This window comes from Chionomys nivalis, chromosome 4 (assembly GCF_950005125.1).
Source record: "Chionomys nivalis chromosome 4, mChiNiv1.1, whole genome shotgun sequence".
Classification (NCBI taxonomy): Eukaryota; Metazoa; Chordata; class Mammalia; order Rodentia; family Cricetidae; genus Chionomys; species Chionomys nivalis.
This window is the reverse complement of record NC_080089.1, coordinates 26,283,241-26,427,419: the sequence shown is the minus strand read 5'-3', so window position 1 is coordinate 26,427,419 and position 144,179 is coordinate 26,283,241. Positions and strand designations below refer to the sequence as shown.

The 144,179-nt window shown below is 42.4% G+C and overlaps 3 protein-coding genes across 4 annotated transcripts in view; 1 reads left to right on the top strand and 2 right to left on the bottom strand.

The window, feature by feature from the left end:
- Positions 1–48,099, bottom strand: part of LOC130872699 (beta-galactosidase-1-like protein 2) — a 55,944-nt gene extending 7,845 nt beyond the window's left edge. Inside the window, 19 exon segments of the mRNA XM_057766875.1 lie at positions 5,173–5,236; positions 5,346–5,462; positions 6,143–6,250; positions 6,700–6,791; positions 7,519–7,606; positions 8,070–8,138; positions 12,606–12,752; positions 15,803–15,909; positions 16,487–16,567; positions 17,159–17,296; positions 18,307–18,391; positions 19,086–19,150; positions 20,151–20,232; positions 37,218–37,310; positions 40,814–40,922; positions 41,757–41,852; positions 42,951–43,019; positions 47,262–47,459; positions 48,008–48,099. Of these exon segments, the coding sequence (XP_057622858.1) occupies positions 5,173–5,236; positions 5,346–5,462; positions 6,143–6,250; positions 6,700–6,791; positions 7,519–7,606; positions 8,070–8,138; positions 12,606–12,752; positions 15,803–15,909; positions 16,487–16,567; positions 17,159–17,296; positions 18,307–18,391; positions 19,086–19,150; positions 20,151–20,232; positions 37,218–37,310; positions 40,814–40,922; positions 41,757–41,852; positions 42,951–43,019; positions 47,262–47,459; positions 48,008–48,099 (1,900 nt within the window).
- An 18,978-nt stretch (positions 48,100–67,077) lies between these two features.
- On the bottom strand, positions 67,078–94,206 carry LOC130872877 (beta-galactosidase-1-like protein 3). 2 transcript variants are annotated; one of them, XM_057767221.1, is made up of 20 exons: positions 93,924–94,206; positions 93,170–93,283; positions 92,804–93,016; positions 88,464–88,532; positions 87,781–87,876; positions 86,420–86,528; positions 84,839–84,931; positions 83,687–83,768; positions 82,747–82,811; positions 80,873–80,957; positions 79,968–80,105; positions 79,357–79,437; positions 78,554–78,660; positions 77,591–77,731; positions 77,200–77,271; positions 76,677–76,755; positions 76,138–76,225; positions 75,743–75,854; positions 67,436–67,552; positions 67,078–67,305 (listed from the first exon to the last, which is right to left on the bottom strand). In XM_057767221.1, exons 1-20 carry the CDS (start codon positions 93,935–93,937, stop codon positions 67,234–67,236), a joined length of 1,947 nt encoding a protein of 648 aa, XP_057623204.1. In that variant the 5' UTR covers positions 93,938–94,206; the 3' UTR covers positions 67,078–67,233. The 2 variants fall into 2 exon arrangements, with proteins under 2 accessions (XP_057623204.1, XP_057623205.1); XM_057767222.1 differs by having other exon boundaries at positions 78,554–78,657.
- Positions 94,207–102,934: 8,728 nt separating this feature from the next.
- On the top strand, positions 102,935–143,887 carry LOC130872697 (beta-galactosidase-1-like protein 3). The gene is made up of 20 exons (XM_057766874.1): positions 102,935–103,062; positions 104,785–104,898; positions 105,052–105,264; positions 109,733–109,801; positions 110,373–110,468; positions 111,717–111,825; positions 113,316–113,408; positions 114,294–114,375; positions 115,242–115,306; positions 131,108–131,192; positions 132,596–132,733; positions 133,264–133,344; positions 134,029–134,135; positions 135,163–135,303; positions 135,623–135,694; positions 136,155–136,233; positions 136,659–136,746; positions 137,020–137,131; positions 143,110–143,226; positions 143,816–143,887. Exons 1-20 carry the CDS (start codon positions 102,935–102,937, stop codon positions 143,885–143,887), a joined length of 2,061 nt encoding a protein of 686 aa, XP_057622857.1.
- The last annotated feature ends 292 nt before the right edge of the window (positions 143,888–144,179 follow it).

Here is a 144,179-nt window from a genome sequence, read left to right as displayed (position 1 = left end):
CCCTTTCGAATAAGCCAATCAAAATAGCCAAAGAACGCAGGGCGGTGGTGGCGCACGCCTTTAATCCCAGCACTCGGGAGGCAGAGGCAGGCAGATCTCTGTGAGTTCGAGGCCAGCCTGGTCTACAAAGGGAGTTCCAGGACAGGCTACAGAGAAACCCTGTCTCGAAAAACCAAAAAAAAAAAAAAAAAAAAAAAAAAGCCAAAGAACAACCCCCCTTGCTTCTGTGGCTCCTTTAAAAGTAGCCTGTGCCATCTATTCGGGGTCCCTCGGCTTCCCAAATGCTGGGGGACCCTGTCATGACAGAATTAATAAGATCCTCATGCTTTTGCATCGACTGTGGTGTGTGAGATGGTCTCTAGGCGGGACTCCTCCTTGGTGTTTGGACGCTAGAGTCCAACAGTTCCTATCACGAGGCTTAGTAGGAGGCTGTAGGGTCTTTTTTTTTTTTTTTTTTTTTTTATTAATTAATTTATTTAATTATTAAAGATTTCTGCCTCTTCCCCGCCACCACCTCCCATTCCCTCCCCCTCCCCCAATCAAGTCTTCCTTCCTCCTCAGCCCAAAGAGCAAGCAGGTTTCTCTGCCCTGTGGGAGGTCCAAGGACCACCCACCTCCATCCAGGTCTATTAAGGTGAGCATCCAAACTACCTGGGCCTTAAAGCAGAGCTCCTAGCACAATCCTCTTAGCAGAGATCTGTGCCAAGGGTCAAGGTAAAGATGAATGAGGTGTTGGTTTAGAGACTGCTTCTAGATAAGGTCAGTCCTCCAGGCCTGGGGACATCCTCCAGATAAGGACAGGCTGAGAGCAGGAAGCGTTACTGGGGGAAGGAGCTCCACGCTACCCAGCTATTGAGATAAGCTGCCCGCCTACTGCGGACTGTGAGCTGTAACCAGCCTGGGATGTGTTCCAATAGGGTGGGGTCGGTTCTCCTCCTCTCACGCACTCAGGGCCAGCTCACCTACACCTGTGCCACCAGGGCTAGCCCCACCGTGTTGTCAAGGTATGAGGCCACTCTCCTGAGTGCTGCAGCTGGTGAGAAGCAGAGCCACCTCTCCAGCTCTCACATCCTCAAGACCAGCTCTCCCAACCTCCACAGGCCATGAGGGGCAGTGGGGGGGCATCTCCCCCTCACTTACACCACCATGTGGCAGTTGAGAGATGAAGCTAGATCTCTCATGCTGGCTGCCAGCTCACCAGTGTCCCCAGTGACAGGGTCAGCTCTGCTGTGCTGCCCAGGTAAGGTGAAGGGCCCACTCTCTTGAGTACTGCAGTTGGTGAAGGGTAGGGTCAGTTCTCTGGCCTGCCATAGGTGGCTAGGAGAAAGGGACAGGGGAGGGCATTTTCCCCTCTCCTCCACACTGTAGATGAGGGGGCAGGGACAGCTACCCCAATCTCATCCCTTCCGATGATAGGATCAGCTCCACAGTGCTATCCAGGCAAGGTATGCTGGGCCTGTTCTTCCAAGTGCTGTAGCCATTGAATTGCAGGACAGTTTCCTCCATGCTTATGACCCGGGGGTCATTCTCCTCCTGCCACGGATGGTGAGGGACAGGGGTGGGGTGTGAGGGTGGAAGGCATCATTCCCTCATGACAGATGAGGGGTGGGGCTCGATCTCCCATGTTCACATTTTCTGGACCAGCTCAACCGTGCCCCTGTCAACAGGGTCAGATCAACTATGCTGCCTGGGTGAGGAGCAGGGCCTGCTCTCCCTAGTTCTACAACTGGTGCAGGACTGGGTCAGTTCTCCCAGCTGCCATAGGTGGGAGGAGGCAAGGAAAGGAGGGCATCTTTCCTTCACCCATGCCACTACATGGCAGACAAAAGGGGCAGAACCAGTTCTCACACTTCCACAAAATGAGCAGCAGAGTCAGCTCTGTTGTGCTGCCCAGGTGAGGTGCAGGGCCTGTTCTCCTGAGTTCTTCAGTGAGGGGCGAGGCCAGTTCTCTCTAGTGCTGCAGCCAGTGAGGGACAGGCCAGTTCTGTGTAGCCCTATCCTCTCGTGCCTCGGAACTAACAGGACACACGCATCAGCACAGACCATGAATGCAGCCGGGCCACAGGCAATGGCCCCTGACAGAAGCCTAAGCTTGGATATCCCCATGGCTCCCAGTGGCAAGCAGGTCACCCACATCAGCACACTCCTCGCTGCTGTCACATCTTCAGATCTACTTCTCTTCACAGGACATGAACTATTCTGTCTCTCACTCTTCAATACCCCCACCCTGGATTTGCTCATAATAATACAGCATGTCCACCCGTGTTGTCTCCTCCCAGCCTGGGGGGGAGGCAGGTTCAGTGGCACTGGGCAGGTTCCTGTTGTCTCTCCCATCCCCAAATTCATACTTTTTAATTTTTCTATTTGGTCAATCATCCTATGTAAAACCTTGTCTGTTTCTATTTATCATGATATAAGCATTTTGTTATTTTTAAAGTCTGTACTGGATCAGCAGAAGTGTTCCCTAAATTGGTGTGATGTTCCTGAAGTTTGATTAGCTGCAGTCACTTCTCTACATCTCTTAGTTGTTTGAATTTGTGAAAAGGGAGGGGGGGTGATACTAGCACTGACGCTGTTGTGGGACTTTTGTACATTGTGTGAAGATGTATTTCCTGTGATTGGTGTAATAAAAATCCGAAGAGCCAATAGCTAGGTGGGAGATACAGGTGGGATTTCTAGGGAGAGAAAGGAGAAAAAGGAGAAAATCTAGGCACACAGGATCAGCCAGGGACATGGAGAGAACACAGGAGGTGTAAGATGGAAGAGAAGTAATGCCATGTGATAGAACGTAGATTAATAGAAATTAATTAATTTAACATTTAAGAACTGGTTAGGAATAAGCCTAAGCTATAGGCTGAGCTTTCATAATTAATAAGAAATCTCCATATCATCATTTCCGAGCTGGCTGATGAGATAGAAAAAGACTCATTACATATGGCATCCAATGCAGAGGCTTGAATGTCCAAACACGGGGCCTGAGAAACCTAAGAAAAGTTCTGGACAAGGAGCCGGATGTGGATTCCTAGGCCTGCAGTCTCTCCGGCAAGCCAGGTAATGTACAGGGTATTTTTGAAACAAGATACAATAGTGTTAATTATCAACTTAAGAGATTCTACAATCACTTGGGAGATGATTATCTAATCATGCCTTAGGAGGATTTTGTTGATGCTGCTGCTACTTGATGTGGGAAAACCCATCTTAATTGTGGAGCCCAGCATTCTCTGGGCACGGGGTTCTGAACCGCATACTTGGAGAAATGAGTCTGAGCACTAGCACGCACTCACTACACTCTGGTTCTCGACTGCGGATACACTGTGGCAGCAACTTCCAGTTCCTGACACTTGGACATCTCCACCAGAACAAATGCCAGAACAAACCCTTTCTTCTTTAAGTTGCATTTGTCAGAGCAACACGAAAAGACTTTGAGGCACAGAGTCTTACTGTAAAACTTGGTTGGCCTGGTATTACAGGCATGAGCTACCACATGATGTTAAATTAACTCCTGGGTTAACACAACCTGGTGTTTCCTGAGCAGCCAGCCTAACTCAGCTACAGTCCATAGAGCCTCTGAGGTCCAACCAGCATTTCTCTAGAAGCCTCCTCAATATTACTTGGCATCATGCCAATTCATTTCTCTGGGGACCCTCTCTCAAGTCCCTTCCCCCCCAGTCTGTAACCTAACTCAGGGTCTGTTCACACTACACTAGAATTTGTAGTAGTTTTTTAAAAATGGATCTTCTCTCTACAGCCTGAGCTCATCCCCCAACTTGTTTAACCCCAGGAACTTGGGAAACTCTCTGTGCCCTTTGATTCAGCTTAATGGAGTTGAAAATATCTTAGGAGGACCAAGTATAGATCAGGTAATCAACAGGGACTTTAAATCAGATGCTAAAGATGGGATGGAAAGGCTAAAGGACTGACACAGCCTCCAAGAAGCAAAAGTTTTATGTGGATACAAAAAATCAATAGCCTGACATGACCACTAGAAAAATAAAAGAAAATATCATAGCTGGATTTATACTCTCAAAGCAGAAACCATATATGACACCTGTCATTGTCTGCAGTTTCTGTTTATTTGATTTCTTGAAAATATTCTCAGAGTTATACTAGCAATATCAAGTAGTCTGAACATCTTCTCGCTTTGTTTTTCACAAAATTTTATTTGCCGGTCGAAGAAAATTTATAAAGAAACATGACAAAGGAAGTGGACAAGGAAAGCCAATTTTGTGTAGACATCAGCACAAATGAGCTAACAAGTCAAAAGTTAAGTTTGCTGTCAAAGGAGGAGACGGATGGTAGAACAGAGCCCAGAATAGGGTAGAAAGAGAAGCCAGGGTGGATGCAGAGAGTCCTATATGTCAGGACTCATGGGATACACCCACCACCACGGTGGATGGGATTCAGCTCTCTGTCCTCTGGATTATTTCACAATAGTTGAGACTCAATGTCCTGAAAAAGAAAATCTCATTAGTCTACTGTGTGCCACACGCCCATCACATGAGGGTAGAACTTTGACCTGTGAGGACAAGAAAGCTTCCTCAGGAGGAGTAAAGAATCCACTAAAGTAAGACAAGTGATTTACAAAAGACTGTCTCGGGCTCACCTTGAGTCCTTAGAAAAACATTCACATGGCATACACAAAGTCTCAAGCTTGATTGCTAGGTGGGTGTCAGAGGAGAAATGGATGTCTGTCTCTTGCTATAAAAAAAAGGTTCAAGGGAGCCTGGGTACCCAAAAAGCAACTGCCTTATAGGGACACTTGCTTGTGTCCAATGTAATTGCTCCATGCGTTCCTTTCCATGAAAACTGGCTAAAGGGCATGAGAAAGGGTGTCTGGGAAATATCTAACATGGCAGCCTGAGAAAGAGCCATAGGGACAGAAGTGAAAAGTGCTAAGATTGTATGAAACTGGAGTCCTGAAAACATAGAGGGACTGTCAGAAAGAGAGACCGAGAGAGTCAGGATGAGGCTGATGGAGGAACAGACTGGAGTCCTGAAAAAATAGAGGGACTGTCAGAAAGAGAGACCGAGAGAGTCAGGATGGAGGAACAGGCAGGTTATGTCATCTTAAAATGGGAGGGATGAGTGGGACTGTGACAGCATAATAGAAAATCCATCTATCGCACAAGAGCTAAAGAGAGGCAGGTGCTGAAATGACATAGAGTGTCATACCGAGTTTAGCCTCTCTTGAGAAGTAGATCTTTAGGCCTCCTTTCAACTCCTCGAATATCATGATCTGTACAAAGAAGTAAGCAAATCAGCCAGAAGATTCCAGCTCTCCTTCTGAAGCAGAACAGAGTTCAAAGAAAGGGGACTAGGAAGCAGGGGACATTGAGAAAAATCACCTCATTAATTCCAGGATGGAGCCAGGCAGCAGGGACATAGAGGGTTTCCTGGGGACCGATATTCCAGTATCGTCCTAGGGTTTTTCCATTGATGAATATGACACCCTTTCTCCAGCCCTGAACAAGATAGGGAGTTTCAGATTCTAACCACAAGATGCAAAGATAGAAAATAAATAGACCTCTATCCCAATGGCACACTAAACCTTAACATGGGCCAAGATAGACAAGCGGAGTCATAAGTGGGAGGGTGTGCAACATATGAGCTTGTGCCACTGCCCTGCCTTGGAGGTGGCTCAGCACCAGCCTCTAGGAAGATTCTAATTTCCATCCCATCTCCCCAGCGCTGGCCCAAGCCATCAGAAGGGATGTCTTACAATCTAATTATCACCAAAACACATCAGGCTTTAAAAACATAGATCAAACTGTAGAATAGCATGAATGGTTGCCAACATGCCCTGGACGGCATGTCTTGGATGGTGAGCTCGTGTTAGTGATAGGGGTCTCTACACCTGGGATTACTCGTGAGAGCTACTGGGTCACTCACTCAATCCCTGCTACAGAGCTTGCACCAGCCAGTCTCACTGGCAGTCTCTGCTCAGGCCTCTGCTGCATCTCTTCACTGTCCTTGTCCTAGCCTAAGGGTCCTCAAAGACTTCACCTTTTGAATGGCTATGACTTGCTGTGACTAGGGGGACCTTGGTTCCCTGTCACACAACAAGGTTCATGTACTGGGGAGCTTTTCTGAGGTTCTTTTGTGCCGGGGTTGGGCACAATAGCAGGAGAGAAGTGGCACCAACCTTTACGTTTATGAAGGTGTCCTGGGGAGGATCTCCAGCTCTCAAGTGACTGAGGAAAAAGGCAGGGCCCTGAACATGGCTTGTAACTACTTTCCAGGAGTCAGGAAACTTTGGAAGTTTTCTATGGGGATCAAGAGCCAGGGAGATGTTATACGTTTGCTCTAATGTGCCACCTGTGACCTCTTCTATGAAGCCTGGCATCCCACTCCAACTGTGGTAACTGCTCTGTCCTGGGCATTCATGATACAGTAGGAATTAACCAGCAGGCAAAGGGACAATCACTTCTCTTCTCCAAGGAATCTATGAAACTTGGCATCATTTCATTAGTACTCTGCAACAGGTTTGATATTTTCTTTCTGGAAATCAAAGGCTTCATCTGCAGACCTCTGAGCATCCCTCCAGCTCTCCACATTCACCAATTTGATGTATGTTTTATTTTATTTTGTTCATCTACAGTTCAGTGACTGGACTCAGGGCCACACATTGCTTGGTAAAATGCTCTATCCCTGACCTATAACTCCACCCTGGCCACTTTTCATCAGTAGAAGTTAAGGTACCTACGTTTGTATGACGGCATTTCTCATTTCCAGGCTGTAGATTCTAAATTGTCTCAGAGGAGTCTTGTCCAGATAGATGTCTCCAGTTAGACCTGTGGAACAGGAATGGAGGTGGGTGTGAAGGAGTTGAGCAGGGCAGAGATATGCACAGGCTGTAGTCAGGGTTCTCCCTGAAGGAAATTGCTCTCTTGGCCTCATCTGGCTGGAAGGTTTCTATAAACCCTATAGATTTTCCCTTTCTCTTGGCGGTTCTGAGGATTAAACCACCTGGACTCAATAGGCTTCAAGCATGCTACGCTCTACCATTATGTTACCAAAGCCCAAGCCCTACACAGATATTATCCTCTTAAGTGTACACTCCTAGAAAGGGCCTCACAGTCCATATTAACAGCACGAAATATGACAAGCACTGCAGATCTGATCAGCACAGGACTTCTGGCTAGCTTGATACTCCAGGTTACTCAAAGCACTTATGGGAAAAATCGTGTGTGGTGTGACTCTGCTCAGGAGGACTGGACCCAAGCAGAAGGATAAACACAAGCCCTGGTATCCCTAGAGAGGGGCCCTAACCTGCCACATCACCATAGCTTTCTTCTGCTGGCACCACTTTCAAAACTCTCACTAAGTGGGTGGCAGTGTTATGTCTCTAGCTTGGCAACTAAAGAACACAAAAATATCACAGTTTCTGTAAGAGGTATCTTGCAACCAAAAACATATGCTCTTTTCCAAACACAAACCTGTTCCCAACTTCCATTGTCCTGAGGAGGAGCAATAGCTTCTGATGCTCCACTACCTTAGCCGTCTTCTTCTAGGACCCACCTTTTCTCTCTTTGTTGATATCCAACCCAGAAGAGAGTCGGCCTAGGTTCTCCACCAGGATCCTCAGGATCTGGGTTTTCTTGGAGGGCTATTCAAGAGAGACCAGAGTAAACCTCACCTGGCCCCTCCCTTAGACTGTCTAGGCCTCCCTGGAGCTGGGAAAGGCCATGAGCAGATTGACTGACAGATCACAGGCCACGGAACCTTGTAGGCCTCCAGCTATGAGACAGGCAAGCCCCTGTACCATTGCTTTTCTTCTTCCTTCCCTGAAAAAGTCACCTGAACATTTAAACAAGGACTCTCTTGGATGGTGACCAAGCCATCCTGCCCTAGACAATGAATATTCAAGTGGGGGGTGTGTGGTGATCACTCAAAGAACATTCACCAAGACCTCTAAGATGTATACAACCCTCCCTGGGATTGCTGGGTTCCTCTGCATGGAGCAGACCACAGGCAGAGGAGTGAGAATGATCTATAATAAGCCCTCACTAACTCTTGGGCCCACGCCTAGCTGGAACTGGAATGTCTCATCCGTGAACTGTGTTATATACATTTTTCATAAGAAGCAGCTCGCTCTTGAAACGATCCAGGACTCCTATGAATTTGTTATCCAAAAACACCTGGAAAAGAAGGAAGAGATGAATGTTAGTGCCTCATAAAGAAAGGAAGGAATGCAGTCATGAAAATGCCATAAACAAAGCAAGAGGCAGAATGAATTCCATGTCTCCCAGAGCTGTATAGACTCACAGGGTCACTAAGAACAGGTGATAGTTTAAGTAGTGGCGAGAGAAGATGCAGGAAGTGCAGCCTGGGCCAGAGCTCTCAATGAAAACTGGAACCTGGATCAAGTGTAGGCAAGGAGGGGGAGATGTTTAAAAGACCTGTAGGAAACTAGAGGAGAAGGGAGTTAGGAATGGATAAACATTATCAAGGAAATGTTAGCAAAGGAGGTGATGGAACCGAGAGACAGAGACTGATCTGTGTTTGTCTTCCTTACCCACATGGGTTCCACCCTTCCAGGGCCTCAACTTTGCAAGATACTCTCAATTTGTGTGTGGAGTGCCAGCTGTCACATCCTAACTGATTTTAGGTGTGCCCTGCATGGATCCATTTTCTCTATTACCTACTCTGCTGGTAATTTTTTGTCAACTTGACCAACTACTCTCACCTGAGAAGCAGGAACATCAATTGAGAAAAGTCTCAGATAGACTGGCCTGTCAGCAAGCCTGTGGGCAATCTTATTAATGAATGATTTGTGTGGGAGAGCTTGGCCAGTGTGGGTGGTGCCACCTAGAGCCAGTGGTTCTGGGTTGTGTAAGAAAGCAGGCTGGGTGAGGTACAGGCAGCAAGCCAGCTCTAGTCTCCTGGGTCTTGCCTTAGGTCCTGGAAAGGCTTCCCATGATGATGGACTGTAACCTCCAAGACAAATAAGCCTTTCCTTCCCATTGTTGTTTTGGGTCATGGTGTTTATGGCAATAGCAGAAAAACAAACTAGTATAACTACTATAGTGATGAAACACCAGATAAACCACCAGAGAACCTTAGTCAGGCAAGACAACATAGGAATAATTTACTTCCTAGACTAATTAATCTAAATCAGTCTTTTCAAATGCAGTTTGGCTAGTAAACTGTAACAATAAAAATCCTTAAGTCAGAAAACACAAGTTTTCCGAATTTAAGATTACCCGAGTCTAATCACAGAAGTTACTTATTTGATAATCATCTATCAAAAGGCTACTATTGAAAAGTCTTCCTTAAACTCATGATGCCTTGTTTGAAGAGCACAAAGAAATGATCTCAACACCCTCCAAGAGCAGTCACAGTGCTATGAGCAGACTTATGTGGAGGACATGAGAGAGAAGAACAGGCCATAGCTGGTCTGCTTTGCAGACATGGAGAAGGTTGGCTCATGGAATCAGCTGGAGTGGGGCAGCAAGCAGAGATGTGTAAGACAGAATACTTGTTCTATGCAGAAGACTCATAGCACTCTGAAGGATGGCAAGGAGGAGAGGAAGGTAGAAAGTGATGGAAGGGTCTGAACATGAATATTAGCTTTGTATTTTCAGAGAAGATACCAACTAAAGCAACAAAGGCCTCCATGAGAAAGCAATGGCCAAGAACTGCTGCACCACACAAGGGCCATGAGAAAATATGGAACAAAGACAAGGTGACAGAGGAATTTCTGGACAGAGATTATATGTGGGAATCTGCGAGTCCACAAACGAGTACAGGGCTGACTTAGGAGAGCTGTGCATGCACCCTGGGAAAAGCCAATGGTATATGTAGTGAGTACAGATAAACGTCTACCAACATGTAAGAAAGATATCTCTGCAGCAAAAAGAAAGGGAGGAAGAAAAGGAATGAATGGAAGGGAGGAAGGAAAGAAGGAAGAGAGTGAGAAATAGAGAAAAAAGAAAGAAAAAGAAACAAAGGAATTAAGGAAGGAAAGGAAGGAATTAAAGGAACGAAGGTAGAGAGAATGAAAGCGAGAAAAGGAAAGAAAAGAAAAGAAAGGTAAAGAAGGAATTAAGGGAAAGAAGGGAGGGTGAAAGAAAAAGAGTAAACAAAAGAAAGGAAGAAAGGAAGAGAAAAGAAAGAAAGGAAAGAAAGAAAGAACGTGAATGGGAGAGGGAGAAGATTGGAATCATAAAGATATATAGATAAGTTTTGTCCTTTTACATCTATCTGTATATCTTTATGATTCCAAAATTGAGGGCATATAGAACTACAGAATCTGATAGCAGTATATGGTCAAATCTAATCTCGACCCTCACGAGTCAGAGGCACATAGATCTCTGTCCACTTGAGGCCAGCCTGGGCTACATAGTTTAGGCTCAATGTGAAATACAAAGAAACAAAAACCAGAAGTAAGGGTGAGTACTATTTATCCAAAATGCTGGAGCCATAAGCATTTCAGATTTGGGAGGTTTTCAGGTTTTGGATTTTCACAGATGTTAGAAGTTATTTAATCCTTACAACGGGAGGCAAGGCAGGTGGACCTCTGTAAGTTCAATCCAATCTGGTCTACAGAGATAATTCCCGGACTGCTAGCACCATTACACAGAGAAACCGTGTCTTGAAAAACCATATTTATATATGCATATATCCTATGATAGATAGATGATAGAAAATAGACCATTAGAAAGAGAGAGAGACCTTCCTTGTACCAGAAATTGTTATGTAGGCTCCTGGGGGAAAGAGTTATCAACAGACTGACCCATCTTCGATCGCTGTGAGATACCATAATGATCATGTGTCAACATATGCACAAGGTACAATAATGGCGTGAATGTTATGGGGATAAACAATGGCCTTCTGATGGGATTTAAGTCCTGCTCTAGGAGAAAACACATACGTGGTCTCGTACATCTCAATAAGCTATGGTCGAGGAGCTCACAGGTCCCAGAGGAGAACTATTATTCTCTTAAATGGACACAAATTCTAAACCCATCACACTACTCATAGACTACAGTAGCTTCTGGTCCTCATCAGAGAAGTTTCTTCCTGCAGTTTCTTCATGGGCAGTGGTTAAGCAGAAACTTCCTGACAAAAGTGCAGAGAACAAGTACTTGAGGACTGCACAGCCACAAGTGGGATCTCTATCACTCCCCACCCAAATCTCAGGGATCTCCTTGAGAAAGTGGAGGATAAGATTGTAAGGGCCAGATGTCGGGGGACCAGATCAACACAACACATTGTCTTCTGCACATGCCAGGACTGCTGCCCGTGAACTCACAGTAGCTGTGGTTGCCTATGGAAGACCTAAAGAAGACCCAGCCTGTCCATATTCTAACACGGGGATGGGAGAAGCTCAGTAATCCCCAATGGTAAGTGAGGGGCTATTGACAGTTGATAGCTTCTGGGAAAGGGAGAGTGTCTTTCCTTTAAGGATGTGATCCCAGTAGATTGACCACATTCCCATACTCACAGGCAGCCCAATTAGACTCTGTGGGTTATTAAAAAAAAAAGAAGGAAGAGGAGGAGGAGGGCATGGACAAGGAGAAGGGGGAGAAGAGGAAAAAGAGGGGAAAGAGGAAGAAGACACAAAGTTGGAAGTAGTAAGGTGTGGGCCTGGAGGAGTTAGTGGGAGGAATGGGAGCAAAACTATCAAATACATTGTATGAAAATTTCAAAGAATTGATAAAATATTCTATGTTTTAAAAAGTAAAATAACTCTCTGAAATGCATGTGTGTGCATGTGTGTGTGTTTATGTGTGTGTGCATGTGTGTATATTCATGTATGGTGGGTCCACATGCCCATGCATGTGCCTGTGGAGGAAAGCGCTTAACTCTGGGTATCACCAATCACTCCTACCTTATTTTAAGACAGGGAGGGTCTCTTCATTAAACTTGGAGCTCGTGTTTCAGCTAGATTGACTGACTGGCCATTGAGCTCCTAGGATCTTCCTGTCTCCACTTTCCTGAGCTGGTCTCATAGACGTGTGGAAACATGCCTAACTTTCTAAATAGGTTCTGGGAGTCTGAGCCCAGGTGTTCATATTTTGCAGTGAACACTATTCCCTCTGAATCATGTCCCCAGTCCCATCTGGAATTGTTTGCTCATCACACTTTCACCGAGCATTTCTGACTGTGGACTAGGAATACCCAACCTGAAGCCTCGGGAAAAGGTGATGTGGAAAAGACGAAGAGCAGGGAACTGTCAGAACACAAAGACCAGCTCTTAGCTTGGAGTGGGATGGAACTTCAGCAGCTGCACTGTTCCTTCCCAGCTGCACCTGCTTTGAAAGGCTTTCATGATTCCTGAGGATTTTTTACTTGGAACACAACACAGCTTGGTACTTTAAGTCTTAAATGACAAGCGCCAACGTCTCATAAATATTAGGGGTTAATACATGGTAAGAATAGGGACTACAAAAGTACCTCTGGGACTTAAGAACACTATCGTCTCCTATAAAAGTATATCCCTAAGCATGTCTACGTCTAGAAGACTTTACTGAAGGACAGATGACAAGCAACAGAGATAATTTTCTGAAGGACAAATGACTTGACCACCAATTAGACATTCACCTCAGTACCACAGGGTGATATTTACAGGAAAGTGCCACTAGGAAGCACAGATTCCCTACCTGCCCTCGGTCTTGAATATGACCCCTTGTTGTGAGGAGGCCTCCATTGAAGATGGTGGTCTCATAAAGCGTGTACCCAAAGGACTGGCCTTCCCCTTGGTTCACAGGCAGCTGCTCCATGGAGAGTGGCTTGACAGACTTGGCTGGCTAAGGCAAAGACAGAAGCGACAAACAAAGGTTCAGGCTAGAGACAAGAATCTCACAAGTTGCCACCCATAACCCACTTCTCCAGAGGGATGACCCCAACAGCCTTGCCAATGGGAGTACCGAGAAGGAATATACAATGATAATCAGCCTTATGCATATTTATCTTTTTTGGTTTCTCAACCAATCTCAAATTCCACTGTACATGCCAGCCAATGAACTAATCTCATAATTTAGATGAAAAGCTGAAATCAAGAAAAGCACAGGCATTGTGGCATATGCCTCTAATCCCAGTAGAGTTGGTTAAAAGAAACAGGGGATTTCTGTGGCAAGTCACCAGAAGGACTAGCCAGAATTGAAGAGTTGAAAGTTTGGTGAAGACATTCTGCCTCAAAATAAATAAAGACATACATGTATACGTACATATATACATAAACAAATAAGTTTAAGCCAGCCTGGTCTACAGAACTAGTTCCAGGAGAGTCAGAGCTACACAAAAAACTCTGTCTCGAAAAAACAAACAACAAAATATGAATAATAAAAATGAAAAAGTACAGAATGATCAGGAAAAGCACATGACATCAACTTTGGACCCCCACATGCATTTTCACATATGTGCAAGCACACACATGCAGGCACACATGCACACACTTATGTGTACTTCACACAAGAACAACAAATCCCTAAGAACCCCTTGGAGAAACAGATGAGTCTGAGTCTGAGGAAGCTCAAGCCTAGATCCCCCAGGGGAACAAACAACAAAGATGCTAACAGCTCTGGGTGTCCTGTCAAGAAGACACAGAAGCCAGGAAGGGTCCTGATCGACTACAATGGGCCACTGTGAGCATCAAAGAGACTACGGTGGCATACAAACATGCCAAACTGTGCACATTTATAACCATACAAAGAACCCCAACAGCAAAACATCCCACTGATCTTTTGGAAGTCACATGGATTTATTTTTCTGATTAAAGAAAATACTTGAATTTGCCTGTTTTCTATACAAACCATACTTATAAGTAAAAAGCTGATGAAAGAAGTTGCCTATAACTGAAGTCAATAAATACAAAGGAAATATAAAATTAAAGTGTTTCCAAGGCATTTAATGAAATGTTGGCTTTCTTAATCAACATGGTTTATCTAATTTCACCTGTACCTCTGTCTTTCTGCCCCACCCTTTATAGAATAATTTTATGTTAGTATTTACATGTATGGGGGTTTGCCTGCCTGTTTGTCTGTGCACTATGTGCATGCAGTACCCATGAGGCCTGAAGAGGGTGTCGGTTCTGGAACTGGAGTAGCAGATAGTGTAGTCCCTTGGGTACTGTGGAAGGGTAATGAGTGCTCTTAACCATGGAGCCATTCTGCTAGCTTGCTGTGGGACAACGGTCTTTTATCCTGTCACTTCTATTATTTTTAATAAAATGCTGATTGGCCAGTAGCCAGGCAGGAAGTATAGGCCGGACGACCAGGCAGGAAGTAGAGGTGGAGTGACAAGGACAGGAGAATTCTGGGAATAGAAAATAGAAAGAGTAAGTCTGCAGTCATCACCCAGACATAGAGGAAGCAAACAACATGTGAAGGCCTCGCCGAAAAAGGTACCAAGCCATGTGGCTAACAGAGACAAGTATTATGGGCTAATATAAGTTGTAAGAGTTAATAAGAAGCCTGAGCTAATAGGCCAGTCAGTTTATTAATTAATGTAGATCTTTGTTATTTTCATTGAGACTTACCGACTGTGGGCAACCAGGTAGGACAGAAACCTCAGTCAACACTAGCTCTAGCGGATTATTTTAAGCTTATCTCATTTCATACCAAAATTCAACATTCATCTTAATAAAAGGGTAGGTAGAGGTTAAAAGAAGTCATCACTATGGTAACATAATCACAATAAAACAGTGATTATTATAATTTCCTAAAACAAGAGTCATTTCAGGAAATTTTTGACAACTTTCTATTTATGTACTGTACATATCCCCAAAACATAAATAAGTAAATCAAAAATAGAAAATATGGGACTTAGTTGATAGAGTACAGAGCCTGGCTCCCACCACCACGTAAACCCAACATGCTGTCCCAAGTCTGTACTCAGCCCCTTCTGTGACACCTGACTTCTGTTGTGACATTGTCCACATGGAACGTTCTTGTGCAATCCTAACCACAGTTCTCCAAACATGCAGTCCTCCCTGTCTTTGTAAGTGGATCCCAGAGTGCCTCAGTTTCTCTGCCTCCCACATCACCCTGCTGTCATGTCATTTACTCCCATTCAGTCTTTCAGCCACAATGCCACACTGACTGCATGTCTGTGAAATCCTGGGACTGGCCGGCACAGGGCCTGTATCTCCATAGCCCTGATGATGAAGCTCAGTTCCTCCACCTATGACCAATAACCCTCCTGTCGGTTCTTCATTCATTCTTCCTACTCATTAGACTGGAAGCTGTCTAGACTAGCATCCTGATAATACCATTCCAAGATATTGACATTTGGTGAGTTTTATAGGGATGAGCATACAGTGTTTCTTTAGAGCAGTTTTCAATCTGTGCTCCCCGGAACCCTAGTTAGAAGTGACAGCGTCATAGAGAAGGGATAAAAGTTCAGCGCCCAGAACTAACACCCTGACTAACCTAGTTTATGTTTTATACGTTAAACTTAATGATAAGTTTAGAGAAAGCCTCCCTCTATGAAAACAAAAGATTAAAAGTCATTGCCCTAGGTTGAGTTCATTCTAACACCTTAATAAAGCAGGAGATAGGGCTGGAGAGAGGGCTGAGTGGTGAGAGCAGGGCACTGCTCTTTCAAACGAATTGGATTCAGTTCCCAGCACCCATGTAGTCACAATAGTCTCTAACTACAGGTCCAGGGGATCCGAGGCCCTTTGTGGCCTCTACAGACACATGTGTGGTCCACTTACAAACATGCAGGCAAACCACTTACACATCAAATGAATCTTTAAAAAAAGAGAGATAAAGGAAGAAAATACCATGAAGGAAGAAAATATCACAGAAATGATACCATGTTTCGATATCCAAAAAAAAAAAAAAAAAAAAGTCACCTGGTCCAGATGGGGCAGGACGTCCCACAGGGTGAGGAAATGTAAGAGTATCAATTGCTTATAGGCAACCGGGTTTGTAGCTTTTGGTCGAGTGACTGTGGAAACATCTGCAAAGAAAAGCACGTGACTGGCCATCGTAGGAACTACTCCAACACCATCCAGAGACATCCGGCACCCCGCTGTCCCACAGCCTCCACAGATGAAGGACAGTCACATGCTCTTATATCTTAACTCCAGGAGGAGGTAAGAGGCATGTGCTAATGAGTAAGGGTCCTTAAACATCCAAAAAAGGACCCTTATTGTCCTAGAAAAGAGGAGCATGTTGACCCCGCTGCTAGTTCATTAGATTCTCCTAAAATCCAGCTACAAATGTGTTTGCTCTCGGGTTCTACCCTTTCTTCCCCACCTCAGCCCAGACATGCTTGCTGAATAGCTCAGAAGAAGGGGACCTGGAACCTCTAGCTTTTAGAAGTTTTAGAGGATGGTGGGCACAGCTAAGATCAAGCAAAGTGGTCTCATGCTAAGCCCATGAGAGCAGACCCTGTCTTTTGTAGATTTCCAGTGCTGATGATCAAACTGGATTTCTCCCCAAAAGGTCTTCACACATCCCCTACCCCTCCTCCCAAAGCAGATCCCACTGGAGTAATCAAAGTCACCATTTACACAGAAGTTGCTGCCCGGTACCTGTAACATAGTGGAAAAACATTTGAAACACCCGATACTCGGGTGTGTATTCGCCAGATTCTGTCAGCACCGCACAGTAATCTAAAGAGCAAAGAAAAATGTGTCATTTCCCCTAAGAATCCCTTAGCTCTGAGCAAAAAGATCCATGATTCATCAAACTCCAGAGGAGAGCTCTGGGTATATGGTAAGAGAATTCCATATATGTTAGTCCAAACTAAAAGGCATCTACTAAGCTATGATGGGTATGGAGGTGTTACCCCAGAGGCAATCTGTGGGCCTGTGAGCCGCCACCCCATTAAATGTTTATCTTTATAAGAGTTACTGGTCATGGTGTCTCTTCACAACAACAGAAACCGTAATTAAGATAGAGGCTAAGAAAGATACATTTGCGGATATTCTGGTACTCTTAGAGGATCCAAAACAGCAGGTGAAGCAAGGTTCTACACAACAGATAGGCGGGACTAAGCTACTCTTCTGACTGCTCACAAAGTTACAAAAGGCCAAGACCCCAAGATCTAGTGTGGTCACAAACAAATACTAAATGTTCAGTCTCCAGCACACAGAAACTCAAGACAGAGGAAGAGATTTCCCTTAGGGACCTAACCTGCCATGTTTCAGACTCAACAAAGAAGCAGCCCAGATTAGAGATAATTCTGGGAACCAAGTACTTGCCGTAGCTGGTTACTATAGGTAGATAACCATTGGAAGAGCTAGCTCCACCTATTAAACCGAAGTTGGTGCCACCATGGAACATGTAGAAGTTGAAGGAGAACCCAAGGATGAACATCTCCCGCACATCCTTCATCAGCACTGCAGAAAGGTGGGAAGAAAGGGGGAAGCAGGGGTGGGATTAGGATGGGAGAATTCAGTTTGTAGTGGATGTTTAAACTACCTAGACCTAAAATCCTCAAGATCTGCTAGAGCCTGTGCGCAGAAAATCCTATCAGATGAGCCAGGACTTGTTAGAGTAGATGACAGTGTTTGTTTTCATGATACAAAATCACATTACTTTTAATCTAGGTTTCAAATTTGAGGGAATCTTTCTTTCTAGCATACGAACTGTATAACAAATATCAAATATTGCTCATGACTTTTTAGGGCCATACCTATGTCTAGTGTGTTTCTTTCTTTTTTTAAAAAATATTTATTATGTATACAATGTTCTGTCTGTGTGTATGCCTGCAGGCCAGAAGAGGGCACCAGACCTCATTACAGATGAGCCAGCATGTGGTTGCTGGGAACTGAACTCAGGACCTTTGGAAGAGCAGGCAATGCTCTTAACTGCTGAGCCATCTCTCCAGCCCCCTGGCTAGTGTATTTCTAAAGCACTTGTGAACTTCTTAGTGACAAGTCTGAAATGATGGCACCAGTCACATTTACCTTCAACTCCACTTAAATGGCCATCATCCATTCTCCAGGGAGAGTAAGAGAGTGATGAGTCAAAATCAGCCCAGTAGGGACTATACCACTTCCTGCATCTATTCCCAGCACACCTTCATCGTATTTCCCCCTCCCAGAAGACCTCATTCTCATTACTTTTATAGCATAGTAAAATGTATATAAAATAAAAACTACAGAAACTTAACTTCCTCTTCCAATGACCCCATAGGTGCTCAGCCTATGGCCACTCCATGTGAGCAGATGTCTAGATGGTATCTACTTAGCTAAGTTGATTTTTATATTATACAACATCTGAGAATCTTGACCCTAAACCTCAAGTACACTAAGGAACAAAAAACAAACAAACAAACAATCAAAAACAAGCAACCAAAAACAAAGAACCAGACCAGTGCCCCTGTAAAGTCATAAGGAGGGCTCACTCTGTGGATCTCCAAACTGGCGGGGAGTTCCCCACGTGTCAGAAGAGCCTGTCGTATACACCATCATCAGTATGGGGCTTGTGCCCTGAAGGAAAAGAAAACACATCAGTTTAGGAAGCTCTTCCCCAATTCTGCAGCCCTGAACAACCTGCAAAGAAGCTGTGACGCCCAGGGCTTCAGCATTTTAACTGAAAGCAGCCTGCTGCCCCCAGGAGCGCAGAGTCCTACTCTCCCATTCCCACGTGATCTTCCCAGCCACATCGTCTCCTCGTATGACTTCACTGACTTCATTTTTTCCATGCTTTGGGGTGGGAAGGGTATCAATTGCTATTTTAATATTATGCTTTCAAGACATCCTAAAAGTAGAATTTGGAAATTTCTAAAAATAGAATCTTTTTATTCTCCTGGGTGAGCCTAGTAGAGGTCTGGTAAGAAACAGCAGACACAGAGGAAGGATCTCAATGTTCAATTACAGGGGGCTGCATCGGTGAAGGGATCATGACAAGTGCTGGGCTTTCAACTATGGCAGAAAGCAAAGTCCTCAAAACCAGAGTCAACAAAAGTTAGGAATACAGCATGCAAACACTATGGCCTGTGGACCAAGTGTTCTGGATGTATACAATTTGAACCTAAAACCACTTGAAATAGATAGTTAAGGACACCGTGGACTCAGATTTTTAACTAAACTAATTAATACTAAGGTTTCTCTCAATAAGTGATCCAAGAAGTCCTGGGTAGGGCAAGAAGCAAAGTGGCTGTCATGTCTGAAAGGCCTTTACTTGAATGGATTGGAGTTCTTCATATGTTTCTTTCTTTATATTCTTCATGTGGACAGTGGCCAGCACTGTGGGTGGAAAGAACACACGTGAGATCCTGCCGTGACCACACAGTGCAGACTCTCCCAGAACCACGCTGCAGAATCTGGACCACATTTCTTGGACATCCGCCTCTCAAATTCCCACTTCAATACCGCTGTATCCAGAGCTAGCGATAAAGATAAGATGTCACACTTATAACCAAAGAAGCACATATGAATGGATTTACACAATGCCCTTCGCTTAGAAATTATAGTGATGATCTTGAATGTTAAAAAGTGGTTAAAATATGCCACATGACACAAATTAATACATGAAAAGCAAATGAAGCAATTGAGACTCTAAAATTTGATGTTTTTGGTTGTAGGGGTCAAATCCAGGATCTCTTCTATGCTTGTGTTCTAGATCAGATCACTCTTGTAACCTTTACATTACAACAGAGAAGGACACACACGCGTGCGCACACACACACACAAGCAAAAAAAAAACAACTAGGGACGAGAGCATTGGAAGAGGATGGAGTTGACAAAAATCACTTAGAGAGAAGAATTCAAGAATTGCTTTATTGCTTTTCATAGTCTTGGTCCCTATGCATCCATTCTTTCCTCTTTGCATGTTGATCCCATGTACACATGCTAAGCAAGTGCTCTACCCCTGAGAATTACTCCCTCCCACTCGACTCCCAACCCTGCTTTTATTCTCTGGACTTGTTTGTTCTGAGAATGGCCATGGCAGTACCACTGCTCTGAAACCCCTCCATTCTGTGTGGTTCACTCAGGGACACTTGTCAGAGCTGGAGACAACTTACTTGTGCCTCAGCTGTTTCCTGTGCTAGGCCACTCAACGTTTGAAAGGGAGGAGTAACGCTCTGATCCCAGCAGCTGCTGTGCACCAAGGTTGGGCCCTACGTCCTAACTCAGTTTTGACCACAAGTTCTTACCACCGGGAAATGGAAGGAGGATGAACCATAGAAAGACCTGTGCTTTTTCAACTTGGCCAGTGTAGAAATAAGTGCAACCAATACCATACCGTTTTTCAAGTGGCCCTTTCTCAGATTCAGGCCATCGTCTGCAGTCATGAGCAGCTCACTGATCCCTCTTGACACCAAAGCCTGGGGAGAAAGTCAGTAAGAGAAATAAATGGGTTGCCCTGGGCCCATGAATTTTCTTCTTCCTAGGGGTGGAAAAAAACGAAAGAACTATGGTGATGGAGGAATTACTTTCATTTAATAAAGAAACTGCCTTGGCCCATTTATAGGCCAGCCCTTAGGTGGGTGGAGTAAACAGACAGAATGCTGGGAGAAAGAAGCCGAGTCAGGGAGTCGCCATGATTCTCCCACTCCAGACAGATGCAGGTTAAGATCTTTCCTGGTAAGCCAGCTCGTGGTACTACACAGAATATTAGAAATGGGTTAGATCAATATGTAAGAGCTAGCCAATAAGAGGCTGGAACTAATGGGCCAGGCAGTGATTAAAAGAATACAGTTTTGGTGTAATTATTTGGGGGCATAAGCTAGCCATGTGGGCGGTCGGGTGCTGGGGACGCAGCCCTGCCGCTCATATTACTACAGAATGGCGCCCAACGTGGATGATGGAGGAATTACTTTCATTTAATAAAGAAACTGCCTTGGCCCATTTATAGGCCAGCCCTTAGGTGGGTGGAGTAAACAGACAGAATGCTGGGAGAAAGAAGCCGAGTCAGGGAGTCGCCATGATTCTCCCACTCCAGACAGATGCAGGTTAAGATCTTTCCTGGTAAGCCAGCTCGTGGTACTACACAGAATATTAGAAATGGGTTAGATCAATATGTAAGAGCTAGCCAATAAGAGGCTGGAACTAATGGGCCAGGCAGTGATTAAAAGAATACAGTTTCGGTGTAATTATTTGGGGGCATAAGCTAGCCATGTGGGCGGTCGGGTGCTGGGGACGCAGCCCCGCCGCTCCTATTACAACAGAGTGGCGCCCAAAGTGCTAATGAACTCCAAGTAAAACCTGAGAGGGCTTAAAAAGGACACAGAGAGAATTTAAGACAGCTTTTTGCTGTTTGTGGGTTGCATGCGGCAAAGAAATTGTCCTGACTCAGCACAGGAAAAAACTGGCTGTTTTAAAATGCCGGCTTTCTGGGCTGTGCCGCCATTGCAATCTCTGTCTGGCTCCTGCGGGAGACAGAGCTTTTGAATGGAGCATTTGGAGTAAAGTGCTACGATTTGTTTGATGGCAACTAGACTCACTGTGTGCCTAAAAGGAAGTCATTTTGTGCTGCGGCTCAGAGGCACAAGCAGCTCCACCATGCTACTGGTGTAATGTACAAGGATCAGAGGCATGAGCGGCTCCGCCATGTTGGACTGGGCGGGGCAAGCAAGCAGTACCTGTTTTTGACCTAGGAATGTCACAGCTTAGATTCTTAAGCGCTTAGCGATTTAAAAGCACAAAACAAAGTGCTCCTGGATAGTAAAAAAATACAGATTCACAATAAAACAGATTCAGACATAAAAGACCTCTATGGGTCACATTGTTGGATGAATGTACGTAGGCTTGAGAGAGAGAAGAAAAATATATAGAGAATAAAGTTAATGGTTTAAAAAAAAAGGATAAAGTCTTTAAAGAGACAGAGTACAGATAGTTGTAGATTAAAAGAAATAAAGAAAAATAAGCCACGTAAAAATGGAAAATTCACAGAGAGTCTGGATTCTTTGTATTATTGTGTTTTCTTTAAAATTTTTGACTGTAAAGGAGCTAAGTGCAGAGAGACATTTCATTATATGGGCTGCCAAGCTAAACCAGAATGGATATAAGGGTATTATGATTTCAGAATATGGGTCTAAGGATATGATGCTTTGGAGAGGGTCTTCTTTTGTTTTCACAGAGGATGCGACCCTGTGGATTTCTTCTATCCCAATATGGTATGATAGACCACGCCCTCCTGAACGGTTACTGTGAACACCCTCAAAAAATTACTTCACTCAACTGCCAACTGAGATGACCGTGGCACACAGGTTATCCCATAAAAGACCTGAGTAACGACGCCCCCATTCAGCAGGAAGCAGTTTGGAGAGAAAAAACTGCGCCCATGTTCCCAAATATGGTTTATAAATGTTCTTTTACATTTAAAGGGGGATATCATATAGATATAAATAATTTGCTTTGGTGTGGATTTGAAGGTCAATTTTGTTATATGTATATGCATATTTCTAATCTTGATTAAGGTATTGTGATTGTATAGTTCATTAAAAAATTTAATGTATATAGGTTGTTAATGGATAATCATCGATAATTGTCAAGCTTTTAGTCATGTTAGTTAGATTTTCTAGATGTGCATAGATATATTTCAGCTAGATAGGCATTCTTCATATCTTTCAAAGACTGCAGAATATGGCATTTAAACATTTTAATAACTTAGGGCTTTTCATGACAATGAGACACGTCTGCTCCTGGCAGTACCAATCTACTTCAAGAGGAAGATGGGCATTGAAGAGGCTCCTTATGGAGTTTGATAGCCATTTGGGCAAGAAACTGCTCTTACCTGGACTGTTGCATAAACTGGACACAGAGAACCCGCAGAAAAAGGACTGCTAAACTTGCCTAAAGGTGAGATGGATTTTCGGGGTTCCTGACTCATGAAAGAGTCTGCAAGACATTCTGCAGGACACAGCAAAAAGTGACTAAACTGTCTTTGGAATTTCCTGCTTGATGAAAATGTCTGCTGGATACTATGGGCCTGAAGGCTGAAGATGGATGCCCCAACGGTACAGAGGAACTTTGAGTGACTGTCCAGGCAGTGAAATGTCTCTTTCATTTCTAGAGTTTTGGATCTCTTGTTTACTTAGGTAATATTATATCCTTCTGGAGTCTTTGATGGAGTTGAAGAATGGATAGATAGTTATAGTTTTCCTTAGTTATGATAAGAGATAAAATGGATATAAATATTATAACTGTAATTCTTGCTTGATAACTGTTTTGCTATATGTAATCTTACTATGTTAAAGTAAAAGCCTTTCTTTTTTGTTTAAACAGAAAAAGGGGAAATGATGGAGGAATTACTTTCATTTAATAAAGAAACTGCCTTGGCCCATTTATAGGCCAGCCCTTAGGTGGGTGGAGTAAACAGACAGAATGCTGGGAGAAAGAAGCCGAGTCAGGGAGTCGCCATGATTCTCCCACTCCAGACAGATGCAGGTTAAGATCTTTCCTGGTAAGCCAGCTCATGGTACTACACAGAATATTAGAAATGGGTTAGATCAATATGTAAGAGCTAGCCAATAAGAGGCTGGAACTAATGGGCCAGGCAGTGATTAAAAGAATACAGTTTCGGTGTAATTATTTGGGGGCATAAGCTAGCCATGTGGGCGGTCGGGTGCTGGGGACGCAGCCCTGCCGCTCATATTACTACACTATGGTCATGGAAATACCACTGTTCAGTTGAGACATGGAGAGGAAGGCTTCATTCCCCATGCAACCACTTTTATGTTAAAAAGGTAAAACAAAAATGTGAGTCCTGCCTCTGTCACACTCCTCAACAGGAGTCAAACTCCAAACCTAGAGAAGAGGCAGAGGGGCAGTTGTATTACCCAATGCAGTGCTTTCCCCAAAGGACCTCCAGGGGTTGCTCCAAGCCACAGAGCAGAGACTGAATGCTTCTGTCCATGCTGTCACCAAATCACCATACGTCATGAGCCAAATCCACGGGATACACTTCCATCAGTAGTTTCTTCAGTCAGTGGTAAGAGCACATAAATTGTGATTACTCCACCCATGGTGGCCCTTTCACCTGCGTGAACCTTAAATGTTCCTATATTTAAAGGGAAATATGCTATAGAGATTTGCATTGGTATGTATCTTAGTTTATTGATACAAATTTAAGGTCAATTTTGTTATACTGTGTATATGTATATTTATGCTCTTGATTAAGGTCTTGTGATTGTGCAGCTCATTTAAAAGTGTAATGTATAATTAAGAAAATAGGTAAATAGAGAGTCATCTGTAATAGTCAAGCTTTTAGTTATGGTAGTTAGATTTTTTTAGATGTACAGAGAAGTATTTCAGATTCTTCAAATCTTTCAAAGACTACTGAATATGATATTTAAAGTGTTATAAGAATTTAGGATTTTTCATGACAGTGAGACACATGTGCTTCTGGAAAGCACCAAGTTACTTCAAGAGGAAGATGGGCATCGGAGAGGCTCCTTATGGATTTGGTTAGCCATTTGTGCAAGAAACTGGTCTTGCCTGGACTGTTTGATGAATTGGACATGCAGGACTGATAGAGAAATGCCTGCTAAACTTGCCTAAAGGTGAGATGATCCTTTGGGGGTTTCTGCTTCATGAAAAAGTCTGCCAGACATTCTGCAGAATGCAGAAAAAGTGACTGACCAAATGTCAATATAGGCAGAACTGTCTTGGAAATTTTATGCATCATGGAAAAGTCTGCTGTATACTATGGGCCTATGGGCCGAAGATGGATGCCCCAACAATACAGAAGAAATTTGGGAGACTGTACAGGTAGTGAAATGTCTCTGTCAATTTTAGAGTTTTGGAAGTTGCTTACAAAGTACTTCCTGTTTACTTATATAATATTATATCCCTCTGAAGTCTTTGATGGAGTTGAAGAATTTATAGTTATAGTTTTCCTTAGTTATGATAAAAGATAAAGTAGATATACATATTGTAACTATAATTGTTAATTGATATATGTCTAGTTATATGTAATTTTACTATGTTAAAGTGAAAACCTTCCTTTTTTATTTAAACAGAAAAGGGAAGTTGATATGGGATTCCCCTCTGTATGCTATGAATATCACTGACTAGTAAAGGACTGCTTTGAGCCCAAAGCAGAGCAGGGCAGAAAGAGCTAGTTGAGAAAAACTAAAGGGAATGCTGGGAGCAAGAAGGCAGAGTCAGGGAGAAGCCATGGATCTGCCGTCAGAGACAGAGTGCTAAAATGTTGCTGATAGGCCATGACCTCGTGGTGATGCACATATTACCAGAAATGGATTAAATTAAGATGTAAGAGTTAGCCAATAAGAAGTGTTTTAATTAATATAGTTTCTGTGTGGTTATTTTGGTTCTGAGCGGCCGGGATGAACAAGCAGCCTCTTCATGCATATACTTTTTGCTTTTTTTTTTTTTGTCGAAAATCAGGTGTTCATAGGTGTGTGGATTGATATCTGAGTCTTGATTCAGTTCCATTGGTCCTTCTGTCTGTTTTTATGCCAATACCAGACTGTTTTCAGTACTGTAGCTCTGTAGTAGAGTTTGAAGTCAGGGATTGTAATGCCTCCAGAAGTTCCTTTGTTGTACAGGATTGTTTTGACTATCCTGGGTTTTTTTGCTTTTCCAAATGAAGTTGAGTACCATTTTTTTTCGAGGTCTGAGAAGAATTTTGCTGGGATTTTGCTGGGCATTGCATTAAATCTGTAGATTGCTTTTGGTAAGATTGCCATTTTTACTATGTGAATTCTACCTACCCAAGAGCATGGGAGATCTTTTCATTTTCTGGTGTCTTCTTCAATTTCTTTCTTCAGAGATTTAAAGTTCTTGTCATAGAGATCTTCCACTTGTTTGGTTATAGTTACTTCAAGATATTTTATGCTATTTGTGGCTATTGTGAAGAGTGATATTTTTCTGATTTCTTTCTCAGCCCATTTTATCATCTGTGTACAGGAGGGCTACTGATTTTTTTTTTTTTTTTTTTTTTTTTAGTTAATCTTGTATCCTGCTGCATTGCTAAAGGTGTTTATGTTGTAGAAGTTCCTTGGTAGAGTTTTGGGTTTGCTTATGTAAACTATCATATCTTCAGCAAATAGTGAGAGTTTGACATCTTTTCTGATTTGTATCCCCTTGATCTCCTTTTGTTGTCTTATTGCTCTAGCTAGGACCTCAAGAAATATATTGAATAAATATGGAGAGAGTGGACAACATTTTCTTATTTTTGATTTCAGAAGGATTGCTGTGAGTTTCTTTCCATGTAGTTTGATGCTGGCTGTTAGCTTGCTGTGTATTGGTTTAGGTATGTTCCTTGTATCTCTGCTCTCTCCAGGACCTTTATCATGAAGGTATGTTGTATTTTGTCAAAGGTTTTTCTAGCATCTAATGAGATGATCATGTGGTTTTTTATTTCAGTTTGTTTATATGGTGGATTACATTGACAGATTTTTGTATGTTGAACCAGCCCTACATCTCTGGGGTGAAACCAACTTAATCATGGTGAATGATTTTTCTGATGTGGTCTTGGATTCGATTTGTCAGGAGTTTATTGAGTATTTTTTGCATCAATGTTCATGAGTGAGATTGGTCTGTAATTCTCTTTCTTAGTAATATTTTTGTGTGGGTTGTGTATGGGGGTAATTGTAGTCTCATAAAAAAAAGTTTGGCAATGTTCCTTCTGTTTCTCTTGTGTGAGACAATTTGAAGAGTATTGTTATTAGTTCTTCTTTGAAATCTTGTAGAATTCTGAGCTGAAACAATATGGCCCTAGGAATTTTTGTTGTTCTTGTTGGGAGACTTTTGATGACTATTTCTATTCTTTAGCAGTTATAGGTCTATTCAATTTGCTTATCTGGCCTTGATTAAATTTTTGTAAGTGCTATTTATCCAGAAAATTGTCAATTTCCTTTAAGTTTTCCATTTTGGTGAAGCACAGGTTTTTGAAATATAACCTGATGATTCTCTGGATTTCCTCTATGTCTGTTATATGCCCCCCTTTTTCATTTTTGATTTTGTTAATTTGGATATTCTCTTTGTGCCTTTGGTTAGTTTGGGTAAAGGTTTGTCTGTTTTGCTGATTTTCTTGAAGAACCAACTCTTTGTCTCATTGATTCTTTGTATTTTTTTGTTGTTGTTTCTATTTTGTTGATTTCAGCTCTCAATTTGATTAATTCCTGTTTTCTGGTCCTCCTCAGTGAGTTTGCTTCTTTTTGTTCTAGAGTTTTCAAATGTTCTGTTTACTCACTCCTGTGGGATTTTTTCCAGCTTCTTTATGTAGGCATTTGTGCTATGAACTTTTTTCTTAACACTGCTTTCATTGTGTCCCATAAATTTGGATATGTGTTGGTCATTTTCATTAAATTTTAGTAAATCTTTAATTTCTCACTTGACCCATTGATGATTCAGGTGAGCATTGTTTAATTTCCATGTCTTTGTGGGCTTTCTGGAATTAGTGGTGCTGTTAAATTCTAATTTTAAACCATGGTGACCTGATAAGAAATATGAGGTTATTCCAATTTTTTGGTGTCTGTTGAGGTTTGCTTTGTTACCTAGTATGTTGGTCAATTTTTCGAAGGTTCCACGAGCTGCTGAGCAGAAGGTATATTCTTTTATGTTTGGGTTAAATGTTCTATAGATGTCTGTTAAGTCCATTTGAGGCATAACATCTGTTAGTTCCCTTATTTCTCTGTTAATTTTCTGTCTGACAATCCTGTCCAATAGTGAGAGTGGGGTGTTGAAGTCTCCCACTATTAGTATATGAGGTTTAATGTGTGATTTAAGCTTTAGAAGTTTTTTTTTTTTTTTTTTTTTTTTTTTTTTTTTTTTTTTTTTACACATGAGGGTACCTTTTATTTGGAGCATAGATGTTTAGTATTGAGATTTCCTCTTGATGGATTTTTCCTGTGACTAATATGAAATGTCCTTCATTGTCTCTTTTGATTGATTTTAATTTAAAGTCTATTTTGTTAGATATTAGAATAGCTACACTAGCTTGTTTCTTAGGTTCTTTTGGTTGGAATTTTTTTCCCCAACCCTTTACTCTATGGTGATGTCTGTCTTTGAGGTTGAGGTATGTTTCTTGTATGCAGCAGAAGGTTGAATTCTGTTTTAGTATCCAATCTGTTAGCCTGTGTCTTTTTATAGGTGAGTTGAGTTCATTCATATTAAGGGATATTAATGACCAGTTACTGTTAGCTCCTGTTATTTTAGTTTTTGTTGTTGGTGATGTTTTTGTGTATGTGTGTTTCCCTTTTTTGGAATTTGCTGCTGTGAAATCTCTATGTGTTTTTGTGGATGTAGCCAACTTCCTTGGGTTAGCGTTTTCCTTTAGTACTTTGTGTAGCGCTGGGTTTGTGGCTAGGTATTGGTTAAATCTGATTCTGTCATGGAGTATCTTATTTTGTCTTTCTATGGTGATTGAAAGTTTTCCTGGATATAGTAGTCTTGGCTGGCATTTGTGTCATTCTCTTAATGACTGCATAAGGCTTGACCAGGACCTTCTGGCTTTCATTGTTTTCCTTGAGAAGTCAGGTACAATACTGATAGGTCTGCCTTCATATGTTAATTAGCCTTTTTCTTTTGCAGCTCTTAATAATCTTTTTATATTCTGCATGTTTAGTGCTTTGATTTTTATGTGACAAGGGAATTTCTATTTTGATCCAGTCTATTTGGTATTCTATAAGCTTCTTGAATCTTCAAATACATATCTTTCTTTAGGTTGGGAAAGTTTTCTTCTATGATTTTGTTGAGTACATTTTCTTTGCTTTTGAGTTGGTCTTCTTCTTCTATCCCTATCATTCTTAGGTTTGGTCTATTAATGGTGTCCCATATATCCTGGATATTTTGTGCTTAGCTTTTGTTAGATTTTTTTTTCTTTTCTTTATTTATTTATTTATTAAAGATTTCTGCCTCCTCCCCACCACCGCCTCCCATTTCTGTCCCCCTCCCTCGTCAGTCCTAAAGGCAATCAGGGTTCCCTGTACTGTGGAAAGTCCAAGGACCCCCCCCACCTCCATCCAGGTCTATTAAGGTGAGCATCCAAACTGCCTAGGCTCCCACCAAGCCAGTACGTGTAGTAGGATCCAAAACCCATTGCCATTGTTCTTGAGTTCTCAGTAGTCCTCATTGTCCGCTATGTTCAGCAAGTCCGGTTTTATCCCATGCTTTTTCAGACCCGGGCCAGCTGGCCTTGGTGAGTTCCCAATAGAATATCCACATTGTCTCAGTGTGTGCATACACCCCTCACGGTACTGAGTTCCTTGCTCGTGCTCTCTCTCCTTCTGTTCCTGATTTGGACCTTGAGATTTCTGTTGGGTGCTCCAATGTGAGTCTCTGCCTCTGTCTCCTTTCATCACCTGATGAAGGTTAATATTCAGGAGGATGTCTATATGTTTTTCTTTGGGTTCACCTTCTTAGTTAGCTTCTCCAGGATCACGAATTATAGGCTCAATGTCCTTTATTTATGGCTAGAAACCAAATATGAGTGAGTACATCCCCTGTTCCTCTTTTTGGGTGTGGCTTACCTCACTCAGGATAGTGTTTTCTATTTCCATCCATTTGCATGCAAAATTCAAGAAGTCATTGTTTTTTACTGCTGAGTAGTACTCTAATATGTATATATTCCATACTTTCTTCATCCATTCTTCCATTGAAGGGCATCTAGGTTGTTTCCAGGTTCTGGCTATTACAAACAATGCTGCTATGAACATAGTTGAGCATATACTTTTGTTGTATGATAGGGTATCTCTTGGGTATATTCCCAAGAGTGGTATTGCTGGTTCCAGGGGTAGGTTGATCCCGAATTTCCTGAGAAACTGCCACACTGCTTTCCAAAGTGGTTGCACAAGTTTGCATTCCCACCAGCAATGGATGAGTGTACCCCTTTCTCCACAACCTCTCCAGCAAAGGCTATCATTGGTGTTTTTATTTTAGCCATTCTGACAGGTATAAGATGGTATCTTAAAGTTGTCTTGATTTGCATTTCCCTGATCGCTAAGGAAGTTGAGCATGACCTTAAATGTCTTTTGGCCATTTGAACTTCTTCTGTTGAGAATTCTCTGTTCAACTCAGTGCCCCATTTTATAATTGGGTTGATTAGTTTTTTACAGTCTAGTTTCTTGAGTTCTTTATATATTTTGGATATCAGACCTTTGTCAGTTGTGGGGTTGGTGAAGATCTTCTCCCAGTCAGTGAGTTGCCTTTTTGTCTTAGTGACAGTGTCCTTTGCTTTACAGAAGCTTCTCAGTCTCAGGAGGTCCCATTTATTCAATGAGGCCCTTAATGTCTGTGCTGCTGGGGTTAGACGTAGGAAGTGGTCTCCCGTGCCCATGTGTTGTAGAGTACTTCCCATTTTCTCTTCTATCAGGTTCAGTGTGTTTGGACTGATATTGAGGTCTTTAATCCATTTGGACTTGAATTTTGTGTATGGTGATAGATAAGGATCTATTTTCATTTTCTACAGATTGACATCCAGTTTTGCCAGCACAATTTGTTGAAGATGCTCTCTTTTTTCCATTGTATACTTTTAGCTCCTTTATCGAAAATCAGGTGTTCATAGGTTTGTGGGTTAAAGTCAGGGTCTTCTATTCGATTCCATTGGTCGACTTCTCTGTTTTTATGCCAATACCAAGCTGTTTTCAATACTGTAGCTCTGTAATAGAGTTTGAAGTCAGGGATGGTATTGCCCCCAGACAATCCTTTATTGTATAAGATTGTTTTGGCTATCCTGGGTTTTTTGTTTTTCCATATAAAGTTGATTATTGTCTTCTCCAGATCTGTGAAGAATTTTGATGGGATTTTAATTGGGATTGCGTTGAATCTATAGATTGCTTTTGGTAGAATTGCCATTTTTACTATGTTGATCCTCCCAATCCAAGAGCAAGGGAGATCCTTCCATTTTCTGGTGTCCTCATCGATTTCTTTCTTCAAAGACTTAAAGTTCTTGTCAAATAGATCTTTCACTTCCTTGGTTAGAGTTACCCCAAGATATTTTATGCTGTATGTGGCTATCTTGAAAGGTGATGCTTCTCTGATTTCCCTCTCTGCTTCCTTATCCTTAGTGTATAGGAAGGCAACTGATTTTTTGGAGTTGATCTTGTATCCTGCCACATTACCAAAGGTGTTTATCAGCTGGAGGAGTTCTTTGGTAGAATTTTTGGGGTCGCTTATGTATACTATCATATCATTTGCAAATAACGAAAGCTTAACTTCTTCCTTTCCAATACGAATCCCCTTGATCCCCTTATGTTGTCTTATTGCTATTGCTAGAACTTCAAGCACTATATTGAAGAGGTATGGAGAGAGTGGACATCCTTGTCGTGTTCCTGAATTTAGTGGGATGGCTTTGAGTTTTTCCTCCATTTAATTTAATGTTAGCTGTTGGCTTGCTGTAAATAGCTTTTATTATATTTAGGTATGACCCATGTATCCCTAATCTCTCCAAGACCTTTATCATAAAGGGGTGTTGAATTTTGTCGAATGCTTTTTCAGCATCTAATGAAATGATCATATGGTTTTTTTCTTTCAGTTTATTTATATGGTGGATTACATTGATAGATTTGCATATGTTGAACCAGCCCTGCATCTCTGGGATGAAGCCTACTTGATCATAATGGATATTTTTTTCTAATGTGTTCTTGGATTCGGTTTGCCAGTATTTTATTGAGAATTTTTGCGTCGATGTTCATGAGTGAGATAGGCCTGTAATTCTCTTTCTTGGTTGGGTCTTTGTGTGGTTTTGGTATCAGGGTAACTGTAGCTTCATAAAAGGAATTTGGCAATGATTCTTCTGTTTCTATATTGTGAAATACCTTAAGGAGTATAGGTATTAGCTCTTCTTGGAAGTTCTGGTAGAATTCTGCATTGAAACCATCTGATCCTGGGCTTTTTTTGGAAGGGAGAATTTGATAACAGTTTCTAGTTCTTCGCGACTAACAGTTCTATTTAGATCGTTCACCTGGTCTTGGTTTAGCTTTGGTATATGGTACTTATATTAAAAAATGTCCATTTCTTTTGCATTTTCCAGTTTTGTGGCATACAGGTTCTTGTAGTAAGATCTAATAATTCTCTGAATTTCCTCCGTGTCTGTGGTTATGTCCCCCTTTTCATTTCTGATCTTATTATTTGCGTTTTCTCTCTCTGTTGTTTAATTAGTTTGGATAGGGGTTTGTCGATCTTGTTGATTTTCTCCAAGAACCAACTTTTTGTTTCATTGATTCTTTGGACTGTTTTCTGTATTTCTATTTTGTTGATTTTTGCCCTCAGTTTGATTATTTCCAGTCTTCTACTCCTCCTGGGCATGTCTGCTTCTTTTTTTTTCTAGAGCTTTCAGGTGTGCTGTTAAGTCCCCAATGTATGCGTTATCCATTTTCTTTAAGTGGGCATTTAGTGCTATGAACTTTCCTCTTAGCACTGCTTTCATCGTGTCCCATAGGTTTGAGCATGTTGTCTCTTTATTTTCATTAAATTCAAGGAAGACTTTAATTTCTTAATTTCTTCCTTGACCCAGGTGTGGTTCAATAGTTGACTGTTCAGTTTCCATGAGTTTATCGGCTTTCTGGGGGTAGCATTGTTGTTGCATTCTAACTTTAATCTGTGGTGATCTGATAAGGCACAGGTGGACACTGATATTTTTTTGTATCTGTGGAGGTTTCCTTTGTTTCCGAGTATGTGGTCAATTTTCGAGAAGGTTCTGTTAAGTCCATTTGCTTCATTACCTCCAACAATTCTCTTAATTCTCTATTTGGTTTCTGTCTGATTGACCTGTCCATTGGAGAGATAGGTGTGTTGAAGTCTCCCACTACTAGTGTGTGTGGTTTGTTGTCTGCCTTGAGTTCTAGTAATATTTCTTTTACATATGTGCGTGCTTTTATATTAGGGGCATAGATATTCAGGATTGAGACTTCATCCTGATGGATTGTTCCTGTTATGAGTATAAAGTGTCCATCTCGATCTCTTCTGATTGATTTTAGTTTGAAGTCAGTTTTGTTAGAAATTAGTATGGCCACGCCTGCTTTTTTCTTAGGACCATTTGCTTGAAACACCTTTTCCCAACCCTTTACTCTGAGTAGATGCCTGTCTTTGTGGTTGAGATGTGTTTCTTGTAAACAGCAGAATGTTGGATCCTGTTTTTGTATCCAATCTCTTAGCCTGTGCCTTTTTATAGGTGAATTGGGACCATTAATATTAAGTGATATTAATGACCAGTGGTTGTTTACTCCGGTTATTCTTATTGTTTTTGGTAGTAGAGTTTGTGTGTCTCCCTTCTTTGAGTTGTTCTGGTGAAGGGTCGCTACATGCCTGAGTTATTGTAGGCAGTGTTGGCAATGTTGGATTCCTTGGGTTGTGATTTTCCTTCTATTACTTTCTGTAGGGCTGGATTTGTGGCTACATATTGTTTAAATTTGTTCTTATCCTGGAATGTCTTGTTTTCTCCATTGATAGTGAACGATAGCTTGGCTGGGTATAGTAGTTTGGGTTTGCATCCATGGTCTCTTAGTTTCTGCAGTACCTCTATCCAGGACCTTCTGGCTTTCATGGTTTCCATAGAGAAGTCAGGTGTAAGTCTGATTGGTTTACCTTTACAAGTTATTTGCCCTTTTTCCTTTGCAACTCTTAATATTCTTTCTTTAACCTGTATATTTTGTGTTTTGATTATTATATGTTGAGGGGACGTTTTCTTTGATTCAGTCTGTTTGGTGTTCTGTATGCTTCTTGAATATTCAAAGGAATATCTCTCTTTATGTTGGCAAAGTTTTCTTCTATAATTTTGTTAAAAATATTTCCTGGGCCTTTGAGCTGTGACTCTTCTCCTTCTTCTATTCCTATTATTCTTAGGTTTGGTCTTTTTATTGTGTCCCATATTTCCTGAATGTTTTGTGATGAGAATTTGTTGGCTTTGCTGTTTTCTTTGATCAGTGCATTTATTTTCTCTATGGTGTCCTCAGAATCTGAGATTCTTTCTTCTATCTCTTGTATTCTATTGATTATGCTTGTTTCTGTAGACTCTGCTCGTTGGCCTACACTTTCCATATCCAGCTGGTCCTCAGTTTGTGTTTTCTTCCTTGCTTCCATTTCAGTTTTCAATTCTTGAACTGTTTCCATTATCTGTTTGATCGTTTTTTCTTGGTTTCCCAGGGTATCATGTACGTATTTACTCATTTCTTCAAACTTTTTGTTATACTTCTCATCCATTTCTATAAGGGTGTTTTTTTACATGTTGTTTAAGGGACTCTATTGCTTTCATAAAGTCATTTTTTTCCACTTCCTCTGTGTTAGGGTGTTCAAGTCCTTCTGTTGTAAGATCATTGGGTTCTTGTGTTTTCATGTTGTTTTTCAGATTGTTGGGTGAATTCTTGTCTTGGCGCCTGCCCATCTCCTCCTATCGATGCTATCTAATGGGTCTTTTAAAACTGGATCAGGTTTCCCTGCTGGCCAGGGGCTTACAAAATGCCCTCGCTCCGTTTCCTGGCTCCTGTCGCGGGCCAAGATCTCTCTCACCACTCAGAAGGGTCTTCAGGAATAGGACCTGGCTCCCTGTTTGCCAGGGACCTCACCAACAAAAGGCCTACCTCTTTGATTTAATTGTAGTGGGACGATCTGCTCTTGGAATTGCGCGCCAGTCCCCACCGCTTGGTGTCCGTGCCCGCGCCGGTCCCCTCTGCTTGGCTGTCTCAGCTTTTGTTAGATTTAATGTTTTCTTTGACCAATGAATCTATTTTCTCTATTGTATCTTCAGCATTTGAGATTCTCTCTTCTATCTCTTGTATTCTGCTGTTTATGCTTGCATTTGTGGTTCCTGATTGTTTTCTCATAATTTTCATTATTCCCTGGGTTTATGTTTTCTTTATTTTCTCTATTTTGATTTTCAAGTATTGAATAGTTTCTTTCAACTGTTTGTTTGCTTTTTCTTGGTTTTCTTTTAGGGATTTGTTGATTTCTTCCATTTTTTTGTTTGTCTCTTCCTTCATTTCTTTGAGGGAATTTTTTATTTCCTCTTTAAGGGCCTCAAACATTCTCCTAAAGTTAATTTTTAGGTCATTTTCTTCTGCTTCACTTATATTTGAGTGATCGTGTCTTGCTGTTGTAGGGCCACTAGTCTTTATTGGTGTCGTGTTGTTCTTTGTGGTGGTGAGTATGTTCTTACCTTGTCTACCCATGTTTTCCTCTGATTGGTGTAGTTGGGGCTGTGTCTCTGGTCATCAGTCTTCCAGGTGCCAGTAGATCCAAGGCTCAGATGGTTGCTCCCTGTGGTGCATTCGGGGCCATGTTTCCAGCCACCTCAGAGTTCACTCAGTATTCCTGGAGGTTGCTCAGTGTTCCTGGGTGTCGCTCTGCAATTCTGGGGGTCGTCCAGGCCTGCTCCCAGGGAGCTTGCATGCTTGGGGCAGCTTCTGCTGAGGTCGCTGTCTTGGGCCTGCTCTGGCAGTGGTCATCGGCTCAGGCCTGTTTCTGTAGATATCCCTGTCTTGGGCCTGTTCCAGCTGAAGTCTCTTGCTTGGGCCTGGTCCAAGGTCTCTGGTTTGGACATGCTCCCTCAGAGGTTCTTGTCTTGTGTGGGACCTGTGGGTCCTGCAGAGGTCTCTCACCCGGGCCTTCTCCCTCAGCAGTAGCTCCCTTGTACCATCTCTTGTGGATGTCATTGCCTCAGGTCTGCTCCTGAGGAGGTCACTGTCTCAAGCCTGCTCCTGTGGAGGTCTCTGCTTCAAGTCTGCTCCAGCTGAGGTACCTGACTCAGGCTTGCTTCGGAGGAGGTTGCTGGCTCGGGCTTGTTCCCACAGATATTCCTGACTCTGGTCTGCTCCCTCAGAGGTCTCTGACTCATGCCCTGTCCCATAGAGGTCTCTGACTCTGGCCTGCTCCTTTGGCAGTTGCTCCCTTGTACCTACTCCTGTGGAGGTTGCTTTCTCAGCTCCCACCGACCTTTCTATCACAACTGCACAGCTGAACAAAGTGTTTCCTAAAGATTTAGTTGGAGAACCTAGACAAAGATAGAATGTAAGGGCCTGAGGTCTCAGTAAGGAAAAGAGGCAGTAGCTGATCCTAGAAAATGGGATGGTGAAAATATTCAGTGTCTGGAGAAGACTGGGTGCGTAACAGCACCTGCTGACAAGCCCGATACTTGAATTCAATTCCTGTGACCTACAAGATGGAAGAAGAGCCTACTTGGCTCCCTCAAGATGTCTTCTGACCACCACATGTACATGGCAGGACATATATCCTGACACATATAAAGAAACACTAACTTTTATAATTTATTTTTTTAAACACTGGGTAAATGACTTTGTTGGCGGAGTGCTTGTGTATCATGCAAAAAGCCTTGGACTGCAGCCTCAGCAACACATAGACTAGTTGTAATGATAACCATCTCTTATCCCAGCACTTGGGAGGCAGGGGGATCAAAAATTCAAAGTCATCCTGACAGCAGGAGGGCATGGGACCACAAAACCAGAAGTCGAACAAATGCAAGGCAACACTTCTCCAGAGCTAGGCCAGATGTATTAGCAATGAGTGTAAACAGGCTAATTCCCAATCACAAAAGGCCTGGGTGCTGGTGGTTGGAATGGTTATTGTTCACGCTCAACCTGACAGGATCTGAAATCACTCTAGGGATGGGCTTTTAAGCCAATGCCGGATTGTCTCAATTACATTAACTGAACCAGGAAGAATCATCTGAATTGTGAGCAGGATCATTTCGCTCTGGAGATCCTGGGCTCCGTAAAATGCAGAAAGCAGACTAAGCACTAGAAAGCAACCCTCTCTCTCTCTCTCTCTCTCTCTCTCTCTCTCTCTCTCTCTCTCTCTCTCTCTCTCTCTCCTTCCTGGTTATAGATATAATATGAGCCGCTGTTCCAAGCTCAGATGATTTCACTTTTTCCCAGCTGGCTGGACTGGCCGTTGAACCCTAAGTTTAAATTCATCAGAATATTTTACCACAGCCACAGAAAAGGAAAGTCAGACAGTGGTGTTTTGAGACAGGGTCTCATGTCACACAGGCTGACCTCCAACTTACTATGTAGCTGAGGGTGATCTTGAACTGCCAACCCTCTGACCTTCACCACTGCCAGCGCAACAACAAATCTGGCTGTGTATATTACGTACTGTTTATTAGTATCCTAAGAAATGGTTACATCTGAAAGTGAAAGAATGGGAAGCACAGGTTAACGTCACCCAGAAGGAAGCGGAGAGTCCTAGCAGGTAAAGCTGCCTAGTGTGAGTCTCTGGCTTCTGTCGGAGCCATCCGTGTTATTGCCAGGCCAGTGACTAGAATATAACCAAAGATCAAACATAAAACTGGACCCCATCCATCCGCACAGTTCACAGTTCCAGGCAGGCTACAGGCATCCGGGATGTGTTTGCGCCACAATATAACAAACCACAGAAGCAGAGCACTTACCGTTTTGACATATGCCATATACTTCTTATCCATATTGTAGGAGCCATATTCATTCTCAATTTGCACAGCAATGATAGGGCCTCCTTTTGTATACTGAGGGTCAAGGAGGGAAGAATAGAAGAGTGAGATATTGATGGGATTAAATAAGATTGGAATTTCTGAATCCTAGGCACACATGTAATAACAGCACACCCAATTCCAGACTGAACCTCAGTGTTGGTCATTTCTGTCACTCACCATCAGTGCCTCTATGTGAGAAGTCAAATGCTTCCAAAATAGTTCCTTTAAAAGTATCCCCTGAATAACTACCTTTCCCATACTTTAATGTGTTCACTGTGAGGGCTCAAACTTCCAGAGTCACCCTCCCCATCACCCAAGAGCTTCGCATTTAGGGGGCACTGCCTTTGGCACCATCATCTTCATTTAAGATGCTTTAAGGTCCTACGTGAAGATTAACTTGCATGGACCACAAGCCCCTCTAGTGACTCCATCTTTTCCTTTTCACCGTCACAGCCAAACTTAAACTATTTCCTCAAATTTCCTTCAGGAACATATAAGCTCACCAGAAGGTGTCTCACATGGGGGAGAAAGACACTCTGAGGAACTGAACTCCATGCCAATGTTAGTGACGTGGGAGCATCCAGGATTCTGTACTCCTTTGACTGAAGTGTTTGCACACCCAAACCTGACCATAATGACTGAGGAGATACTTTAGACAGCCAGAGTTGAAGCTAGAAGATACCGAGCAAGCATCTATCCTAAGCAAGCATCATCCATAGTTTTTTAGCAGGGAAGTGAAAAGGACACCAAGACTAAAGATGTGCTTTAATTTTCTAAAGCACATACTCTTAGCTGACAAACATGGAAAGACTTTCAAAAGCAGCTGCTTCCCTTTCCTCTTAGGCTCTTTATGTCTCTGATGAAGAACAGAGCAGAAAAGAAGAACGATCCAGAAGCTGTCAGGACCCAGAATGACCTGAGGCAGAAGAGCTGGAATGTGATAAATTTGATTGAAACATTCTAGAGAGGATTGCTCAGTAGTATGGGAGTGCTGACCCATGAGGCTACAGGGGCTGTTCCAAGACCTCCCAACATCGCCTGGATAAAACTCATCCCTGGAATGAATGAAAGAGGTAAAACTCACTTAGGGATTCCAGGTTGAAGTTTCAAGGCTGCAGTATCCTAAAATAGGAAGGCTGAGCACAAACGGCTGCAGGGATGAAAATGTCCTCTGTTCAGTTCTGTTCTGGAAACAGGTTCTCACGGTGGAGCCCTGACTGGCCTGGAATTCCCTGTGTAGATGGTTTGTCATTGAGCTCACAGAGATCTGCCTGACTCTATCCCCTAAGTGTTGAGATTAAACATGTACACCACCATACCCAGCTTGTTTTTTAATTTTTGAGGCAGGGTCTCTTGTATCAAAAACTGGTCTCAAACTCTTTAGGATCAGGAAGACAATCTTGAACTTCTGGCCCCATTGCCTCTACCCCCTGACTTCTGGGATTGAACTCAGGGCTTTTGTGGGAGGCAGGCACTCTGCCAACTGAGTTACTACCCTATCCTGAGGATCTGTTTGTATACTGTCCATATAATAGCAACCAGCTGCTTATAGATATTGGTACAGTGAGGGAGAAGTGTGTGCCCTGGAAACTTAAGTCTAATTGTACTTTGTTTACATTAATTTAAGTAGCTACATGTGCCTATGGACACCATGTCTCTGAAAAAAGCCTTCTTGCCTATCTCTCAAATGTGTACTGGCTTGTGTAGTTGGTCACTTATGAGTTTTACTATCTTTCTGGAGCAATGATAGTCTATTTCCAAAAGTTCAACCATGTGAAGCATTCATCTAGACAAATGCATGTTTTGGCATTGCCTCCATTTAATATATACTAATCTAAAATAATTACTGTGAGGATAAAATAACTTCAGTAAGTACTAATTTCCTAGTGAAAAAATGATATCTACTAGATATGTGGTGGTTTGAATAAAAATGCCCCCATAGGTCCTTAGGGAGTGGCACTAATAGGAGGTATGGCCTTGATGGAGTAGGTGTGGCCTTTTTGCAAGAGGTGTGTCACTAGGAGAGTGGGCATTGAGGTCTCAGAAGCTCAAGCCTGGCCAGTGTGTCACTGTCACTTCCTGATGCCTGCAGATCAAGATGCAGAACCCTCAGCTACCTCTCCAGTACCACAACTGCCTTCATGCGGCCAGGCTTCCTGTCATGATGATAATGAGCTAGACCTCTCAACTGTAAGCCAGCCCTGATTAAACTTTCCTTTCTAAGAGTTGCTGTGTTCATGTTATCTCTTCACAGCCACAGAAATCCTAACTAAGACCAAAGTAATTAAAATTTATCACTCTCTACTCATTTTCTACATGGAATAGACATTTTTCAGCCTAATATGCAGTTCTGTCTCAACTGAAGCCAACCTAAATTGAAAATATTGTTTTGGGGCTGGAGAGATGGACCAGAGGTTGAGTACTGGCTACTGTTCATGGGGACCTGGGTTCAACTCCCAACACCTACCCTGTGGCTAACAACTCTCTTCAACTCAGTCCCGGGGGCCTCCTTGGGCAATGCACACGTGTGGTGCACAGACATTCATCCAGGCTCAGACATGTGAAAATAAATAAAACCTTTTTTTATAAAAAAAGATAAGAAAATATTGTTTGGTAAAAAGGCACTAAGCACTGAGGACCACAGCTGAGAACCCCAAATCACAGGAGGACACATTATTTTCCTTGGGAGAGCATGGCTGACCAGGATCTGTGAACCCATTACCACTGCCTAACAATGCAAGAAAACATTACAACACTAATTGTTAGATCAGGAAAAGATCTAAGACTCAAATTCAAAAGTCAAACTCCATGTGGCAAAGACAGGCAGGAGAGATGGCTCAATAACTAAGAACACCTGGTGCTCTTCTGGAGGACTGGGGTTCAATTCCCAGAAACCCATAGTAGCTCATGACTCTTTGTAATTACAGTCTAGGGGATCCAACACTCTTTTCAGGTTCCTTATGCACCAAGCATGACACAGTATATACATACATACATACATACACACAACTATAGGTAACGTAAAAATAAATATTGAAAAAGTCAAACTGGGAATGCAAGATGGCTCTTAAGGCAAAAAAAATTACCACAAAACATGATGACCTGAGTTCCATCTCACACAATAGATCAGTAGATAGATGATAGAAAGATAGATAGATAGATAGATAGATAGATAGATAGATAGATAGATAGATCAGAGTTGAACAGTTGGTGTGGGAAGGCAAAAGGAGAGTAATTAAATCCAGATCCTGTCCCTGCTTTGAGAGAAGGACTCAATAGGTAGCTCAGGCTAGATCCTGTCACTTCAACTGTCAAAGGCAGGAAATACAGCATGTGCCATCATGTCTAATTAGAGTCTAATGGCAGAAGCTTCCTTAGATAGAACCTGAAAATCCTGGCTGCAAACACACACAGTAGCCAGCATATGCTCCCTGCTTCTCAGAGCACAGAAAGCAACAAGCAGCAAGCAGCAACTAGCCAGGAAATCAAGCTGGCAATCACTTCCGTTACCGGCAGAGATGAGGACTGGATTTTACCTGGAACATTGATATCTTGGGAACCAGATGATCGAAATACTCATTCATCGCTCTGGTGAATCCCTTGTAAGTTGTCCGCAGCTTCATTCTGGAATCCTTGAGTAACCAGCTATGATTGAAATGGTGAGATTCAGACTCAGGATGGGAACCGGTGACAGGAAACGCTACAGCAAAGGAGATCTAACACAGGGCCCCTATTTGCAAGGCCATAGAGACGGTGAGATGTGGGGATGTGGTCCAGCTCCAAGAAAGAGCAGTCTCTGCCTGTGAGAAACATCCCCATGCCCCAAAGATGTAAGGGAATTTGTAACTGTGATTCAAGACAGAGCTCAACAAAGTACAGCCTAAAAGCCAAGTCTGACCCACTCTCTGTTTATTAAATAGTTTTGTCAGCACAAATTGTACCCAATAGTTCACCTATTTTCCTTGAGTTTTCAGGCTAATTACAGAGGCTGCATGTGGCTTGGAAAACCTAAAATATTTGCCACTAGGACTTTGTATCACAATTGTACTATGTAGCACTGACTCTCCTAGTAGACTACATCATTATGCAGCCCGGCATTGCCCCATATTTGTGACAATCCTTGCATCTCAGCTGGGATTGCTATCTAGCCTTTTTCAGGAAAAAATTATCAGCCTGTATTCTAGAATGAGACAGTCATAAGGCTGTTTGGAGGTTCTTGGTTTGTGTGAGTGAGGGATGGAGAACCTGACCATCCCAGAAAATATTCAGCTAGAAAAAGGAAAACAGCACAGATAAATGGTCCTGCTACCATATGCATAAACTTTGAAAGTGTTAACTAAGAGAAAACAGCCAGACTCAAAACTGTACCTATAAGTACCTGACATCAGGAAACAAAATGGTGTAAGTTTTCTAAATACATCCAGAAATAAAGCCCTGTGAATGTGCTTCCCACCCAGGGACCTTCAGACCACAACTCACCTGGGTAAGCCTCCAAGGTCCAGGTCACTGCCAATGTAGGGACCTGGACACAGAATGACCCAGAGCCCCTCATCTGAAGCCATGGTGACAAAAGCTCTGGAAAGAAAGCAGTCACAGTGACATTTCTCTCAAAGTAATGGCTTGGCATAGCAGCTCTCTTCCTCCTTCCTTTTTTCTTTCTTTCGTTCTTTCTTTCTTTCTTTCTTTCTTTCTTTCTTTCTTTCTTTCTTTCTTTCTTTCTTTCCTTCCTTCCTTCCTTCCTTCCTTCCTTCCTTCCTTCCTTCCTTCCTTCCTTCCTTCCTTTCCTCCTTCTCTTTCTTCCTCTTGTGGGCTCAGTACCCAAATGGACCATGACTTAGACAACAGTGTTGAAGATTTAAGACAAAAGTACCCTGAATTCTCTTTCAGTATTATTTATTAGAAGAGAAATATATGCCAGTAAGGAAGATCCCATTTAAATGAAAACAGACTTCTACTTTTATAAGGACGTGAGGCTTACATGTTACAGCATCTTACATCACCTTGAGTGACATGCACTGCTTTTTCATGCCTATGACTTTGCCTCTGCTGCACACAGCCCCTTCCCATTTACTTCTGAGCAACTTTAAAACTTGACTCAACTTTGTTATCACCACTGTCTTTCCTGACTTGACCCTAGCTGGGTCTGGAATAGGTTGTATTGCCTCAATATGTTGTATTTGCCTTTCTCTCTACACTATAAACTGTAGCTCAGAAATCTGACAGTACAACTAAGAAATCAGGTTCTTCTTGATGCATTCTGTAGAATGCTGGCTAGAACAAGATGCAGATCATACTGTAACAGTAGGCTATGTCCTGTATAAGCCATAGACCAATGACTCAAGGAGACTTCAAGTCAGGCAAAAAGTTCTTAGAGCTTTTGGCTGGCTATTAAAACAGAAATATAGCCAAGGGTTGATGACACACACCTTTAATTCTCGCAGTAAGGAAGCAGAGGCAAGCAGTGCTCTGTGAATGTGCGATCAGCCTGGTCTACATAGAGAATTCCAAGCTAGGTGGAGTTACATGGTCTAACAGACCCTTCCTCAAAACAACAACAACAACAACAACAAAAATAACCAAGAAGCAGAGCTATACAGCCATTCCTTCACCCAGTTCCCCAGGCACATCCCTATCTGAATCTCAGAATCAAGTAATTAAAGTATGAACTCATACATGAGGTCCAAGTTTTCAGTGAAGTGAAACTGGCCCACTGTTGGCTCGTGGAGGTTCCAAGGAACATGCCTGTCATGTGGAAAAAGAGGAACATAAGAAGCTCTCTCATCATGCACTTCTTCAGTACCGACTGCTCTACTTTTATCTTAGAAGTAAGCATCTTTCACTTGGAGAAAGCTGAATGTTTCCACACTGAAGCCTCCAGTGTGGCACCTGCATTCCAAGCACTGAGGAGCCTGAAGCAGGAAGTTTATGAGTTAAAGGCCAGTTGCTTATATAGCAAGCCCGGTGTTGAAAAACAACCTTAAAAACAAACAAAAACTGTTGGGTGTTGTGGTATATGCCTATAATACCGTCACTTTGGGGGCTGAATGGAGAGGCTCACAAGTTTGAGGCCAGCCGAGGCTACATAGTGAGAATCTGCCAAAAACAAAACAAAAGAAAGCAAAAACAAAAAATACCAGATCTGGTGACACATGTCATGTCCTTAATTCCAGATACGGGTGATAAGGCACAGGGATGCAAAGTTCAATGACTAATTCTGGTAGAAAGTTCAAGGGTAACGTCAGCAATTTAGCAAGACCCTGTCTCAGAATGAAAAGTAAAAAAGACTGTGCACCTAGTTCAGTGGAGTGTGTGTGTGTGTGTGTGTGTGTGAGAGAGAGAGAGAGAGAGAGAGAGAGAGAGAGAGAGAGAGAGAGAGAGAGAGAGTAATGGAAGATGTTCTGAGTACAATAATGAAAAAGAAATAAAATATCCTCTCAAAAAACTCCCTCCAACCCCCTAAAAAAGAAAGAAAGTAATAATGAATTGAGCTATAGAAAAGTATAATAGGATAAAAAAGAAGACTGAATAAATAGTGCTTTAATGGAATGTGATATCTGGTCAAGAATCTAACATACAGGTCATTGGAGCCCTGCAGCAAGGAATGCAGTAGAAAAACAAGTGGAAAAAAGTCGAACTTCTCTGCCAGGCATTGGTGGTACATGTCTTTACTCCAAGCACATGGGAAGCAGAGGCAGGCTAATCTCTGAGTTTGAGGCTAGCCTGGTCTACAACAGCTAGTTCTGGGATAGGTCCCAAAGCTACAAAGAAACCCTCTCAAAAACCAAACCAAACCGAGACAAAACAAACAAGCTTCTCCAAATTTGATTAAAAAAAATCAAAACAACTATATATAAAATCTACCTCAAGAATCTCAATAGAGGAGATGGCTCAGTGGTTAAGTATTGGTTGTTCTTGCAGAGGACCCAGGTTTGACTCCCAGTACCCTCAACCATCCATAACCCCAGTTCCTGGAGTCCTCTTCCAACCTCTGTGGGTCTGTGTACTGCAGATCCAGTTCTGGTAGACAACTTCTCATGCTGTTCTGTGGATTACTTTAACATCTTTTTGTCATATGCATTCTATTTCTTTTTATCTACAATATTTCATATATATACAAGCATTTGATATAAATGCATATGTAATATTATATACTGACTATATATTTTATATATGTATATATACACAAGATAAAATATAAACAAGATGTATACACAAGATTATATATATGATAAAAACATATTATATATCTATATGATAAAAACATTGTAGTGTGTTTATCCTTAGAATTCCATGTGGTTTTGTCAATGAAAAAAAAGCAGTATGTAGTCGTGTGTGTGAGTCTCCAATCTTTCAGTTTTGTTCTTGAGTTTTGTTCTGTGGCAGGATCTCATTATGTATCCCAGACTGACCTCATGCTTGTGATCCTCCTGATCGACCTCCTACATGTTAGGTTCACAGGTGTGTATTGCTGCTCTCAGCCCTTGTTTTTGGGTTTAGACTCTGCCTGCTTTTGAACTGGAACTTTCACCATTAGACATCTTGCTCTTAAACCTAAAGACTTCAAAGCAAGTTTATTCTCTGCTGTCTAGAGTTTCCAACCTCCTAACTGCAGCCATGAAGAGTTCCCATCCCCCACAACTTTGTGAGCAATTCATTATAACCACGCTTTACCTGCTGTGGTGTTTGAAAGAAAATGGCACCCAAAGAGAATATCACTATTGGAAGGTGTGGCCTTGTTGGAGGAAGTTTGTCGCCGTGGGGGTGGGCTGTGAGGTCTTTTTCTCAGGTTTCCCTCAGTGGGACAGTCAGTTGACTTCCTGCTGCCTGCAAGATGTAGCACTCTCAGCTCGAGCACCATGTCAGCCTGCACACCGCCATGCTCCCTGACATGATGTTAATGGACTGAATCTCTCAAACAGTAACAAGCCAGTAAGCAGCTCCCCTCCATGGCCTCTGCATCAGCTCTTGCTTCCAGAGTCCTGCCCTTTTTGACTTCCTATCCTGACTTCCTCAAGTAATGAACAGCAATGCTGAAGTGTGAGCCTAATTAACCCTTTCGTCCCCTACTTGCTTTTTGGTCACGGTGTTTCATCACAGCAATAGAAACCTAAGACACCTGCTGATTGTGCTTCCCAGGAGAAACTTGACTACCACAGAGGATTCTGAGAACCACAGCCTACCAGGAGCTGGTCCTCACAAAGAGAAGCTTTTGCTGGAGCCCACATTGCTTAAGAAAACTTAAATTTCACCTCATAAACTGAGATTCAGTGCAGATAATCTTGGTGGTTTAACAACGCTGCAATAGGGAAAGGCTTGTGGGGTGCGGTTCCCACATTTTCATGATGTTTACCTCCTGGAGCATAAATTCTCACTGTAGAGAGCTGAGGAATGTTCCTTTCTGCTCCTTTTGGGGAGGCAGACAGTGACCATCTGACAGGCACCCAGAGGATTTTCTCAGCAAAGGCTCTAAGGAGACCATTTCCCTGAATCGTAGCCAGCGTGAAAGAAGTCTGCTTCCAGCATGCTCTCTACTTGACATGGAGATAAAGTCTTTCAAATCTGTGTCATGGTAGCAAATAGGTACCCAAGACATCCATGACACACTGCACACCTTTCTGTTTAGTTGCTATTTCAGCGGTGTTTTTTGATTGTTGATTGATTGGTTGTGTTTGTTGTTTTGTTTTCTTGACAAATCTTATGCAGCCTAGGCTAGTTTCAATTTTCTGTGTAACTGGAACTGGTCTTAAACAATTCTTCTGGCTCTTTATCCTAAATATAGAGATTCTAGGCCTATTCCACAAGCTTGATATGATGACTAATCTTTTTTTAAAGATTTATTTATTATGTATGTAGTGTTCTGCCTGAATGTATGAGTGTACGCCAGAAGAGGGCACCAGACCTCATTATAGATGATTGTGAGCCATCATGTGGTTGCTGGGAATTGAAATAAGGTCCTCTGGAAGAGCAGCCAGTGCTCATAACCTTTGAGTGATGTCTCCAGATCATGATGACTAATCTTGGTTGTTTTAGTTAGGGTTTCTATTGCTGTGAAGATACACCATGGTACAGCAACTCTTATAAGAGAAAACATAATTGGGTCTGGCTTACAGTTTAGACGTTTATTTAGTCCATTATCATCAATGTGGGAACAATGCAGGCAGGTAGACATGGTGCTGGAGAGGTAGTAGCTGAGAGTTATATATCTTGCATAGGTGATAGGAAGTGGTCTGAGACACTGGGTGTGGCTTAAGCATATATGAGACCTCAAAACCGGCTTCCACAGTGACATGCTTCCTCCAACAAGACCACACCTGCTTATAGTGACACTCCCTTTGAGGGCCATTTTTTTTTTTTTAAAAAACCACTAAAGCTGATTACATCTGGAATTAACTAAAACTCAAGCATCTACCATGCTTGTGAGGGATTCTCTTAAATGGATCATTTGAGGTGGGAAGAGACGCCTCAAATGTAGATCATCTGAGGACGAAAGGCCTACTATAAAATTTGGACGGCCCACAAAAGATGACATGGAAGAAGGAAGCATTTGATTTTTGCCTGCTTGCCCTCTCTATCGCTGGCAAGTTTATCTTTGCTGGTATTAGAGCCAGCTTCTATGGGATTCCAATGCAGACTGAAGAGCAGCAACTCTTGAGAACTTCCGTGGGACTCAAGCACCAGATTGGGGCTGCTAAGGCACCCAGTTTCATGGACTGAACAATTATCAAATCCTTGGCCTTTCCACCAGGACACATCCTACTCAGACTACAGTAAACCACTCTATTAATCACATATGTATGTATGTATGTATGTGTGTGTGTGTGTGTGTATGTATGTATGTATGTATGTATGTATGTATACTGTCCCTTTAGGAAACCCTAACTAATAATTATCCTTCTTAATACTAATTTTAAAATGACTGTTCAAATGAAGTCTCAGGATTCATTTGAGCAAATTCGTCAACAAGAACCAGGAACAGCAACTCACGTGGTAAGGGTGTTGAAGCCACCAACTTTCATCTTCCTCAAGCTGAGTCTCCAGTTCTGCCTAGGTATCCGGAAGTAGTCCATAGTGCCAGATAGGATCCGGAATGGGGAACCTTCCAGTGTGAATTGTGATCCCTCAACTTTCAGACCTACCTTTCGAATCCGCAGCAACAAGGGGGTCAGGTGAGTTTGATTAAGCCTGCAAGGATAAGAAGGTGTTCAAATCTAGAGCTCAGGTTGCTGAGCCAAAAGGCCCAGGAAAGCTGGAGTTCAAAGTCAGTCTGGGATATAAAGCTCACTCTGTTTCCAAAGAAAGAGCAGAGAGGAGAGAAAATCAAGGAGAGGGAGGGAGGAAAAGGAAGAGAAAGGAGCTACGGATGTGGCTCAATGTGGAAAGTGCTTACAGATTCCCAGCATCCAGGTAAAGGCCACGCGTGTCAAACGTAATAGTGCATGTATCTAATCCCAGCACCCTTATATGGGAATGGGAGGCAGAGAGAGGAGAATCCATGGAAGCGTTAGAGAACAAGGGAGTCCCTGTCTCCAACGAGGTGGAAATCAAAGACTGACGTGTGAAGATGTCCTCTGACCTCCACACATGTACCATGCCACATGCACACAAACATGCACATATCCATCATATGCTTGTGTGCACATTCGCACACACAGAGTTTTTGAAAGCTTTTCCCTTGGGGACTCTAGGTATACCTTACATGGGACTTCTGCAGTGGTATGAAATATACGTACCTGGGTAACTGCTTATGGCTGGATGGAGCCATCACGGTTAAGGCAGAAAACAGACACAGAATACACTCAGGTCTTCCCAGGAAGGTCCACATGCTAAAATAGGACAGAATAGGGAGGTGAGAAATAGGGGTGGAGGAGAGAAGCAGCTAGGGGCTGAAAGAGGCCTTCCTTGAAGAAGGGAGAGGGTGGTCTAATGCAAAGGCAAAATTTGTTCCTGGGCTTTTGCATCAGCTGGTATCTGGACAGCGTCTTCAAGCCAAGGCTGCTGTCTGGAAGAAGAAGAAGAAGAAGAGGAAGAGGAAGAGGAAGAGGAAGAGGAAGAGGAAGAGGAAGAAGAAGAAGAAGAAGAAGAAGAAGAAGAAGAAGAAGAAGAAGAAGAAGAAGAAGAAGAAGAAGAAGAAGAAGAAGAAGACAATAGCAATTGCTGCCCACATAGCTGGGTTCTCAGGCACCATATACATTTTGATGCTGGTCAAGGTCCAGTCAAGTACTGTTTTTACTACAGTGGACCATAACCCCGAGACCCTCCACAACAGCCCAGCTGCTGAGAAATGGACCCCAGTGCTGTTCTGTGTAGCAGAGGAGGAATTTCTTCACAGGGTGGATCAATTCTTTGTCTCCAACTCCACCTTTCATTTGTTCGCTACTGTTAGAGATCAACCCAGATTGCCAGAACTGTTGGGTTTCCAGAATACAAATCTTATTGTTTTTAGGGCCTGCTGATGTCTTGATGGTGCTCATTCTGGGCAAATGCATTGAAACCTCATGAGTTCAGGCTGGACAGAACTCACTCAGTAGAGTCTGCATGCCACTGTTTCCAGGCTGTGGGTGACATCTGAGCCTATGGTGGTGCTTGACTCTACAAATTGATGTTCCATTTTTTTTAGTTTAAAAATAATTTAATTAACACAAACTTATTATATGCCTATTATTAAATCAATGAAAAATGATGTTTCAAATGCATCATCCTTTTATTCTCTCTCTCTCTCTCTCTCTCTCTCTCTCTCTCTCTCTCTCTCTCTCTCTCTCTCACACACACACACACACACACACACACACACACGTCTTCTCAGCCTGTAGTAATCACCCCTCCATATTGAAATCACCACCACCACCACTCCATCAGCATTTCTGCACAAATGCTAAATTGCTAGCATTAGTAAAACATCTACATCTAGGCAGAGCTGGAAATGGGTAAAAGTTTGGGAAGTCACAGGAAAAATTAAAAACAACCAAGCATTAAACGAAGCAAAGACAGTGAGGAAGTGCTGTCCGGACACAGGGCAGCTTTGGGAGCTAGGAAAGCATAGAGGACTCTCTGACAAGCTTTCCAGGAAGAAGAGCAGGCATGAAGCAAAACTTCAAGGGAACCTGAAGGAGAGCCCCAAGGGGAGTCCTCGGCCAGTCTCGGTGGAAACCCCCAGCAGAGGCAGCCAGCCAGCCTTTGAATCAGGGGGTTGCCAGAGTCCACAGTGGAGATAGGACAACCCAGAGAACACGCAGCTGGGGACAACTTGGCAGTTCCTCAGGCCAAACCAGGCTTTGCCCTTAGCAGTTCCAGAGGCCACTGGCACCAAGTCATGTTCCCAGAGTCTGGCACTATTGCATAGCCTTGTCCAGGTCGGGTTCTATACTGCCATGGTGGCTCTGCCCGCACCGGTTGCCACAAGCCAGTACCGGGTATCCTGACCGGCACATGCCAAGTGCTTGCCACACACGCCCTCCCTTGGACGCCACCTGTGCATCAAGGGCCTCTAGGAGATGCTGGTACCTTACTGGACTGGTCTCTTCTCGAAGCCAGTCACTGTCAGCCAGCAGCCACAGCACTGCACCGCGAGCCTCTCCTGAGCACTGCGGTCTGCAGCTTCCTGTCCCCACGTGGGGCAGGCTGAGCCCAGGTGCCCAGACACGTGTGGTCTTTCCGTTCTCTCAGCCTGTGGGTGTAGGACCTCGTGGGCGAAGGGACGCTCTGTTTCCTATTCTGTCAGCACAGTTTATCCTTCTTCCAGCTCCAAAGAAAGTGAAAACGCCTCTTTACGGGCAAAAGAGCAGGGCAACCTGTGGGCTCAAGCCACCAGCAGGCTAACTTGCCCCAGAGTTGGCCAGTGCTCCCATTACTGACTTCTCCTGGGTCAGACTGTATTTTCCAGGTCTTCTTGCACGCTAACTGTAGCTTGTGTTAAACTTTCCTTTGGTTTTTGCCACTAGACAGTTGCAGTCTGATGCTGGATTAAACACTGAGATTAAAAATTTTTTTCCCCTGCAAATTGATTTCCTTTACTGAAGACTTGCACTTTAAAAAAAAAGAAATCTCTTCTCTAGTCGTGCTTTGCAGACCACTGTCTTCCCCTGTGCTTTCCCTGGAGTGTGTCAGCATAGACTCTCCTTGGGAAATTCAGTCAGCTGATGGAGTTTTTCCTTTTCTGTCACCTTCTTCATTTACACTATGATTTTCCCCCTACCCCTAGGCAGGGTTTCACTGTGCAGCTCAGGCTGTCCTGGAACTTGCTATGTAGACCAGGCTGGCCTCAAACTCACAGAGATCTGCCTGCCTCTGCTTCCCAAGTGGTGGGATTAAAGGCGTGTGCAGGATCACCCATTTACCACTAAGGTTTTAGCTCATGATTTTCCCATAAGTTCTCCCCTACTTGGTATTACCCATAACATTTATGTTCTCTACTTTCATTTTTACTGGTAATTCCACCTTTTTTTTTCAACCTAACTGAGGTGGGCAACCATGGCCCCATGCTCTTCTGTCACAGTCTGGACTCACACAGATGAGGACAAGATACACAAAGAGCCTGTCTCGTCCCTTTCAGGAGATCGTCTCCCTCTGTTTCCTGGTGCTATCCTCACCCATGACAACAACCTTTTTAAGTCAGGCACCGTCTTACACTGCTTCTGCATCATAGAACTTCTGCCTCACCAGCCCCAGACGGCCCAGAGCCAAGACACTTGATCCTAACAATTCCTAGACACGGTAGCTTTTCTCATCAACTCTTCCAAACTGGCTGCCACCGTCCTTTGAGTTTCCTTCGTTTACAACACTCATTTTGTAATATTAAATAATCACGTGACTTTTCATCATTGCTATATCATTTCCATTGTCTGAATTTTTAAATGTAGCCCTGACTAGCCTCCAAGTTCTGGGATCAAAAACCTGTGCCAGTGTGTATGGCTTCGTAGTACTCTTACATTTGAATATTTGCAGACCTCAAGACATGCCATATGTCACATGCTTATTTACATTGGCAAACTGACTGGCAGACACTACTAGAATTACAAAGACTTCTACATAAGAATGTCATTGAGCCAAGTGTTAGGCATGCCTATAACCCAACATGGAGGAGGCTGAAAGCAGAGGTGCTTGTGAGTTCAAGACCAGTCTGAGCTACATAGTGAGCTCAAGGCCAGCCTGGATTACACAGTGAGAGCCAGTCTCAAGAATCCCAAAATAAATAAATAATAAAATACGGCTGAAAGGTGAATAAATATTTAAAGCTGAGATGTCAGCTGCATTGAAGCAATTTACATACTTACTATTGGGCAGTTGTATTTTCTATTTAGTTTTTTTTTACATTTTTTCAGTGAAAGACCCTGGTAGGGACCTTCCCTCAGGTGGAGACCCCCGGACACAGACCAGGCCGAGACCACGGGTTGGATGCAAACTGCAAGAGGTTTATTAGGTAGACACAGGTACCTGCAGGCGGCAAAGTCTTTCGGAGGACTTGCGAGCCTGCAGACTGGGAGGAGGTCTTTTCATAGGAAAGAGGGCAGCAAAAGCAAGTTTTACAGAAACAGAAGCGTGGTTATCGGAATGAGGCGGGGGGCATGAATGGTTTTTCCTCTCCCAGCATGGATGTCTGGCAACAGACATCCTGTTCTTATCTTATAGATATCCTGCTTTGCAGTCATCCTGCTTTGTAGATGTCCTATCTTATAGATATCCTGTTTTCCTCTCACGAGAGCAGGCTAGCTGCTGATCCTGAGAATCTTTCAAGCAAACAGGACGTTTCCCGGGAGCCTGCTAGCTGCGGGTTCTGAGGAGGGGGTCTGTAGGGTCTTTCATTCAGTATCCCCAGTTCCCCCTTGACTTTCCCTTTTTCCTCCAGTTAGTCATTACAACATCTGTATTGTATACCCATTGATGTTCTGCTGCTGCGCATATGGCTATCTTTAGTATTTCCATGGTAATATTTGTTTTAGATTCTTGTAAGGTCCAGTTACTCATATGTCAAGAGGTTCTCCAGATACCTAGTCCCCTATAGCCCATTTTCTTCTAATACTTCTATAACTTTTCATTTGAATCTTTGATCTTTAAAAAGTGAATTTAAATATAAGTTATCAAAGTGGGTAAATTTGACTTTTTTAGCTACAAATTACAAGCAGATTACTCTAAAACTTGATTCTTTCCTAATTTTGAAAAGATTATTTATTATACACTTGTATACTAAATTACCAACTCTATTTGCTTCTGGATTATTTTTATTTCATTGCTCTTTGTATGCTGGATCTACTACATACTAAGAGTCTAGCGCTTGCCAGACACAGTTTCAAATGTTTCGTATGTCCATTCATGTATCATTAAAATAACGCTGGTGCTTGGTGCTGTTAGAGAAGTTTAAGATGAGCCTACTATTTTAAGCTCTGTTAAGAATGTTGGTATTGCAACAGTGTGGGGGGAAAGCCAACAAAAATCTGTGCTTGTGGAGTTTACATTCTAGCACAGCAAAACACAACAGAGAGGAACAACACTAATATTTATACTGTGTTACCAGGTAATGGGTACGTTAGGGAAAGACAAAGCGGAAAGTGTGGGAAGAGGGGAGAGGTGAAGAGAAGAGAAGAATGATGTCAAAATCAGACAGTGTTCTAGGCAGGGGGTGTCAAGTAGGGTCTCTCACAAGGGTGATGATATTGTTGTGCCCAAGTCGTGACCCCCAGAGAGACCATTAGGATCCAGTCAAGTCCAGAATGCAAAAACAAGGTTTATTCAGTGCACATGCGCTAGTCAGCCAGGCTGAGGACTTGTCCACTACTCACGACGCAGCACAGTGGGGAAGAGAGGCCCCTCATCATTTGGGGTTGACATTATATAGGCAAAAACCACAAGCCAGGTTCATTCTGGGTCAAGGGAGTTGGTCTTGCATAACAGCAGGTGTGCCTTGTCTCTAACATGCCCCCTCCCCAAAGTGGTTATGTCTAGCAGGCCTTCTCCCCATAGCAGTTATGCCTAGCAGGTCCCCCTCCTCAAAGCCCTCCCCAAAGCTGTTGATTTTCCTGCTCCCTGATAGCCCGCCCACAGAGCTAGGTGTTAACAGGTGGTCTACTGCCAGGAACACTTTGTGGTGTGAGCTTTGAGCTCAGCGTCCTAGTTAGACATCCTGTTTTCAACTAGTCCTAGACGCCTTGCATTTGATCCAAGTGCTTAACCAGCTCCTAAGCAAGCACAGAGTTCCTTAAAATTTTCCATGTCCTTACAATATTTGAGCAACTTAAGTAAAAAGTGAGTCGTTTTAACGCATAATGTAAAACCATCTTGGACAGGACTGCAAGAACAAAGGTGCTGTGGCAGGGACACTTTGATGAGCTGGAAAAAGTCATAGAGGCACGAGGAACTTAGGAAACTGGAGACTGATAGATCAGAGAGGCTAATGCACAGCCTAAATCATGCGGCGTCAGGAGATCAAAGGAGGAGCTTTAATTTTTGCTCTAGGCTGGGAAGGCATTGGGGTGTTTGATCCAATGAATGGCATGATCTGAGTTGCATATTAACATAATCTAAAATGCCAAGGTCAAAATGAGAAGAAAACAAGATTTTTTTTTGGCAATGAGGTGTTGTCTGTATGCTGTGAATGTGTTTTATTACCATTGGTTAATAATGAAGCTGATTTGGGCAATAACCAGACAGAATAGAGCCAGGCAGGAAATCCAAGCAGAGATAAAGGGAAAAGAAAGGCAGAATCAGGGAGACATCAGCAGCCACCAGAGAAGCAAGATGTGAGGTAATGCTATGGCCATGTGGCAATACATAGATTAATAGAAATGGGTTAATTTAAGGTGTAAGAGCTAGGTAATAATCTGCCTGAGCTGATAGGCCCAATAGTTTGTAATAAATATTAAGCCTCTGAGTGGTTATTTGGGAACTGGCAAATGGGAGAGAAACTTCTAGTTACAGATGCCGTGTTGGCAAAACTTGCTTTTTTTTCTTTAGAATTTTGAGACAGGGTTTCTCTGTAGTTTTGGAGCCTGTCCTGGAACTAGCTCTTGTAGACCAGGCTGGCCTCAGATCTGCCTGAGTATCCTAGTATCCTCTGGCTACCACCTGGCTAAAAATTAAGGTTGTTTCTTAAAAGGATGGAAAGGAATTAGGTGCTGCCTCATTGTGGGGAACCATTCACTAGAGGAGCCCAAATCTGAGTCTGAGATTTGGTTAACAGTAGTCTCCCAGTCTCGCTTTCCAGTCCTGGAACCAGAGGTACTGCTTAGACCATTTCCCCTGGACACTTGCCGAGGACAGCCTACTGGGAGAGACCTCTCCATGCAGGGCAGCATCTAGAGTTCCCAGGTGGCACTTATGGCCCCACAGTGGGTCTCACGCAGAGCCTGGCAGAAAGAGGGGCATCAAACACACTGAGAGACTGAGCTCAGCCTGAAAGACTTTACAGTCTCCAAAGTCAGGTGTTTTCTGTATTTCAGAAATTACCTACACAGCTACTAAATTGACATGAAGACGGATTTTTCAGCTGCCTCCAAGTGCACAGCGCAGAGCTGGTTTATTGTGTTGGAACAACAGGGGTGGAAGCCTGGCTCTGCTTCTGTTGCCTTTGGCCTCACACTTGGTTGTGGTGTTGTAATCACTTTTAGGGAAAAGGGATTGGAAAAACATTTCTCTTTCTGAAGGGCTAGCATTATGGGCCACTGATAAAGATACACTTACAATTTTCTTATTGTATTTGAACATGGCAGAACTGTGTACTGAGCACACATTTGCATGCATTAAGTGTATGTGTGTGTGTGTGTGTGTGTGCGTGCACATGTGCATACAGCAGGCAAGCATGATTTCAGAACAAGTAAACTTTAAATAACAGATTTCCATCTGAACCATGCAGGTCTCTGTCATGGGCTCAGTTTTCTTTAGTTTGTCTTCTTTTAGCTTTACCGGGCCTGTTTGATTTTGATGTAAAATTGTTCTAGTCTATACTATGTAATGATCTGTAATTGTTCTGACATTTGCAGAGATGTGTTTTTCTGTTGTCGGTGGTTGGGTTTGTTTGTTTTCAGGTTTGCTGTTGATATTGTTTGAGACCAAGTCTCATATAATTCATGCTGGCTTCATTTTTTTCTATAGTCAAGGCTGCCTGAATTATAGGTGTCCATTACCTCAGGTGGTTCAATTTCAATATAATCTTAAATTAAACTGACATCTCAAATCTAGTTAGTGCAATTTCATTTTATTTCACATTACTCAATTTTCTCATTCTTCCATTGCTTTTAGGAATTTGTGTCATTTTATGTTTCTCTTTATTTAATTTTCTATTTGCACCTGCTACCTTTAATTTGAATGATCACTTATGTTACTGGTTCTTTCAACTATAATTTTATGATCTTTATTTTACTAAAGTGCTGAATAATTTTCTTGGTTTGTGTTTATTATTTTTTTTAATTTGCAAGATTTTTTCCTGTGTTCATCACTCATTAGGACTGCTTAGCTTATTTTCATTTGTTCCTATTTCCAAATAATGTAATTAGAAAATTTACATTTCTGAACATGTTCTAGCTCAGGTGAGTATTGACATGTGGATACTGTCATTTCATCGTGAATAGTCATGTATATTTTTTCTTCAGCACACAAATCATCTATGTTTATCATTTATTACAAACAACTCCATGTGAAGGCTGGAAACACGGCTTGAGCACAGAGTATTTGCCTATATTCGTGATCTCCGAGCTGCAGTCCCCAGCAGACATAAATTAGACATTAGGGACACATGGAACTCTTTCCTCAGAGGAGGAGGGGTAGGGAAAGGAAAGAAATTTGTGTTTCTCTTTGAGGTTTTAGAGACTCAGGAACCGCATCCCAAAGGAATGATATTCCCATTTCTGGGAAGTATCACAAGCAAGATAGCTCAAGATGACCAAATGGCTAATGGACAATGTCCTGAATTCAGTCTCCTTGTGAACTATGCATAAGTGTAGACAAAAAGACCAAAGACAAAAGCAAACATTCAGTGCCTTTACAATCAGACCTGAATGCTTGAAACCTGACTCCAGTGACTTGTGACGTCTTCTACAGTTAAACTCCTAATGACATATGGCAGCCTTTAACCAAAGAGCAAGTCCCAGGATAGGCAATTGGTTCTCTAAAGGTTAATACCTAACAGGACAGTGAGGAGCCTGCTCATCTATCTGCATCTGGCACTTGCATATAAGGTAACTTTAATTGGAGTCTGGGTGAGCAGTTCTTTGAGAGAATCTGCCTGCTGCATCCGTCTCTGCTAGCAGTATATTTTCTTTAAAAAATTTTTTACTTACTATTTTCTAGTGATGCATTTAAGAGCACTGACTGCTCTTCCAGAGGACCTAGTTTCAAGTCCCAGCATCCACACGGCTTCTCACAACTGTTCATAATTCCCATTCCAAGGGATATGGCGCCATCTTCTGACCTCTGTGAGTACCAGACACAAAATTGGTGCATAGATACTCATGCAGGCAAAACACTCACACACATTTAAAAATGATAAAATAAAAAAATCTATTAAACATATGCTTAATCATAGCACTAAGGAGGCAGAGTCAGGGGATCTCTATGAATCTGAAGTCAGCCTGATTTACATAGTGAATTTCAGGAGCAGCCAAAGCAATGTAGGGAGACCTGTCTCAAAAACTCGAAATAAATAAATATTTAAAACTTTTTATTAAATAATTGTCATATAATTTTAGTCAAGTAAATATATTTACCATTGTACCTTCAGTTTGTCACTGTCTTTTCTAGCAGGACAGTGAGGACCACTTATTTTTAATGTTTTATCCCCACTAGCTCTAGCAAGCCTATACAGTGTACATACGAAAGAAAATTCTGTCTTAAAGGATAATTCTGTGGATAACTATATACTGAAACATATTTCCTCATATATCTGAACTGAGGTGCAGGTTAAGTGGCTTCCCATCTCTGAGTGCTGAGACTCCTAGGTGCATTCTCCCTAACGCCTGCACCTGCCTCTCAAGTGTGTCTTGTTTTCCCGTCTAATTAATAAACTCACTAGCCTTGCTTTTCTCTGACTTACCCTGAAATTCCTTCCTATGGAGCATGGGGTTGCGGTGCTGACAACACTGAGTTCCTGTTGTCTATGACATTGCTGATCCACGTCTCCAGCCTAAGAACTTTTGTTTTATTTGTGTGTGTGTGTGTGTGTGTGTGTGTGTGAGTGAGGTTGTCAGGCTTGATGGTGGGCATCTCTACCTACTAAGCCAAGAGAAAAAGAGAGATAGAGACACAGAGATACAGGGTCTCAATGTACGGCTTAGGCTGGTCCGAAACTCACTCTATAGACCAGGCAGGTCTTAAACTCAGAGATCTGCCTGCCTCTGGGATTAAAGGTGTGTACCACCACTGCCAGCACACTGAGCCATCTTACAAACACATTTTACAGTATCGTAACCAGAACCCTGGCTCTGGCCATCCTGACTAGCCAGATCAGCGACTCTCTGGTCTTTAAAACCCCACTAATTAAAGGAACAGCGAGGAAAAGCATACAGAAGGGAGCGAGTCAGCATGTGGGGAAGAGAAACAAATAAAGGGGTTCAGTGATCCCTGCTCAAACTTTGGGCTGTTGAGGCCTCGTGTTTAAAGAGAGGAAGCACAGGGCAGAGGGTAGGAGGTGTGCAGGACTGAGCAGTCCTCAGCAAGCTGCAGCTCCCAGTGAGCAGCAAGTTCTCAGTGCTGGCCAAGCAAGGTAATCAAGAAAGCTGCTATTGTTGGGGAGGCGAGAGGGACGGAAGTCACACACTGTTCTCAGAAAATGACTACTTCTGCTCCAGGGCACAGCCTCCTCCCTGTAGATGACTGCCATCCGCCGGGGTGGAGGGTGGTGGTGGTGGTGGTGGTGACTTTCCGGAATCTGACTACAGTCTTGCAACAGTGACTTTTTTTGTGCCTGCAGCTGTAAAAGACTGCGAAATAAGGTCTGGAGAGATAGTGCGGGGAAGAGATCCTGCTGTTCTTCCAGAGGATCTGGGTCAGTCCCCTGCACCCACATCAGGGAGCTCACAATTGCCTGTAATTATTGCAGCTCCAGGAGATCTGACTTTTCTGTTCTCCAGAGGCACCTGCATACTCATGTGTGTGTGTGTGTGTGAAATAAGTCAGACAGATACTCCTTGAGTGGTTAAAATGCCTGTTCAGAATCACACAATGACTTTTCATTGCTTGATGCAAAGCCAAGACCAACACAAAGTATAGAAATCTCAGGCTTTATCCTGATTTTAGTCACCTATGGAGTCAAGAAAAACTATTAAAAAATAGCAAAAGCAGTTTCTAAGTGCCTGTTATGAGAAAAAAAAACACGAAGCTGCCCACACCTTTCCCTAGTGTTTCTCCCAGGGATAACTAACAGTTTGCAAAACTCCAACGCATGACTGCAGCCAGGATGCTGACCTTAACCTAATGAAGGTGCAGGGCGTGCACATGACCCGCGTTCCCCACAGTGAGCGCTTATGACCACTCCGCCTCTGCCGTTGGCCTCTTCCTAGCCTCAGGAAGCTAGGGATCTGTTTTAAATAGTATAATAAGATCTTGTCACCTCAAGACCATTCTCTACATATGCTAAGGAGAAGAGAACAAGGGGGAGTAACATTGGTTTGAGAGCATTGAGAATGCTCAACATAAAGGCAATAAACAACAAGGCATAAGCAACATCTTAATAAACTGAGAAACATTAAGCATTCCACTAAAATCAGGAACAGAATGAAGACATGGCTTGCTCAATATAGTCCTTGAAGTCTTAGCTAGAGAATTAGACAAGTGAAGGCTATACAAACAGGAACTGAAGGAGTCAGAGTATCCTTATCTGTTTTTTTTTAATACATAAAAGACCATAAATATTCGATCAGAAAATTCCTAAACACTCATCAGGAGATAAACACTCACAGAACTATCAGGATTCAAGTTGACACACAAAAAGCCAGTAGCTTTCTTATACAGAAATGAAAAACACTCTGAAAAAAAAGGGTGGAACATATCATTCACAATAGCCTCAAAATATGTCTTGAACAAATCTAGTCAAGGAAGTGAAAGATTTATACAACAAAATTTTAAGACTCTGAAAAAGAAATTGAGCCAGATACCAGAGGATGGAAAGACCTCCCCTGCCAATGGGTTAGTAAGAATAATATTGTGACAGTGGCCAAGAGTAACTATAGATCTAAGGCAACCACTACCAAAACGTCAGCTCAACTCTGCACAGAATTTGAAAATACAATCTTAAATTTCTCGAGAAAGCACAAAAAACCCAAGATAGCTAAAAATGCCCTGAATGATAAAAACATTCGTAGGCATCACTACCCCAGATTTCAAGTCGCTCTACAGAAGTATAGAGATAAAAACACATAAGACCATAGCCATTGATTAACAGGCTGGAATTGAGGAGCACCTCATGAGCTCAACCCTCATGATCTGGGCCCTACCACACCAGCCATTCACCAGGTGTCCCACAGGCTTGCTTAAAGCTGAGGTTTTCTCTTCCTAGATAACCTAGCTTGTGTTGAGTTGATGAGAAAATTAATCATCACGATAGGTGATTGATAGCTTCTGGGAGAGGATGAGTCAGAAGTACTGCCCCTGGGAAGCAGACCATGCTCTGGCAGAGGGCCACACATCTCAGACTATAGGTCCAGAACTGAGTGGAGATTTGGGGTAAAAGAAAAAGAGGCTATCTGGGGGTGGGAATGGATAAATATAATCAAGACACATCACACAAAATTCTCAAGGAGTGCATTTAAACAATTTTATGATAAAAACAAACCCCGGGACCAGATTCCTGCACTGCACATGGGCATGGTGATCTTTTAACAAATCTGTCTCTAAAACCACTTGCCCTCTTCTCTCAAGACTGAAGACACAGAGAAAAGTACTTAAACTATTTTCAAGATTTGCCAAGATGCTATAATCTCCAGATTGTCCAGTTTCGGGCACTGCCCTAAGCCTGGCAGGAATGGTAGCCCTTAAGGAGAAGGCCCCACCCACAGCAGAAGGAGGGGATCATCTCCTAGGAACCAAATTACCCTCAAGGGATGCCTTCTCCAAGTCTTGCATATTCAGGACTAATCACCAAGCCCAGTTTTGCCAACCCTGCAGACTGCATAGTGTTTGTCCCCCGTTCCCTACGGGGTCTCTATGCTGGCATCCTTAACCCCCAACACAGGGCTAACCCCTTGATCTCTTTATTGCCCCACTATAGCTAGCTACATCAAATAAATTCCCTTTCTGCCTCTCAGAAAGGGAACTTAGTCAATTAACTGTTTAATTTGACTTCTGAGGTGAACGGCCAGACCTGATTTTGAGACTCCCCTAAGTTAGTCCTCTGTAGCCCAGGACTCCTGTAACAAAATTAGCTGAAGAAGCTACTGCTATAAATGTTAATTACAGCATCATTCTGCCACGCAAAGATGGCGTATATAAAGATGGAGAACACGGGGAGGTCAGATCCAGGATAACAGAGAGTCTTGACTCGCGCTCAGGAAGATTGTCCATGTCTAGGATTTGGCTGCTTCTAGGAAGAATTGTGGGTCAGTGTTACCTTTGGGTTTCCAATGGGCATAGAGCCCCAGAGTCTGGAGGAGCCTGTCTGAGTTGTGAGAAGTGAACTCAGGGTTTCCAGTCTCCAAGCTTTTTTCTCTGTAGTGTGGGTGTGAATACAACTTGGTATGACCATTCCTCAAGGTTCAAAGTTGTCCTCAGGTATCATTTCTAGAAAGCTCAGTCTCTCGGCTTTTACATAACGAAGTCTTTTTCTTTTTTATTTATTTATTTATTTATTTATTTATTTATTTATTTATTTATTTATTTAAGATTTCTGCCTCCTCCCCGCCTCCCATTTCCCTCCCCCTCCCCCAATCAAGTCCCCCTCCCTCATCAGCCCTAAGAGCAATCAGAGTTCCCTGCCCTGTGGGAAGTCCAAGGACCCCCCCACCTCCATCCAGGTCTATTAAGGTGAGCATCCAAACTGCCTAGGCTCCTACCAAGCCATTATGTGCAGTAGGATCAAAAACCCATTGCCATTGTTCTTGAGTTCTCAGTATACCTCATTGTTCGCTATGTTCAGCGAGTCCGGTTTTATCCCATGCTCTTTCAGACCCGGGCCAGCTGGCCTTGATGAGTTCCCAATAGAATATCCCCATTGTCTTAGTGTGTGCATGCACCCCTCGCTCTCCTGAGTTCCTTGCTCGTGCTCTCTCTCCTTCTGCTCCTGATTTGGACCTTGAGATTTCTGTTGGGTGCTCCAATGTGGGTCTCTGCCTCTGTCTCCTTTCATCGCCTGATGAAGGTTAATATTCAGGAGGATGCCTATATGTTTTTCTTTGGGTTCACCTTCTTATTTAGCTTCTCTAGGATCACGAATTATAGGCTCAATGTCCTTTATTTATGGCTAGAAACCAAATATGAGTGAGTACATCCCATGTTCCTCTTTTTGGGTCTGGCTTACCTCACTCAGGATAGTGTTTTCTATTTCCGTCCATTTGCATGCAAAATTCAAGAAGTCATTGTTTTTTACTGCTGAGTAGTACTCTAATATGTATATATTCCATACTTTCTTCATCCATTCTTCCATTGAAGGGCATCTAGGTTGTTTCTAGGTTCTGGCTATTACAAACAATGCTGCTATGAACATAGTTGAGCATATACTTTTGTTGTATGATAGGGCATCTCTTGGGTATATTCCCAAGAGTGGTATTGCTGGGTCCAGGGGTAGGTTGATCCCAAATTTCCTGAGAAACCACCACACTGCTTTCCAAAATGGTTGCACAAGTTTGCATTCCCACCAGCATTGGATGAGAGTATCCCTTTCTTCACTACCTCTCCAGCAAAGGCGATCATTAGTGTTTTTTATTTTAGCCATTCTGACAGGTGTAAGATGGTATCTTAAAGTTGTCTTGATTTGCATTTCCCTGATCACTAAGGAGGTTGAGCATGACCTTAAGTGTCTTTTGGCCATTTGAACTTCTTCTGTTGAGAATTCTCTGTTCAGCTCAGTGCCCCATTTTATAATTGGGTTGATTAGCTTTTTACGGTCTAGTTTCTTGAGTTCTTTATATATTTTGAAGATCAGACCTTTGTCAGTTGTGGGGTTGGTGAAGATCTCCCAGTCAGTGGGCTGCCTTTTTGTCTTAGTGACAGTGTCCTTTGCTTTACAGAAGCTTCTCAGTCTGAGGAGGTCCCATTTATTCAATGAGGCCCTTAATGTCTGTGCTGCTGGGGTTATACGTAGGAAGTGGTCTTGTTGTGGGAGCAGCGGGTTGTGTTCCTGCCGCCCCAGCTCCTGGTTGCCTAGCTAGCTTATGCCGCAAAATAACAACACACAAACTGTATTCTTTTAAACACTGCCCATTACATCTAGCCTCTTCTCGGCTAACTCTTGCAGCTGGACTAGCCCATTTCTAATTTATGTGTGTAGCACCCCAAGATGCGCTTACCGGGAAGATTCTAGCCTACATCCATCCTGGGTTGGAGCTTCATCGCGTCTGCCCCAGAGAGGAGAGCTATCGAGTCTGAGATCACTTCCTCTTCCTCCCAGCATTCTGTTCTGTTTACTCCACCCACCTATCTTCTAACCTATGAGGGCCAAGCAGTTTCTTTATTTTTTAACCAATGACCTTCCTCCATCATGGTCTCCTGTGCCCATGTGTTGTAGAGTACTTCCCACTTTCTCTTCAATCAGGTTCAGTGTGTTTGGACTGATATTGAGGTCTTTAATCCATTTGGACTTGATATGATAGTATACATAAGTGACCCCAAAAACTCTACCAAAGAACTCCTACAGCTGATAAACACCTTTAGTAATGTGGCAGGATACAAGATCAACTCCAAAAGAAAAAAATACAGTTGCCTTCTTATACACTAAGGATAAGGAAGCATAGAGTGAAATCAGAGAAGCATCACCTTTCACGATAGCCACAAATAGCATAAAATATCTTGGGATAACTCTGACCAAGGAAGTGAAAGATCTATTTGACAAGAACTTTAAGTCTTTGAAGAAAGAAATTGAAGAGGACAGCAGAAAATGGAAGAATCTCCTTTGCTCTTGGATTGGGAGGATCAACATAGTAAAAATGACAATTCTACCAGAAGCAAATTCTTTTCTACTCTAAGTTGCTTTAAGCCCTGGTGTTTTTATCACAGCAAAAGAAAAATAACACAGCTGCTGACCTGAGTTTGATCTAGACCCACAAACAATTACTAAAAGTTGTCTTCTGACCTAATGACAGACAAAGAAAGAAAGAAAGAAAGAAAGAAAGAAAGAAAGAAAGAAAGAAAGAGTGGGGGAGGGGGAGAGGGAGGGAGGAGGGAAAGAAGGAAAGGAAGAAGACAGAAAGAAAGAAAAGTGATAAAAGCCAAACACAAAGGCCTATATATTTTATGATTACATGAACACAAAGTTTTCAGAATAGTCCATCCCAAAGACAAAAAAAAAAGGATGAATAGCTACCAGGAAATCCTGGAAAAGGAGAATGATGAGTGACTGCTAAAGACCTAAGGATTTCTTCTTGGTGCAGGGAAAGCATGCTAGAATTAGATGGTGTTTATGAGAGTAATGACCAATATTGATGTGATAATTTATAGTCATTATTAACAGAATCTAGAATCACCTAGCAGACAAACCCACGAGTGTATCTTTAAGGAAATATGTAGATTGGGTTAACTGCTGTGGGAAAAGCCACCCTGACTGTGGGTGACACTATCCCATGGGCTGCAGTCCTAGGCTGCATAAAAAGAAGACAGCTAACTGAGAACCAGTTTATAATCTCTCTCCTTCCCAACTAGGATTCAACTGAGCCAGCCAGTTCATGTGCCAGCCACCATGACTTTCCCATCATGATGGACGTTATCTTCAAACTGTGGGGTAAAATAAACCCTTTCTTTCTTAAGTGGCTTTAAACATGCATTTTGTCATAGCAATGAAAAAATACTGACAAAGTGGTGTTATTTTTAAAGCTTCGTGAACAGATTATTGTTGTGGGACAATGGTCTGTACCCTGTCAATTATATTTTAAATAAATGCTGATTGGCCAGTAGCCAGGTAGGAAGTAGAGGCGGGATGACCAGGCAGGAAGTAGAGATGGGGCAACGAGAGTTCTAGGAAGAGAGAAGTTTCAGTTCGCAGTCGTGACCCAGCCTCAGAGGAAGCAAGATGTGACTGCCTCCCCGAAAAAGGTACCAAGCCACGTGGCTGACTCAGACAAGAATTATGGGCTAATGCAAGTTATAAGAATTAGTAAATAAGAAGCCTGAGTTAATAGACCAATCAGTTTATAACTAACGTAGACCTCTGTGGGATTCTTTGGGACTTAATGGCTGCAGGACTGAGCAGGACAGAAAACTTCAGTCAATAGATCATACTAAAAACTACTGAGTTGCAATTTTCAAAAGGGTTTATGATTCATAAACACATGTGTAATTGATCATATCTCAATTTTAAAAGTAGTACAAGTTTTTCTCAATATGAAACATTTCTATTGTCTATTTCTTCATGGAACTGGAAATACATATTTCTGACTACATATTTTAGGAAATTGAGTTTAAAATTATTTTTCCCTCATCAGCTAAATTTCCTTCACCATTATCAACACTTTCCTACAATTTCTGTTTGTTTCTCAAAGGTTCATGTTTGAGAATCTTGATCTTCAGGGTGCAGTTGTAAGGCAGCAGAAGCTTTAAGTGATAGGGTGGGTAAAATAACTTAGATCATTAGGGGTGCTGCCTTCAGAAGGGACTGACCCAGTCCTCAGAACACCCAAGTTATTTTTCTTGAAGTGAATTGTTACTTCAGCAGCAAATCCATCTCCTGAACGCCTCATGCCTCTGACTCACAACCTGAACTTTCTTCCCTTCATGACTCCCATTGTCCCATAAGAGGATGGAAGATGTTCATTCTGTGTTTTGAATTTCTAGAACACTGCGACAGAGAAGCCTATATTCCCTGTGTAGTATGCAACTCATGGGTTTTATTATAGATGTAAAAGAAAGTGTATCAGGACACCTTTATACTTTGAGTAAAAATCTATTGTCCCATATTAATAATTAATCCAACTGACTTGCTTAGACTTTACGTGGAAGTAGAATCAATGCTGGCTTCTACTCTGAGTCCCACCAAGTGTGCCACAGTAAAATAGGACCATGTGAGCTGAACCTAATAATTTGTTATCACCTCTGGTGTTTAGAGTCAGGCCACTAAATCAGTTTCATAGCTATTGGGATTAAGGTCTTGAGAAGGTCGACATCTGTTTGCCTATTTGGCTTAGCTGGCTGGTTTTGAAGTTTGAATTCTGGCTTGGAATGCTAATGGAACATGGCGTTACAGGAGGGAAAGTGTTTACATGTAGAACCACACTAGAGCTGAAGAGGGACAATGTGACTGATTGTGTCTAGGCTGAAGAGCTGAATCTCTTGTGTAACAGAAGGAAGTGTTTTTGTTTCCCCTGTGCCCTGATTTGATATAGTGTATCAGATTATCCAAACGTCAATGGGATTTTATCAGTCTGCAAATGGCCTTGTAACATCGGAATTGTGTATTTTAAACTGCCCAGTGAAAAAGTGAATTTATAGGCTTTTTTTTCATACAACTTATACTTTGGAGGGGAAATTTTTGAAGAAAAGGTGTCGTATTTGATAGGAAAATGTGACCGGTAAAAGATAAAATCAAAGAAACATCTCTTGTGGGCTGAGATTTGATTACACATGTGAGAGTCCAGTTACTGTGAATTGTGTCCACCTCCATCGCCTGTGCGACTCTCCCAGCGCTTTTACAGTTGATGTCAAACCTAAGACGCTGGCTTCCTGGAGAGCTAGCAGCTGCTAGTGCTTCCTGGTCACCCACAGTCTGCTTCTTACTTTAAAAGACCTGGGGACTAGAGAAGGCTCAGCCCGTAAAAGTGGGCACCGCTCTTGCAGAAGACCAGAATTGCAGTTCCGGAACCCACATTGGGTGGCTCAAAGCCTCCTGCAACTACAGCTCCACACACGTTCACTATTGAAAATCTTGTTAAAGAAAAGACTCTTTGACCAGTGTCATCTTCCTGTATTCCCATGTTTACTGAAACCAAGCAAAAATCTGATGATCAAAATTCGAATTTATAAAGGGAGTGGTTTCTTCCTCTTTTGAACACCTGACTTGGCTACCTACTACGTTGCTTGAATCCCTATATATAATAATATGTTATTACATATTACATATATAATACTATAGTAATCAAGGGAAGATCATGAAAAGTTAGTGACTGGAGCTTGGGCCAGAACATTCTTTATATGAGAGAATATGTTTGACTTCAGATGGTGTGATTTGGGATTGGTTGGATTATTAATGGATGTATGCTAATCTCACTAATACTTTTTCATTGACAGTAAAAGTTCCACTACATCCAAATAACTATGAAGTAATAAACTTTAGCGGTCTCAGTGCCAGGTTTTGCCACCACATATGTCAGAACCAAAGCAAATGTCTATTTGACCTTTGATTGGATGTGACTCAAGAGATCACCTTGAAGACAAACAAGACAGGGAAATGTCTAAATACACTGATCAGTGACCTATATTGCCTCCTGCAACACACACACACACATACACACCACAAAGACCATTCTCCAGTGGAAGGCCAGCTTGCTTCTTCTTACCTAAGTTAGAGATAATTCTTTTCCTCCCAACTGAGGACTAGAAAGCAGAAGTTAAACTTGTTTTTATTTTGTTCCTTCCTAAAAACTTATCTGGACAGAGAATAAGAACTTATTAAGGAGTAAGCATTTAGCTAGATAAATTCATTTATTAAAGATCTTCAAGACTATAGCCTAAAAACAGGAAGTAAATGGATAGTGTAAGATAAGTAATAATTTCTCTGGGTATTAAGGTTAGTGTTGTATTTTTCTGTACGCAACTCCATGTTTGATATTCTTAGCAGTGATCAAAATCCTGAGGAGACATTCTGGGATGGTTCCAACAATCCAAGACTTGTGTTGTCCTAGCCTTGCAGCTGGGGTTTGTTTGTAGTTCGGATGTAAAAACCCTTCTCTATCATCTCAAACATGATGATCTGGGAGGGAAGAAAACTGATGGTGAGAACAGTCAGGCCTGGTGTGCACAAGATGAAGAAGACACTGAAACTGAGGACAAAGGCCCATCTAAAAGTTGATGACACCTTTAGGCAAGGCTGGGTAGCTCACCTCATTGTCTTTCGGCCGAAGCCAGGGGCCAGGAAGGTACAGAGTTCTCTGAGGCCCAATGTCCTGATATCTTCCAAGATTGCGTCCATTGATGAACACGAACCCATAATGCCAGTTCTGTGAGGAATGGGGGTTTTGGAAATAGGGACAGAGAGTGAAACCTAAGACACTGTGGACTGAGAGCAAGATGAAGGAGTTCAGGGTACCGAGTATGAACAATTTAGAATGGAAAACATGTAGAGCATCTTCCTCACTGTCTGAGAATAAGCATGAAGACAGTGGAGCCATCCTTCCTGGAGATGCTGCTGTCTGCTGATGAACGATGTGTACGCTGCATTTTAAAAGCAGGGATTTTTATTTCCCAAGTAAGACAAGGTAAACGGACGAACAGTACTGCTGAGAGTGAGGAAAGATGCATGTTTTTAATTACATTTTTATGTTTCTTCATTTTATTTGTAAATATACGAGTATTTTGCCTCAATGTACGTATGTGTATTCGAATGTCTTGTTCTAGGTGAGCTCAAAAGAAGGCATCAGACCCTCTGGTACTGGAGATAGAAAGTTGTGAGCTAAGAACTAGGTGCTAAGAACTGAACCCAGAGCCTCTGAAAGAACAGCTAGTGCTCTTAACTGCTAAGCCGTCATTTTAAGCAGAATATAATCTTTTATAATCTACTGGCAATACAGCACATAGTTATAGAAAGAATATTTAGGACAAGAAAACAAAGAGACGAGGAGACCTCTTGATGACTTTTTTCCACTGGAGAGATCTCACTCAGGGAGCGCTGCTGAGAACATGAATAGATCCTTTCTTAGCTCGCAAACAGAAAGAAAAAGGCTATCAAAAAAGCTCATCAAAGAATGTACTCTCTGGCCTGGAGGGATGGCTCAGCCATTAAAGGCTAGGCTCACAACCAAAATATAAAAGAATGTACTCTCTGAGTTGGGACTCTAAGGGACTATACTCTAGGAAAGGGTGAAATAGAAACTGTTCGTTCACCAGAGCCTTAATAAGCTATCAGCTGAGTGACACAGTCACCCTTAGGAGCAAAATTCTCTATGATTTCAATTTTGTCTTCACTGTAAAAGCTGAACAAACTAAAGACTGGTTTATTTAAATGGTGATAAACAAGATAATCAAAGCTTTTAAAACCCAAGGTCAATAATGAATGTTACTGTATTGAATATACCAGACATATATAGGTATTTAATTTAAATACACATAAAAAATACTAAGTGGTCATCCCTGAGATCATATACATACAGCTAACGTTATATGTACTGAACTTTTTAATGTATATATTTATGAATATATATAGAGAGAGATTCAATAATTAAAGAAAGAGAGGCCATGTACTTGAGAGAAAATAAGGCAAGTATATGAAAGTATCTGGAAGGAGGAAAGGGACAGAGAAAATTATGTAGCTGTATAATAATTTAATAATATTATTTTAAAAAGCCTAAGGCTTGCTGCTGGTGTTTATACAGGTCGTGGTACCCTCACGAAAGGTGGTGGCCATCCAACAATCAGACGCCTCCTTGGGGTTGGCAATTATGCTTAAGGTCAGTTACTAAACCTTCACTGTTTAATAAAAGACAACAAAGGCCTATTACAAGACAGCCACGGCAGTCTGAACCCCACACTAGGTCTCTAATAAGTGAATAAAGATTATAGTGCCACCCTTGGTCAACAGACTCACCACCAGCCCCCTATTTTACTTTAAAATCTTGTCAAAACCTTATTCCAGTCATTATGTTATCTCTTTCACAAGAGCCTCTACTATATGACTGCTCAGAGCTAATAACCAACTAGATCAAGCAGAAAGAAAAATAAAAGTACAAACTGAGCTCTACCGAATTGAGGAAAAAAAATAATATGTAGATGGAGCAAATCTATGGTAGCAAGCTGGGTACACAACAGTCTTATCCCATGGGGCTACTGAAGCCAAAAAGCCTTTGACACAAGACAAAAGTCTTTGATGGAAAAGTCTAAGAGTTTAATCCTGACTCAGAAGTAGAAAACAGAGAAGATCATTAGCTTTATTTTGTAGATTACAGATATGCCTTTTGGGTTTTCATGCTCATGGTACAATCTAGAAAGAGAGAAGTCCTCTAAACACAGATGGAAAAGAAATCTAACATAGAACGAGGATCCACAGGTTGCTCCAGGCAGTAAAGGGCTCAGAAGAGATGGCAGTCACATACTGCAGAGAACACAGAAAGGAAGACTCGGAAACAGAAAAAGAAAACTGCAGCTGGCACTAGAGCAAAGTGTGTGGTCTTGTCCAGATTCTCTGCCTGTCTTTTGTCCCTTCCCTGCCTGTATTTAAACCATTCCTTCCTACTCTGAGGAAGACACTTCAAAACAAAACAGTAGAGTTTCAGACATTTCCCATCTGTGTAGACAAAACCTTCCCCAGGTAAGGCTTAGGAAATTGACAAAGCCTTCATCTGGTTCAAGGATTAGTGTTTCTGAGTGATTGATCAAATTGTGCATAAACTATCAACCACATCTTCCAGATTACTGCAACCTGAAATCCTTCTCTCACACAGAATCCCTACTTAGATTAGCTAAGCCTGTCTCCTTGGGCAGCCCTGTACCACACACTCATTTTCCCAGTTACCGGTCTATTGCTATGAACACACTATGTTGGTTTGTTTGTTTGTTTCTCGAGACAGGTTTTTCCTCTGTGTAACCACTCTAACTGTCCTGGAACTTGCTCTGTAGATCAGTCTGGCCTTGACCTCACAGAGATCCACCTATCTCTGCCTCCTGAGTGCTGGGATTAATGGCATGCGCCATAAAAAAAGCATTTAAGTGGGAGCCTGCATATGGTTTCAAGAGCTTAGTCCTCAAATAACATGACTGGGAACAGACAGCAGGCAGGCATGGCACTGAAACAGTAGTTCATAGAGGGGGAGCCTGGGCCTGCTGTTAGCTTGTGAAACATCAAAGCCCATCCTCAGTGACACACCTCCCCCAACAAGGCCACATCTTCTCATCTTTCCTCAACACTTCAGCAAACTATGAGTCAATAGGGGCCATCCTCATTCAATCCACCACACCCAGGTCTGTTTCCAGCTATATACAATAAGACCACCTTCTCAACTCAGATGTATAGAATAAAGCAGATTTTCCAAGTTGCTGATTTGGCCCGTGTGTCTCCATCAGAGCACACGTGGCCTGCCTGATGCCAGTTTTTCTGTCCATCTATCTGTCCTTTCAACATTTGTTGATCACTTTAGTTAGGTTTCCAGAACAAAGCCACGCAGGTGCCCAAAGAATAACTGAGTCAACTAAGAACTGTACTCTCCCTGGGAAGAGCAGAAGACACGGGCATGCTGCCAGGAGAGAACTTCCAATGAGATTTCTGAGATGTTAGAACAAAATGGACAATGGCGTATGGGCACTCTAGTCCTCTGGCAAACCTTAAGCGGCCGGTCTCACTCAAGGTCAGCCCAGACAGCTTCACCAGAAAGCTACTTTTACCCATTGTCCTGACTCACATCAGGGCTGCTACAAAAGAAGCGCAAGTTCACCTCTGTGAAATGCTCTAGTACCACCATCCTGGGAAGTACTAGCTCCAACATACCCGTGGATGTAGAGATGGAACTGCCAGTAAATCACACAACCTATCTAGGGCAAGGATTGCCCACCCTTGTTAAGTATACAGGCTTAAATGTATATTTTCATTCAGGGATAAGATTTTACCCTTATTAATCAGAAGAATAAGCATTTCAAAACTTGGAAATCGGGATCCTCTTAAGAGTAGTGTGGTGGGTGGAATAAGAATGGACCACATAGGCTCCCATATTTGAATGCTTAGTCATCAAGGAGTGGCACCATTTGAGATGGGTTAGGAAGTGTGGCCTTGTTGAAGGAAGTAGGTCACTGGGGTGGGTTTTGAGGTTTCAAAGACCCTCACCAAACCCAGAATCTTTCTCCCTGATGTCTGTGGGTCTAGAAATAGAAGTCTCAACTACTTCTCAAGCAACATGTTTGCCTGTGTGTGTAGCCATGCTCTCCTGTAATGTAACGATAATGAATTATTTTTCTGAAACTGTAAGCCAGCCCCAATTAAACGCTTTCTGTTATAAGACTTGCTGTGGTCATGCTGTCATTTCACAGCAATAGAAAAATGACTAAGACTTATCAGAAGCTTAGTCCAGCATCATCAAGGTGGGAAGATGGGTGACAGGCTTGGATGGCAGTGCTGGAGAAGTCATTGAGAGCTACATCCTGATCAATACTGGGGGGGGGGCATTGAGAAACAGAGAGAGAGAGCTGAACCTAGTATGGGTGTTGAAAGTTCAAAGTTGACCCCTAGTGACATGCTCCCCTAACAAGTCTACACTTCCTAAACCTTTCCAAATAGTGCTAATCCATTATTATGAAGCATTCAAAAATATGAGCCCATGGGACCCATTCTTAGTCAAACTATCACAACCTTACTGAATATTCATACAAACATAGGCCCCTGGATTTATTATACCAAAGAAAAGATAGTACAGAACCAATGTACTAGAGACTAGATATTTGTTTGGTGGAGGTTTGTTTATACCCATGGCTGCGATATAGACAGACAGACAGATTGTCAAACTTCTCTCTAGAGGCTTCTGATGATAATTCTAATCATCTACCATCTCAAGAAAGTAAACTCTGGCCCAGCTAACAAACATTGTTCTTGAGAAATAGTATGCTCTGAGTATTTGCCTTCGAACTAGGAAAGCAGATTCTGGTATACATCTGACAAAACATTTTTTTTTGTTCTGTAGGGGGATCATGAACGCTTGATTTGAAACTCTAAAGAAAGTACCTAACGATATGGCCTGGGCCATTTCTGTTCAATAGAGAAGGATAAATTCCTTGGTCAAACTAGTGTTCAACAGCCAAATCACTTCAGACTATATTCTGGCTCAGCAAGGACAGATACATTCTATCACAACTGTCTCTTTTGTTGCCATTCCCACTGTTTCTAAAGTTATTTTTAAAGATAAGAAGACACGCATCCTGGCTTTTAGAAATATCCCCCAAAGTAACACAATAAACAACATTGTCAGAGTTGTCCTGGCAATTTCAGTTAGGAAACCTGTACATATTTGTATAGTAAAGCATTCTGAAAGAAAGCAGCACATTCATGAGGAACCTCAGTTTAAGATGTATGTTAATGACTGTGCTCAATTTAAAGTCATAACTCAATAAGGAAGGATGGTAGACATGTTCCTAAGCAAGACTTCAAAGTCATGGGACATGCGTCTAAATTTTAAAAAGAACACTTCTGGGCATAATCAGCTTATGTCATTAATATGGAAAACACTACAAGGATGACTCCAGCTAAGACCCTAAGTAACAGTGAAGAGGGTGCCTGAACTGGCCTTCCCTCTAATCAGAATGATGACTACCTTAATTGTCATCATAGAACCTTCATCCAGCGACTGACAGAAGCAGATGCGGAGATTCACAGTGAAGCACAGATCTGAGCTTCCAAAGTCTAATTGAAGAGAGGGAGGAGCAATAATATGAACAAAGGGGTCAAGACCATGATAGAGATATCTATTGAAACAGCTCACCTGAGCTCCTGAGCTAATGGGACCTCATTGGCTCCAATCTGACAACTGGGGAACCAGCATAGAATGAACTAGGCCCTCTGAATGTGGCTAAGAGTTGTATGGTTGGGGCAGAGTATGGTGCCAGTGGCAGTTGGACCGGGATTTATCCCTACTGCTTTAACTGGCTTTATGAAACTCATTCACTTTGGAGGGATACCTTGCTCAGCCTGGACATAGTGGGAAGGACCTTGGTCCTTCCTCAAAGTGATGTGCTAGACTTTGTTGCCTCCCCATGGAAAGCCTTACTCTCTCTGAAGAGTGGATGAGGATTGGGTTGGGGGAAGGTGGATAGAGAGGGAGAAGGAGTGGAAACTGGGATTGGTATGTAAAAATGAGAAAAGATTGTTAAATTGTAAATAAATAAATTTTGAAAAAGGATGGATAAAAGCCCTTTAGGCACGCTAAACTTCTTTTTCTCAAAAAGATTTATGCCCCTTATGGACACTTGTTTCATTTAGCTACTAACAAATTTGCCACCTTTGTCAACCATACAAAGATATACTAAAAGGGAGCCATACCGCTGAGGTGTGCTGAATAAAAGGATCTGGGATTGGTTTACTATTATTGTTGTTGTTGTTGTTATAAAGTAAGTCTTAGGACCCCTGGGAACACACATAATAATTTGCTTCTTTGTTTTGTTTTATTAAAGCACTTAAAGACATATCTACTTATGACATAAGTTGCAAGGATAGTTGTTATTATTAAGAAGAGACAATCAGAAAAACGTCATTAGTAACAACAAAGTTAAAAATGTAAATAAGAAACACAGTTGAAAGCCTCAACAACAGATCAGATGAAACAGAAGGGCTTCTGAAATTCAACACTGTGTGAATTATGCCAGTAAGGAAGAAAAAAAGGAGGAGGAAAAAAAGGGGGTGGGGAAGGAGAAAAAGGAAGGAGGAGGTAGCCAATGACAATTATGAAATGTCAGGAGGCAAACAAATGTTCACATCATAAACATCACAGCAGGAATGAAGAGAAGTAGCATAGAAACAAACTTTATAAAATAGCAGTAAAAATTCTTCAAATATTGGAAAAGACCCAGACACTCAAGAAGTTCAAAGAACCTCAGTTACATTCTACCAAAAAAGGTTTTCTCTGAAGCCAACAAAACTTCAAAGGGAATTCAGCATCAGTAAGAGAAAAGCATCAGCTGCACAGAAGGGAATCTTCAATAGAGTAGCTGTGCTTTTCTCAGAAGAAAACTTACAGGCAGCAGCGAATGAGCTGGCATGTCCAAAGTCCAGAAAGAGAAAATACGATGCCTAGAACACATGTCCCTCAGAAATGAAAGGGAAGTAAATCCTCCCCAAGACAACAGGAAACTGAGGAATTCCAGCAGTCTCAGAAAAGGATTAATTGAGTTCGACATCTGAAAGCAGAACCATGACAACTAAAACCAGAAAAGCAATTAAAATGCAGGAGTCCCAGATAGAGTAAATAAATAGAAGGAAGAGATGAGAAACTCAACCTGATTTAGAAACTGGTTAGGTGTGGCAACTCGTGTCTATATTTCCAGCACCAGAAGGGAAAGCCAGGCTCATTGCCACAAATTCAAGTCAATGGGAAAGAAATACAAAAAGTAGACAAAAGATGAAATGGAGATTTTTTAAAAAAAAACAATATAAAGTATCAATAGAACTATCATTTGCCTTTTTGAAAAGACAAAATTCACAAACCTTTAGTAGATTGACCAAGAAGAAATTATCTTGTTGAATATTGAGGCACATTTAAACGTAAATATGTACTTTGGGCAAACACAGATAAGTGGAATATGATAAGTTTGAAGGAGAGTCTGCCATTTGTTCTGTAGATGTTATTTATAATTGTTTGAATTCTCTGATTGTATTTTCATATATCTTATAAATAGCAACAAGTTAGGATGATTGAAGAAGATCATACAGTTTTATTGGAAGTAAGGAATAAATATTCTTCCAAAATATCATGGCCTTGCTTGGGTTTTATTTGCTTTACTTTTATACATATTTTCATATATATTAGTTCTCTGAGAATTTTATATATATTTTGACCATATTCAAACTTTCCCCCCTAATTCCCCCCACCACTGCCTCTATTCCTACTAGACTTTGAGCTGTTTTTCCCCCTCTCAAGGTCAGTTTGTGCTTTCTAAATCTTGTCTGTGTCCACGTACCACTGGATCATGGTAGAACCATGAACAACTCCCAGCTTCTAAGAATTGCCAATAGCTCCTGAGCTAGTGGTGGAACTTTATGCCCAGCTCTCCATTCTGGGGTTTGCTCTTGCTTAGGAGTGCACAGGTCTTACACACGCTGTATCAGCCCTGCAAGTTCATGTCTCTGCTCTGCTGCATCGAGAGACAGTGCTTCTGTGGAGTCATTCATGCTCGGACATTCGTTCTGCCACCTCTCCTGCAATGTCCTAGAGTCTTCAAAATGCTGTGTGTGGGACTCGAGAAATGGTCGAGTGGCTAAGAACACAGACTGCTCTTGCAGAAGACCTGAATTCAGTTACCAGCACCTACGTTAAGGAGCTCAAAACTGCTTGTATCTCCAGCACCAGGGGATCTGACTCCCTCTCCTAGCTTCCAGGAAGCACCACACAAATTCATGTATACATACATACAAACACACATACAGACATTAATTTTAAAAATAAAATATATCTCAAAAGAAAAGACATATTTGGAACTTCAGAGAAGAAAGGAGGTTTACTTACTGAGAGGTCCAAGAAGGTATCCTTGGGGGAAGAGCCAGCCTTCAAGGTCCCCCTATAGAAGGCAGGACCTAGGTAATTTTCTGGAGCAAGCCTCCAGGTGGCAGAGAGGAGCCTGCAGGATGGATCAAAAGAGGCAGCTAAGGAGAACTCTTCCCAGCTCTCCTCACAATACTGACACAGCCTTCTCCCACAGAGGCCAGAATTTCATCTCCGTGTTTAACTGAAAGTACCGAAGCAGCAATCAGAATACCTATTTGGTTCTAGTGCTGAAGTGGAGCATCTGAGAACTGGAGTCTCCCACTCCATGTGTCTGAATCTTGAGCTTTTTGTCAGCACAGGAAGAATTCACGAGCTCTTAGATCCTCAGGATGCATTGGGGGTAGGGAGCAACCTACCTCTTGAAGAAACTCATCTTCAAGTCCAGAGAATAGATGGTGAAATTTGTCAGCAAAGTGTCATTGATGCTAACATCAGCATCTAATCCTGTTTACAGAAGGCAGAAAAGAGACTGGCAACAGGGACTGGATATTCATCAATGTTTGAGACAGAGAAATAAGAATTATAGATGCTATCTGTCAAGAAATAGAGCCAAGAGAATAAATACTGCGCTGACCTATTGCCCCTTAAATTTGCTTGTTGTATGCATCCACACTACTCAAAGCATCTCCTACTTAGTATAGGGATTTTTCTCAGAACACTGAGTCCTGATCTAAGATGGGCCAGCATAAAACATAATTGCTCTTCTTTCCCACCATGGGTAGCAAGAAAGGGTAGAACAAAGGAGAAGGCACGAAGTAACATCTTCACTCTTAGGACTAAAGTAGCCCACTTCTCAGGGAATCATTTCTGTCTTTCCATCCCCCAGAATAGCCACAGCTGTGAGCTTTAGGTAAATGAAGAGAAGATACACTTATATCTCAGCACGAAAGCATACCTTTCCATTCATATTGAATATTCCATGAATAATGAACCCGGCCTTGGTTCTCAACCAGGATCCTCAGAAGCTGACAATCCTGCTTAGGCAAACAAGTTAGTGGAAACAAAATACCTGCCTAGAGCTCATATTCTAGAACACATTCCTTTTTCAGTACATCTCTCTGTCTCTGCCCCCCCCCACCCGCCTACACACATGCACCCTACTGGGCTCATCTACTCTTTCTTTATTGCTGTTCCTGTTGGGACAGGCAGAAAGAATCTTTCATTCTGCTTTTGATAAGTGATCCAAACAGGAGCTGGGGGTTGAATGGGACCCAAGAAGAACTTCTACTCTTACTAAATAACACATCCTATAGGTACCTTGACCCCCAAAGCTTTGAAGACACCTTAAGATTCCAGCCCTTCACCTTCCTGCTACAGCCTTTATGGGAAGCCCAGAGGAAAGAGGTGGCAGTCAAGCTCCGGAACCAGGCAGCCTTAAAGGGGCAGTCAAGATATCACCTGGACTGCAGATTGCTGACCTGAATTTGAGGAATAGTCAGGTCAAAGGTATCCTCATCCAGATCTCCTATCCTTGTGTCATTCAAGAACACCTACGAAAGAAGAGCTGGCATCAGACAGGTTGATAGGCCTGCCTGCAGGACAGAGCTTTAGTTAGAAGGTGGTCAGGAGGAAGAGCAGGACGGGTACTGACTTTAGTGCTCAGATGACCAGAAGCTGAACAGGACTCCCCAGCAGACTCTGAGTTAGAGCAAAACAAACTATAAACGTGTGTTTGGTTTGGCTGTAAGTTTTCTATGATTCCATCATATTGGTGAAATAAATATTACCATATGGTGAAGAAAATCTGTAATAGACTCTTCAGAGGCAGAGGAGGGACACATGCCACCAGAGATACCTGCTGCTGCCTACCTGTGCTGAATCGCGGACGTGAGCATAGAGCTGGCCGCCAGAGCAGATGGAAGTCTCATAGAGGACCAGTCCAAAGGGCTGACCACTGCCGTTGTTTATTGGAAGATTCTCCATGGTAACCGGAGTGTATAACATGACAGGCTAGGATGGAAACAGGGTCGAAACAGAAGACAAATGAGAAGAGCTATGATCCTTAACACTCTTGTCAGTATATGTTGGACCACACAGTGGTCTTCAAGGATTTTTTGACTAAAAACAGTTGTGTAATAGAAGATATCATAATGCTTCTATGATAACACATTTACTGACCAAGAAATTTGGAGTAACAAGGTATTGTATCAACCTGCATAACCACTATAATCATAAAAATGAATCAGCAGAATAAATAAATGTATTGCAAATGACTGAAGATGAGAGATAAATTTTAACTCAGTAAACATTGACTCATACAGAGCATTTACTAATCACTGCTCTTGTCCAAAATAGCAACAAATGAGGTGAAGCCAATATAAATTATTGAGTTTGGTTTCTACAGCTAAGACAGGTTTCTCATTTAGAGGGAGAGAAAACACATATACTTATAGAAAATACAGGCTCACTAGTAATAAAGACGATTGTTTTCATGGATTCATAGCTAAGAGATTTCCATCTGTGGATCCTATAATAACATTCACCAAGTGAATTCTTTAAGCTGGGAGTAGGATCTTCCATGAGATCCAGATCCTGCTATGCCTGTTTTCTCCTTAATTCTGTAAGTAAGTTCTTTATCATCCTCTCCATAGAAACAATTGGCTCCTGGCCAATAATTCCAGGTTCAGATACAATGCCATGGAGTAATTTTACAACTCTACCTTAGAAAAGATCCTTGATGGAATATCTCCTCTGAGACACACATCCTGCTCCCTTATTTTTCCATGGCCCCACCCTCAACCCCTGCCACTCCAGTGCCCAAGCAGTTCTCACCTTATTTAAGTACGGTAGGATTTCAAATAACGGCAAGAAGAATGATAGACCCACAGTTGGGTATACAGTCTTGGGAGTACGAGGAGGCAACCGAGGCAGGGAACCTGCTGTAATGAGAATGGATTGTGGGACTAAATGACTAAAATGAGTGTTTCTTTCTCTAAATATTCTCATGACTACCTGTGTCCTTTATATCCAGAGAGAGTTAGGGAGAAAATGAGATTTATACTAGAACAGGTTTCTCTAAGGGAGATAACTGGTGCCATTTTGCATTTTGAGGTCTGGTAGGGACACATATCTAGGAAACATTACTTCCTGGTGGACACATGTACCTAGTAGCATGTGTACGTCCTGTACCTAGTGACGTAGAGAAAGAGAACTAGTAGAAAGCTGTGTGTTACACCTTTTGCAATGCTGGTTTTTAGCTCTTTTCTAACTCTCACTGGACACCTAATTGGATGCATTTGGTTAAAGTCAATATAATATGCTTTCTTTCTGCATATGCGGCTACTACATAACACATAATACTACCGCTTTGCAAATGGGAAATTCTTTGACCTACATCATCACATAGGAATCCAGTTTCCTTATTTTCATATGTCAAGAAAGAAAGCGAAAGGTTCAGAAGGCTCACACAGCCCATCTGGCTTTTCAGTGGGAAACCTGGTATGTGATGTGAGATTGCCCTGCCCCTCAGAAGCTCACAAGCTTCTACCTCCTAAAAAAGACTCCTCCCTTTGTTCGCTCCTCCACAGCTATGGACAGCCCGTGAGAGTGACATCCCCCACTAAGGTGCTAAGTACCTGAAGCAGAAGCAAAAAGTTTCCGCAGCTTGAAATACTTTTCTGTGTAATCTCCAGCCTCGGTCAGCACGGCATCATAGTCTACAAGACAGAGGACCCTGTTTGGGTCACACAGTCCTCCACAGCAGCCCCTGCTTCTGCATGGGGACACGTGACAGCCCAGATCCATCCATGTTAAGATAGATGGAACACACAGCCTTTGTCTCTGTCACATTCTATAACAGGCTGACATGTAGGTGTGAACTGTCAACCTGGAAACATTCCCCAAATCCTATCTGCAAATACAGAGCTCACCCTGCTCTTTGACTTTCTCACAGATGCTCTTGTCTCCTCTACCTGGTATCCTTTCCCCACCTAGCTGGTTCTGATAACAATGGGGTCAGTGCACACAAATGAAGCAGAGCATTGACTGCAGGATTCCTAGGCTGCTAGAATGGCAGCTCTCTGGGCAGCATAAATGTCAAAGAAAAAGGGGCACAGACAAAAGCCTCATTGCTCAGCATAGACTGCCTGCTGAAATCTCAAAATACAAGAACATGATTGTGGAGTCTTCTCCCTAAGATTCTAGGACCACCCATCCCAGAGAAGAGACCCCCATGATCATCACTTGCCATAGCTAGTCACAACACTTCGGTGCTGGTGGATACTCTGGGCTCCATTTATAAAACCAAAGTTGGTTCCACCATGGAACATATACATATTGAAGGAGATTCCAGATCGGAGAAATCTAGACACAGTAAGTTGGATTTCTGTTAGGGGTGAAAACAGGGGGGACAGAAACTGTAGGTGAAGAAATATCATCTCCAGCTCCATCCACCATAGCCAGTCCTTTTGTCTTTCTCACCAACCAGTGGGTGGAACCATCCAGAACCACTCTTGAAGAATGAGTCCTGGTGCTTGCAGCACTGTTTTAAAAAATTTTCTTCGCACTGCACCATACGTTTGGTACAAATTGTATCCAAACTCCGTGTATTAAGTGATCAAAATCTTGTCTCACAAATATCTAAATTTTATAATTATTTCCACATAACTACTATGCTGTAATTCCTTCCTTCCCACGATGTTATATTACTGTATTATGCCAATGACTATTTATAATTTTTGCCACAAAAATTTCCATTTTTGCACTCATGTTTAACAGTGGGTTCTTGTTTAATCTGGCTACCGGGAGAAATGGGAAGATGGCAGTTTAGCGTGGGTCTTGACTCCTTCCTGTGTGTTTACAAGACCACATAATTGCCTCTCTCTCTCTCTCTCTCTCTCTCTCTCTCTCTCTCTCTCTCTCTCTCAATTTCTACCAATCTGCTGGTTTCACTCAACTGTACGATTCCCGTAATGTAAGTATCATACAATTTGTACTCGCAAGGTCATCTTCAGAACATGCATGGTGCTTGCAATTAGCAAAGATTAGATGGATATTTGTGCCTGTGCAGGCATGTCCATAAACCGTGAGCTGTGTGAATGACCTATGCCACAGGACCTTCCTGATCAGAGCCAAAAACTATGATCCACTCACCAGTTGCACTTTTAACATTGTGTCTTTGCCCCCACGTGTCATACCAGCCAGTCCAGTATTCCATAACCATGATGGGTTTATCATTCTAGAAAGAAAGCAAATCAAATGCTAAGAGTAACACTGGAAAATAAAGTAGAACAGGGGTACCGAGAGAGAGAGAGAGACACAGAGAGACAGAGAGACACAGAGAGAGAGAGAGAGAAAGAGAGAAGAGAGAGAGAGAGAGAGAGCAGTTGCAAAGTTTTCCACCTTTTCTCCAATGCAGATATGTTCCTATTTCAATTCAAATTCTCTCACACTCATATAATTTTTAGTTTTCAAGATTTACTTACTTTCTGCATGCTGTGCTTAATGTGCATAAACACCAGCACGGGAGAAGAGGGCATCAGACTGTATCATAGATGGGTGGGAGCGACCTCCTGGTGCTGGGAATTGGACCTACCTCCCAGTTCCATAATGCTTGAAAATACTCATTTGATAATTTTAGAGAACTTCATTCACTTGGCTGTATCTTGTCTTACCCATTGATAAGTTCCAGCTTAGGTACAACCACACTGGGGCTCTGTATTTCCAGGTTTGAGGCTTAAACCACCATCTGACCTTGCTCAGGTCACTCTGCCATATGAGCTGACACAAGCTGACCTGAGCTGTCCTGAGCTGGCATTTCCTCTGTATGAGGTTTGGACAGAGGTTCCAGATGTTCTGGATATGCATTGTTAATTTAAGATGAAAGCCAGGGGGCAACAAGTTCCAGGAAAATGTATTTCTTGGAAGAATATTCATGTGTTGTTTGAGTTTTTTATTTTTTCTTCTTCTTATAACTTGTTTCCTAGAATGTGTGTTGTAGTTTTAGTACCAGGAGCTAATTCACTAAGTGGGCAAATTACTGTTCTGGGTCTCTGACTGAGAAAGAGTGGTGTATTACCAAAACATGAATCAGCCAGTTTATGTGCTAGATTCTTGTGAATGATAGCCGCCTAAAGGATCCTTAAAATGTCGCACCATTTCTTAATTAAAATTATTTTGTCAAAAGTTAGGTAAATGGGATAAAACTCCTCATGTATATTCTTTTATAAAAAATATTTATTTATTATGTATACAAAATTCTGTTTGTATGTGTGCAGGTCAGAAGAGGGCACCAGACTTCATTACAGATGGTTGTGAGCCACCATGTGGTTGCCAGGAATTGAACTCAGGACCTTTGGAAAAGCAGGCAATGCTCTTAACCACTGAGTCATCTCTCCAGCCCATCATGTATAGTCTTTCATGTTCTTGCTTAATAAGGATTCTGAGAAAGAAGCCGAGCTGAGGCTTCTGGCAGTAGTGAAAGATCTTGTTGTGCTTCTTGGCAGAAAGCAGAAAATAATAAATTGGTTTTGTGTGTGTGTGCTTGATTTGTTTGGTTTTGGTGTTATTGTGTTTTAACTCTCTAAATCCATCTCCAGTCAGTGTTGAAGCCACAGCACAGTTCTCATGAAAGGAATCACCCCTATCATTTGAAAAATAGGCAGACATATTTTCCCCTTGGAAAATTAACCAAGTACTCAGTCCATATAGGAAACATTCTATTTTGAGGCAAGATGCTCTCCTTTAATAGTACCAGGTCAGAGGATTGAATGAGAAGAACAAAGCAGCAAGACATTAATGAACTTACAGTCAATTCTCATCTCCAGTTATGCTAGCCAGAAAAACACTAATCATACAAATCTTACACAGAAAAAAATTGTTGACCGGTGTGTCTATTTTTATTATTTACCACCCTATCTGGGTGAGCCAGTCATAGTCCTGTCACAACTCCTGTCTTCCCTAACGTCATTGGCAAAGATAACAAAATCTATCAGAAGACAGAACCCAGTGTTGCTTGAAAATCTCACCTGCATTTGTTGAAGCTTAAGAAAAGAATCCTTCTCAAAGGCTGGCATGTTGAGAGTAGCCAATGCTGTAGAGAGAGAGAGAGAGAGGTGCTTCTGAAACATTGTGACAAGGGGTGAGTAGACAGGGTGACAAGACAGTGTTTGTAACCTACTTTGCAAAGCACAAAGAACTGTCCTAGCTATTGCCACACCACACACGGAGGAACACTGTCTTTGTTGATGAAGACAGTTAAATTTAACCACACTTTGAACATATGGGTGGACCAAGGCAAGGCCAGCAAACATAGCAACACCTAGGAGCTGAATGAAGGCTTTGGATCCCAGACTCTGCACTTTCCAGGGTATGGTAATAAGAGCAGATCTAGCAAAAAGAAGAAAAAAGCAGTTCACAACAGCTGTCAGTCTGCGCTAGAGATGACCTCATTATTGTCCCTGGACCCATTCACATGCTCTTGGCATTTTCCCATAAGAGTATCACTTCATGATTCTAATAAATTCTTTAAGATCTGCTCAGTATTTAAGCTGCGTCTAAGACTGTGATATCAGGACTGGAACTTTGGCTGAGGTGAGCTTGTTTACACCCATCCAATAGTTCCCTATGTGACTGTCCATGCTAGTGGGGATGGGCAGGGCCCTGATCCATGTCCTGCACCCGCCTAGAACTTACCTGTGCAATTATTTTAAAAAATAAAAGATAGATTCAGAATGAAGAGTTCCATCAATGCTCTGCTCAAAGGGGAAAAAAATAAATAAAAAATGACACACGTGGTATTTGAACTCTGAGCTTTGATATTGAACCTGATTTTGTTTCATATCAAATCTATGGGATCCATCACAATAGACATGGAAAAGAGGATCAGTTCTCTTTGATACTTGTCTACAATTTATATTGGCTGCCTGAGAGCCTTGGTTTTCCTCTAAAGCGGCTGTAAACCAGTACCTCCTTCGACAGAGCCGGTCTCGATCCCACTGTCATTATCTGAGGTCAAGAGGAACTCTACAATCCCTCTCTTCAGCAGAGCCTGTTGGGAAAGTGAAGATTATTAATCCACGTTTCCTGCTCCATGACAAAGAGCAGAGATTGGGAAATTAGATAATAAAGACAGTTTGACTCAGATGGAAGGTGTGTGATCTACAAAACAGATATAAGAAATGTCTCCAAATGTCCATATGGTAAGGGGTTGGTGCTCAGCATGTTAGTGGGAAATGGCAGACAATTTAGAAAGTGAGCACAAATGGAGGTCTTTAGGTCATTGTATATACTTTCTGAAAGGAGACAGTGGCAATTCTGTTCGTTTCTCTTTCCGTGCCCTACCAGGTCAGGAAGTAAGTGGCTAGGCTCTGCCTGGTACTTCTGTGGCGATATGCACTGTCTTTCAATACAAGTGCCTTAGCGCTAAACAATCATGAACTGAATGATAACTCTATTCTTGAATGTAAGTCTATTGTGGCTGTAGGTTATTTCAGGTATCTTTTACTTTTAATTGCCATATATTAATTATACAGAATAATAGGTTTCATCATGATTTTTTTTAAATATTTATTTTTATTTATTATGTATGCAGTATTCTGTCTGCAGGTCAGAAGAGGTCACCAGACCTCATTATAGATGGTTGTGAGCCACTATGTGGTTGCAGGGATTTGAACTCAAGACCTTTGGAAGAGCAGGCAATGCTCTTAACCACTGAGCCATCTCTCCAGCCCCTCATCATGATTTTTATACATGTATAAGACATGTATGAAAATATTTGTACATAAGCTATCTTTGATTGTACATAAGCTATCTGCTGCAGTAGTGGGAAATACTTGAAGGTACATTGACCATTTACAACTTAGGCAATGGGGAAATTGATGCTTTAACCTCAGTTTGGTGTGGTTCGAGATACTTCTCTAACACAGTGGAGGGCTGGGGGCCTTGACAGGCTTGGTAAAGGAAAGTTGAGTTTCTCAAAGACAACACTTTGGAAGTATGTATATTACAACCAAGAAAAGGATGGAAGACATTTGCTTCTATGGTAATACTTAAACACTATCTTCATTTCAAATTAAGTTGCTGTGTTAAAAAAATAGTGTACAAAGCAACTATTCTTACCTTCTTAATGTATTCCATGTAGCTCCCATCTTTACTAAACGACCCATATTCATTTTCTACTTGGACAGCAATAACAGGGCCACCATGGTGGTACTGAGAAGCAAAGAGATGATGGTTGAAGAGCAGCCTCGCTATTGGAGCAGAAGCTAGAGTCCAGGATTGCTAATAAAGATACCAGAAGTGATAGGTGCTGTCTCTCAAGTCTGTTGGAGTCAGGCGCCTTCATTCATCCAGGCATGTAAGCTCCTGGGGTGTTCTACCTTCCACAGGGCTTTGTGGATACAGGACCAGCGGGTTCCATTCTGTTTCTCATATTCATTAGCTATGAGCTCTCAAACCTATGAACTCCTGTCCACGTCTACACTATGTTTCCACTTAATCCATCGTGTAGGCTTCCTCTGCACTCCTCCTGCCTTAGAATGAACCCCCTCCATTCTCTTCCCTACCCCACCCCCATGAGCAGGCACTTAACATAGCCCCCTCTCTTTTATGGACCGTCTTCTTTTCCTTCTAAACTGACTGATTTGCGTTGCGGTCAACATGTAACACGTCACCATGGAAGTTGCACAAAGCCTGTGGTCAGTAAGGACTAAGTGGATGCTACCAATATTCAAGAAGAACACAACTGGCTTCATTAGTCATCAGTTTCTTGTCCTCAACCACGAGGAGTTCTATACTTTATATTAGAAAGAACATGTATACACAAACTTTTAAACGCTGAAAATTGAGGAGGGGAGTTGGTTATATAAAAATATTGTTAAAAATGGTTGTCCAAAAAAGACAACTAAGTTACTATGGGGCAGCATTGGAAGAACGTAATTTTTCATAATTTTTATATATTTTTTAATTTCCCCCAACATTAACCATGAAAACAACAGGATAATTTAGAGTATCCATGGTCAATGAGCTAGCTGATCAGTGAGCTTAGCAGATATCAGGTACATAGAGAGAACTAGAGCTACCTTCTTGTGATCCCTGCTCAGTGGTACCTTTTTAGAAGCGCTGGGGCTAAGCCACAAGAACCAAACAATGGTTGTATGCTTAACTTGAGGGTCTAGACCTAACTTGTAAGAAAGTCAGTGTGATATCCCAGAGGCACTGGGAATGACTACTGAACAGTGAGCCACAGTGGTTCTCTGAAGTGAATGTTGTTAGTCACAGATCTTCTAGCAGCCCTCACCCCTCAGAAATCAGACAGAGCTTGCAGCTCTCTGAGACTGAGAACTCATAAACCATGTTGTGAAAGTCTGAGCTACCATCTTACTTCTATCTAGTATTTCCCTGCCTGTGACTCCTGACATACAGGTTAGGTCAAGCTAGGTCACTTAGAATGGAGCTCACCCTGACCTCTCCCAGACACCATAAAGCCTTCAGAATTACAAACTCCCCCTGTCCTCTGGGACTGGAGGAGCTCCTGAGATGTCATCATGCTGCCTGTGGTATGAAACCATTGCTCTTCTCACTGCAGTCTGTGATTCTCTAACTTGCTACTAAAGTGCATCTGAAGAACCACTCATCCTGACTGCCCTCTTCTACAGCCGCCTGCTCTTTCTGATCAACGTGAGCAGGGACATCGATTACCTGCAGAGGAAGTATCCTGGGAATCAGATGATCAAAGTACTCATCAACAGCCTCAACAAAGTTCAGGTGGGTTGTTCTCAGTTGTGGCTTGGGGTAGCGCAGAAGCCAGCTGGGGACAAGAGGCAAAACATTAGTGCATGAAACAGGAAGCAGGAAAGAAGATGGGTCTGGCCAGCTGAGCTCAGCAAAGGTCTCTGCTCAGAGCCGCCTATCTCTGGATGTCTTTCTGGCTACCTAATAACCATAGCATCGGAATATTCAATGGGCTCAAGGGATCTGTTTCGTATGAGCTTTTCACAATATCATCTAGGATTCCAGAGATGTGTGAGTCAAACAAGGAAAGAAGCCTTCCCAGATCTGAAGAATCAAGCTGAGGTACTGACTGATCAAGAAAAACTCCCAAGTCTTAGCTTTTTTCCACGCTCCCCAGGCCTCCATTCTTCTTAGCTCTCCAGAATAGAACACGACCTTTAGCCCTCATCATGGCCTCTACTCCTCACACAAATGGCCACTTGTTTCACTAAGTTCTAAGACTCCAAGCAAAACAGTAGCTCACAGGCCAAGAAACATCCTACATGAGTCATTGGGGAGGGTAAGGGCCAGGCTCCCAGGACATTCATGGAGCAGTTGGCTTCCCCAATACTCCCACAGCTTAAGCTCGGGCTTTTACTATGCATCACCTGGTGTCGCATATCCTTAGCTTGAAGAAATGCTCTGTTTTGATTTATGACCCGAGGAGCCACAGGGTTAACCTAATGGCGGAACCTGGAAGTACTAGTGTCCTGTCACACAGAAGGATGCCGGGAAGGACCCTGTGTTCTCACCTGGGCCTCTGTCAACCGGGATAAGGGAAGGGCAGGTGTTATGATGAGAGAACATGCCAGAAAAGCAAGAAGACAGAGAAGGAGCTGAGGTCTCAGCAGGTGGAAAGGGGCCTGCCTTTAGCCAGAGACACAGCTGAGCTCTCTGGTACTATCCCAAATGCTGTCGTCATGTTCCCCTAGAGCTTTCAGTCCCTTTCTTCCAGCTCATGAAAAGAACACAGGTGCCCATTACCCCTTTTCTGTGGAGGAGCAGGATGGTTACCCTGGCATTGCCACGACTGCCCTTGCACTTGTGTTCACTGGCTCACGCTCAGGTCACCAGCACCCACATCTCAAGTCTGATTCTGCAACCCAGGGTGACCTCAGAAAACAACCTCCCCACCACATGCCAGGCATCACTGCTAGGGCAGGAAGTGCAGAGTTCAATTCAGGGCACAACCGGTGCCAGGAGCAATCGTGCTCACTGGCTTGAGAAGTTATTTCCTGTAAAGCAAAGCACCTGCCTAAGTCTCAGCTCTGGATTCTGGGGTAGCTCACCTGGGTAACCCACCTAGGTCAACCTCAGCACAGATGTATGGCCCTGGTCGCAGAATCACCCACAGCCCTATAGATGCGGCCAGCGAAACATAGGCCCTAGGAAGAGAAACAAAGTCAGCCCCTTTCTGGGTGGCCCAAGGGGAGGCTGGGCATAGAGGGAGTCCACAGACACAACAGGATGTAGGGATGTCCTTCATCTTCCTTCCCTTCCTCTCCCAACCATTGGTGGGGAGTGACTTCCCCTTAACCCAAGACAGCAGGGAACCCCTGCTCCAGGAAGGAGACCAGAGGCCCTACCTTGTGATCTGGGTCTGTACTAACTCTCAGTATCAAAACCATTCCCAGAACTCTACTGGAGGGGCCACACTGAGTGCAGGGGCTCAGTTCCCAGCATCATGCTTGTTAACCTAAGGAAGTCCCCATCCCAACTCAGAGATTGACTCCTCTATGGTTTGGCAACATCTGGTGTCTTAGCCTCCTATTTTCTGTGAAAAGGGATGTCAGACCCTGCAGGATGGCAGGTCATGGCTAGGGGATGCCCAGATTCTGGGTGCAGACCCTATCTCCTAAGAACAAGTCTTCAGAGCAGAGACACAATGAGGGCGCCTCTTAAAAGTCAAGCATACTCCTCTGCAGCATCAAACTCTCTTGTGTCATCTCACAGTAACAGAATGACCACATACTCCAGGTCCAGGATCTCAGAGAATTCAAATTTCCCCTTCTCTTGCTCATGGAGGTTCCAAGGGATGTAGCTGGAAGAGGGTATGAAGAAGTATAATAAGCATCATATCTCCCCCTATTTATACTACATACCAAGCCCTAGTGTGTCTCTATGTTGCATCAAGTTGAGGTTTCCAATGAAAATTAACCTCCGCTACACAGGTATAACCATCTCTCCCTAATTATTCAACTGTGTTTCAAGATAACCAATAATCCTAGTTTTTCATTGGTTTATATATGTTATCCCACATCCCTATTTTATTTATTTGTTTTTTGTTTGTTTGTTTTGTTTTTAGAGCTATGATTTCTCTGTCTCTTTGTAGCCTATCCTGGAATTCAGTGCTATAGTTCAAGCTGACCTCGAATTAGAGATTCACTTCATTCTGCCTCCTGAGTCGTGGGATTAAACTAATGAGCCACCATTGCCCAGATAAAAGTGTATAGTCCACGTTGGTCTTGAACTCCAGATCCTTCTGCCTCTGCCTCCTTCAGTAAATCCTATTGGCCTGCATCTCCACCCTGGCTAACTCTTTTAAATAACTATGAAATGATATTTAAAAAAAATGGGAAAACACAACAAAAATATGTACAATTTTCAACAATTATTACTGAGAATTAACTAAACAAGAAAAGTCAATAGTTTCTATGAGCAAGAATGATAAAGGACAGTCCCACCCTCTCATTCTCAGGAAGGAGAGAGGCAGAAAGGGCGAACACCCACAGGGCTAACGGTACCCCGTGTCAAAGGACATGTGTTTGGTTTATACTATGTGACTTTGTGTGTGTCAACGACACAGTTTGGAATTAGGACTCCTAACATCCTGTTTCCTACTAACTGATTTTTAAACATGCAGTTTTTGTGCCGTGAGTGATTTGGGGTGATAAATGTGGTGTATGACAATGGAACGGAAGGAGTGAAAAATTTGGTCTGCTGAAAAGAATATCCATAGCAACATTTATAATTATAACTTGCGAGGACAAAATGAAAATTTTGAATGCTACTAACAAGTGACATTAAGGAAAAAGTATAAAAAATAAAAATAAAAAATAAAGAGATAAGGTAAAATTGCTCCTCTAACTATTAGCAGAAAAATCAATTCTAAATTGTGAACAGATAGTAAACGTGGCCTGAAACAAAAAGGGAAAAAGAGGATCCATCCAGCTAACACACTCTCACGGCTTTCTATCCACTTAATAATGCAGCATTGAGTAAGGCTGAGAGGCGGTAGAGAGAGCAGCTCTACAGCCAGAGTTAGAGGAATGAAATGTGTAAGAAACAAAGATAAAAGCAGCAAAGGAATGATACGGATACAGATTTCAATGGACAATCAAACTTCATTCAGTATCTGGGCCAAGGAGGTGGTCCAGAGACAAGGGCTTGTACCACAAGTGTGAGGACCTGAATGAAAATCTCCAGAATCCATGAGTTTAAAAATAGGTTGTGTACCTCAATCATCTTTAACCACAATGGTCCTACGTGGGGTGGGAGAGAAGACAGGAAAATTCCGAGAAATTCACTGGTCAGTTATCCTGGCACACACAATGAAAAGACAGCAGAGCTTCCATTCAAACAAGGTAGACGATGAGGACTGACACACACACACACACACACACACACACACAAATGTACACAGTATATACAAAGATGCACACAGCATGTCTACTAAATGCATAAAGAATTCAATAACCAACAAATTTATATGAAGTGCTGTTAAGACTAATTTTTAATACCCTATGTAGCTCAAGGTGGCTTCTAATCGACAATCCTCCTGCCTCAGCCCCTCAGTGTGCTGACACTATAGACACAGGACCACACCACACCTGGCCGCATCCTGTTTTGAAAAGGCAACTAAATAATATTAACAGGGCCTATCACAGTAAATGTCATTAATAGGTCCATATTGCAACAAAATTATAAAATGACAGCTAAAAATGATAAACGTGAAGATAAATAAATAAAAGAAAACATATCTCCAAATAGCTAATAGGTCAAGAAGAAAAATACCACAAAATGGATGAAATATTTTAAAGTAGAGTTCAACTCAGAAAAAAAGAAGGTGTAAGAGAAGGAGATAGTAAATGAATTGAAATAGAAAAGCAAATAGTGCAGCCTTAGTTAATCTTTGTAAAAGTCACCAGGAAAGCTGTAAAGTACTTGTTTGGAAAGACAAAAAAGCAAAAGATGAGATTAAGAAATGAGAAGCATAACTTCTTCCTTTCCAATATGGATCCCCTTGATCCCCTTATGTTGTCTTATTGCTATTGCTAGAACTTCAAGCACTATATTGAAGAGGTATGGAGAGAGTGGACATCCTTGTCGTGTTCCTGATTTTAGTGGGATGGCTTTGAGTTTTTCTCCGTTTAATTTAATGTTAGCTGTCGGCTTGCTGTGAACAGCTTTTATTATATTTAGATATGACCCTTGTATCCCTAATCTCTCCAAGACCTTTATCATAAAGGGGTGTTGAATTTTGTCGAATGCTTTTTCAGCATCTAATGAAATGATCATATGGTTTTTTTCTTTCAGTTTATTTATATGGTTGATTACATTGATAGATTTGCGTATGTTGAACCAGCCCTGCATCTCTGGAATGAAGCCTACTTGATCATAATGGATAACTGAAGAACAATGGCAATGGGTTCTTGATCCTATTGCACGTAATGGCTTTGTGGGAGCCCAGGTAGTTTGGATGCTCACCTTAATAGACCTGGATGGAGGTGGGTGGTCCTTGGACCTCCCACAGGGCAGGGAAACCTGCTTGCTCTTTGGGCTGAGGAGGGAGGAAGACTTGATTGGGGGAGGGGGGGAATGGGAGGTGGTGGCGGGGAAGAGGCAGAAATCTTTAATAATTAAATAAATTAATTAATTAATAAAAAAAAGAAATGAGAAGCAGCCCAACTGCACAACACAATGTATAATTTCTGGCAAGCACAGGACAGAAAAATAGAAAAATTTTAGTCTGAGTAAATCCAAAAATAGAAAGGTAAGGAAAAGACATAGACAAATACATTCAGGGGAAAGAGAAGACATGATGTCATAATCACCAAAGGGCCCTAAATCATCACCCCCTAGCTGTAGATGACATCACATGCTCTTACAGGTAAATCTTTATGAGCATTTATGAGTAAGGTAAGTCTGTGTAAATCATTTTCAGTGAGTAGAAAAAGATCACTCTGTGACCTTACATATAAGACTGAGATGAAACTGGACAAAGGCAAACATAAAATTGAAATCAATTTCACTTATAACCACAGATAAACATACTTATAATAATTCACTATCAAACCATATCTACGAGTCGATGCATGCATGTACACCGGAGTGTGTGTTGCCACTAGAGTTCATTAAAGGACCATAAAGTGACTGGATAAATGTTCGTGTTTATATCCATAGATTAGCGCTGCTCTTGGCCATCATCGAATTAATTTCAAATAACAGGAGCTGATCAAAGTGCTGTGAAGAAGGAATGCTGTAGTGTTCACTCTAAACTGTCTGTTGTGTCAGAACTCCAGGGCTTAGGAAATGTCACCAAAGAGAAGATGGAAAAAAATAGAAGAACAAAAGGATGGTGAGGTGTGCTTTGGAAGAATTTTTCTGGACATGACATGGTCATTGCATTCATGACCTCAGGAAGGCTGTTGTTACCTGTAAAGATCTTCACAAGACTAGACCTGACAACATTTTGTCATGGAAGAAATAAAGGTTTATGAACCTCCCAGGGACAACTGATAGGCTAGAAAAGGAAGGGACATCACTTCCTTTAGTGGTGTGGCTACTGATGATATGTCCATGCCCCAGAAAATACCCTCCCATTCGTGCTCATGCAAGAAACCCTAACTAAACCAAGTCTGTGAAAATAGACATGAAAAAGAAAAGGTATTTGTAGAAAAGCAGGGTTTCAGTGGGAAGCGGAGATGAAAAGGAAGGCGAAAATGACCAAAATTCACTAGATACATGTAGAGATTGTCAGAGAATAAATACAATAACGAACGAGTAGCTATTACAGAAGTTTCAAATTAAGATCTTTTTGTTTACATCTCCGCCAAATAAACTGATGACACTTGCTGTAAAAGCACACATACTCTGTCAACTTCATCCAAAGCTTTGAACACAAAGCAAACTAAGGATGCTATTTAAGGGACAACTGGACACAATGTAAAAGCACCAGCTGGAAACGGCTGGTCCACAGCTGAGTCTTCCTGCTGTGCTCTCAAACACAGAACCCTGACTTTGCCAGTCTGCAACCCTGACAGGAGCCCTGTAGGCTACAGCTGGGCATAAAGGCTGCAGAGAGGTACTCACGTGCTGACAGTGTTGAAACCACAGGCCTGAAGCTTCAGCAAGCGGTCCTTCCAATACTCCCTGGGCACTCGGAAATAGTGGATGGAGCCTCCAATGATCATGAACTTGTGACCTTCCAGGGTGAAGTACACTTGGCCCTGAGCATTCTTTTCAGTGCTAAGTCCTACAGATCTGTTCTTCAGCTTGGAAGGGGTCACACGAGACCACCTAAACCTGGAGTGCAGGGAAAAGAGAGGAGGGTGTGTCAAGGCCACTGTGGGCCTCCGGACCAATGAGGCTCCTGTTAGCAGGGCACACTAGACTGCTTGTGTTCCTTAGTCTCCCCAGGAAAAGAAACAAAGCTCCCCACTCCCTGCTCTCACTAACCTGGCAGGAAACACTTTAAACATGTCATCTCTGAATTCAGAGTGAGGACCAAGACCTGAGAAGACAAGTGGCAAGAAGAAGATGGCCAGAATTCTCCTCCGGGAAGGACACATTCTGTAAGGAAAAGAGACATTGACAAGGGGAACACAGTGGCTCCTTGAGCCACAGGGACTAGGAGGCTGCTCCAGAAACTTCTAGAGGCCCATGGCAAAGGATACCAGGCAGGTGTTCTCCCAAGAAACCCAGGGTAAGGGAGGCCGTAGCTCCACTGGCTCCACACAAGTCCCCCAATTCCAGGGCTCCCACAAATCCTTCCCCACAGGACCTAAACCGGAATACACCACAACAGGACAAGGCTGGGAAATTGGGGTAAGGGATTCAGGAAAGGTGGGGTTCTCCATGCACAGGGTCCAGGGAGGACACCACTGAAGCACCTCCTCGCCATCCACAACTACACTGTCAAGTTCAGAGTCATCGTGCACACCCGTGAGCAGGGCAAGGTAAAGAAGAAACTGCAGAGGAAAGAGCTGAGGTAGAGAGACTTGAAATGAGAATCTGGGTGCTAGCACCACAAATCCTTGCACGTGACTGACTGGTAGACCTACAAAATACCTTGAGAGAAGTCTAGAGGCCGCCCCACAAGCACACTCAGGATAATGGGGTTGAGGGAGTTCAGGAAGGGCATGTGTCTCGAAGAGCTGGCAGAACTTGAGTCTTAGAGTCTGGTAACCCCAGGGGAAGCAGAAAGGGTCACCTGAGGTATGCCATCGCAGGAAGTCGGGAAGAAGAGGACCGTGCAGCTCCTGCTCTCTTGGGTGCCTCGGAAACACAACCTTCAGTCAGGACTAACAGCTGCCAGGCCTGATCCAAGCTCAATTCAGTGCTGCTGACTAGATGAAATGCCTCAAGAGCTGGGGGCTGGTCCCAGAACCTTGACACCACAGTGCCACCCCAGGCCAGCAGCCGCTACAGCCAATGACTGGGTCAGGGTCTTTCTGGACAGTGTGCACTGGCAGCTATTGGCTCTGGACACTGTGCATCAGAGACTGCAGGGTATCCCGGACTCCCTTAGCATACAAATGCTTCTCAGTGCTGGCACTGAAAGGGGAGGATGGATCATCAGGGTTATCTCGGCCTTGGCCTTCTCACACTGTGTTTACAGGCAGCTGTCTCACAATAGCAAGGTCAGAGACGGTAGGGAGAACAGGAGATTACTTCAGGGAATTCAAAGTTGATAAGCCCTTTGAGGGAAGTCACAGGTTACAAAATTAATATACCAGAATCAACAGCCCTCCTCTCTACCAAGAAAGACTGAGAAAGAAATCAGGGAAGGAAGTTCATGCCCAGTAACCTTTTAAAAAAATCTCCCAGACTCAATCTAACAAAAGATATGTTTGATGTAGTATTTATCAAATACTTCTTCAGCCTTCTGTTTCCCCATCTCCTTCCATCACTCAGTGATATGAACATTAGGACTTCTGTCATTTCCCATGGGCGTCTGTGTTTCTGGATTTTCTGTTTATTCGCTCATGGTTTTGGGTTTTGTGAATTATCTTCTGCTTTCAGCACATGCATTCTTTCTTCTGTCCACTCCAGTCCACATGCTCTGAGTTAGTCTAGAAAAATACCACAAAATAATTATAATTTTTATAAAAATCCAGCACCCAAATAAACTACCCAGAGGAATGGGAAAAAAAATACTGCCCTGGATAAACACACCTTTAATACCTGTTTGTGGCTGTAATGCCAGATTCTCAATGGAAAAACACATAACTGGCAAAGCAAGAAACCCAAAGACCACAACACACAGCTGGAAGAAAATGCCCAGGGCTGAGACACAGGCAAATCACGTACTCTGGCTTCTCTTCTCTACCCAGTTCCCAACAGCTGTCTCAAAGCCTTGTGCATGCTCACACTAGCAGAACTCTGTTAATAGCTCACTGTCTTCATCCTCACAGAGTCGTTCTCCAAAGGCCATGATACTCTAAACAGAAGCAATTGTGTTCTTGTATTGAATGTCTTGGATATTTCCTTGCTAGCATCTATCTGATGTTACATTGTTTACTTGTCCGCTTAGTTCTTGGGGATTTTGCTTATTTGTTTTGCTCTTTTCCACCATAAACTTTAGATAGACATGCTCTCTTTGTATTAAAAAAAAAAAGAATTTGCTAAGCCCTCCGGTGTTGGGGAATGCCTTTAATCCCAGCACTCAGGAGGCAGAGGTAGGGGTCAGCCTTGTCTACAGGAACTAGTTCCAGGACAGGCACCAAAGCTACCAAGAAACACTGTCTCAAAAAACCAAAAAAAAAAAAAAAAAAAAAAAAGTTTTTGCTGAACTCAGGCTTTCATATATATATATTTATGAAATACATATGAAATAAATATTTCATTTATATATAATGGTAGTATATATGTTTAACATATGTGAGACCCTGAATTCAATTCTTAACACTGAAAAGGGATAAAAATTCCTGTCTTAGACATCATAATGTTTTATTTTAATATGGTCATGGACATTTCATAAAGTCAAAAACCAAAGAATCTATTGTCTTAGGACTGGCAAGGGCACCGTCATTTAAAGAATGACAGCACCACAGACTATGGTTAGTGAGGCCATGGCTTAGGACACAGCTGAAGGGACATTTCAGGTCTTGACATTGCGGTAAACACATCCAGTGCACTGCTTGGAGACAAAGGCAGTGAAGAGAACACACTTGCCCACAGCGACCACATAAACTACACCTCAGCGTCAGGAATCTCAAGACTGCCTTCCAGGAATGGAGGTAACTTGGTTCTAGCTTGTCGAGCATGCCCATGGTTCCATGCTCAACTCTAACCCCTTCAGAAATAAAGATTCAAGGAAAAAATCTACATTGGAGAGCAAAAAATTTTATCATCATTCCTAAAAAATGATGCAGTCTCGAAGAGGAGAGCTTCTCACCTTCCTCAGCAAATACTTCAAAAACTTCATTTGATGGCAAGACACGGGGAATGTCCAATAATACCTCCAGAAACGTCACCTGTGGGCAGCTCTCGGCATTCTTTGTGTCCTTTTGAGAACTAACTGAACATTGCCAGAATCTTCTCCTTCATCTCCACAGCAGAGGGAAACAATAATCTAGAACTTTTCACTCTCAGGACATTTAGGTTGACCTTGATACCACTTTGAGTTGTGAGCCTTTGTCTTACCCTGACTCCTGCAAGCACTCTACCATTGATCCACACTCTGAACCCCATGTAAGCTGGATTTCAGTTCCATGTCTTGAGCAAAACTGAAGCAAAGGATTGGGATTCTATAGTATGCCATGTCTATAAACCTGTGCTCTGGTGGAGCAGAGACCATCAGTGTCTAATTCTTTACTGGATCCCAGCAGCTCCAGAATGTCTGGCATGCAGCATACCCTCAACAAGTGTTTGGGTTATAACTTTACCCGGCCCTGGCATCCATATATCCAAACTGTCTGCAGTGTTCTCATGGAAGTTCTACTTCAAGCCGCCTACCCCATCTCTCTCCAAATCCTCCTGCATCTCAGATAGCCCGCCAAATGATGACCCTTCCCCCAGAGATGCTCAAGTCCACTCCCACAATGTATTTAAATGCCTCCCAGGAAAACATACAGGTGGTTTTCTGGTCTTTCTTTCTGATCTCCTCTCTGGTGAACTGGAAAATCACCTGGGAGTGTTTTATCAAATAAACTTAGGCCTTCTCTAATTTGGTTTGATTTGGTGTGATTTGGATTGCTGCGTTGGCAGAGAGACTTAATGCGATTCACAAACTTTCCAGAGAGGAGCAAAGTAAAATAAACCAAAACGGAAGACAAGAATAATGCAATTCTAGGTCCTGATATTATCTGACCAATCACTTCCTCACTGTGAATTGTATACGATGTTCCAAAGAAGTCTCTGTTGTTTTGAGAATAAACTGGCTCTCAGAACACAATTGTTCCTGGCTCCAGGGCCTTATCATAGAAAACTGAGATCATCTGGAGGTGATATGGTTATCAAACTTGGAGTTCACAGCCTGTGCCCTAAACCAGGCTTGGCCAACACTCCTCAGTAAGCCATTTGAAAGAGTGAAACTAATAGTGAAGAGTGATAGCTTATGATTTATCTAATAAACAGTGCTATGCAGATGAAGAAACACAGTACCATTTAAAGGATATTATGATGGGGTTGAAGAGATGACTCAGTGGCTAGAAGTGCTTGTTGCTCTTGGCGGGGACTTGCATTCAATACCTAATATGTTCACAATGATCTCTAACTCCAGTTCCAGGGCATCCAATGCCCTCTTCTGGCCTCCCTGGGTACCAGGCACATCAGTCACGCATGTGGTGTCAGTAAATACATGCAGACAAAAAGCTCATACACATAAAATAATCTAAAAGAATCCAAACAAAAAGGATATTTGGGGCTTGGTGGTTCATGCCAAGAATATCAGCAGCTGGGAGGCTGAGGCAGGAGGATTAGTAGTTACATGTCAGTCTATATGAAAGATCTTGTTTCAAGAACAACAACAACAGAAATAGGTAAAAGAATGAACATCCAGTGTTGGGTATGGACTCATGGGAGCATGGGCAGTTGTCTGTACATCTGGAACCCTTAGTGCTCGCGTTATTAGGAGTCCTATGCTTCGTGACTCCTCCTAGACTAGACAGAGCACGAAACAATACTGTGCGGGCTGCTGTCTTAAAACTGCTTAAATAAAATCAGTTTAAATAAAAGTGTGGGCTTGTCAGGCGTCAAATCCAGGGAAGATGGTTTAGACTTCTGCTACTTGAAGCTTTTGAGGCCATTTGTAAAGAGGAGTCACTCAAGTGCCATTTTCAGTGCAACGTCTCTGTTTGTGTGGAAGCTTCCCCACAGAGGAAGACACATTGTAAGAGAGTAGATGAAGGTTGTTTCAAATGTGTGTCTCTGGAGAATCTCCAGAGCTGGAGACACCAAAGCGCATGTTGTCACCACAAAGGCCCCCGGCCCGAGAGACAGGAATTGAAACATTAAGTTGTACTGGCTGAAAAGACAGCACACAAACACCCTAAAATCTGCCTTCCATCCCATCTCCTGCCAGAATTCTGATCAGACAGGGAGAAGGGCTGTAGCCAGGAAGGGCAATCAGTTTCTGGAGCTCAGCCTTGCCCCTCCTGTCAGGGGGTCAGCAGTGCCTTTGACACTCGGATCGTCTGTTTCATTGCTGTCCTTTGCGCTATTCCCTTCTTCTGCAGATGACTGGACTCAGACACTTCTAGAAACACCGAGACAGTCAGTTTCTGCTGGTCTCCCCTTTGTATTCCTCCAGGGTGTCTAGTCTGGGAAAGAAGGGAAGGCCAACTCAGCACAGCCAAACATTAATATTGTGTGCACACTAAGGTATTAGCACGAATGTGCAGATTCCTTTTTACAACGCGGGATAGAGATGTGGCCTTCTAGAATACAGAACATGAGCGCACTCCTGTCTCTACTTTTGGTCCCTTGTCAGTACTGGTTTCTCTGGACACACTGGAATATGTTGAATATGCTATTATGAATATAATAGTATTGGAAAAAATCAAGCTTCATTGATTAGATTGCCTTGTTGACAGCATTATGGATTCATGCCACTCCTATCCACTCGCATGGGTACTGGAATACCTATGTGGCCTGAAAATAGAGCCGTATACATCCTCCATGTCTATAAACTCTGATATCTCCAACATACCTTGTCAAAGCACATTTTCCTTTCTTTCCTTTCCTTTCTCTTTCCCTTCCTCTTCCCTCCCTCCCTCATTTTTTCTTTGCTTCTCCTTCTTCTATTTTTCTTCTTCTTCCAAACAGGATTCTGCTATGTAAATCAGGGTGGCCTTGTAATGATTGTTCTGCCTCTGGCTGTAACTTGGCGTAACATTCTGTGCCACCATGCTTGGCTCAAAGTGTTTTTATCAGGTAAATTTTTTTATAAAACAATACTGAGGGCAAGAAAAGACTTCGTTATGTAAAAGCCGGGAGACTGAGCTTTCTAGAAATGATGCCTGAGGACAACTTTGAACCTTGAGGAATGGTCATACCAAATTGTATTCACACCCACACTACAGAGAAAAAAGGTTGGAGACTGGAAACCCTGAGTTCACTTCTCACAACTCAGGCAGGCTCCTCCAGACTCTGGGACTTTATGCCCATTGGAAACCCAAAGGTATCACTGACCCACAATTTCTCTCTTGAAGCAGCTAAATCCTAGACATGGACGATCTTCCTGAGCGCGAGTCAAGACGTCTCCCCATGTTCTCCATGTTTATATACGCCACCTTTGCATGGCAGAATGATGCTGTAATTAACATTTATAGCAGTAGCTTCTTCAGCTAACTTTGTTACAGGAGCCCTGGGCTACAGAGGACTAACTTAGGGAAGTCTCAAAATCAAGTCTAGTTGTTTACCCCAGAAGTCAAATTAAACAGTTAATTGACTAAGTTCCCTTTCTGAGAGGGAGAAAGGGAATTTATTTGATGTAGCTAGCTATATTGGGACAATGAAGAGATCAAGGGGTTAGCCCTGTGTTGGGGGTTAAGGATGCCAGCACAGAGACCCCGTAGGGAAGCGGGGACAAACACTATGCAGTCTGCAGGGTTGGCAAAACTGGGCTTGGTGATTAGTCCTGGATATGCAAGACTTGGAGAAGGCATCCCTTGAGGGTAATTTGGTTCCTAGGAGATGATCCCCTCCTTCTGCTTGTGGGTTGGGCCTTCTCCTTAAGGGCTACCATTTCTGCCAGGCTTAGGGCAGTGCCCGGAACTGGACAATCTGGAGATTATAGCATCTTGGCAAATCTTGAAAATAGTTTAAGTACTTTTCTCTATGTCTTCAGTCTTGAGAGAAGAGGGCAAGTGGTTTTAGAGACAGATTTGTTAAAAGACTACCATGCCCATATGCAGTGCAGGAATCTGGCCCCAGGGTTTGTTTTTATCATAAAAATGTTTAAATGCACTCTTTAAAATTTTGTGTGTTGTGTCTTGATTATATTTATCCATTCCCCACCCCCAGATAGCCTCTTTTTCTTTTACCCCAAACGTCCACTCGACACAAGCTAGGTTATCTAGGAAGAGAAAACCTTAGCTTTAAGCAAGCCTGTGGGACACCTGGTGAATGGCTGGTGTGGTAGGGCCCAGCTCACTAGAGTTGAACATGAGGTGCTCCTCAGTTCCAGCCTGTTAATCAATGGGTGTGGTCTTATGTGTTTTTATCTCTATGCTTCTGTAGAGCAACTTGAAATCTGGGGTAGTGATACATCTAACAATGTTTTTATCATTCAGGGCATTTTTAGCTATCTTGGGTCTTTTGTGCTTTCTCGAGAAATTTTAGATTGTATTTTCAGTTTCTGTGCAGAGTTGTGCTGACATTTTGGTAGTGGTTGCCTTGGATCTGTAGTTACTTTTTGGCCATTTTCACATTATTATTCCTACTAACCCATTGGCAAAGGAGGTCTTTCCATCCTCCAGTATCTTGTTCAATTTCTTTTTTAGACTCTTAAAGTTATTATTGTATTATTCTTTCACTTCCTGGACCAGATATGTTCTAGAAATGTTTTGAGCCTATTGTGAATGGTATTGTTCCTTCCTTCTTTTTTTAATGAGTGTTTTCCATTTCTGTGTAAGAAAACTACTGGTTTTCTGTGTATCAGCTTGTATCCTGCTACCTTGATGAGTGTTTAAATGCTGTAGGAATTTTCTGATAGAATATTTATGGTCTTTTATGTATAAAATAAGCAAATAAGGGTACTTTGACCCCTTCCTTTCCTGTTTGTCTGCCCTTTATTGCCCTCATTTGTCTTAATTTTCTGGATAAGACTTCAAATCTTTGCTGAACATACCATGCCTTCATTCTGTTCCTGATTCTAATGGAATGCTTTGAGTGTTTCTCAGTTTCACCTAGGACAGTGTCTGCACATACTTCAAATATGGCATAACTTTTCTATGCAATAAGATGTATCTTATTATTATCCTATTGATTTATAAATACTGCATAGCCCTACTCTTGTGACAAGGTCTGAGTCTCAGTCAACCGCTAGGTGACAACTGTTTAAGTCAAGGTCAAAGAAGTACACAGGGACTGCGACCGACCGGATGTCTCTGTATCTCCCCTGATTCTCTTCCTGTTTCCTCTCTCTCTGCCGCTGACAGACCTTGCAAATGTGCTGGGACCAGGTGTTCTGATCCATTTTGTTTCTACATTTTTGCTCAACTAAGAAACATCACAAAGCTAATTAAAGATCTATGACACTAGATTAGGGAGCAGGCTCTGTCAGGAGTATCTGCTTCAAGAGGAGACAGGCCATCCCTGGAATTCCCAAGCCAGTCAGCTTAGGCAATTTAGGAAGTTCTAGGCCCCCGAAGAGATTCTGCTTCAAAAGCCAAGTTTGAAAGATCTTTGGCTTCCACTTATGTATGCAGTGCCACCTGCAAGAACACACACACATATACGAAGGATATGGGAAACTAGCTGTGTTGCAGATTTCTCTTAAGACGGAGACTGTTTCTACTCAGCCACGCATGCTCTGACTCAGTGGAAGAGGTGTTATATGGGTTAATTAGCTTCACAAATAACACAGGGTGTGCCCTTGCTATCTCAGGAGTGGTCAGTCCTCTTATCTTGGCTGTTTCTGTCTAAGACTCTGTTTGTAATACTTGGAATTCTCATGCTGAGCCCTCTGTTTCATATGCCCGGGGGAGGGGGCACTCACATTAGGAGGAATCAGGCCTTTCCCTGCAGCTGTCTAAATTACTTGCTTAGTTAACAGGCACGTGTTGAGAGCTTGCAGTATGCAATGCTTTCTGGAGCTGCTGGGATCCAGTAACGAATTAGACACTGATGGTCTCTGCTTCACCAGAGCACAGGTTTATAGACATGGCATACTATAGAATCCCATGGGCATGCTCGACAAGCTAGAACCAAGTTACCTCCATTTCTGGAAGGCAGTCTTGAGATTCCTGAAGCTGAGGTGTAGTTTATGTGGTTGCTGTGGGCAAGTGTGTTCTCTTCACTGCCTTTGTCTCCAAGGAGTACACTGGATGTGTTTACTGCAATGTCAAGAACTGAAATGTCCCTTCAGCTGTGTCCTAATCCATGGCCTCACTAACCATAGTCTGTGGTGCTGACATTCTTTAAATGACGGTGCCCTTGCCAGTCTTAAGACAATAGATTCTTTGGTTTTGACTTTAATGAAATGTCCATGACCATATTAAAATAAAGCATTGTGATATCTAAGAAAGGAATTTCTATCTCTTTTCAGTGTTGAAAATTGAACTTGGGGTCTCGTATGTGTTAATCATATATGCTACATTGAGTGAAAGCCTGAGTTCAGCAAGTCCTTTCTTGTTTTGAAGTGTTTTGTTTGTTTGTTTTTTGAGACAGGGTTTCTCTGTAGCTTTGGAGTCTGTCCTGGAATTAGCTCTTGTAGACAAGGGGGAGCCTGCCTCTGCCTCCTGAGTGCTGGAATTAAAGGTGTGTACCACTACAGCCCAGCTCAGTAACTCTTCTTCTTCTTCTTCTTCTTCTTCTTCTTCTTCTTCTTCTTCTTCTTCTTCTTCTTCTTCTTCTTCTTCTTCTTCTTCTTCTTCTTGCAAAGAGAACATGTCTTTCTAAAGTTTGTGGTTAGAATGAACAAGACAAACAAACAAACAAGCAAAACCCCCAAGAACTTAGTGGACAATTAAACAATGTAATGTAGGATAGGTGCTGGCAAGGAAATATCCAAGGCATTGGCTATGCAGGAACACAATCGCTTCTGTTTAGAGTATCATGGCCTTTGGAGAACGACTCTGTGAGGATGAAGACAGTGAGCTATTAACAGAGTTCTGCCAGTGTGAGCGTGCACAAGGCTTTGAGACAGCTGTTGGGAACTGCGTAGAGAAGAGAAACCAGAGTATGTGATTTGCCTGTGTCTCAAGCCTTGGGCATTTTCTCCCAGCGGTGTTGTGGTCTTTGGGCTTCTTGTTTGCAGGTTAGATGTTTTCCCTCCATAATCTGGCATTACAGCCACAAACAGGTATTAGAGGTATGTGTCACCAGGCCTGTTTTATTTTTCCTTCTTCTGGATGGTTTTATTTGGGTGCTGGACTATGTTTTTAGAAAACAATCATAATTATTTTGTAATATTTTTGTGGACTAACGCACAGCATGTGATCTGGAGTGGTCTGGATGTGTGCTGAAAGAGAAGAAGAATTCACAAAACCTGAAACCATAAGCAAATAAACACAACATTCCAGAAACACAGACGCCTACGGGAAATGACAGAAGTCCTAATGTTCATATCACTGAGTGATGGGAGGAGACGGGGAAAGAGCAGGCTGAAGGGGTATTTGATAATTTAATACATCAAACATTCCTTTGCTTAGATTTGCTCTGAGAGATTTTTTTAAAAGGCTATTGGGCATGAACTTGCTTCTCTGATCTCTTTTTCACTCTTTCTTGGAAGATAGGAGGGCTGTTGAGTCTGGTATATTAATTTTGTTACCTGTGACTTCCCTCAAAGGGCTTATCAACTTTGAATTCCCTGAAGTAATCTCCTGTTCTCCCTACCCTCTCTGGCCTTGCTGTTGTGAGACAGCTGCCTGTAAACACAGTGTGAGAAGGCCAAGGCCGAGATAACCCTGATGATCCATCCTCCCCATTCATTGCCAGCACTGAGAGGCATTTGTATGCTAAGGGAGTCTGGGACACCATGCAGTCTCTGATGCACAGTGTCCAAAGCCAATAGCTGCCAGTGCACACTGTCCAGGAAGACCCTGACCCAGTCATTGGCTGTAGCAGCTGCAGGCACTGTGGTGTCAAGGTTCTGGGACCAGCCCCCAGCTCTTGAGACATTTCATCCAGTCAGCAGCACTGAATTGAGCTTGGATCAGGCCTGGCAGCTGTTAGTCCTGACTGAAGGTTGTGTTTCCGAGGCACCCAAGAGAGCAGGAGCTGCACGGTCCTCTTTTTCCCAACTTCCTGCGATGGCATACCTCAGGTGACCCTTTCTGCTTCCCCTGGGGTTACCAGACTCTAAGACTCAAGTTCTGCCAGCTCTTCAAGACACATGCCCTTCCTGAACTCCCTCAACCCCATTATCCTGAGTGTGCTTGTGGGGCGGCCTCTAGACTTCTCTCAAGGTATTTTGTAGGTCTGCCAGTCAGTCACGTGCAAGGATTTGTGGTGCTAGCACCCAGATTCTCATTTCAAGTCTCTCTACCTCAGCTCTTTCCTTTGCAGTTTCTTCTCTACCTTGCCCTGCTCATGAGTGTGCATGATGACTCTGAACTTGACAGTGTAGTTGTGGATGGCGAGGAGGTGCTTCAGTGGTGTCCTCCCTGGACCCTGTGCATGGAGAGCCCCACCTTTCCTGAATCCCTTACCCCAATTTCCCAGCCTTGTCCTGTTGTGGTGTATTCCGGTTTAGGTCCTGTGGGGAAGGATTTGTGGGAGCCCTGGAATTGGGGGACTTGTGTGGAGCCAGTGGAGCTACGGCCTCCCTTACCCTAGGTTTCTTGGGAGATCACCTGCCTGGTATCCTTTGCCATGGGCCTCTAGAAGTTTCTGGAGCAGGTTTCTAGCCCCTGTGGCTCAAGGAACCACTGTGTTCCCCTTGTCAATGTCTCTTTTCCTTACAGAATGTGTCCTTCCCAGAGGAGAATTCTGGCCATCTTCTTCTTGCCACTTGTCTTCTCAGGTCTTGGTCCTCCCTCTGAATTCAGAGATGACATGTTTAAAGTGTTTCCTGCCAGGTTAGTGAGAGCAGGGAGCGGGGAGCTTTGTTTCTTTTCCTGGGGAGACTAAGGAACACAAGCAGTCTAGTGTGCCCTGCTAACAGGAGCCTCATTGGTCCGGAGGCCCACAGTGGCCTTGACACACCCTCCTCTCTTTTCCCTGCACTCCAGGTTTAGGTGGTCTCGTGTGACCCCTTCCAAGCTGAAGAACAGATCTGTAGGACTTAGCACTGAAAAGAATGCTCAGGGCCAAGTGTACTTCACCCTGGAAGGTCACAAGTTCATGATCATTGGAGGCTCCATCCACTATTTCCGAGTGCCCAGGGAGTATTGGAAGGACCGCTTGCTGAAGCTTCAGGCCTGTGGTTTCAACACTGTCAGCACGTGAGTACCTCTCTGCAGCCTTTATGCCCAGCTGTAGCCTACAGGGCTCCTGTCAGGGTTGCAGACTGGCAAAGTCAGGGTTCTGTGTTTGAGAGCACAGCAGGAAGACTCAGCTGTGGACCAGTCATTTCCAGCTGGTGCTTTTACATTGTGTCCAGTTGTCCCTTAAATAGCATCCTTAGTTTGCTTTGTGTTCAAAGCTTTGGATAAAGTTGACAGAGTATGTGTGCTTTTACAGCAAGTGTCATTACTTGGTGATATACATTTTAAATTTTTTTCAAATTTTTACTTATGGAAACAAAAATATCTTTTTTAAAATATTTATTTATTCATTTATTTATTATGTATACAGCAGACCTCATTACAGATGGTTGTGAGCCACCATGTGGTTGCTGGGAATTGAACTCAGGACCTTTGGAAGAGCAGGCAATGCTCTTAACCACTGAGCCATCTCTCCAGCCCCAAAAATATCTTTTAAAAATTTATTTATATGTTTATTCTATGTGTTTTCACATCATGTATCTTGACCCCATTCATTCCCCATCCCTTTGCATCTGCCCTCCACCCTGGCAACATCCTTCTCAATAAAACAAAATTTAAGAGAGAAATAAAAAAAAGAAAATGGGTAAAATAAAAAGGGAAGGAATTAAAAGTCTCATCATGAAAGTTGCTGTGTGACCCTCCAAGTCACTCTGTATACCCTTTTGTCTATTCATCTCTACTTCAAGTGTTCATTAGAGAGTCATTGGTCTGGTTCGAGGCCCCTGATCTCCCATTCACGTTCAATGCTGGGACCCCACTAGGACTCTTCGTGCACATCTTGGTGCTGCCCTATGTTGTTCAGATCCTGCAGCTTCGGTTCTATGGGTCAGGACCCTTCACATGTCCCAGCAGATCATAGATGGATTAAACGTTGGGGCAGGTTGAGTCATAACCCTGGATCTAGGACTGTGTAGATGCTGTAGGGTTGGTCTGCCAGATGGGAAGTGGGGACAGCTCTCCATGGTTATGGAAACAAAAAGATCTTAATTTGAAACTTCTATAATAGCTACCTATTCTTTATTTTTTCCCTGACAGTCTCTACATATGTATAGTGAATTTTGTCATTTTCACCTTCATTACATCCAAGCTTCCCACTGAAACCCTGCTTTCCTACAAATACCTTTTCTATTTCTTGTTTATTGTTACAGACTCTGTTTCCTAGGGTTTCTTGCATGAGCATGAATGGCAGGTTATTTCCCAGGGCATGTACACTAGGGCCTCACCACTAAAGGAAGTGATGTCCCTTCCTTCTCTAGCCTATCAGTTGTCCCTGGGATGTTCATAAGCCTTTCTTTCTTCCATGACGAAATGTTGTCAGGTCCAGTCTTGTGTAGATCTTACAGGTAACAACAGCCCTCATGAGGTCATGAGTGCAATGACCATGTCATGTCCAGAACGTCTTCTGATACACCTTGCTATCCTTTGGTCTTCTATTTTTTCACCTCCTCTTTGGTGACATTTCCTAAGCCCTGGAGTGCTGACACAACAGACAGTTTAGAGTGAGCACTACAGCATTCCTTCTTCACAGCACTTTGATCAGATCCTGTTATTTGAAATTAGTTTGATGATGGCCAAAAGCAGCACTAATCTATAGCTATAAACACGAGTCTTTAGAATTCAACTTTAATCTATTTATGTCTTCCAGTTTAATGTTTTTATGGGTTTCCTGACTGTGCACATGAGAGGGTCTCTGATTCTTGTGCTGTCTCTTGGGTCTTTTCTTTCTGTTTGCTTGTCTGATCTGCTCTGACATGATAGTTTTTGTTTTACTATATTTTCTTTTGATGTATTCTATTATCTCTTAAAAGCCTGTTGTTTCTAATGAAAGATGGAAAGGGATTGGATGCTGATGGGAGTTGGGGAGGAACTGAAAGAATTGGGGGGAAGGGACACTGGAATCAGGATACATTATGTGAGAAGAATCTATTCTCAAATAAAGAAGTACAAACAAAAAACCCAAGCTAAACAAAACAGACCGTATTTCCATTTAGCAAACTGATAGGAGTAGCTTCATCCCTGTATCCTATGATCTTCCTAGCCAGCTGCCCAGGTTTGTAGTAGCAGGCATAGGTTACCTCCCATGGAGTAAACCTCAAATCCAATACAAAAGTAGTTGGTTAACCCATTAATATTCATGTTATTATTCCATCTTGGCAGGCTGGTCATTATTTACAGATTTCATAAGTAAGACTGTTAATGAGTTTTCTCCCTCCCTCCTTCTCTCCCTCCCTCCCTCTTTCCTTCCTTCTTCCATCATTCATTCCCTTCTTCATCCTTCTTTTTTTTTTTTTCTGGGTTTTCTACTTCTTGATTACATTTTTGGTTAATTAGAGAAGCCTGTTTTTTCATGGTCAACTCATGGGGTTTTATTGAGAAACATCAATTAAAAATAAATGTCATTCTTTAAAACTCAGTACCTAATGTATGAAGAGAGAAAAGGTACAAAAATTGTCAGCAAAACGCCATGCAGAAATGATATTTTACATCTGTAATAAATATTGATTTTATAAATGTGAAGATATTTAACTTGACATTGCCTTCCTAGTTCTTCATTGGTAGTCATGAGTTATGCTATATTGAGCAGTTTTTAAAAAAGAAATCTTCTCAGTTGCCACTCACCCTGCAGGACCCTATGAATACAAGAGTACTTGAGGATAAGAGGTACCGTTCCTTGTGTGTCCTCCACCAGACTTTGGTGGCAGAGCTTAACACCAGTGACCAAAACCATTAAAGAAACTGTGAAGCTGAAAGGCAGTCAACTTAAGATTGGCTAGCTTAATGTGCCAATATTTTAGTTAGAAATAATTGAGTTTTTCCATTTTAGAAGTGTAGTGGATAAAGTCCTTGCATACACTAGGCAAGTGATCTATTGTTGATTCCCAGTCTATAATTATTGGGTTTTATTAAGAGCTATTAGTGGCATCATGTAGTTTTTCTGTAGCCTGGTTTTTCTTTGCTTTATATCTAAAAACCACTTATGAGTAAATATATATTATATTTGTCTTTCTGGGTCAGGTTACCTCACTTGATTTTTGTTTGTTTGTTTGGTTTTTTTTTTTTGATCCCTTCATTTGCCTGTCAATTTCAAGATGCCACTTTTTTTTTTTAAACCACTGAGTGACACTCTATTGTGTAAATGTACCAGATTTTCTTTATCCATTCTTTTGTTGAGGGGCATCTAGATTGTTTTCAGGTTCTGGCTATTACGAATAATGCTGCTACTAACATAATTGAGCACACGTCCTTGTCCTTGTGGAATAATTGAGCTTCCTTTAAGTATATGCTCCAAAGTGGTATTGCTGGGTCTTGAGGTAGATTAGAGGAGAAGGGAAGAAAGGAGGAGAGCAGATAAAAATGTACAGTGCAAAAAAAATCAATGAAGAAAGATTGTGATTGGGAAACCCACAGAGACAGCTGAACCGAACTAGTGGGAGCTCATTGACTCTGGACTGATTGCTGGGGAACCTGTATAGGACCGAACTAGGTCCTCAGAGTGTGGCTGACAGTTCTGTGGCCTAGGCATTCTGTAGGGCCACTGGAAGTGGGACCAGGATTTATTCCTCAATGCATGAACTCCGTTGTTAGAGTCCATTCCCTATGGAGGGATACCTTGCTCAGCCTTGATAGAGGGGGGAGGGGCTTGGTCCTGCCTCAACTTGATATGCAAGACTTTGTTGACTCTCCATGGGGGGACTTGCCTTTTGTGAGGAGTGGATGGGTGTGTGTGTGTGTGTGTGTGTGTAGAAGGTGGAAAGAGTGTGGGAGGAGGGGAGGGAAGGGGAACTGTGGTTGGTATGTAAAATGAAAAGAAAAAACTTTTAAATAAAAAATTAAAAAAAAACAAGAAATGAAAGAGAGAATCTCAGGCATTGAAAATACAATAGAGGAAACAGACTCATGGGTCAAAGGAAATGTTAAACCTAACAAAAGCTTAACATAAAATATCCAGGAGATATAAGATGCCATGAAATGACCAAACCAAAGAATAATAGGGATAGAAGAAGGATAAGTCCAACTCAAAAGCACAGAACATATATTCAACAAAATCATAGAAGAAAATTTTCCCAACCTAAAGAAGGACATGCCTATGAAGATACAAGAAGCAATAAACTGGACCAAAAAAAATGTTCCCTTGCTATATAATAATCGAAATAACAAAACAAAAAACAAAATAAGTAAAGAAAGAAGAAGAGAAAGAAAGAAAAGATTGGGGTTGTTGGAGAAAATATATAAACTTATGAAACCTAGGATAATTGGTTATCTTGAAACACAGATGAATAATACGGGAAAGATGGTTATGTCTGTGTAGCAGAAGTTTATTTTCATTGGAAGCTTCAGCTAAAAAAATAGAGACACACAAGGGCTTGGTAAACTCTATGAACAGAGGAGATATGATGCTTATTGTACTCTTTGTACCCTCTTCTAGCTACATCCCATGGAACCTCCATGAGCAAGAGAGGGGGAAATTTGACTTCTCTGAGATCTTGGACCTGGAGTATGTAATCCTTCTGCCTCTGTAAGCTGATTCTCTCCCTGGGGAGGAGGATTCCTGACATTTAAGAGGAGCCTTCATGTGTCTCAGCTCTGAAGACTTGTTTTTAGGAGAAAGGGTCTGCACACAGATTCTGGACACTCCTAGCCATGACTTGCCGTCCTGCAGCTTCTGACCTACGTTTTCACAGAGCTAGGGGACTAAGACACTAGAAGTTGCCAAACTATAGAAGAGTCAGTCCCCGAGTTGCGATGGGGACTTCCTCAGGTTAGAAAGGCTGAAGCAGGGGACTGAGCCTCTGTACTCAGTGTGACCCCTCCAGTAGAGCTCTGGGAATGGTTGTGATACTGAGAGTTAGTACAGACCCAGCTCAGAGGGCCTCTGGTCTCTTTCCTGGAGCAGGGGTTCCCTGCCGACTTGGGTTAAGGGGAAGTCACTCCCCACCAATGGTTGGTAGAGGAAGGGAAGGAAGATGAAGGACATCCCTACATCCTGTTGTGTCTGTGGACTCCCTCTATGCCCAGCCTCCCCTTTGGGCCACCCAGAAAGGGGCTGACTTTGTTTCCCGTCCTAGGGCCTATGTTTCGCTGGCCGCATCTATAGGGTTGTGGGTGATTCTGCGACCAGGGCCATACATCTGTGCTGAGGTTGACCTAGGTGGGTTACCCAGGTGAGTTACTCCAGAATCTAGAGCTGTGACTTAGGCAGGTGCTTTGCTTTACAGGAAATAACTTCTCAAGCCAGTGAGCACGATTGCTCCTGGCACTGGTTGTGCCCTGAATTGAACTCTGCACTCCCTGCCCTAGCAGTGATGCCTGGCGTGTGGTGGGGAGGTTGTGTTCTGAGGTCACCCTGGGTTGCAGAATCAGACTAGAGATGTGGGTGCTGGTGACCTGAGCGTGTGCCCGTGAACAGCAGTACAAAAACAGCTGTGGCAATGCCGGGGTCACCATCCTGGTCCTCCACAGAAAAGGGGTAATGGGCACCTGTGTTCTTTTCATGAGCTGGAAGAAAGGGACTGAAAGCTCTAGGGGAACATGACGACAGCGTCTGGGATAGTACCAGAGAGCTCGGCTGTGTCTCTGGCTAAAGGCAGGCCCCTTTCCACCTGCTGAGACCTCAGCTCCTTCTCTGTCTTCTTGCTTTTCTGGCATGTTCTCTCATCATAACACCTGCCCTTCCCTTATCCCGGTTGACAGAGGCCCAGGTGAGAACACAGGGTCCTTCCTGGCATCCTTCTTTGTGACAGGACACTAGTACTTCCAGGTTCTGCCATTAGGTTAACCCTGTGGCTCCTTGGGTCATAAATAAAAACAGCATTTCTTCAAGCTAAGGATATGCGACACCAGGTGATGCATAGTAAAAGCCTGAGCTTAAGCTGTGGGAGTATTGGGGAAGCCAACTGCTCCATGAATGTCCTGGGAGCCTGGCTTACCCTCCCCAGTGACACATGAAGGATGTTTCTTGGCCTGTGAGCTACTGTTTTGCTTGGAGTCTTAGAACTTAGTGAAATAAGTGGCCATTTGTGTGAGGAGTAGAGGCCATGATGAGGGCTAAAGGTCGTGTTCTATTCTGGAGAGCTAAGGAGAATGGAGGCCTGGGGAGTGTGGAAAAAAGCTAAGACTAGGGAGTTTTTCCTGATCAGTCAGTACCTCAGCTTGATTCTTCAGATCTGGGAAGGCTTCTTTCCTTGTTTGACTCACACATCTCTGGAATCCTAGATGATATTGTGAAAAGCTCATACGAAACAGATCCCTTGAGCCCATTGAATATTCCGATGCTATGGTTATTAGGTAGCCAGAAAGACATCCAGAGATAGGCGGCTCTGAGCAGAGACCTTTGCTGAGCTCAGCTGGCCAGACCCATCTTCTTTCCTGCTTCCTGTTTCATGCACTAATGTTTTGCCTCTTGTCCCCAGCTGGCTTCTGCGCTACCCCAAGCCACAACTGAGAACAACCCACCTGAACTTTGTTGAGGCTGTTGATGAGTACTTTGATCATCTGATTCCCAGGATACTTCCTCTGCAGGTAATCGATGTCCCTGCTCACGTTGATCAGAAAGAGCAGGCGGCTGTAGAAGAGGGCAGTCAGGATGAGTGGTTCTTCAGATGCACTTTAGTAGCAAGTTAGAGAATCACAGACTGCAGTGAGAAGAGCAATGGTTTCATACCACAGGCAGCATGATGACGTCTCGGGAGCTCCTCCAGTCCCAGAGGACAGGGGAGTTTGTAATTCTGAAGGCTTTATGGTGTCTGGGAGAGGTCAGGGTGAGCTCCATTCTAAGTGACCTAGCTTGACCTAACCTGTATGCCAGGAGTCACAGGCAGGGAAACAGCAGGTAGAAGTAAGATGGTAGCTCAGACTTTCACAACATGGTTTATGAGTTCTCAGTCTCAGAGAGCTGCAAGCTCGGTCTGATTTCTGAGGGGTGAGGGCTGCTAGATGATCTGTAACTAACAACATTCACTTCAGAGAAGCACTGTGACTCACAGTCCAGTAGTCATTCCCAGTGCCTCTGGGATATCACACTGACTTTCTTACAAGCTAGGTCTAGACCCTAAAGTTAAGCATAGAACCATTGTTTGGTTCTTGCACCTTTGCCTCCGAGCTTCTAAAAAGGTATCACTGAGACAGGGATCACAAGAAGGTAGCTCTAGTTCTCTCTATGTACCAGATATCTGCTAACCTCACCGATCAGCTAGCTCATTGATAAAGAATACTATAAATCATCTTCTTGTTTTAACTGATCGATGTTGGGAAAAATTAAAAATGACATATTAAAATTATGATTAATTAAATTCTTTCCATCCTGCCCCACAGTAACTTAGTTGTCTTTTTAGGAGACAACCATTTTTTAACCATATTTGTATATGACCAACCCTCACAAATTTTGGCATACAGAAGTATGTGTATACATGTTCTTTTTAATACAAAGTATAGAGCTCCTTGTGGTTGAGGACAAGAAACTGATGACTAATGAAGCCAGCTGTGTTCTTCCTGGACATTGGTAGCGTCCCCTTAGTCCTTACTGACCACAGGCTCTGTGCAGCTTCCATGGTGAGATGTTACGTGTTGACAGCAACGCACATCAGTCAGTTTAGAAGGAAAAGTGACGGTACATAGAAGAGAGGTGGCTATGTTAAATACCTGCTCATGGGGGTGGGGTAGGGAAGAGAATGGAGGGGGTTCATTCTAAGGCAGGAGGAGTGCAGAGGAAGCCTAGACGATGGATTAAGTGGAAACATAGTGTAGACGTGGACAGGAGTTCATAGGTTTGAGAGCTCATAGCTAATGAATATGAGAAACAGAATGGAACCCGCTGGTCCTGTATCCACAAAGCCCTGTGGAAGGTAGAACACCCCAGGATCTTACATGCCTGGATGAATGAAGACGCCTGACTCCAACAGACTTGAGAGACAGCACCTATCACTTCTGGTATCTTTATTAGCAATCCTGGACTCTAGACTTCTGCTCCAATAGCGAGGCTGCTCTTCAACCATCATCTGTTTGCTTCTCAGTACCACCATGGTGGCCCTGTTATTGCTGTCCAAGTAGAAAATGAATATGGGTCGTTTAGTAAAGATGGGAGCTACATGGAATACATTAAGGAGGTAAGAATAGTTGTTTTGTACACTTTTTTTTAACACAGCAACTTAATTTGAAATGAAGATAGTGTTTAAGTATTACCATAGAAGCAAATGTCTTCCATCCTTTTCTTGGTTGTAATATATATACTTCCAAAGTGTTGTCTTTGAGAAACTCAACTTTCATTTACCAAGCCTGTCAAGGCCCCCAGCCCTCCACTGTTTTAGTGAAGTATCTTGAACCACACCAAACTGAGGTTAAAGCATCAATTTCCCCATTGCCTAAGTTGTAAATGGTCACTGTACCTTCAAGTATTTCCCACTACTGCAGCAGATAGCTTATGTACAATCAAAGATAGCTTATGTACAAAAATTTTCATACATGTCTTATACATGTATAAAAATCATGATGAAACCTATTATTCTGTATAATTAATATATGCCAATTAAAAGTAAAAGATACCTGAAATAATCAACCTACAGCCACAATAGACTTACATTCAAGAATAGAGTTATCATTCAGTTCATGATTGTTTAGCGCTAAGGCACTTGTATTGAAAGACAGTGCATATCGCCACAGAAGTACTAGGCAAAGCCAAGCCACTTACTTCCTGACCTGGTAGGGCACGGAAAGAAAAACGAACAGAATTGCCACTGTTTCCTTTCAGAAAGTATATACAATGACCTAAAGACCTCCATTTGGGCTCACTTTCTAAATTGTCTACCATCTCCCACTAACATGCTGAGCACCAACCCCTTACCATATGGACATCTGGGGACATTTTGTATATCTGTTTTATCGATCACACACCTTCCATCTGAGTCAAACTGTCTTTATTATCTAATTTCCCAATCTCTGCTCTTTGTCATGGAGCAGGAAACGTGGATTAATAATCTTCACTTTCCCAACAGGCTCTGCTGAAGAGAGGGATTGTAGAGTTCCTCTTGACCTCAGATAATGACAGTGGGATCGAGACCGGCTCTGTCGAAGGAGGTACTGGTTTACAGCCACTTTAGAGGAAAACCAAGGCTCTCAGGCAGCCAAAAGAAATTGTAGACAAGTATCAAAGAGAACTGATCCTCTTTCCCATTCTATTGTGATGGATCCCATAGATTTGATATGAAACAAAATCAGGTTCAATATCAAAGTTCAGGGTTCAAATACCACATGTGTCATTTTTAATTTATTTTTCTCCTTTGAGCAGAGCATTGATGGAACTCTTCATTCTGAATCTATCTTTTATTTTTTAAAATAATTGCACAGGTAAATTCTAGGCGGGTGCAGGACATGGATCAGGGCCCTGCTTATTTCCACTAGCATGGAGAGTCATATAGGGAACTATTGGATGGGTGTAAACAAGCTCACCTCAGCCAAAGTTCCAGTCCTGATATCATAGTCCTAGACTCAGCGTAGATACTTAGCAGATCCTAAAAAATTTATTAGAATCATGAAGTGATACTATTATGGGAACATGCCAAGAGCATGCGAATGGGTCTAGGGACAATACTGAGGTCATCTCTAGTGCAGAGTGACAGCTATTTTGTACTGCTTCCTTCTTCCTTTTGATACATCTACTCTTATTACCAAACCCTGGAAAGTGCAGAGTCTGGGATCCAAAGTCTTCATTCAGCTCCTAGGTGTTGCTATGTTTGCTGGCCTTGCCTTGGTCCACCCATATGTTCAAAGTGTGGTTAAATTTAACTGTCTTCATCATCAAGGACAGTGTTCCTCTGTGTGTGGTGTGGCAATAGCTAGGACAGTTCTTTGTGCTTTGCAAAGTAGGTTACAAACACTGTCTTGTCACCCTGTCTACTCACCCCTTGTCATAATGTTTCAGAAGCACCCCTCTCTCTCTACAGCATTGGCTACTCTCAACATGCCAGCCTTTGAGAAGGATTCTTTCCTTAAGCTTCATCAAATGCAGGTGAGATTTTCTTTCTTTCTTTTTTCTTTTCTTCTTTTAAAATTTATTTATTTATTAAAGATTTCTGCCTCCTCCCTGCCACCGCCTCCCATTTCCCTCCCCCTCCCCCAATCAAGTCCCTCTCCCTCATCAGCCCTAAGAGCAGTCAGGGTTCCCTGCCCAGTGGGAAGTCCAAGGACCTCCCACCTCCTTCTAGGTCTAGTAAGGTGAGCATCCAAACTGCCTAGGCTCCCACAAAGCCAGTACGTACAGTGGGATCAACACCCATTGCCATTGTTCTTTACTTCTCAGCAGTCCTCATTGTCCGTTATGTTCAGCAAGTCCGGTTTTATCCCATGCATTTTCAGACCCAGTTCAGCTGGCCTTGGTGAGTTCCCGGTAGATCATCCCCATTGTCTCAGTATGTGGGTGCACCCCTCGTGGTCCTGAGTTCCTTGCTCGTGCTCTCTCTCCTTCTGCTCCTGATTTGGACCTTGGGATTTCAGTCCCTTGCTCCAATGTGGGTCACTGTCTCTGTCTCCTTTCATCGCCTGATGAAGGTTATTATCCAGAAGGATGACTATATGTTTTTCTTTGGGTTCACCTTCTTATTTAGCTTCTCTAGGATCACGAATTATAGGTTCAATGTCCTTTATTTATGGCTAGGTACCAATTATGAGTGAGTACATCCCATGTTCCTCTTTTTGGGTCTGGCTTACCTCACTCAGGATAGTGTTTTCTATTTCCATCCATTTGCATGCAAAATTCAAGAAGTCATTGTTTTTTACTGCTGAGTAGTACTCTTATATGCTATATTCCATACTTTCTTCATCGATTCTTCCATTGAAGGGCATCTAGGTTGTTTCCAGGTTCTGGCTATTACAAACAATGCTGCTATGAATATAGTTGAGCATATACTTTTGTTGTATGATAGGGCATCTCTTGTGTATATTCTCAAGAGTGGTATTGCTGGATCCAGGGGTAGGTTGATCCCGAATTTCCTGAGAAACCGCCACACTGCTTTCTAAAGTGGTTGCACAAGTTTGCATTCCCACCAGCAATGGATGAGTGTACCCCTTACTCCACAACCTCTCCAGCAAAGGCTATCATGGGTGTTTTTGATTTTAGCCATTCTGACAGGTGTAAGATGGTATCTTAAAGTTGTCTTGATTGCATTTCCCTGATCGCTAAGGAAGTTGAGCATGACCTTAAGTGTCTTTTGGCCATTTGAACTTCTTCTGTTGAGAATTCTCTGTTCAGTTCAGTGCCCCATTTTATAATTGGGTTGATTAGTTTTTTACAGTCTAGTTTCTTGAGTTCTTTATATATTTTGGAGATCAGACCTTTGTCAGTTGCGGGGTTGGTGAAGATCTTCTCCCAGTGAGTGGGTTGCCTTTTTGTCTTAGTGACAGTGTCCTTTGCTTTACAGAAGCTTCTCAGTTTCAGGAGGTCCCATTTACTCAATGTTACCCTTAATGTCTGTGCTGCTGGGGTTATACGTAGGAAGTGGTCTCCTACATATAACCCATGCAGAGATTTTCAAACAACGCCGAGTTCTATCTGTTTTCCCTCATGATTATGCTATCTATGCAAATGATGTTAGGGAAGACAGGAGTTGTGACAGGGTTATGACAGTCTGACCCTGAGCCTTAGTGGAGTTCAAAGTCACTTGATGAGAAATGGAGACAGGGAACTTTCTTCCACAGCCTCCAATCATGGGTCAAGTCAGTGAGATTACTTTGGGAAGCATGTGGGTCTTTTGTCAGATGAGAAGTAAATATGGTTAGAGGGATCAAATGGTGACCTTCCTCCCAGAGGACAAAGTCAGGAAATGGGCCATCGCTGGTGCTTATGGGAAACTCGTTCTCATCTGCTGGTGCTTTTAGTAGAAAGGTCGGATTCTGGGTTGGTTGCTGTGGTGAAAACACAGAAGAAATATTGGTGGCAGGAAATGGGTATAGTCAAGACCAGCCCTAAGGAGTGTAATGTTTTCTGTCTCAAACCTTCATGTTAAGGGAGCAAAGTGTCTTAGTTAGGGATTCTGTTGCTGTCAGGAAACATTATGACCCAGAAATTTTGGAAGGAAAGGGTTTATTTTAGCTTACATTTCCAGCTGATAGTTCATCACCAAAAGAGGTCAAGACAGGAACTAAAAGCAAATAACAGGAGGCAGGTGCTGACAGACAATCACTACTTACTGATTTCTTCTCTATGACTTGCTCATTCTGCTGTCTTTTTTTTTCTTTTTCTGTTTTTAAGCTTTTAATCTATTATTCGTGACTTTCATATCATATATCTGCATCCCATGCATCGCTCTGTACCTTCATATCCTCCCTCTGCCCTACCAAACTCCCCGCATAAACAAATAAAATTTAAGAGAAAAGAAAAGGAAAAAAAGAAAAAGAAAACTATCATCATAGAAACTGTAGTGTGACACACTGAGTCACACAGTATACCCTTTAGTTCATATGCCTCATTGCAAAGAGTCATAGGTATGGTTCAAGGTTTCTGGTTTCCGATACACTATCAATACTGGGCCCTCACTGGTAGTCCTCTTGGGTAGTGTGTTGTTTTGTGTCATTGAGATCCTGCAAGTTTGGATCTGCAGGACCAATCCCTTCACATGCTTCAGCAGATCATAGATGGTGTGGGTATTGGGGTGGGCAAACCCATAGCCCTGGTTCTGGGCCTAAGTGGTTCCAGAGTTGGTCAGCCCACCAGCTCTCTCTTGTCCTAACGACCAGCATTGCCCTGGCTAGTTCAACCTATGCAGCAAGGAGCAAGGGGCAGGATCAGTTCTCAGGCTTTCCTGCCCTCAGGGCTGGATCACCCACACTTCTGCTATAAGGGCCAGCTCTACTGTGTTGCCTAGGTGAGGGACAGGGGTCACTCTCCCATGTGCTGCAGCTGGTGAGGGGCTATGTCATCTTTCCTCTTGCCATAGATGGTGAGAAGGGAAGGGGGAGGGCATCTTTGCCTCACCCATGCTGCCACATGGCAGACAAGGGCAGTGGGACTAGATCTGCCATTCTCATACCCTCAGGGTCAGCATGCCCACCGACACTCCAGTCTCCATCAGTTTTACCCTGCTGCCCTGGGGGGGGGGGTGTAGGACTGTTCTGAATACTGGAGCTGGTGATGGTCAGGGCCAGTTATCCCTAGTGTTGCAGCCAATGAGGGGTGGGCCATTTTTTGCAGCCTTATCCTATTGGCCTTCAATTGTAACAGGAACCATGGACATCAACACAGGCCACAGTTGCAGCAGGGCCATGGACCCAGACATGGGCCTTGGCAACAGCTCGTGCCTAGATACAACATGGCTGTGAGTGGCAAGCAAGCTACTCATCTCAGCCTGTTCCTCACTGCCTTCACCTTTTCCATTCTGCCTTTCTCAATAGGACATGAACATCTCTCTCTCTCTCTCTCTCTCTCTCTCTCTCTCTCTCTCTCTCTCTCTCTCTCATCCTCCACCATAAATTTGCTTACTGTAATAGTGCCAAACCACCTGTGCCACAAGGCACCAGGCAGACGTCTCTTTTCTTCCCTCCACTCAGGGTAGGCATGTGGGTCTCCTTTTCCCACTCAGTCTCAAGGGTGATGGTCAGGGTCGTGTTTTTTTCCTTACTGCTCTTGGAAGTCAGCCTGTTTTCATATAGACTACATGATCGATCACCAGTGCACAGATGACACTACCCACGATGAGTTGGGCCTTCTGTCAAAAATCACTAATTAAGAAAATACCTTGCTCACCCTGACAGCACATACATTAATATCGGAGCGATACAGTGAAGATTAGCATGGGCCTTAGAAAAAGCTGCGAGTTAGTGGCATGCGCCTTTGATCCCAGCATTAGGGAGGCAGAGACAGGCAGATCTCTGTGAGTTCAAGGCCAGGCTGGTCTACAAAGTAGAAGTCATGGATGTTACATAGAGAAAGTCTGTCCAAACAAACAAACAAAAAAACAGCCATGCAGTTGGATCTTGTTCAAGCATTTTTTTCAATTGAGGTTCCCCTCTTTCAGATAACTTTAGCTAATGTCCAGTTGACATAAGACTAGCCAGCATACACAATTAGGTATTAAAGGCTTTTGTGAAGTATTTGGTAGAAAATTCCTGCAGTTGGTGGAATCTTCGTGTGCAGCCTCTCCATCACTGAAGTGGTATTGGGTAGAATTGTTTTATTCTAAATACAGTCTCTTGCCTTTTTCTCTGAAATTCAAAGTTGATCAGGATCTCCCTAGGGTGTATCTTCCATGTTTTAGCTCAGATAAAAAAGTGTTCTCTTTCTCCTTCCTTCCTTCCTTCCTTCCTTCCTTCCTTCCTTCCTTCCTTTCTTTCTTTCTTTCTTTCTTTCTTTCTTTCTTTCTTTCTTTCTTTCTTTCTTTCTTTCTTTCACATGTATGTTAGCTGAGGATGGGGGAGATAGGTGACATTAGTTATCATGTGTTTAGAATAAATACATAAGCTCTTCTTTCAGCATATAGGTCCAGGGAGGATGTGAAGAGAGGTTAGAAATATCTTCCTTTGTAGTCAGTGAGGTGTTGGTCCTTAGTAGTATAACACAGAGTTCTTTCTACTTTTACTTTTTAGAAAACTTGTGTGTGTGTGTGTGTGTGTGTGTGTGTTATAGGTATATGTTTATCATGGTGCACGTATGGAGGTCAGATGACAACTTTGAGGAGCAGGTTCTCCCCTTTCACATTTACCTGGTTTCTGGAGATCAAACCAAGTCTGCCAGGCTTTCATGGCAAGAGCAATTACCCAATGAGCCATCTCTCCATGCTCTGTTCACTTTTTAGCCAGCTGTTGGTCAATGCTTTAGGTTCCAGGTTTTATCAGCATCTTTTATCGTGAGTAAACGGGATGGAGTGGCCCATCCTTTGGATGTGAAAATCCAGAAAGCACAGATTGATAGAAAGGCATCAGAATGTGGCTGAATTTCTGTACCTCCTGTTTAATTCCAGCTTCATCTTCAAAATTACCGGATATAGCAATTATCATAGAGGCTAGAAAGTCTCTATCATACACAATTTTAAAGGGACTTAGGTCTGGGTTGAGGAGTCACACTCATCTAGAACTGGAACATTGAAAGTTTAGTAGGTATTAAGTTTAGTAGGTATTTTGAAAAGGTAACCAATGTAGTTTTCTTTAATTAAAGTTTTTATCTTTATTTTATTTTTGAATGTTTTGCTTTTGTGTATGTAAGAGCTCTACCAGTGTGTAGTACTTCCAGAGAACAGAAGAGGGCAGTGCGTCCCTTAGAACTGGAGTTACTGGTGGTTGTAAGCTACCCTGTGGGTGCTGGGCACAGAACCCCAGTCTAAGAGCAGCCAATGATTTTAACTGCTGACTCTTCTCTCCAGCTGCACCTTTTGCTATTGTTTTTGTTATTGCTTTGTGTTTTATGGGACAGATTTTCTCTGTGTAACAGCCCTGGATGTCCTGGAACTCACTCTGCAGACCAGGCTGGCCTTGAACTCACAGAAATCTGTCTGCCTCTCTCTCCCGAGTGCTGGGATAAAAGGTCTCCACTACCACTGTCTGTTCAGCTCCTCCTTATTAAGCAAATAGTTCATCTTTTTCATTTTTCCCAAATGCTGTTCATACAAAAGCTGTTTGATGGAGTAGATAACACTAAGCTAAAGATTCCCTAATAACCCAAATCTGAGAATATCCATGATGAATGTAATCTTTAGGTTATTTGGAAATCTTTGCTCACCATTTAGGTGATGTCAGAAAAAAGAATTGCTTTTTACTTCCTTGAATAGTGCTTGGTAACACAAATCTGGAAAGAATTTCCTTGAGTAATATTTAATTATTGTAGTTGTTTTCTCAGTTCTAGAATGCATATCTCACCAGCCTGAAACCTGACATTTCCCCATTCATTTGCTGTTGACCAGTATCTCCTCTTGTTCTAATGATATTAATACCTAATGAGGCAGAAGTACACAGTCTCGGAGAATTCCGAAGTCTTCAGCTAAAATTTCACCAAAGATAATAGGAGAATTTTAAATATAACTTTTCATATTTCATACATGAGTAAAATGTTTTGATAATATTCACCACCCCTACACCTACCCCCTATTCTCCCTAGATCCATCCCCAGCTCACCCCCTTCTCACTTTATGCCATCTTTTAAAAAAACTTTATTTCCTCCTTTTGTTTTTAAATAAACTATGGAGTTAAATATACTCATATACTCAGTGGTAGGTAGTGGGGCCATCCACTGGTGCTTGAGTCCCAGAACCATACCCTTAAAAAAACAGGACTCTCCCTCCCCCTACTCATTAACTGTCAGTCCTCAGCTAGGTTTGGTGCTTGTGAGCCCCTCTGCTCCCTGTGTTGGACTATTGACTGGATTGTTCTCAGGCAAGTCTTGTGCAGGCAAACAAGGAGAGCTTTTGAAATTCTGAGATGAAAGTACCCAGGAGTATTAGGAGGCTTTTGATGCTGAATTCTTGTTTTCAAAAGCAAACAACAATCTTTGCCTTTGTCTTCAAGTATGCTGTAAAAACAAACAGCAAAACCAACACCAAAATAAAAAATAAAAATTCCCCAAACAAGCAAACAAAACCCAAAGTAAAAGCTGCTCATCAAATACACACACACACACACTCACACAAAACAAGAGAAATAAACCTCAGAACATCCCTGAAGGACCAAATTGAAAACTACCCATTATTTCCCAGTATAACAGTTGTTGAAGAATTTCATGATGGAATGAATATATTATACAATATGTTTACAGTCTTCAAATAATAAAAAGACCTATATTCATTTATATGGCTTTTTTTAAACTTTCAGAATTTTAGTATTAGAGGGCAATTGACATGCCAGATTATTTCACACTTAAGAATTTTTTCGTTGCTTTTATTGAGTTATACATTTTTCTCTACTCCCCTCCCTTACTTCCTTCTCTTCTTCTACCCTCCCCCATAACCCCCATGCTCCCAATTTACTCAGAAGATCTTGTCTTTTTTTCCTTCCTATGTAGATCCATGTAGGTCTCTCTTAGGGTCCTCTTTTTTTCCCCCATGTTTTCTGGGGCTATGGACTGTAGGCTGGTTTTTCTTTGTTTTATGTCTAAAAGCCACTTACGAGTGAGTATATATTATATTTGTTTTTCTGAGTCTGGATTACCTCACTTAATATTTTTTTTTAAGATCCATCCATTTGCCTGCAAATTTCATGATGTCATTATTTTTACCACTGAGTAGTACAGTAGTCCATTGTGTAAATTTTCTTTATCCATTCCTTGTTTGAGGGGCATCTAGGTTGTTTCTAGGTTCTGATAACTCTGAATAATGCTGCTATGAACATAGGTGAGCACATATTCTTAAGGAATTTTGCAATACTGTCTGAATTCTTTCCAAAGCCTCTTATTTGGGGAATGTCTCCTTCCTCTGAGAGTCTGTAATTATCATTTTAAATTCAGATTTTGCTAGTTGTGCATTTGACACCTAACCAGGGGTACCTATCTATCTTCATGGTCTAACTTTCTCATAGTGCAATGATAAAATGGCACAAGTTCCCGAGGGGCAGCAGTGGGCCATGAGGGACAGCCGGGTCCCACCACCTGAGGCCTCTGTGGATCACAGGTGGATGGGAGGCAGCAGGTGAGAGACCTCGGTGGGTCGGCAGTGGGGCACCTGGTCCCATGAGGCACTGTGGCAGGAAGAAGATGGATAGGCATGACATGCAGAGTGAGTATTTATTTAGTGGGTTATGGAAGGAAAAAGAAGGGGGAGAGAGAGGGAGAGAGAGAGAGAGAGACAGAGACAGACAGAGAAAGGAAGAGAAACAAAATAGAGTGGAGAGGAGAGAAGGCATGGCAACAGCCACCTCTTCCAAAGAGAGACAGGGCCCAGAGAGTGCAGGCTAAAAGCAGAAGGAAGATCTGCTTGCCTTGGCAGAATTGGGGAGTGGACGGGGCTTGTCTCTTAGAAGAACAGGATAGACTATTACATTCCCATCTCTCTCTCTCTCTTTTTTTTATAATAAAAAGGCAGGAGATTAGGTTTTGTGCCCAGTTGTCTTCTGTCTTCTTTGGAGGAAATAGAGTGTTGCTGCTAGGAGCCAACCTGTTTCTTTTTGTTATGAAAAGTTTTTTTTTTAATAATTAAGCATTTAAATGTCATATTCCCAGATCTCTAAGCAGTCGAGGGCTATTTACCAGGTATAGATAAGTTACAGAATCTACCTGGAGAGCTGGGTCCAAGCTTGACTGTACTGGCTCTCAACTTAACACTTAAGATTTATACTTGTAAAAGACAGAAAGAAGAAAAAAAAACTGCTTGTAATAGAAGCTTAATGGCAGAACTGACAATAGTAGAGAATAGCTTAATATATTTAAAAGGGTTGGATTAAATATATAGTATTTTTGTAAAAGTCTTAAAACTACATACCAATTTAAAACATGAGATTTATTGCTTTTGTTACTCTGGAATGAGATAAAATGGGCAGACAACTATAATATTTAACAGTAAACATATATGCCTCTAAGTCACATGTGTGTGCACATGCATGCATGAACACACACACAAACATTAAACAGGAATTGTGCGAAATGGATGCTCTTGTTGGACCCTACCAAAGGCATGCCACTACACAAAACACAAATATAACACAGTCAACATTGGAGGACCAGGCAGAGAATACTTCAGTAAAGATGGCAGGACTTGGTCACCTGATCTGGCCCTCAGTTAAGATAGCAGTGAGGTCACCGGACCTCAGTTAAGATGGCGGTACTGTAACCTGACCTCAGTCAAAATAGGGGTGGTCATGTGTTGTATGGAGATGCCATGTTTTTTGAGTGGTGGGAGTTTTAAATATAATAACAAGAGGGACCTAGAGGCGTGATCTGCCCTGTTGCTGAGCTGCCGCACCACAAGCTGCCTTGGGGAGCAAGGCCTGGAACTGGCCTCTTGGATCCCACGAATCTTGTCAGTTTCCATGGGACCAGCAGCAGCAACAGCAGAGACAGAATCAAAGGAATGGAAGCAAGAGTAAAAGAGCGCTTAAAAGGCAGAATGTCTTCTCTCTACAGGCTGTCTGTTAATGAAGCCAACTGGCCCTCGTCTGGGCAAGCAGAGAGGCCAGAGGCCACTCTGAGAAGTCTCTCACAGCAGGGAGGGGGGAACCACTACAAGTAGTCCAAAAGAAAAGAAAAGAAAAGACAAAGAGAAATCCAAGGGACCCCGGTTCCCAAAGCAAATGCACTGCTCACTGTGTGCAGTGGTAGTGTGGGACGGCCTCCCTGGGTAGTTCAATCACATTTTTAGCTATGGGAAGCAAGCAGACATGAATGTCAGTGAAGGGCTCAACCGTAACTGTGAAGGTTGTGGTTGGAGCAATCCCCTTGTTTCTAGCAACACCATACGATTGCCTGTAGCTCAATGATCTATTCCTAGGGTTCTGGATGGGGAAAACTCACCACTGAAGCCACTGGTGTGTGTAGAGGTCAGTGCTCAAGCAGGGTTGTTGTGAAGAAACCCAGTTCCCGAGCCCAGGGTTTCAAATGGCCTCAGCACCCAAGGCCTCTGTGGGTCCCAGGTGGGTGGGAGGTGGCAGGTGAAAGACCTCCGTGGGTCAGCGGCAGGGTAGCTGGTCCTACGAGGAGCCTCCATGGGTGAGAGACAGGACAGATAGGCATGCCATGCAGAGAGAGTGTTTGGGATAGTTTATTCAGTGGGTTATTGGAGGAAAGGGAATGTTAGCTGTTCTGAGGGCTCCTGTGGGAATTTTGAATTGGCTCTGAAATATTAGGGGAACACATAGACTCTTCTGTGAATCATCTTCTAATTCATAGTTTCACCTTTTTACCTGGCTGTGAACTTTTTTCTCTTCTTTCACTTTACTTAATTTTCAGTCTTTATGTTTCCATGGACCTTCTTCCTTGGAATATGCACATTGACCCAGACATTCTCTTTCCTATATTTGTCTCATTCTTTCCTCATTTCTTTTCTTTCCTCATAGTTTTTATTATTGTATTTTCCTGCATTATGTTCTTTGAAAGCAACACACACAACTTGAGGTTAATTCATTCATTCCTCTAGTCTAGTCCAACTCTTTGTGTCTTCAGTGACTATCAGGACCATGTTATCTTATAAAGGTGATGCCAGCCATTGGTATATTCCCTGCGTCAGCATCAATGTGCTCTCAATACACTTGACAGCGATTTTATTTTATTTTATTTTGGTTTTTTGAGACAGGGTTTCTCTGTGGTTTTGGAGCCTGTCCTGGAACTAGCTCTTGTAGACCACAGCGATTTTATTTTAATTCTGAAGGGTTCTTATATGCTTTTTATTGCATTTCTTGTATTTCATTTAAAGTTATATCAGCTAGTCATGCACTGTTTGATCGAAGTTAGGCATTATCCTGATGTTTGGATTATAATTAGAATCTTCTGATGTGTAGCCTCAAGCATCAAGTGTCTCTAAAGGGTTTTCTTGGTTGGTTGCTATACTTCTTGCTAACCTTAGCTGTCTGTTAGTAATGTTTTCTTTTTCTGAAGTTTGTAAAATATTTAAAAGACCTTGAATGTATACCCAGATATGGTGGTAAATAATATAAATAGACACATGACCTAGACATTTTTTTCTGTGAATGATTTGTATGATTAGTGTTTTTCTGGCTTAGCATAACTGGAGATGAGAATTGACTGTAAATTCATTAAAATCTTGCTGCTTTGTTCTTCTCATTCAGTCCTCTGACCTGGTACTATGTTAAAGGAGAGCATCTTGCCTCAAAATAGAATGTTTTTTATCCGGACTGAGTACTTGGTTAATTTTCCAAGAGGAAAATATGTCTGCCTATATTTCAAATGATAGGGGTGATTCCATATATGAGAACTGTGCTGTGGCTTCAACACTGACTGGACATGGATTTAGAGAGTTAAAACACAATAACACCAAAACCAAACAAATCAAACACACACACAAAACCAATTCATTCTTTCCTGCTTTTTGTCAAGAAGCACAATAAGATCTTTAACTACTGTCAGAAGCCTCAGCTCGGCTTCTTTCTCAGAATCCTTATTAAGCCGGAACATGAAAGACTATACATGATGGGCTGGAGAGATGACTCAGTGGTTAAGAACATTGCCTGCTTTTCCAAAGGTCCTGAGTTCAATTCCTGGCAACCACATGGTGGCTCACAACCACCTGTAATGAGGTCTGGTGCCCTCTTCTGGCCTGCAGACATACAGACAGAATATTGTATACATAATAAAGCTTTATCCCATTTACCTAACTTTTGACAAAATGATTCCAATTAAGAAATGATGCGACAATTAAGGATCCTTTAGGCAGCCGTCAGTCACAAGAATCTAGCACATAAACTGGCTGATTCATGTTTTGGTAATACACCACTCTTTCTCAGTCAGAGACCCAGAACAGTAATTTGCCCACTTAGTGAATATGTAGCTCCTGGTACTAAAACTGCAACACACCTTTGGAAACAAGTTATAAGAAGAAAAAAGAAAAAGAAACAAAAAGAACTCAACCAAACACATAAATATTCTTCCTAGAAATACATTTTCCTGGAACTTGCTGTCCCCTGGCTTTCATCTTACATTAACATTGCATACCCAGAACATCTGGAACCTCTGTCTAAACCTCAAACAGCAGAAAAGCCACCTCAGAACAGTTCAGGTCAGCTTGTGTCAGCTCATATGGCAGAGTGACCTGAGCAAAGTCAGACAGTGGTTTAAGCTTCAAACCTGGAAATACAGAGCCCCAGTGTGGTTGTACCTAGGCTGAAACTCATCAACGGTAAGCCATTATACAGCCAAGTGAATGAAGTTCTCTAAAAATATCAAATGAATATTTTTCAGCAAAATGAAACAGGTAAGGAATTACCAAACAACTTAAGGTTCACGCTATTGCCCCCTGGCTGTCAAAATCCAAATCCTCTTCCTTCCACCAATGAGTTATCTCTTGGCAGCCAGTGCTTATGAGCTGGGAAATAATGAGTCTCCCAGGAGCTGCTAGAATATCCCAGAACCTGGGCTACAGGGATGTCTGTTAGTGAGCAGTTGGGTCTCTTCTTCTCTAATGATGTCTGCTCCCCTTGTAGGAACTGAGGAGAGTTATCCATGGACTCTTTCTCTTGATTGGTTCCATAGAAGCTTTCAGATGTGTGTTTCATGCTCTACCAGAGAACCAGGAGATGGAGAAGGGTGGAAAGAGATGGGTTGATTCAAGCTTTGGCTTGAGGAAATTGGGTCAAATTTCCTTCATATCTTCGTCTTCAGGGAGAGAGCACTAGGTGTTGTGGAACTTTATGGAATAGTGGGTAGAAAATTTATAGCTAGGCTGAGTCCTTTTCAGGGAGCTGCCTTTCCTCAAGTTTTCCCTTGAGAGGCATGCCAGGCAGGTCTCTTCTCTGGAGTGCAACTTGACTCTTTTTCCTGAAAGTCAAATTTGAATCTGACCTAGAGGTCATACACACCTAAAAGGATGGGCCTTTAAGTGACCTTGAGGAAGACTGAGGGAGCACCTAGGTCCTTCTGCTCCATTAACATACCAAAAGATATCAAAAGGGAAGCTCAACCACACTCCAGGACAAAATCCCCCCTGGAGCACTTTCTTTGTTCCTCCCATAGTTCAAGAGCGGCTCCTTGTTGTTGCTTTTTGTATCCTTATGGTTTCAGAGGGTTCAGTCGAGCCTTGTTTGGCCTCCTGTGCATCAGCACCGGTAAGATGTAGAAGTTGGGTTGGGGCCAAGGGAAAAATACCCCGAAGAAGTGACTGCCTTCTTTCAGCTAGGAATGCCCACCTCCAAAATTTCCCAGAAACTCCCATTACAGCGCTACCAGATGGGGAGCAAGCCTTTAATGCATGAGCGTGGGGGTGGAGCAGCTCTGATTCAAACCGTGTGAGCAGCTAACATTTGCTCACCTCTCTTGTGCCAGGCACGGTGCTGGGTGTTTAACACTCCGACTCTCCCAGGGCAATGCAGTAGGTACTATTGTTGTGCCCCACTTTATGAGGAAATCAGGACCCAGAGGGATGCAGAAATTCATGCACAGACCTGCGAACTGATAGCCACAAAGAAGTGCCCCTCTGATTCAAGGAGATTCAACTGGACTCCACTCAGTAAATATCACAGCACCCGAAACCTCCTGCAGCGTATTGCTGTTGCTCAAGCCAGGTGAAGCCAGCCCAGGCGGAGAGGGAGACTGCTGTGCGCAGCGACCCTACACCCCGTGTCTCTGTAAGATACCACCTGCACCTTCTCTAAAACATGCCAGTAAAATACCATCATGGTCTTTTATATTTAATTTAGTTTCTATGGAGGGAAACATATGGAGAGTTCCCCCAGCCAAAGACCTTGTTGACATACTTTCTCTATTTTTTAAGAAATTAGATTAATATCTGCCCTGAGGTATTCTGAACTGGTTTTGTTCTCTGAGTCTCTGGACTGCATTTTCTTTTATTTACCTACATATATTCTTTTTCCTGGGTAAAAGGCACATTATTGGGTTGATGATATTTTTCTTCATACAAATCCTTATTGATATCAATTTTCCTATATTTGCACCACACTAATTTTGGTATTTTGTATTTTCACTAGATTCAAAACATTTAAAAAATTCTTTTGAAGCTTTTCTTTATTCTTTGTTTAAAATATGCTGTTAAAGTTTTGAATCTTTAGGGATTTCCCAGTCATTCTTAATTTTTCTTTTTATGTGTGTGTGTGTGTGTGTGTGTGTGTGTGTTCATGCCATACTGCAGAGGTGTAGATCAGAAGATAATTTGAGGTGCTTTTTCTCTCTTCCTGCCATGTGGATTCTGAGGATAGATCTGTTTATCAGACTCGAGTGCAAGAGCCCCACCTGCTGGGCCATCTCGATACTGCATCATTCTTTTTTGATTTCTATGTTAATACTGTTGATGGCAAAGAAAAGGATTTGTATTATTTCTGTTCTTGCTCAGTTACTGAGATTCATTCTATGTACAGATTACTGTCTGTCTTGGGAATATTCCAGGTACATTTTAGAACAATATGTACTTTGTTTTTGTTTTCAAGTTATGATTATGATTTGCTTGTTCATCCATTGTTCTCTTAATGGTCATCTTAAGTATTTTGAGGGTCCTCTTAGGTACATTCACATATCATATTTCAATTGGAAATTTGCATTTTATATGCTATATTTGGTTGAGAAATTTATTCCTTTAGAATTTTCATTTCTCTCTCTCTCTTTCTCTCTCTCTTTCTGTGTGTGTGTTTATGTATATGTGTGTGTGTGTGTGTGTGAGAGAGAGAGAGAATTGGTGTGCAGAAAAAAATTTAATACATTTGACCTATGAGCCTGGCTTGCTAGTAAGATATACTTTTATATCAAGAGTCTTCACTGTTCAGCAGACTTGAGAATGCTGGTGGAAGTGGAATGAATAAAGGTCTTAACTTGAAAATGCATTTGATCAAGAGTTTAAGCATCCATAAGATAAAATTTAAAAGAAATGCCCACATTTTAGGTAAAATGAGTTCTGGATGGTTGTAAAATAGAAGACTTGGATATATTCCCATATAGTTTGTGCTAACAAGGCTTCTGTGATCACACCCATTACCCAGAACAATGGTCAGGACTCTAGCTCCAGGAATCACACTTGCTAGTTCACATCCCAGCTCTAGCAGTTCCAGGCTGAGCTAAGTTGGACAGTACACTAACCTTGTTTTACCACCTGTCCAGTGGGGTGGTCGTTTATCACTGTGGGGTTCTTACATAGAACTACTTAAATAAGATGCTTTACTCAGTGCCTAATAAGAGTAAAAGTTCAATAATTCCTAGTCACTTTGATGTGTTAGTAATTATTTTATGTCAGGAGCCGTGTCCCCCCAAAATTTACAGGAAGCACCGCTGTGAGGAATTTTTGCAGAGGGCTTCACTTCTCAATTGTATTGAGAATAGTTTTATTGACCAAGCCTATCCCACACCCAAATTAACTGTTAATAGAGAGCTATCTGTTAACGGAACCTGCCTCACATTCCAAACTATCTAGACAACTAGGTGTGTCACCTTGTGACTTCCTGACCAAGGAATCATGACCTGGACCGATCGTAACCCCTTGGTCTACGTGACAGGCGTGGACCACGTGGCAAGACCCCGTGCCCCAGCCCCCCAAGCACCTCATCCAGGGGCTATATAAGCTGTAACCATGACTCTAAAACAGAGGCTTCGACAAATATGCCTAGCCTTCTTCCTCTTATCAGCCTATGTCTTTCAGGTGGTGTCTCTCCGTGACCCTGGAATAACTGACCAGCCAGGCGGTTACAAACCCTAGACAGAGTAACCCGTCGAGGCGGTCTACAATTTTATAGTCATAAAAGGCATAATTCACAAAGATAGCAGATTTTAAAACATTTACATAATGGCTTAATGGCAAAAATATACAAATAAGTACTGTTAGAAATAAAAAAAATAAGGGGCTGGAGAGATTGCTCAGATGTTAAGAGCACTGGCTGCTCTTCCAGAGGTCCTGAGTTCAATTCCCAGCACCATATGGTGGACTCTATTCATCTGGTACCCTTCTATAGCATGTAGTTGTATATGCATACAGGGCGCAGTTGCATAAAGTAAATAAGTCTTTAAAAATAAAAATTATATGAGTATGAGAGAATGTGAATTGAAATAGGAAGACGTCTGCATTGGGGAAAAAGTGGGAAACTTTGCAATTCCTCTCTTTCTCTCTCTCTCTCTCTCTCTCTCTCTCTCTCTCTCTCTTTCTCTCTCTCTCTCTCTTTCTCTCTCTCTCGTGGTACCCCTGTTCTGCTTTATTTTCCCATGTTACCCTTAGCATTTGATTTGCTTTCTTTTTAGAATGATAAACCCATTATGGTTATGGAATACTGGACTGGCTGGTATGATACATGGGGGGACAGACACAAAGTTAAAAGTGCAAATGGTAAGTGAATCATAGTTTTTGGCTCTGATCAGGAAAGTCCTGTCATTCACACAGCTCACGGTTTGTGGACATGCCTGCACAGGCACAAATATCCATCTAATCTTTGTTAAATGCAAGCACCATCCATGTTCTGAAGATGACCTTGCAAGTACAAATTGTGTGATACTTACCCTATGGGAATCGTACAGTTGAGGGAAACCGGCAGATTGGTAGAAATGAAGACACTACTGCACAGCCCGTATTTCAGGCTGTTCACTGCAGCGAGACAGGTGTAGTGAGAGCGCAGAGGCAGGAAATACTCTCTTCAGTCAGGGAAGGAGGTCGTGAACGTGTCTCTAAGAGTCCGGCATACCATAAAAGGTTCTGGACCATTTGCATGATGTCTTACTCATCTCTAGGAAAGATGGCTCTGCAGCATCATCAAGGAAGTGGTAGTGATTGCTAGGGGCAACCAAGCAGTGGGAGATGGGACCAGAGATCCTGGAGCCAATGAGTAGGACTGTAACCCCAGTGCTTCAGCAGTAGCTTTGCGACCCGAGGCAGAGTTCTTTCACTTCTAGTTCAAAATGTGTGTCGCCCCCACTGTGGGAATTATTTAACCTAGGTACCTATCAGTGGATGAATGGATCAAAAGAATGTGGGTAAATCCACACAATGGAGGATTATTCAGTCATAAAGAAGGGAATCCTGCCCTCTGCAGCAGCAGGGATGGAACTGGTTTTCTCTGTATTAAGTGAGGTTGCCCAGGTAAAGCAGGGAAATGAAAAGAAATGTTGATCTCATAGAAGACTGGTGTGGAATAGTAGTTACTAGAGACTGAAATGGTGTGGAGAGAAGAAAGGAGGAAGCTGAGTTTGAGACTCCAGAACGCAGCCAGAAAGGAGATGATAGGTCTGGCTCAGTGAGGCAACTATTTGTTAAAACAGTCTGTGAGGAATTTACAATGACCAAAGAAAACGGCTATAAAAGACAAAGCATAAATCCACTAGTGATAAATGATACAGGCACACTTCTTCTTGTGGTTTAATTAATGTGCTTTGTAGACATGTATCAAGTCACCCATGAAGGCACACAAAGACTGTTGACCGAGGTTTTCTATCCTACCTGGTTTTTGTCCTCTCAACCACAACCTTTATGGCTACAGTGGTGCCTTTCACTGACATTCAAGTCTGCTTGCTTCCCATAGCTAAAACTGTGACTGGATGACCCAGGGTAGTTGTTCTGGACCAGCACCGCACATACTGAGTGGTGCATTTGCTGTGGGACCTGGGGTCCCTTGGATTTTTCTTTCTCTTTTCTTTAGGACTACCTGTAAGTGGTCCCTGCTGTGAGAGACCAATGGGTAAAAAATGATATTTTTTCACCTACAGTCTCTGCTCTCCCCTGTTTTCACCCCCTAACAGAAATCCGACTTACTGTGTCTAAATTTATCAGATATGGAATCTCTTTCAATATGTATATGTTCCATGGCGGAACCAACTTTGGTTTTATCAATGGAGCTGAGAATGTGGACCAGCACCGAGGTGTTGTGACTAGCTATGGCAAGTGATGATCATGGGGGTCTCTTCTCTGGGATTGGTGGTCCTAGAATCTTAGGAAGGAGACTCCACAGTCATGTTCTTGTATCATGAGATTTCAGCAGGCAGTCTGTGCTGAGCAATGAGGCTTTTGTCTGTGCCCCTTTAGTCTTTGACATTTACGCTGCCCAGAGAGCTGCCATTCTAGCAGCTAGGAATCCTGCAGTCAATGCTCTGCTTCATTTGTGTGCACTGACCCCATTGTTATCAGAACCAGCTAGGTGGGGAAAGGATACCAGGTAGAGGAGACAAGAGCATCTGTGAGAAAGTCAAAGAGCAGGGTGAGCTCTGTATTTGCAGATAGGATTTGGGGAATGTTTCCAGGTTGACAGTTCACACCTACATCTCAGCCTGTTATAGAATGTGACAGAGACAGAGGCTGTGTGTTCCATCTATCTTAACATGGATGGATCTGGGCTGTCACGTGTCCCCATGCAGAAGCAGGGACTGCTGTGGAGGACTGTGTGACCCAAACAGGGTCCTCTGTCTTGTAGACTATGATGCCGTGCTGACCGAGGCTGGAGATTACACAGAAAAGTATTTCAAGCTGCGGAAACTTTTTGCTTCTGCTTCAGGTACTTAGCACCTTAGTGGGGGATGCCACTCTCATGGGCTGTCCATAGCTGTGGAGGAGCGAGCAAAGGGAGGGGTCTTTTTTAGGGGGTAGAAGCTTGTGAGCTTCTGAGGGGCAGGGCAATCTCACATCACACACCAGGTTTCCCACTGAAAAGCCAGACGGGCTGTTTGAACCTTCTGAACCTTTCGCTTTCTTTCCTGACATGAAAATAAGGAAACTGGATTCCTATGTGATGATGTAAGCCAAAGAATTTCCCATTTGCAAAGCGGTAGTATTATGTGTTATGTAGTAGCCGCATATGCAGAAAGAAAGCATATTATATTGACTTTAACCAAATGCATCCAATTAGGTGTCCAGTGAGAGTTAAAAAAGAGCTAAAAACCAGCATTGCAAAAGGTGTAACACACAGCTTTCTACTAGTTCTCTTTCTCTACGTCACTAGGTACAGGACGTACACATGCTACAAGGTACATGTGTCCACCAGGAAGTAATGTTTCCTAGATATGTGTCCCTACCAGACCTCAAAATGCAAAATGGCACCAGTTATCTCCCTGAGAGAAGCATGTGCTAGTATAAAATTCATTTTTTCCCTTATCTCTGGATACAGAGTTTGTCATGGGAATACTTAAAGAAAGGAACATTCATTTTAGTCATTTAACTCTGCCATCCATTCTCATTACAGCAGGTTCTCTGCCTCGGTTGCCCCCACTTACTCCCAAGACTGTATACACCTATGTGGATCTATTATCCTACTTGCCGTTGTTTGAAATCCTACCGTACTTAAATAAGGTGAGAACTGCTTGGGCACTGGAGTGGCAGGGGTTGAGGGTGGGGCCATGGAGAAATAAGGGAGCAGGATGTGTGTCTCAGAGGAGATATTCCACCAAGGAACTTTTCTAAGGCAGAGTTTGAAAATTACTCCATGGCATTGTATCTGAACCTGGAATTATTGGCCAGGAGCCAATTGTTTCTATGGAGAGGATGATAAAGAACTTACTTATAGAATTAAGGAGAAAACAGGCATAGCAGGATCTGGATCTCATGGAAGATCCTACTCCCAGCTTAAAGGACTCACTTGGTCAATGTTATTATAGGATCCACAGATGGAAATCTCTTAGCTATGAATCCATGAAAACAATTTTCTTTATTATTCATTAGTCAGCCTGGGTTTTCTTTAGTTACATGTGTTTTCTCTCCCTCTAAATGAGAAAACTGTCTTATCTGTAGAAACCAAACTCTTGAATTTTTAATGGCTTCACCTCTACTGTTGCAATTTTAGACAAGAGCAGTGATCAGTAAATGCTCTGTATAAACCAATGTTTATTGACTTGAATATTTATTTCTCATCTTCAGTTATTTTGTAATACATTTGTTTACTGACTCATTTTTATGATTATAGTGGTTATGCAGTCGCTACAATGCCCTATTTTCTTGGTCAGTAAATGTGTTATCATAGAAGCGTTATGATATCTTCTATTACACAACTGTTTTTTATTCAAAAAATCCTTGAAGACCATTGTGTGGTCCAACATATACTGACAAGAGTGTTAAGAGAAGGGCTGGAGAGATGGCTCAGAGGTTAAGAGCACTGGCTGCTCTTTCAGAGGTCCTGAGTTCAATTCCCAGCAACCACATGGTGGCTCACAACCATCTGTACTGAGATCTGGCGCCCTCCTCTGGCATGCGGGCATACATGGAGGCAGAATGTTGTATACATAATAAATAAATAAATCTTTAAAAAAAAAAAAAGAGTGTTAAGAGAAGGATCATAGCTTCTTCTCATTTGTCTTCTGTTTCGACCCTGTTTTCATCCTAGCCTGTCATGTTATACACTCCGGTTACCATGGAGAATCTTCCAATAAACAACGGCAGTGGTCAGCCCTTTGGACTGGTCCTCTATGAGACTTCCATCTGCTCTGGCGGCCAGCTCTATGCTCACGTCCGCGATTCAGCACAGGTAGGCAGCAGCAGGTATCTCTGGTGGCATGTGTCCCTTCTCTGCCTCTGAAGAGTCTATTACAGATTTTCTTCACGATATGGTAATATTTATTTCACCAATATGATGGAATCATAGAAAACTTACAGCCAAACCAAATACACGTTTATAGTTTGTTTTGCTCTAACTCAGAGTCTGCTGGGGAGTCCTGTTCAGCTTCTGGTCATCTGAGCACTAAAGTCAGTACCCGTCCTGCTCTTCCTCCTGACCACCTTCTAACTAAAGCTCTGTCCTGCAGGCAGGCCTATCAACCTGTCTGATGCCGGCTCTTCTTTTGTAGGTGTTCTTGAATGACACAAGGATAGGAGATCTGGATGAGGATACTTTTGACCTGACTATTCCTCAAATTCAGGTCAGCAATCTGCAGTCCAGGTGATATCTTGACTGCCCCTTTAAGGCTGCCTGGTTCCGGAGCTTGTCTGCCACCTCTTTCCTCTGGGCTTCCCACAAAGGCTGTAGCAGGAAGGTGAAGGGCTGGAATCTTAAGGTGTCTTTAAAGCTTTGGAAGTCAAGGTACCTATAGGATGAGTTATTTAGTAAGAGTAGAAGTTCTTCTTGGGTCCCATTCAACCCCCAGCTCCTGTTTGGATCACTTATCAAAAGCAGAATGAAAGATTCTTTCTGCCTGTCCCAACAGGAACAGCAATAAAGAAAAAGTAGATGAGACCAGTAGGGTGCATGTGTGTAGGCGGGTGTGTGCGTGGGGGGGGGGGGGGAGCAGAGACAGAGAGATGTACTGAAAATAGGAATGTGTTCTAGAATATGAGCTCTAGGCAGGTATTTTGTTTCTACTAACTTGTTTGCCTAAGCAGGATTGTCAGCTTCTGAGGATCCTGGTTGAGAACCAAGGCCGGGTAAATTTTTCATGGAAAATACAACATGAGTGGAAAGGTAGGTTTTGCTGCTGAGAAACAAGTGTATCTTCTCTTCATTTACCTGAAGCTCACAGCTGTGGCTGTCCTGGGGGTTGGGACGACAGAAATGATTCCCTGAGAATGTTACTTCGTGCCTCCCTCCTTTGTTCTGCTCTTTCTTGTTATCCGTGGTGGGAAGGAAGAGCAATTATGTTGGATGCTGTCCCATATTAGATCAGGACTTAGTGTTCTTTTATGAAAAATCCCTATACTAAGTAGGAGATGCTTTGAGTAGTGTGGATGCATACAACAAGAAAATGTAAGGGGCAATAGGTCAGCGCAGTATTTATTCTCTTGTCGGTATTTCTTGAAAGATAGCATCTATAATTCTTATTTCTCTGTCCCTAACCTTGGTGAATATCCAGCCCCTGTTGCTAGTCTTTTCTCTGCTTCTGTCCATAGGCATAGATGGGAATGTTAAAATCAATGGCACTTTGTTGAGAAATTTCACCATCTATTCTCTGGACTTGAAGATGAGTTTCTTCAAGAGGTAGGTTGCTCCCTATCCCCAATGCATCCTGAGGATCTGAGAGCTCGTGAATTCTTCCTCTGCTGATGAAAAGCCCAAGATTCAGACACCTGGAGTGGGAGACTCCAGTTCCTATATACACCACTTCAGCACTAGAACCAATTAGGTGTTTTAATTGCTACTCTAGTACTTTGAGTTCGATTCGTCAATGAATTCCTGGTCTTCATTGATTCAGTATTGGAAGAAGATCTGGTAAGAATTCTCCTTAGCTGAATCTTTTGATCCTTCCTCCAGGCTCCGTTCTGCCACCTGGAGGCATGCACCTGAGCATTATGTAGGTCCTGCCTTCTATAGGGGGACCTTGAAGGTTGGCTCTTCCCCCAAGGATACCTTTTTGGACCTTTCAGTAAGTAAGCCTTCTCTTCTTTTATGATGTTCTAAATATGTCTTTTCTTTTGAGATATATTTTATTTTTAAAATTAATGTCTGTATGTGTGTTTGTATGTATGTATACATGAATGTGTGTGGTCTTTCTTGGAGGCCAGGAGACGGAGTCAGATCCCCTGGTGCTGGAGATACAAGCAGTTTTGAGCTCCTTAACGTAGGTGCTGGTAACTGAATTCAGGTCTTCTGCAAGAGCAGTCTGTGTTTTTTGCCACTCGACCATTTCTCGAGTCCCACACACAGCATTTTGAAGACTCTAGGACATTGCAGGAGAGGTGGCAGAACGAATGTCCGAGCACGAATGACTCCACAGAAGCACTGTCTCTCGATGCAGCAGAGCAGAGACATGAACTTGCAGGGCTGATACAGCGTGTGTAAGACCTGTGCACTCCTAAGCAAGAGCAAACCCCAGAATGGAGAGCTGGGCATAAAGTTCCACCACTAGCTCAGGAGCTATTGGCAATTCTTAGAAGCTGGGAGTTGTTCATGGTTCTACCATGATCCAGTGGTAGGTGGACACAGACAAGATTTAGAAAGCACAAACTGACCTTGAGAGGGGGAAAAACAGCTCAAAGTCTAGTAGGAATAGAGGCAGTGGTGGGGGGAATTAGGGGGGAAAGTTTGAATATGGTCAAAATATATATAAAATTCTCAGAGAACTAATATATATGAAAATATGTATAAAAGTAAAGCAAATAAAACCCAAGCAAGGCCATGATATACCTGGAAGAATATTTATTCTGTACTTCCAATAAAACTGTATGATCTTCTTCAATCATCCTAACTTATTGCTATTTATAAGGTATATGAAAATACAATATAAAATTTAAACAATTATAATGAACATCTACAGAACAAATGGCAGACTCTCCTTCAAACTTATCATATTCCACTTATCTGTGTTTGCCTAAAGTACATATTTATATTTAAATGTGCTTCAATATTCAACAATAAAATTTTTTCTTGGTTAGTCTACTAAAGGCTTACGAATTTTGTCTTTTTTAAAAAAGCAAATGATAGTTTTAGCAAATGATATTGTTTTTTTTTTTTTAAATCTCCATTTCATCTTTTGTCTACTTTTTGTATTTCTTTCCCATTGACTTGAATTTGTGGCAATGAGCCTGGCTTTCCCTTCTGGTGCTGGGAATATAGACATGAGCTGCCACACCTGACCAGTTTCTAAATAAGGTTGAGTTTCTCATCTCTTCCTTCTATTTATTTACTCTATCTGGGACTCCTGCATTTTAATTGCTTTTCTGGTTTTAGTTGTCATGGTTTTGCTTTCAGATGTCAAACTCAATTAATCCTTTCTCGGGACTGCTGGAATTCCTCAGTTTCCTGTTGTCTTGGGGAGGATTTACTTCCCTTTCATTTCTGAGGGACGTGTGTTCTAGGCATCATATTTTCTCTTTCTGGACTTTGGACATGCTAGCTCATTCGCTGCTGCCTGTAAGTTTTCTTCTGAGAAAAGCACAGCTACTCAATTGAAGATTCCCTTCTGTGCAGCTGATGCTTTTCTCTTACTGAATTCCCTTTAAAGTTTTGTTGGCTTCAGAGAAAACCTTTTTTTTGGTAGAATGTAATTGAGGTTCTTTGAACTTCTTGAGTGTCTGGGTCTTTTCCAATATTTGAAGAATTTTTACTATTATTTTATCAAGTTTGTTTCTATGCCACTTCTCTTTATTCCTGCTGTGATGTTTATGATGTGAACATTTGTTTGCCTACTGAAATGTCTTAATTGTCATTGGCTGCCTCCTCCTTCCTTTTTCTCCTTCCCCACCCCCCTTTTTCCTTCTCCTTCTTTTTCTCCTTACTGCCATAATTCACACAGTGCTGAATTTCAGAAGCCCTTCTGTTTGATCTGATCTGTTGTTGAGGCTTTCAACTGTGTTTCTTATTTACATTTTTAACTTTGTTGGTGTCAACGAAGTTTTTCTGATTGTCTCTTTTTAAAAATAACCTCTATCTCTGCGGCTTATGCAATAAGTAGATATGTCTTTAAATGTTGTAAGAAAACAAAACAAAGAAGCAAATTATAGGGTTATAGCAGGTCCCAGGGGTCCTAAGACTTACTTTGGAATGATGATGATGATGATGATGATAATACAAGTAGTAGTAGTAGTAAATCAAACCCATATAGTTTTATAGAGCACACCTAACCAGTCATGGCTCCCTTCTAGAATGAAGAGTAGCACATCTTAGCATGGTGGTCAAGAGGGGCAAATTTGTTAGTAACTAATGGAAACAAGTGTCCTTAAGGGGCATAAATCTTTTTGAGGAAAAAAAGCTCAACGTGCCTAAAGGACTTTTGTTTTTCATCTTTTTTATATTTAATTAATTAATTATTTAAAAAAATCTTATTTTATTTTACATACTAATCCCAGGTGCAACACCCTCCTGTCTTCCCACTCTCCCCACCTTCCATCTACTCCCCATTCACTCCTCAGAGAGGGCAAGACTTCCCATGGGGAGTCTATGAAGTCTGACACATCACTCTGAGGCAGGACCAAGGCTCTCCACTCTATATTTAGGCTGAATAAGGTATCTCTCCAAAGGAAATGGGTTTTAAAATGCCAGTTCAAGCAGTAAGGATAAATCCTGATCCACTGCCAGTGGCCCCACAGTCTGCCCCATCCATGCAACTGTCACCCGTATTCACAGGGCCTAGTTTCATCCAATGCTGGTTCCCCTGCTTTCAAACTGGAGTCAATGAACTCCCATTGTTTCAGTGGGTATCCCCATCTTGGTCTTGACCCCTTTGCTCATATTATTGCTCCTCCCTTTCTTCAGTTAGACTTTGGAAGCTCAGATCTGTGTTTCACTGTGAATCTCTGCATCTGCTTCTGTCAGTAGCTGGATGAAGGTTCTATGATGACAATTAAGGCAGTCATCAATCTGATTAGAGGGAAGGCCAGTTCAGGCACCCTCTTCACTGTTACTTAGGATCTTAGCTGGAGTCATCTTTGTGTGTTTTCCATATTAATGACATAAGCTGATTATACCCAGAAGTGTTCTTTTTAAAATTTAAGCGCATGTCCCATGACCTTGAAGTCTTGCCTAGGAACATGCCCACCATCCTTCCTTATTGAGTTATGACTTTAAATTGAGCACAGTCATTAACATACATCTTAAACTGAGGTTCCTCATGAATGTGCTGCTTTCTTTCAAAATGCTTTACTATACAAATATGTACAGGTTTCCTAACTGAAATTGCCAGAACAACTCTGACAATGTTATTTATTGCGTTACTTTGGGGAATATTTCTAAAAGCCAGGATGTGTGTCTTCTTATCTTTAAAAATAACTTTAGAAACAGTGGGAATGGCAACAGAAGAGACCGCTGTGATAGAATGTATCTGTCCTTGCTGAGCCAGAATATAGTCTAAAGTGATTTGGCTGTTGAACACTAGTTTGACCAAGGAATTTATCCTTCTCTACTGAACAGAAATGCCCCAGGCCAGATCATTAGGTACTTTCTTTAGAGTTTCAAATCAAGTGTTCATGATCCTCCTCCAAGGCAAAAATGTTTTGTCAGATGTATGCCAGAATCCACTTTCCTGGTCCCAAGGCAAATACTCAGAGGGCTTTATTATGTCTCAGGAACAATGTTTATCACTGCCATGGGTATAAACAATCCTCCACCAAACAAAGAAATATCTTGTGTCTAGTACATTGGTCTGTGTTCTCTTTACTTTGGTATAATAAATACAAGGGGCTATGCTTGTATGAGTATTCAATAAAGTTGTGAAAGTTTGAATAAGAGTGGGCCCTATGGGCTCATATATTTGAATGCTTAATAATGGATTAGCATTATTTGGAAAGGTTTAGGGAAGGTAGTCTTGTCAGAGGAAGCATCTCACTAGGGGGCGGTTTCGAGGTTTCAAAAGTCCATACTGGGTTCAGTCTCTCTCTCTCTTTCTCACCAGCACCTCTCTCGTATTGATCAGGATGTAGCTCTCAGTTACTTCTCCAGCACTGCCATCCACGCCTGCCACCGTGCTGCCTACTTTGATGATACTGGACTAAGTGTCTGGCAAATCTTTGTCATTTTTCTACATGGCAATTCTTATAATAGAAAGCATTTAATTGGGGCTGGCTTACAGTTTCAGAGATTGAGTTCATTGTCATTACAGTGGGGAGCACTCAGGAAAACATGTTGCTTGAGAAATAGTTGAGAGTTCTACGTCTAGATCCACAGAGATCAAGAGGAATGACTCTGGGTCTGGTGTGGGTCTTTGAAACCTCCTAACCTGTGCCCATTGGCCCATTCCCCCAGCAAAACCACACCTCATAATGCTTCTCAAATGGTGCCACTCCTTGATGACTAAGCATTCAGATATAGGAGCCTATGTTGATCATTCGTATTCCACCCACCACACTACTCTTAAATAGACCCAATTTCCAGGTTTTGAAATGTTTATTATTCTGGTTGATGGGTTGAAATCTTATCCTTGAATGAGAATACATTTAAGTCTTTATACTTAACGAGGGTGAGCATTCCTTGCCCTAGATAGGTTGTGTGATTTACTGGCAGTTCCATCTCTACATCCACGGGTATGTTGGAGCTAGTACTTCCCAGGATGGTGGTACTAGAGCATTTCACAGAGGTGAACCTGCGCTTTTTTGGTAGCAGCCTTCATGTGAGTCAGGACAACGGATAAAAGTAGCTTTCTGCTGAAGCTGTCTGGGCTGGCCTTAAATGAGACTGGCCCCTTAAGGTTTGCCAGATGACTAGAGTGCCCATATGGCATTGTCCATCGTGTTCCCAGCATCTTGGAAATCCCATCCACTGGGTTCATAGTTGCTGTAGATAGACTGGTGCAACCCACACCTTGGGATAATTTCTTTTAAGGAAAGTTGAATAACTTTTCCTGCTTTTTCTGTCCTGTCAGGAAAGGCTTCTCTTTCCCTTCCCAAGCCAAGGAACCCATGAAATATTTAAATCCTCCCGGGGTATTTGTTATGGTTTTGCAATCTACTTGGAAGTTCTCTCCTGGCAGCATGCCCGTGTCTTCTCCTGCTCTTCCAAGTGAGAGAACAGTTTTTAGCTGGATGTTTTTCTTTTGGCACCTGCATGGCTTTGTTCTGGAAATATGACTGTGGTGATGAAGGAATGAAGAAAAGACAGATACTTGGACAGAAAAGCTGGCATCAGGTGGACAATATGTGCTCTGATGGAGACACTGGCAAAAACAGTAACCTGGAAAATCTGCTTTGTTCAATACATCTTAGTTGAGGAGGTGGTCTTATTGGATATAGCTGGAGACAGACCTCGGCGTTGTGGTTTGAATGAGGATGGCCCCTATGGACTCATAGTTTGCTGAAGTGTTGAGGAAAGATAAGTAGATGTGGTCTTGTTGGGGGAGGTGTGTCATGTGTCACTGAGGATGGGCTTTGATCTTTCATAAACTAACAGCAGGCCCAGGCTCCCTGTCTATGAACTACTGCTTCAGTGCTATGGCTGCCTGCTGTCTGCTCCCAGCCATGTTATTTGAGGACCAACCTCCTGAAAATGCATGCAAGCCCCCATTTAAATGCTTTCTTCTATAAGGGCATTTGAAGTACACATATGTACATTGAGGCAAAATACTCATATCTTTACAAATAAAATGAAGAAACATAAAAATGTAATTAAAAACATGCATCTTTCCTCACTCTCAGCAGTACTGTTCGTCCGTTTACCTTGTTCTCACTTGGGAAATAAAAATCCCTGCTTTTAAAATGCAGCCCACACAACGTTCATCAGCAGACAGCAGCATCTCCAGGGAAGGCCGGCTCCACTGTCTTCTTGCTTATTCTCAGACAGTGGGAAGATGCTCTAGATGTTTTCCATTCTAAGTTGTTCATACTCGGTACCCTGAACGCCTTCATCTTGCTCTCAGTCCACAGTGTCTTAGGTTTCACTCTCTGTCCCTATGTCCAAAACCTCCATTCCTCACAGAACTGGCATTATGGGTTCGTGTTCATCAATGGACGCAATCTTGGAAGATATCAGGACATTGGGCCTCAGAGAACTCTGTACCTTCCTGGCCCCTGGCTTCGGCCGAAAGACAATGAGGTGAGCTACCCAGCCTTGCCTCAAGGTGTCATCAACTTTTAGGTGGGACTTTGGTCTCAGTTCTATAGTGATATTTGATTTATATTTTAATAAATAAAGCTTGTTTGAATATAACAAGGGCAAAGCTAAGTCACTAGAGGTCAGACAGTGGTGGCACACGCCTTTAATTCAAAGATTTGGAAGTAAGAGGCAGATGGATTTCTGTGAGCTCAAAGTCTTCCTGGGCTACATAAGATCTATGCAGAAACAAATCCAGGTGGTGGGAGCCTACACCCTTCATCCCAGTACTAGGCAACCACATGGCTTTAATCCCAGCACTAGAGGGGATATAAAATGGAATGAGAGAGGCTTAGTCTACTTCGTCTGCTTATTCTGCTTACTCTGCTTACTCTTGCTAAGTCCGTGGTCACCCAGCCATGGATGAGGTAAGACTTCTCTAGTAGCTTGTCTGCTCTGCTTTTCTGGTTTTCAGGTTGAACTCCAATATTGGTCTCTGGGTTTTGATTATTTGTGGTACACAGTTCCAGTGTCGTCTTCATCTTGGGCCAATCACATGACTGTTCTCATCACCAGTTTTCTTCCCCCTCAGGTTATTGTTTTCGAGAAGATAAAGAAGTGTTTTTATATCCAAACTACAAACAAGCCCCAGCTGTATGACTAGTACAACACAAATCTCGGATTGTTGGAGCCATCCCAGATGTTTCTTCAGGATATTAATCACTGCTAAGAATATATATATATATATATATATATATATATATATATATATAATCTGCAGAAAAATACAAAGCTAACCTTAATGCTCAGATAAATTATAAATTATTACTTATCTTATACTATCCATTTAATTTCTACTTTTGGACTATAGTTTTGAAAATCTTTAATAAGGAAGTTTATCTAGTTAAATGTTGACTCTTTAGTAGGCTCTTAGTCTCTGTCCAGATAAGCCTTTA

Excerpts from the sequence above, each read along its gene's own strand:
- LOC130872697 (XM_057766874.1), top strand. The coding sequence starts at position 102,935 with ATGGCCTTTGGAGAACGACTCTGTGAGGATGAAGACAGTGAGCTATTA. Across the intron at positions 110,469-111,716 it reads GACCTAGGTGGGTTACCCAG|CTGGCTTCTGCGCTACCCCA; the intron begins GTGAGTTACTCC and ends TCTTGTCCCCAG. Across the intron at positions 113,409-114,293 it reads ACATGGAATACATTAAGGAG|GCTCTGCTGAAGAGAGGGAT; the intron begins GTAAGAATAGTT and ends CTTTCCCAACAG.
- LOC130872877 (XM_057767221.1), bottom strand. Across the intron at positions 83,769-84,838 it reads ACATGGAATACATTAAGAAG|GCTCTGCTGAAGAGAGGGAT; the intron begins GTAAGAATAGTT and ends CTTTCCCAACAG. Across the intron at positions 67,553-75,742 it reads ATACCTTCTTGGACCTCTCA|AACTGGCATTATGGGTTCGT; the intron begins GTAAGTAAACCT and ends CATTCCTCACAG.